The sequence below is a fragment of the Chelmon rostratus genome, chromosome 2 (genome assembly GCF_017976325.1).
Source record: "Chelmon rostratus isolate fCheRos1 chromosome 2, fCheRos1.pri, whole genome shotgun sequence".
NCBI classification, from domain to species: domain Eukaryota; kingdom Metazoa; phylum Chordata; class Actinopteri; order Chaetodontiformes; family Chaetodontidae; genus Chelmon; species Chelmon rostratus.
The window spans coordinates 10,395,058-10,518,561 of NC_055659.1; the positions used below are offsets into that span (position 1 = coordinate 10,395,058).

General features: G+C 42.1%; 4 protein-coding genes across 8 annotated transcripts; 2 read left to right on the plus strand and 2 right to left on the minus strand.

The window, feature by feature from the left end:
- Nucleotides 1-51,918: 51,918 nt before the first annotated feature.
- Nucleotides 51,919-68,992, minus strand: znfx1 (zinc finger, NFX1-type containing 1). Of its 2 annotated transcripts, none has more exons than XM_041944269.1 (19): nt 68,328-68,992; nt 67,424-67,504; nt 66,450-67,315; nt 65,697-65,931; nt 64,602-64,954; nt 64,306-64,485; nt 63,868-63,974; nt 62,493-62,731; nt 62,196-62,327; nt 61,763-61,911; nt 61,343-61,486; nt 61,141-61,258; nt 59,920-60,158; nt 58,870-59,009; nt 58,254-58,386; nt 57,337-57,504; nt 55,412-55,522; nt 55,154-55,249; nt 51,919-54,926 (listed from the first exon to the last, which is right to left on the minus strand). In XM_041944269.1, exons 2-19 carry the CDS (start codon nt 67,461-67,463, stop codon nt 52,500-52,502), a joined length of 5,877 nt encoding a protein of 1,958 aa, XP_041800203.1. In that variant the 5' UTR covers nt 67,464-67,504; nt 68,328-68,992; the 3' UTR covers nt 51,919-52,499. The 2 variants fall into 2 exon arrangements, with proteins under 2 accessions (XP_041800203.1, XP_041800195.1); XM_041944261.1 differs by having other exon boundaries at nt 67,418-67,504.
- tbc1d20 (TBC1 domain family, member 20) lies at nt 68,024-76,323 on the plus strand. 3 transcript variants are annotated; one of them, XM_041944320.1, is made up of 8 exons: nt 68,024-68,112; nt 69,714-69,899; nt 70,062-70,142; nt 71,365-71,551; nt 71,752-71,853; nt 72,854-72,995; nt 73,713-73,891; nt 74,052-76,323. In XM_041944320.1, the coding sequence occupies exons 2-8, from the start codon at nt 69,800-69,802 to the stop codon at nt 74,311-74,313; spliced, it is 1,053 nt and encodes a 350-aa protein (XP_041800254.1). In that variant the 5' UTR covers nt 68,024-68,112; nt 69,714-69,799; the 3' UTR covers nt 74,314-76,323. The 3 variants fall into 3 exon arrangements, with proteins under 3 accessions (XP_041800254.1, XP_041800245.1, XP_041800237.1); XM_041944311.1 differs by lacking the exon at nt 68,024-68,112 and adding an exon at nt 68,635-69,443; XM_041944303.1 differs by lacking the exon at nt 68,024-68,112 and adding an exon at nt 68,638-69,449.
- A 197-nt stretch (nt 76,324-76,520) lies between these two features.
- Nucleotides 76,521-84,602, minus strand: rbck1 (RanBP-type and C3HC4-type zinc finger containing 1). Of its 2 annotated transcripts, XM_041944281.1 has the most exons (13): nt 84,399-84,602; nt 84,268-84,315; nt 83,930-84,074; nt 83,562-83,658; nt 83,008-83,206; nt 82,330-82,490; nt 82,050-82,223; nt 80,370-80,530; nt 80,116-80,212; nt 79,687-79,866; nt 78,864-78,962; nt 77,794-77,937; nt 76,521-77,714 (listed from the first exon to the last, which is right to left on the minus strand). In XM_041944281.1, the coding sequence occupies exons 2-13, from the start codon at nt 84,305-84,307 to the stop codon at nt 77,634-77,636; spliced, it is 1,578 nt and encodes a 525-aa protein (XP_041800215.1). In that variant the 5' UTR covers nt 84,308-84,315; nt 84,399-84,602; the 3' UTR covers nt 76,521-77,633. The 2 variants fall into 2 exon arrangements, with proteins under 2 accessions (XP_041800215.1, XP_041800225.1); XM_041944291.1 differs by lacking the exons at nt 84,268-84,315; nt 84,399-84,602 and having other exon boundaries at nt 83,908-84,068.
- An 891-nt stretch (nt 84,603-85,493) lies between these two features.
- necab3 (N-terminal EF-hand calcium binding protein 3) lies at nt 85,494-121,353 on the plus strand. Its single transcript, XM_041961042.1, has 13 exons — nt 85,494-85,622; nt 92,085-92,109; nt 100,333-100,441; nt 102,181-102,206; nt 103,709-103,806; nt 105,145-105,281; nt 107,891-108,012; nt 113,601-113,680; nt 115,564-115,617; nt 118,050-118,162; nt 118,627-118,704; nt 119,066-119,157; nt 121,325-121,353. The coding sequence occupies exons 1-13, from the start codon at nt 85,500-85,502 to the stop codon at nt 121,351-121,353; spliced, it is 1,086 nt and encodes a 361-aa protein (XP_041816976.1). The 5' UTR covers nt 85,494-85,499.
- Nucleotides 121,354-123,504: the final 2,151 nt, after the last annotated feature.

Below are 123,504 nucleotides of genomic sequence, written 5' to 3' on the forward strand. Positions count from 1 at the left end.
AGTTCAGGATGAATTTTGATGAGTTTATCAAATTTGCACTCCATTCAAATATTGAGTAGCTGTGTCAGTGTGTCATCAGACTTGGGAAAATTGTATTTTGTAAAATCCGATTGAAGCTCAAAATACATGCAATTCATATCTTTTTCAGTAAAGCTGAAAGTTCACTTAAAGAATTATAATCATGATGTGGCGTCTTTGAGAGAGAATAAAAAGCCGAAGTTATTTATTGCTATTTATGGTGCTGCACATTGACGTGACATTACAGACTGGAGGTCAGATGTAGTTGGGTTTTTTTGTTTTGGTTTGGGTTTTTTTGGTATTTTTCTGCAATGAATAATAATTCTTGACAAATATAAAGCAGTTCGCAGTGGAAGCACAAGGTCCTTCTTGGGAGTGTGGCACAGGTCAGGGCCAGACGCGGGAGCTCAACATCGACGCATTACAACTGCCAGTGGGAAGGAGAGGTGGAAGCTGGTGGAGGAAGAGGTGTATGCTTCAGTGGTGGAGGAGGGAGCAAGCAGAGCAGTGGCCATGCAACAACAGAGCGCCTGCATGAAGTGGAAACAGACGACGGAGAGGAACTTCACCTGGCAGGACATGTGAGAGTGGAACCTCCAAAGGATCGAGTTCTTAATTCAGGGGGTCTGCAATGTCCTCCAAAGCCCATCCAACTTGTTGACATGGGGCAAAGTAGAAAAACCAGCATGCTGAGTGCGTTCCAAGAAAGCAACCTTTGAACATATTCTGAGCAGCTGCTCCAAGGCTCTGTGCAAACAGTGCTAATTGCTGAAGACACGGCCAGGTCCTCAAGTCCACTGCTGAGGCAATCAGCCGCGGGATCAGTGACAGCCTGCACACCCACGTTATAGAAGACAATCATCTATGTCAAGGATACAGGAAGAAAGGAACAGATAAAGAAAAGGCCCAAGAACTGCTCTGTTGGTTTACATTTAATGGCATGAGATTGGGTGATAGTTGACCTGGAGAGGCAGCTGAAAATTCCACCACATATCATCCATCCTTTTTGAGACCGGACATCACGTTGGCCTCTGAGGCCACAAGACAGCTGATCTTGCTCGGGTTAACCATGCCCTGGGAGGACAGGATGGAGAGGGCGCAAGAGGGAAAGAGGGCAAAGTACCAGAAGCTGGTGGAGGAGCATTACAGGACGAAGCAGAGCCATTAACAACAACGTGGAGGCGGCAAAGAAAGCATCTCGATGGCTCTAGCTGAGAGGGGGTGGCCAGTGAGGTCAGCAGAACGCAGCTTGGACACCGGCCGAGGCCTGATCAACCTTGGTCGGGTTGCACGGACAAAGGTGTCTGCTGTGAGACCCGAAACACCCAATGACTCCAGGATACAACACTGACGATGTGTCGAAGCCTGAGCATTAGAGTATATAAAAACTGAAAAGTGAATCATATATTTTACAGAGTAATTTATCTGTGACTGATTATACATACTTTCTTGGCGGTTTGCTTCTGTGTACAGCTAAACAGTCTAATGCAATCCAATGCAACAGACCGGCCAAAAATTCTTCCACTGTGAGTTTTGTTTTTGTCTTTGTTGAGAGTGTATCAAAGAGGTGTTGATTCCACTCTCCTGTGAGTCGTTTGTGGTGGTGTTGCACTGAATTGCTTTATATTGAAATATGTTCTTTTTTTTTAACTCTAACTTTTTTTAATCTATGTGTGATTAATCCCTTCTTCAGAGAAATATTTGTCATACGGCATAAAAGAAAATACTAACATCACCTACGTCAGGGTTGCCATGTACACTCCAGTGGGTCTGACATTCCCTTTAAAGGCTTGGTTTGCAAGATCAAAGGTCTTGCTCTCAGCTGCACTTGGCATTCACAGTCACACTATGTGAGCAGCACCGACAGCTAAGACACGACACTGGCAACATGAACCAGATTTCTATCTTTAGTCCTGTCTCCATCTATTATCCCAGGGAAAGAAAATTCTCTATTGTGTTTGAGTGAGTATGCATGCTATCTGCATATTACCACTGTGCATGCTTCAGTATTATTGCAGACAAAAGATGAATCTTGATTAAGTTGGATGTGAATTTTTGATAGAAAAACAGACTGTGGAGCTCTGACAGTCCTGACAACAAGCAGAATATGAAATAGAGCTCCGTCTTTAATCAAATAACATGCCAGCTTTCATTTCAAAATGCAATATCCATTTGGGAACAAAAAAAAAAAGGTACCTGAAAATCATAATTTAATATTTCGAAAGAAGAAATAGTTGAATCCTCAAAACCTTAATTACTTTAAAACCAAATCTCTTAAAATGAATAATTGTTTTAAGCCTTGTTTATAATGCTCTCTACCTTCATGTCCAAAACTAATTTGTAACAGTCAGGGTGATTTTTTCTAATGTAGCTGACATCTCATTTGAAATCTTCACATAGTCGTGCCATGTGTGTCGAGCAATTTATCCGATGTCATAAATCAAACTGCTTGCATGTCTCTACATAATACAGCGCTGTGCTGTGTTAGGTTATCCCAGTTCAGTGTTTGGATTCTTACTGTCAAAGTGGAGCTGTCAAAAAAAAAAGAGAGAGAAAAAAAAAATCAAATATGTGGCAGTGTTCTGAAACTCCTGTTTTGTTTCTTACACAGAAAACAGTCATTTCCACATCATGTGGCTAACCACTACCACATCCATTATCCCCTTGAGCCTTGAGCCCACAGGTTATACTGGAACTGCAGACTGTAAAAGCTGAAGAAGATGGCATGCATGAGAAAAGCCACCATATAGTAAACCTCCTCTCTCTCTCTCCCTCTCTCTCCACCAGCAGTTAGCCTCATCCTCATCCCCTCTCTCAACCACCCAGCCAAAACCACTGAGCCCATGCAGGCCTGTAATTCCATATGATTTCCCAGTGTGCATAATCCTCTTCTTCCCAGGCGACATTCCAGAGCACCATCCCGAGAGTGCTATAAGGAAAAGAGGCTGTAATCCAACACAGGTTCACAAAATCCTTTGATCTGAGACTTCATAATCACAAGGGGTCTTGATATCTTGGCAACAAAGTGCCATAATAGCAGCCAATGCCCTTGTAACTTTCTTCCCTGATGCAAAGTGGGCCCTTATCAAAGCCCATGGGGGGTGGAGAAGTTGAGGGTGCTCACCCTGAGATCCACTAGAAAGGTGCAAAGGTCACAGGATCCCACTGGCCAATTCCTCTTATCACATTCTGTCTAGAGAGAGCAAAATTACACTGAGCAGCACCAAGACCTAAAGTATTCCAGGCGGCTACAAGGAGCGAAGTGGTCTGTGAGAAGCCTTACCATATTTAAGTGCTGGCACAGTATGTTTTTCATTTAAGTTCTGGGAGAGTAGCACCACTGAAATCCAGCAAACATATCCCAATAGCTCTGCTTCTTTTGTTGTTGTATTTCATCTGTTTTATTCTTGGGATTTTTGCACCAATGTAGGCTGACAATTATGTTGTATATAAACGTAAAAGATATGATTAAAGTGTGCAAGAGCTTGTGGAGGCTGCGTTTTAGCCAAGCATATTACTTATGATCATAGCAAGGTAATTTATACCAATTCATTTTAAACATCGTGTAAACACAGTGGCACACAGTGGGCAGGGATGGATTCAGTATGGCTTGGATTTGCATGAACTCAAAAACAATCCCTTCATTGTGTCTTTGCGTAGATAAACACAGTTTTTGTTTCTTTGTTTGCTTTTTGCTCAAAGAAAAGTTCACAACCTAGGACAAGAATAAGTACAAGAGCGCAACAGTCATGAAAGCCCCTTTCATAATCCTCCCTGGTCACACTGGGGACTCTATTGAAGCAGTGTCTTGCAACATCTGGCTACAGCTTAACCTTCCCCTTCAGCACCCATAAGCCCAGGGGCGCACAGCACACCATAAACACAGACACACACACACAGTCACACACACACAAATACACATGCCTCTAGGGTGTGAGGCACGCTGACTACAAAGTGATTTTACACTGTGACCGTGCGCCGTGCCATATAGTGTGTGCGCCTGTAAGTCTGCTGATGGTACTCGGTCTGTGTAGTGATGCCAGTTGTCACACACCAGGCCGTCAAAGGCAGTGCTGTGTGCCGCCTGATAGTCCAGCAGCCTCACATGCCCAACCTTCCGCCTGTTCATCCCAGTCCAGGAAGCAGAACATAGCCGCAGCTGCACCAGTGCCCACTGGCAGCGACTCCTGAGAGATCACATAGCCAGGAGTTCAAGGGTGAAAAAAATGACTACTGGCAACAAACCACTGGCAACAGTTTGAACAGGTAGCCTCGACATTTATTTTATACGTCCTTTTCACTTTAGCTCGGTGGCTGTTTTGGGCTGTCGTGCCGTATAGACTGAGACAGGAGTTTTATATTTTTGCCTTCTTTTTTTTATGTGTTTCAAAGTTTAATGCTTTACTTTTTCATCCAGGTTGTCGCATCGCCATCAAATAGGGTTTTCGGCACCTGAATGTTCTCGGTGACAGCTGTGTGGGAGAAGTCTTACGCTGAAAATGGAAAAGGTCTCCTGCTCATAAAAATGCCTTAGGGAGGGGGGAAAAAAAATCCTTGCATCCCTTCTGTTCATTGACCTTCTATCCATTCTCAGAAGCAGCAAAAATTGTGGACAATAACTAAAAGAGAAGGGTTACTTTTGAACAAAATGTACCAGAATACACATTCATATTCCACCCAGGCTCTTGTTGCTTTTTGTGTAATGTTTTAAAAAGCCATAATTCCAGTTCACAGTCCAGAGCAGCAAACGAGGGTGAAGAATGATATAATTGGTTGTTTTATGCAGCTCACCCTCTGCTCCTTCTCACTGCTGGCACATCTATTTCATCCAGTAGTGCTTTTAAATAATCAATCCACCTCATGGTCTCATGCATTCGATGCACATTGAAGAGTAAATGACACACGGGGCTTGTTTTGAGAGTTTGGACATAGAGGAACAGAGGAGGGGATACATTAGCTTACCTCGAGATGGCTAGGGAGGTGGTAGGTCAGTCGGGCTGAAGACTAAAAGCAAATGAAATAAGATTTAGTTTAGAAACTGTTGTGCACTAAAGGGCTAAGCCCAAAATTCTGAGATGCTAATAAAAGCATAATAGAGCCATAATCAGCAAGTGGAGCGTGGTTACAGCCTGACTGCACTTCGGAGATGTTATTTTCATCATCATTGGGATTCAGAATGCACATTGAAGCTATAACCAGGTGGGCCTCAGCCTAAGGCTGCTGCTTACATATCTTGTGAAGTAATCATCAGGTCTCAGCAGGATATTTTCCTCCCCTTGACCCCTCTCACATCACACACAATGCTGGCAGCTGATTTATGTTTCGTGCGAGAGAAATGGTACAACTGCTTAAGAAAAGCCCTCCAGAGTTTTTCCTCTAAGGGCTTTGGTTACCTAATATATTGGGGTGTGGAGTTTAAATGACGCCAATGGATGAAAAAGCTGACTCTGGCAGTCTGTGAATGTGAGACGATAAGGAATACATTTTTGTCACTTTCAAATCTGCTTCATCTGCACCGAAGGCCACAAATACTTAATCTCAAACTACTTTTGTAATTTAAACCAAAAAAAAACCCTGAGACTATTTTCATAAGCTTCTTCTCTATTCAGTGAGAAGACTCCGAATGCAAGACCTTGATTAAGAGCAAAGATGTCCTGTTTATGAATTTCTTAAGTTGATCTTGGCATCTTCCACTTTCACATATCTTTTCTTTGTTAGAAAAGAGAGAGAAAATCTGTGTTACATCATTAATTGTGTATTTTCAATTTCCTTTAAAAGCCAGGGCCTCTAGAGGTTTTTCCCATAGGGCAATTGTTTCAATACTTCATACCGACTTGTAGTGGTAGAATATAATGTGTGTCCTACATTGAGTAATGTCGAACCAAAACTACAAGCAAACACTTCTGCACCCAGTCATTTTTCATAGTGTGGCTTAAAAAGGTTTCATCTGCTCCTGGACAGCCTGATGTCGGCTGGAGTTTAATCGTCCCAAAGCGAGCACAGCAGGACAGAACCAAGACAGAGAAACGTCTCAGTTTGGTATGATCACTGGCAGATCTGAAGCGTTTCCTATTTGTATGAGCCTTATGTGCCTCTTCTCCCTCGCTCTCTCCCTCTCTAACTCTAGCTTTCCCTGCTTGGCACTGCATTATTTAGTGTATCAACTGAAGATTTATATGTAGTAAACATCGGATATTAGCCTTTGGCTTGAGAAGACCAGATGGCTGATCAATATCTCTCAACCCATTCATGGTGAGCGAAGGAGGGATCTATTATTTAAAAATGAGGTGGCAATTGAGTGAAATATGGCACACATGAGCACACACATTACTTGTTAACATTGCTGGTTTCTTTTTTTTTCCAGCCTTACTCTCCCTTCCTGGCACCTATCAGCTTGGATGACTAACATGGTACTAGTTCTCCCTTTAGCTGCCTTTTTCTGTCTCTGTTTCTTCCTCTGCCCCACCTCATCTGCAATACACAAATTTTGTCCCTCAAACAGACTGACCCATGTGAGAACCCCCAAATATACTGACCTTGTGATTCAATCAAACAAAAAAGCGAACTGAGGCTGGCAAAATGCTGAGCAACAGCCTGCCAACTGGCTGCAGGAGAGTGGATGGATTGGTGGTGGTGTTGAGTGTGGAGAGGGGAAGCATTTTGGGGATTCCCTTGCCTCAGTCAGAGTGCTGCAAAGCCATCCATCAAGTCTATTTTTATGGGACTAAAGAGCTAAACCACAAGCCTGGGGGGAGGATATTAAGGGCCTGACAATGGGAGCTGAGGCAATTGATCTATTTAAAACAGCCCTTGCAAAGCGGTGGTGCGTTCCAAGATTTGTGGCGTTTTCATTTACTTCTGCGTTTTTCACCTCTTGATTAGATCTGGATCGCCTGTGGGTAAACATTGTCAATAGATCCTATTTACTCCCTCTCAGGACCGAAATGTGAGGGAGTGCAAGGATGTCTGTCTCTAATGGCTGCCCAACTGGCAACCTTGTTTGTCTGTCTTTTTCGGCTTTTACAGACCTTATTAGGGCAAGGTTAGTCTCCCCAAGGATACTTAAATGCAACATCAACCACATTAATTCACTGTTTACTTTTACTGTTACGCCCAGTGTTTTTATCTGGGCATTGATTCAGTCATGCTCTATCAATAAGCTTGTATTGCATTAAATACCATCTTGTTTTTTTTCAGTTTGACTCCAAAATTGTGAATTAATGTTTTTTTTATGTCTATTTTGTTTTAATGGGTATCCTTGAAAATAGATCATCTAATGTTTATGCAATGTTTGAATGTTAACAGGGCATTCTTGCTGTTTCTCCTCTCAAATACACATCATATGCATGGTCTGTGACAAGCCTGGATGTGTAGTTGTATACTGTTGATGTAAGGTTGAGTGACTCTATTATGGGTGCAAAGCCATAAACATGGTCTTAAATATACACAAAGTACATAATGAGCAGATGGAGCCTCATATTTATTATTTATTATTGCGCTATGCTCTAGCTATTGATGTTAACTTATTCATCATAAGCACACAACTATTTTCAATTATGGTGCAGTTACATGCACACAATCTTGTCATGTGAGCTTGTCATGTGTCGGCATCCTTGCACTGTGTCAATAAAACTACTGTCAGTATGTTAACACGTCAAGCTCTTGCAAAAGCTTCCACGCAAAAAATTGAAAATAAGATAGGTGTTCCTGGCCAACACTGTGTGGCAAAGAGCCATATTCAGAGGTACGCTGAGACAAGAAGACAGTCCTGCAGTAATGTTTGAGTGAATCCATTCAGTTCCACCATTCAGCAGTTTGTTAATGAACAAACGTTAAATATGTGTACTCACTGGTTGACCCCTCAATGAATATTAGGTTGGAGTAGCATAAAAATACTAACTGTGATGGAATGCAGGTCATTTCCATTAAAGTAAATACAACCCACGTCAATTCCATCTAGGAGCACATCATTTCATGACTAAGTGCTGTTCAGGGTTGTGCTCACTCCTGCCACTGATGGTCAGAATCAATATTGAAATAGTGAACAGTGGTGGATTTGAACTGTCTTGGGGGCAGGGGTAAAAAAAAAAACAGACATGGGCACAAGCTGCAAGCGGTGGTGCACCAGCATGCAGAAAGTCATGATGCATCTAACTGTGAGCTACTGTAAAACAGTACCGAACCTTTTTCTCACATGTAGGCCAGCCTGTATGGCACCTGTATGCATCACGTTTTCTGCACGGGGCGGGCAACCTAGAGGGCACTGCATTACATTCTTTTGCACACTGCGCCACCATAGAGGGCACTCTCACATGTTTTATTTACCATAGGGGCATTCAAGAGGGCACTTTTACCGCAGTCACCCTCTCTGTGTGTGTGAGAGAGAGTCCAGTGCCTTTTATCATCGTGTTCAGTTTATGACAATATCCCCTCAGGGTCAGCTGTCTAGCTGAGCAATAGGCCTGGTGTTTTAAATGTTTTACATTAAATCTGTTTTTCATTTCTTTAATTAATGAATTTGTTTATACATACATAAAACTGTAATTTATTTGTCCCATCTCCATAAATGTTTCTCTACACATCTCGGATTGTGTAACTGAAATTGATCGTTGATAACTTCCCAGCTGGTATATAAAACAGCAAATGAAAAACTGTCTCGTTTTTTTTAGTAAATCTGTAAGATACCAAATAAATGTTAATCACACAAATTTTTAGATAATGAAGAACATAATATAATCACATAGTGTTTTAAGTGTCAGAGACCAAACTACTTGCCAAAAGGGAAAATTATCAGACCGTGGTTGTGAGAAGACAGATCGGACTCACTCCCTGATCATCAAACACCAACACTTTGTCACACTCCCCACCGTCTCATGGAGACATACAAAGTATTCCTTAGCATCTGTATGAGACACACCACACTTTCAACCCCACTGTAGCCCACTGGTGGCAATATTAGATGCTCAGAGCAAGGCGATGAAGTATAAAGAGCAACACAAGTCCACAAAATGGAGGAAGGTGGGGTGGATGGATTTCACCCAAGAGACCAGGGTTTGTGTCCATCGAGAAACCAAAAGTGAATAATATTTTCCAAACCTTGGTGCTTAAACCTAACCAGGTAGTTTTGGTCCCTTAACCTAACCAAACTGAGGCTGTTTCAACATTGACCACATATTAGAAAGGTTTTTCTGGCAGGAAGACTTTGTGTGTCGCTGGGATGGGAATGTGTTGGATGGTCAAAGCAGTTATTCTGGGCATCTAATACTACCACAGATGGGTCTATGGTGAAGTTAGTTGAAAGCAGACTCTCAAGGATACCTTGTGCGGCTGTATGAGTTACCACGAGGTGTGACAAAGCATCGGTATTTGATGTTATGAGAATGAGAATGGGTTGGAAAGGACGAAGGACATCAAGCAAATATCTATACAAACTTAATGGCACTCTGGTCAGGACTTGCCACAGTCTTGTGCTCTCTTTTATACCTGCTCTATCTCACAACATGCCATTACACTCCATGGTAATTTTTGCTTAGGACAAGCAGGCCATGTGTACTTACTGCTTCTCCTGTCCCACCACAGCCTTATCCAGGTCTCAAAACTAAATACAATGCCATGTCAGAGGGGAGAATCCTCCTTTTACAACTGGAAACGACCTGTTGAACATGTGCAATGTGTGTATATATCATTATTTTTAACTTTTTTCTTTTCTTTCATCTTACCTTTTCTCTTCTTCTGTTAAGATACAAACGATATGAATGGAATTTGATTATGTTGCCCAATTATTGTCCCACTTTAATTCAACAGAGACAGAATTACTTATACTTACTTACTTACTTGTAGCAGAGAAGCTATTAAAAAAAAACAACTATCTCTTGAACTTGATGGCATTTGGTTGGAGAAACCTACAATAGCAACAAACTCTCCTCAAGAAAGGATGCAGGGACATGTATTACAGTATCGGTGTTCCCAAGGAGACGTGAATCCAATGGCCAATACTACGGAATATCTCTAATACCAATGTATGAAATGTGAGCCCAGCTAAGCTGTTTGTAAAATGTCAGAATATTATTCAAGGAATCAAGGTAATATATTTGGCATTTTACGCACACATTGTTGCACAATGAAATGTGCAGTCCCTTCATGGTTCACACACATAGAACATGATGTGTATATGAAGAGAAACACAAGAGCAGGTTTTGAGTGCTATCAAGTTTTACAAACCGTGGTTTGTTCGAACAAAAATTAAATCGGTCTGTGTTATTTATTGCAGTAGCTTCAATATTTGACTGGATGACTGACTCATTATGCCTATTTTTCAGTAACTGGAAACACCAAAAAATTAGCTGGAGACTGAACTTTACTCAATCATAAAGCTACAACCGTTAAGATTTCAGTTCTGGTTGATTTGGAGAAAGTTCTGGTGGTAATAAGGACATCCTGTTAACACAAGTATGAGAGTTCTGTTCAAAATGCTACATTCATTGATGACTGGGGGGGTAGTTAAAACTTTGCAGCTACTCTGTCAAAAGTACAGAAGAACAGAAGAAGCTGAGCAGCTTGTGTCTCTTCTGTAGCTACAGTTGATACAAACATCTTTCCTCTTCGAATCGCCTGGGACCGGCTGTTCCACTCTTTCAGATTACATTATGTAACAAATGGCATGCACTCAAATTAACGTGCCCATTGCTCTTGCCTTCCAAATTTCATCCAGTACATTCCGGAGTTGTTTCTTGTGAATGCCATTTGAGCCGAAACAAGAAAAGGCAACATACTAATATACAAAGAAGTAACTAATGAGTGAATACCAGTTCTTACTACATAGCATTAAAAATTGGGGTTGGATAGCGAACCCGTTGTCACCAGGAATTACCATATTTACGTTTATTGTTTGGCCGTAGTAATTATGACAGGAGCGAAGGAGGAAGTGAGGTCATGTAGTATAAAGAGCAGGAAAGTCGCATTTGGGGAGGGAGGTGGAGGGAGGTTTCAAACAAACGCAGGAATTTCACCCAGGAGGCCGCTGTTCGTGTCTCACGTGAAACCAAAAATAAACATTGACCTATTTTAAATAAAGCACTAATGTTACATCATGTGCGTAACATTTACAGAATCATTTTAACCTATGATCTTTTCCTGACTTTTGACTTTTGTCACCTAGACCTAAGCACATTTCACAACATTAACCACGTTAGGACAAAGATCGGTGGTACTCTCAAACATACATGTTTGATTATTTGTAATTTTGGGAGTTGTCAATGGACCTATTCATTTGTTTAGATACAAGGAGAACTTGTGATTATAACTGAGATTAACTCAGTAAATACCAACTCACGGCTAAAAATCTGCCACTGGCAGCAGGCGAAATCAATGGTTCATATTTATTTCTTAATTACAAAGAATGTCCTGCCACTGCTCTTATGTGCTGAAATAGACTTTAAAGCTCAACAGACATAGCAACAGTAACTAAGAGGGACAGGGCTTAGTGACAGATCGCTGAAAGAATATTTTTATAGCTAAAGTGTTGCATCATTTCCGTCTGGATGCAGAAGTGAGGCGTGGGGGAAGTTATCGTTTGCCCAGTGGTCAGCCTGCATTCAGATAATATTGGTGTCAGCTACTGAATGGTTTATATTACAAGCTTCATCTCGCTGTCCCAATCTGCAACGCTGCCAGAGGCCAACACTTCCCCACTGACGGCACCAACATGCTAATCTGTTTGGAAAAGAGAGGCAGCAAATGATTCCTGGCATGCTCCTGTGGACTCCATGTTCCTTCACAGCAGCAACGCGCTTTTTAGTGATAACTTTTAAATCAAACCATTTTTCCCTTTAACATTTTACCATCTCTCTGGAAGGAGGCATACAGTGTATTTACAGTGCTCTGAATCCATCCATGTTATATACTTTGTCATCAAAGGTGGATTTGTGAGGCCAGATCCAAACACACAGAGCCATCTTTGCTTCTGGATGGGAGAACAGCTTCAAAGAGGTCCTGAGTGTCACTTCAAAGATCTCTTCATCTACTCGAGGTTTCCTCTCTTCCTCTCCTGCTTGGCTGTTCCATGCTGAAAGTGTGTGTTTTAATCTGCAGCCTTGTAGCCCTCTAACCATCCCTCTATCACCCCTTCACAACCATGGTTCACTCCAATTAATGAAGGACTTTTTTGTTGTTCACTCAGAAGATGACACAAAATCAAGATTCATCAAAGCAGCGATATGTTTCTTAGGCACAGAGTTAGCTCACAGGAGCAGGATCTGAATTGGCTGTAAGTTACAGGTGGCCATAATCAGAATCTTACACTCTGTACTGTTGCCATATAATGAAACTGTTATATGTTAGCCGCTTCTAAGAAGTATGGTTTTTGAATAATGAGCAACAAATCTCCCTACCTTCTACCTGGTGTTACGTGAGGTGATTTATGCAGGTTCTTCAAAAGCAATTTAACACGTTTTTTTTCCCCAACCCTGATGATTGCTATGCGTAAGACCATTAAGATTTTTTATTTGAAATGAGTCGAGAAGGCGAGCAGACAGTGAATTGAGCTTCACTGCATTTCTTATTCACAAAGGAGGTGTTAAAAGACTCAAATACATGGCCCTGAGCTGACACTGACATTCTCAGACACAAATGTGGCCAGATGTAGGAGAAAAAGACTTATTACCATGCCACACTTTACACCTCACAGCTCTGAAAGTGGTGCTTCTACTCATGCAGCAAGGTTTTCACGAACTTAGCCCATGGCACCGGTTTATCAAGCAAAAAGGCACACCAGTTTGAAAGTTCCCCCTATTTATAAGTTTGAAAGTAACCTGAAATATGTCAACTAAAATAAACAGAGCCTTTATCTTTGAAAGTGAAACGCAGAATATTTTTCTTATAGAATGTATTTACATTTAAGAGTTGCAAAAAAAAAAGAAGTAATCCTAAAAAATAAAACTCATTTAATGGCACGTCCTACAGAAAAATGCAATTCTAATATTTTTGTATGTTTTGCTGTTGATTGTGTTTCTTAGTGAGTGTAGCATCCAGCGACAAAGCAGGGAACACCTGGTCTTGGTCCTTCAGATAGATACATGAGACATTTCACTTTCAAACGATCTCCCTCACTCACAGTGCGAGAGCAGCTGGCTGATTGCCTTTTTTTCACTGATAACTGGTGCAGCATCTCTGGGGGGACTTTAATTTTCACTCACCAACATCACAACTGTTCAATGAAAAGCACTTTCTGAACTAAGTCAGCCATTCTACTCACTGACAGGCCAGGCAATCTAACTGAGTGTTATGGCTTTGTTAAAGCCTATAAATGTACTTGTGAGATTATGGCGCTGCCACTGTAAAGATGTAAAAAATGAGCATCTTCTCCCATGGAGGCTTTGTAAACCCCCCAGAGACTAAATTAGGATTGTTTTCTATCTTCACACGACTTAAACTTGAAAAGGTGTTCTTCTTTTATTGTAGTCCCGTGGCTTTTATGTTACAATACCAAAGGTATATCCTGGTCATTGGCAATTGCAAACATAGAGGAAACTGTTGCCAAGATAGGGATCCACACAGGGTCTACCTCTCACTGCTCCCCAGGCTGTCATTGAGAAGTGTAAAATTCTCCATAATTTACATTTTAACACTTCCTGAAAGACACAGACCCATTAAGAGGCCCTCAGGAGGAGTTTCCTGTGGTTTATACTTTTATGAATCTTCCAGAAGGGTTTTTACAGGCTCTGCCTGGCTGCATGTGCCAGATAGGCCCCACAGCTACAGCGCAGCATATAAAAAAGGAATGGTAATTAACGGAATAAACAACATTTTACTAAGGGACGCAGTGATAAAATTATCTGTAGGAGAGCAGACTATTTTTCAGGAAATATTGTAGGAGGACAGGCAGGAAAATTTGGGTCAGAATCAGTGTTTATGCACGGTATTTCTGATGCTTTATTTGGTAATTCATTTTTCACATTTGTAGCCATCATATTTTTGTCACATTATTGGTCAATTACCAACACAAAATATAGCATGAGTAATTCAATATCATTACAGTATGTTATAACATTGAATTTAAATAGAGCTGAACCAATCAGATGAGTATCATTTATTCGATCAATAACAAGCCTGATTATCTGATTTCTCATTTTATCATTTATCCGACAAAAACAGCAAACATTTGATAGTTTCAACTCCTCAAATATGAGGAATGAAGCTCAGTGTAAATTTATACAGGAATATCATCGGCCTCATTCATTCATTTCTCTTCCTGTTTCTCTTAATAAGATGACTATGGGCATGTAATCTTTTAGTTAAATCAAACAGATTTTGGCACAATCTCCATCAGCCAATCATATTGCTGCTGTTGTCAAGCAGAATCGCTGTGACGCTCCTCCGCCTCAATCAGAAGTATCCTCCTCATCACATCCAGATCTTCAGCCATCCTTCCACCAGAACAACCACCAGTGTCTAAACTCCATCACGGGGTGGGGGGTATCCTATACTACTCCCAGCTTCACTTCCCCCTTAAAATATGGTAACATCACAATTTTCATCTTTAACGCATGTCATGCATGAAGTCCATCCTGATTGAATCTACCTTGTGTGAAACGACAATTTCTTCAAGTTGAGCTCAAAGTTGTTAATGATCCAGCTCACACAGGGAAGATATAAACCACATAATGCAAACCTAACAGTGGCTGAAGCGCAGAACAAGCTTCCACACGTTTGCTTAAGCACCAAATATGTGATAAATCAGGAGTCAGGAGGCTCTAAGTGATGTCTTTGGTCTTTGTGAACTCACTGACATGAAATGTCAACAATGTCAACACTTACCCAACCACCCTGACTCCATTTCTCACCTCATTATTCAGTGTTGCAACTCAGTGCAGAGTCCAAAGTCATTACAGCTCAGATCATCCAGGAAGGAAGGAAGTGCAGACAACCCTTGCGACACGAGCCCGTGCTGTTAGACATCCCTCCACTCCTTCCTTCAAGCAGTGTGCTTCTGATTAAACAGCATCTCTCAGAAATGCCTGTCGCTTTCTTTTGCACAGCATACCTCTCAGGAGGTTTGGCGGTTTTGAGTACTTCCTACAAGTATCTGGTTAGAAAATGACACCCGGGAATGAGCTTAAAAAAACATTACTGCTGAGATGAACATACAAAGTAAGTACCCTCTTTGGAGGAAAACTACTTTGTTCTTGTCAGAGGATAAACTGCACCAGGCTTCGTCCTCCTCTCCTTGAACAAGACTGTTTGTGAGCTCATTGTTGGGTAACCGTACATGCAGGTGAGGGAATGGCAAGCAGAGCTAAGATTTCCAGTACCGCTGGCAGAATATATAAAATAACTTTCAAATCTTGGAGTCTTTGCCCACATCTTTGCCTCAAGTTCAAGTTCATGTTTAAGTTATTTCATTTTTGAGCATTAAAGTCTGTAGTTGAGTGTAACTGAACACAAATTTAATGGCTATGCTTTACTATTGTTAGTGCAAAGTATTTTAATGCATGTACAACCAGCTGTAATTATACAACCCTCTTGATGACATGAACACTTGCATGTAATCAACATTGGACTCTTCCTCATTTCCACCATCCATCCCATATGACATGAACATGGCATAAGCTCATTGACGAGAAACAGCTGACCAATCAGAGCTTTGCAGGCAGCACTAACACAGCTTCCACTGCCAGTTACTACAGCAGCTAGTGATTTTGTATGGCAAAACTACACATGACCCCTGCACCACAGTGGTGAACAATGAATGGGTTAACATGAACACAATGTCAGGCTGAATGAATGAAACAAAATGGTAATACAGTCTGATTATGAGGCTCGTCAATGTGTTTTTGTGTCAATTCTGAATCATATAGTAGAGCCAGACACTGAAATAGCTTGGCCATGGCAGCACAGTGGACAGTTCCTCGCTCACGTGCCAATACTCTTCCCAAACTGCTCAGGAAGACAGCATAAACAAAGAACTCCTGGAGGCTCCTCTGAAGAGCATTAACCATTCATCTGCTGGGACAGTGGTGTGATGCACACGGTATGTTGGCATTGCCTCGCTGGCACATAGTTCACATTAACCAGATGCTGGAATGCCAGATTCAATCACTTTGACCACTGGCAGGAGTGCTTGCACAAATCTGGCGGCTCCTGCTGCTGCACCACAGAGGCTGGCCATGACACAAGTTAACAAATCACATAAAGGTGACTCCTCTATAGAAGTCCATACTTGTGCAAATGTCAATGCATCAAAAAATACTGAACTGATCTCTCAGTAATCAGAAGACATTAGCAACAGTGTGTGTCTTTCACGTGCTCACATAACTGGTTCGACTCTAAATCTTACTTTTACTCCTCTGGTCATGAAAACCAGCCATGACTGATATACATTTTTTGACATTATTTTGCTTTTTTTTTCCATATTTATCTGAAATAAAACTGGAATAGACAATTTTCCTCTAAAACGCTAAAGTCATGAGTACTAGTTAAAAAACAAATGTTTATACTTTCCCCACAGTGTAGCAGGTGAAGATGCAATACTGTCAAGGCTAAATTACATTTTATGCTCAAGTTAAGCTCATGGCATAGCTATAGTATGCTGTTTTGATAAAGCTGGTGCTTCCTTCAGGTAATGTCAGCTCTCCTCCACTACAAACATGTAATTTAGTCTTTCAAAGACAGATGCTCAAAAACAGAAATATTCAGGAAACAAAGATCTTCAAAAGCAGTAAAATTGTATATCTTTTTCTCTTGAAATTTCTCTGAGAGCTACTTACCCTTTGTTTCCCAAAAGCAACTTAATGCTACGATGATCATAGCCCTATTGAAAGAATATGGATTTGGATAAGCTTAGCCATAAGATACTTTTGGGAAATGGGCCCAGGACACTGAGTATCTCCTTCCAGAAGGAACATAAAATATGATAATAGAGGGATGCGCTAATTGAAAGTGTGGATGTGCTCTTGTCAGTTCAAAATAAATGGCATTTTTCCAATGTGAAAAATGCACGTTTAGCAGCTCACTGAACACATCCAAACGCTGAGAGAGAGGCTCAGTGCCATTTCCGTCATTGCAAATGTCAACCCTGCCTCTTCGACGTTATGTGGCATATAAATAAACTACAACTATATACAACCAACTTGGCTTGTTAGTGTCCCTGGCTGTGTTAACAGTGCTGCTACAGAAGCCAGGAGTACTAAGGATCCAAGATGTATCAGTAACCTTGATAAAATGAAATACCTGTGACTCCCTGACAACATATGCATGCAATGACTATACAGCATTATCAAACTTTTCATGGTCTTGTTTTGGCATTAAAAGCCCTTAGGGAGACATCATGGTCTTGGTCTAATACCAAAAAAAAAAAAAAAAAAAACAGCACTGACTTGAAAAACGAGGCACAATGTGGATCAGCATTTAACCTAAACCAACCTAACAAATCAACCACACACACAACTGTCGATACAAATCCTGGTCTCTGGTGTCAAGGTCATGCGCTGTGCATGCCTCCCATCTGACCTCCTTGAAAATCCGGTGCAGCACATACATGTATTAGTTCATTTACTCAAAAAAAATTGACTGAACATAATCCAGGTGGCTATTTCATTTTTCACCACAGCGTAATTGGGAAACCAATTTAGCAATACAGCAACATAATTTGTAGAAGACCCCAACACAGAGACACAAACCTTGTCTCCTAGAAATGATTCCTATGTGCAGCTAATTAAAACAGCAATACATTTTAGAAGAAATATGTGCCCTGTTAATATGTTTTTTATCAACACAATGAGGAAATATTGTTAATTATACTATTATCAAATTTAAGTTAATTAACAGCATAAACCCATAATCCTGGGGACCAGGAGCTAGCTGCTCACTAGCTTTGTGTTTTAGTAAGGACAATGAAAGTGGAAGTTTATGCTATTAGTTTGTTTGTTTAGTCTGTGATTATTGCATCATCTGTTATGTATGAGGGCAGTGCAAAAAAATCTGTATTGTAAATTGAGAATTCTGAATGAGCCTTCAGCATTGGACTGTCTGCAGTGCCCCAATACTGTATCTAAAAATGCGCTATGGTCTTCAGAGAAAAAGGGAGAATACCGGGAGTAATCCTTCACCCTACTTTAACGAGTAACAAGCACATGGGTGGTGTATGTCAAGAAATGTTTACAGGTCCCGCTCACAGTTTCCCCTGGTAGAGTTAGTGACTGCAAAGGTCTGGGGTGTAATTTCCTCCTTGTCTACAAATCTTAGAGAGGAATGAAAATAGCAATAAACAGGCATGAAAAACATCTTCTGTTTCTGTACATGTCAAAAAAAGAATCTGTACCTTTCAGTATTTTCTGATTTTTTTCTTTGTTTAAATTAGATAGATAGATATACTTTATATATCCCAAGCTGGGAAATTGCAGTTGAATTCATTGACTCTGTAAATTGCTTCAGTGTGACTGCTCTTGTCAGAAACTATGTTTGACCTGCTGTCTGTTCCCACCTAAAGCAGAAAACAGTCAGAAGACACCACCTCTCTGGGCTGTAGCCACTGAAGATAACACATTTTTTCACGGATGATGCTTTGACTTAGCGTAGCAGGAGAGACACAGGTTTAACTAATAACAGTAATTAATGGTGTCTCTGCTCCATGTAAGTGTCAAAGTCAAGAGAGAACACCGGCACATTTACATTAAATGCAGCCACGATTAATGCTGGGAGTTACACCTGTGTTTTAAAAGTCATGGTCAGTAATTTATGCGTTGAAGGAAAGTAATTACACGCACATCACGTAGGCGCAAGGCTATAAGAAATCCGTGTCAAAGAAAAGGAGGTAACGCCTCTTCAGAGTTTAGCCTTCTGTTTAATGTCAAGACCGATCCAGACTGAGGATGGAAAGTGGGCTTGGAGGACACAGAGCATTTCTTTCTTGGAAATAAACTTGCCTTACTCCTTCACATTGCGTGCATGCTGTAAAAGAAATTCTGACAAATTAGCAAGCTCACAAAGGCTTTCTGGTTAGAGTGGCTTCATGAGCACAAACATGATATGAAATGAACCGTAAATTATTTTTAAGATTACAGACTTCTTCTCAGCTGGGTACTTGTGGAAGACTGTGAGTGTACTGAGTTAGTTTTCTCCATTATCATCAAAATGGCAAATGATGCGAATACAGTCGGTGTAAAAACAACACTCAGCTTAACTGCTCAATACCGATGATCTGATTGTGAAAGCAATATCTTAAAAGCCGCAGAAGTCATTTATTAAAAATCAATACATGACACTTTCATCAAATGTCCCATCTTCATGATTTTTTGTAGCCTATTTTCAGTGGAGCATCAAGATGCTGCTGGAGAGTGTACGGATGAAGCTGTAGGCAAAAAAAACTCAAGTGTGCAAGAATCTGGAGGCAGAAGATTCTTTTGTAATTTTGCTGCAGTTTGTTAAATCATCTGTATTTCAATGAGATATTCTGCCATTTGTTTTGACCTTGATCGCTTATCTGCCTTTTGAGACACTACTGTGCAACTGTGTTGATCATAAAAAAAAAACAATTCAGTCACTAACTGACTAACTCATTCACTTATTCACCTAAGGCTGAAACATATTTGGAGATAAATGAAGAAGTTTGCATTGTGATGCATAGAGGAGGTTTCTTGGTAACTGTAGCTTTCAGACCACGTCGCCCGGATTGGCGTTACCGGGGCCCCACCCTGGAGCCAGGCCTGGGGTCGGGGCTCGCAGGCGAGCGCCTGGTGGCCGGGCACAGCCCGAAGGAGCAACGTGGGCCCGCCCTCCAGTAGGCCCATCACCCGCAGGAGGGATCAGAAGGGGCCGATGCGATGGGATTTGGGTGGCAGTCGTGGGCGGGGGCCCCGACGGCCCAATCCCTGGACTCAGAATCTGGCAATGGGGACATGGAATGTCACCTCGCTGGGGGGGAAGGAGCCCGAGCTAGTGCGGGAGGTTGAGCGGTACCGGCTAGAGATAGTCGGGCTCACCTCCACGCACAGTCTGGGTTCTGGAACCCAACTCCTTGAGAGAGGCTGGACTCTCTTCTACTCTGGAGTTGCCCGCGGTGAGAGGCGGCGGGCTGGTGTGGGCTTGCTCATAGCTCCCCACCTTAGCCGCCATGTGTTGGAGTTTTCCCCGGTGAACGAGAGGGTTGCTGTCCTACGCCTTCGGGTTGGGGACAGGTGCCTCACTGTTGTTTCGGCCTACGGGCCGAACAGCAGTGTAGAGTACCCACCCTTCTTGGAGTCCCTGGGAGGGGCGCTGGAAAGTGCTCCGACTGGGGACTCCATTGTTTTACTGGGGGACTTCAACGCTCACGTGGGCAGCGACAGTGTTACCTGGAGAGGCGTGATTGGGAGGAACGGCCTCCCCGATCTGAACCCGAGCGGTGTTCTGTTATTGGACTTCTGTGCTAGTCACAGTTTGTCCATAACGAACACCATGTTCAAGCATAAGGGTGTCCATCAGTGCACGTGGCACCAGGACACCCTAGGCCGGAGGTCGATGATCGACTTTGTAGTCGTGTCATCTGACCTTCGGCCGTATGTCTTGGACACTCGGGTGAAGAGAGGGGCTGAGCTGTCAACTGATCACCACCTGGTGGTGAGTTGGATCCGCTGGCGGAGGAGAAAGCTGGACAGACTTGGCAGGCCCAAGCGGGTAGTGAGGGTCTGTTGGGAACGTCTGGCGGAACCCTCTGTCAGAGGGGTTTTCAACTCACACCTCAGGAAGAACTTTGACCAGATACCGAGGGAGGTTGGAGACATTGAGTCCCAATGGACCATGTTCTCCACCTCCATTGTTGACGCAGCTGTTCGGAGCTGTGGCCGTAAGGTCTCTGGTGCCTGTCGTGGCGGCAATCCCCGAACCCGGTGGTGGACACCAGAAGTAAGGGATGCCGTCAAGCTGAAGAAGGAGTCCTATCGAGCCTGGTTGGTTCGTGGGACTCCTGAGGCAGCTGACGGGTACCGGCAGGCCAAGCGTGCTGCAGCCCGGGCAGTTGTGGAAGCAAAAACTCGGGTATGGGAAAAGTTCGGGGAGGCCATGGAGGAGGATTATCGGTCGGCCTCAAGGATATTCTGGCAAACCGTCCGGCGCCTCAGAAGGGGGAAGCAGTACCCTGCCAATACTGTTTACAGTGGAGGCGGGGAGCTGTTGACTTCGACTGGGGATATTGTCGGGCGGTGGAAAGAGTACTTTGAGGATCTCCTCAATCCCATTGCCACGCCTTCCGTAGAGGGAGCAGGGGCTGGGGACCCAGAGGCTGGCTCATCCATTACTCAGGCTGAGGTTACCGAGGTAGTTCGGAAGCTCCTCGGTGCCAAGGCACCGGGGGTGGATGAGATCCGCCCTGAGTACCTCAAGTCTCTGGATGTTGTGGGGCTGTCTTGGCTGACACGCCTCTGCAACATCGCGTGGCAGTTGGGGACAGTACCCTTGGACTGGCAGACCGGGGTGGTGGTCCCTCTATTTAAGAAGGGGGACCGGAGGGTGTGCTCCAACTATAGGGGGATCACAGCCAAGGGCCGGAGGGAGTCTGGTTTGGGGACCACAGGATCTCATCTCTGCTTTTTGCGGATGATGTTGTCCTGTTGGCTTCTTCAAACCAGGACCTCCAGCATGTGTTGGGGCGGTTTGCAGCCGAGTGCGAAGCGGCTGGGATGAGAATCAGCACCTCCAAGTCCGAGGCCATGGTTCTCGACCGGAAAAGGGTGGTTTGCCCCCTCCGGGTTGGAGGAGAGCTCCTGCCTCAAGTGGAGGAGTTTAAGTATCTTGGGGTCTTGTTCACGAGTGAGGGAAGGATGGAACGTGAGATTGACAGGCGGATCGGTGCGGCGGCTGCAGTAATGCGGTCGTTGTACCGGTCCGTCGTGGTGAAGAAGGAGCTGAGCCAAAAGGCAAAGCTCTCGATTTACCGGTCAATCTACGTTCCCACCCTCACCTATGGTCATGAACTTTGGGTCATGACCGAAAGAACAAGATCTCGGATACAAGCGGCTGAAATGAGTTTCCTCCGCAGGGTGGCAGGGCGCTCCCTTAGAGATAGGGTGAGGAGCTCTGTCACTCGGGAGGAGCTCAGAGTAGAGCCGCTGCTCCTCCACGTCGAGAGGAGCCAGCTGAGGTGGCTCGGGCATCTTTACCGGATGCCTCCTGGACGCCTTCCTGGGAGGGTGTTCCGGGCATGTCCCACCGGGAAGAGGCCCCGGGGAAGACCCAGGACACGCTGGAGGGACTATGTCACTCGGCTGGCCTGGGAACGCCTCGGGGTCCTCCCGGAAGAGCTGGAGGACGTGTCTGGGGAGAGGGAAGTCTGGGCATCCCTGCTTAGACTGCTGCCCCCGCGACCCGGCCGGATAGGCGGAAGATAATGGATGGATGGATGGATGTAGCTTTCAGAGGCTTAAGAGGAGCAGACCCTAAAAAAAAGGCAACACATTGTGCAACATGTAGCTGCAGTCGTTTTTCTCCCCTGTCCATTAATTAATTGTTCTGTTATCTCTTTGTTCATGTAAAATATATGTCAGATAATTAAAGTTACCATACAGATGGCAAGACAAAACTGTTATTTTCACCTTCAGGATTTAAGAGCTACATTTATGCACCAAAGGAAAGTAAATGACAAACACTGTCAATTTTCCTTTGTTCATTAACAACATCTCCTTATTATGTTAATCACAGCAGAACAAAAGACTCCTGCACACTGTCCTCTACACTTGCAATCAGACAAATGTATTAGGAACAACATATCGGTACACAGACCTTCATCAGGTAACCTGATGAAGGTCTGTGTACCAAAATGATTGCAATTGTAGAGGACAGTGTGCAGGAGTCTTTTGTTCTATTGTGTACCCCCCGTGGTCTTCTTGTACAATCCTGTCCATCTATAGGTGTGCAGAAGTTTTGCTTCTTTCTTATTATGTTAATAAAAAACTTAATTCAGGCAGCATCAAACTTCCTTCGAAATGCATTTGCTGCCGCAAATTAGTTCTGTACAAATGTAATTTCCAGGAGACAAGGTTGATGTAAAAGTGACTGAAAGCTGCTTGGAGCTTCATAGATAGGTGATGACTGGCAGTATTAGCAACACTTCCTCAATACAGAGAGTCAGTGGATTCAGTGGTTTTATAAAGTCCTACCTGCAGTTTACACATTGAGAACTGTCTTGAGAGGGTCATCTTTTTTCATCATTTAAATGTATCGTAAGCAGTGTATTCATACAGGTGAGGAGAGTACTGCATCATCAAAGTTTGATTAAAAAGCACTAATGTCTTAACAAGCTATAGAATATGTTGCTGCACTTGTCTACACACCAACATAGTATTTTCTTTTCAAAGTTACCGTGAAGGACCCTGCCAATGCAAAAACGCTGTCTGTGAAGTTTCCTCAACAGAAGGTTTGAAAAGGGAAAAAAGAGCATCCTCTGACTCTGACAAGCGTCTTTAGGACCATTACCATTACTCAGCTTGCTTTCACCGGTAGAACACCACCAAAATAAGGTAGAAAAGGCTGAAAAATCTCCCTCTCCAGTCGACGGAGAGTTAGCAGAGTAGTATGGATGGCCATGTCAATACAACTGGCTCTGTGTTTTATGGCCATAACAGCTCACCATCCATCCTGGGTTTACAGGTTATTGATTACAGCAGACTCAACATCATGTGAATTCTATTTGTGCCCTTGGCCATGATGCAGAGTAAAAGCATAACTGCCCATTAAATCTTTTCTCAGAGCCCAGGAAGATCCTTGTTGGCCTTTATAGAAGCAGAATCCTCAAACCATTAAAGGTTCTTATCTAACATACTACCTGTATTTTGGGGCACCAACTGCTGTGCTGCACAGGTTTGCAGTCAGAGGTAATGAGTTGTAGAACAAGGAGCAAGCTAAATCAGAGCTGAGTACTTATGCTTATGGAAATAGAGATAGTGTGTGACGGTGAAATTGTATTGTGACAATAACATCAAATTCTCAATTGTTGTTGCTGTAAATGACTCATAATTGAATTTGTGGAACAGAGTCACCTTTCTTCAACGTGTTCACAGAAATATTGTTAGTGCTGTCGGTCTTTTTTTAATCTAATGATAGATTTTTGTTAAAAGCATTTCCTTTTTATGGGTCCATAGAGGTATTCACAAAGGACGGCCAGTTTGTTGCTGCACACTAATGTTACTAATGTATCCCCCCCTTTGGACTTATTGATAATTTATTGTTTCACAACACTGAAACACAGTGAATGTAGATCAACAGATCTCTAAAATTTGATGATATGAACATAACAAATGTTTTCTAATAGAAATGTATTAATACAAATGATGATGATAATAATAACAACTGTATTTATATACAATATCACAGGTTTCTTACTGCGGTATACACCCCATTTGCTGTTTGGTTGTTAAACTAAACATATTACTTACTAATTTAGCAATATGAAACATAGAATTACAGCATCAGCTAAAATAATGAAGGGCCCCTTTTCAAGTACTCAAGATAAGGTATTAAAGTAGAACCGACAATTATATTATGTTGGTTGACAATGTGTATATTTCTCTGCTTACAAACAAAGCTCCACCTAAGTCAAGCATCACTTTGTGAGTATCAACTATTATCATGTATTTCTTTGATATTGTCCTTGAAATACGATGTGTATTTTGTCCTACTGTGTATTCAATCTTTAATGTCTTTTATGTCTTATGTAAAGCACTATATACAAAGATAAAAAAAAAGAAAAAAAAAACAGCCCTTGCTTTGCCAGCTGTAGGACATGTAGCAAAGCAACCAGCTGTGCGGCAGAAAACATTAGACGTTCACAGAACATTTACAGACTGCGTTCCTCGAGTGTTCAGAAATATGCTAGCAGGTATTAAAAGGGGCCGTGAGCTGTTCTGCACAGTCTGGATAATATCTATGGTTGCTTTTGTCAAGCCTGAGAAAAAAAAGCGCGATGTCGTCAGTTATGTCAGCATGAGACCACGATTTCCTTTTTAACAACAGACAGACATCACAACCTGAGGGTGTAGCCTTTGAAAGACATGGGTGTTTACCAGGCGTGGAGGGTCTCATGAATGGGACTACTGAGTTTTGTTGTGGAAAGGATAGAATCCAGTGTTTTTGAAGCTCAACCCAGACAAAGAATTCACCTTTGACCATTACTCTTTAATCTGCCTCTCACAAAGCCATCAGCTTTATGGAAGTGTAGTACTAAATAGCTGGAGTAACCATTTATTTATCTACTATTTACACAAATTAAACCCACAGCGTGGAAGTGGTAAATAAAGGTCTTATGAGAGCTAACAACATTAATAACATAAGATAAAAGAAACCACAGTCGTAGCCTATGCAGTATTTTGGAAAGCATGACACCTCATCTAAATATGGGTTTGTCTTTGAGTATTGTACTGTAAACCTCAAGCTCTCCTGCATACTTAAATTCTAATTACAGTAAAAAAAAAATTTTTTTTTTAGTACCAGAGGGAAATCAAGGTCAGGGTCAGGCAAGTCTGCACCCTCCCTCGCGCTCCTTCGCTCTGTCTCTCTTGTAAACACACCCGGGCACGAAAGCCCATAAATAAACGCTGCATCATTTTTTAACGTAAAGAAACACTCTCTCATTCTCTGATTTCCTATTCCTCTCATTCCTCTCCTCTGTCCCTGTTGCTAACAGAGAACAACATGTTTTTATGAAGATCAGTTGCTGGCACTGTAGCACAGTTGCAGATTCAGCAACAACACACAGCCGTTCACCAATAAATCATAACATGCACACACACACATCACGGCGTTGGCTGAGGCCTTCACCTGATGAAAAATATACTACTGGAGATGCGGGAATATTATACATACTGCTCTGTATGTGCATACATGCATACCATTAACATCTGCCAGCCTGCCATCCTTATAAACCAAACAACCTGCATTGGAGGCAAACAGATTTCCCCTACATCTGCACGCATCATCGTAATGCCACGCAATGCCGGGCAGCCAGATGGCAGCGAGCGGCAGCTGAACAGAACAGATCAGGTTTTGAACTGTAGTTCCTTCCCGTCTTTCTCAGAATGGTAACACAGAGGCTCATGGGAGATCGCACAGGCAGTAAGGCCAGGCGGGCTCCTCATAAGGTGAGGAACAGACCACCTGTGTCAGTGGGGTGAACAAAGGCAGTGGGAGAGTGAGTGTGTGTATGTGGGTGGGTGCATTTGTGTTTGTGTGTGTTCGTTCATTATGTAAGAGAGAGAACAAGGTGATGAATGAGGAGATCTTACAGCATGCAGGAATTCAGCCAACAAAATAGGAAATTGCATTTTTCCTCTTATTTATGCGGAGGACAGCAACAAAGTAATAGGGAATTTAAATGAATTTTTCCACTTTGGATGTGCAGCATGTTTTTGGGCATACTATATCTCACGAGGTAAACACACACGGGATATCTCCTACATTAAGAAGTTCTGAATAAATTCCTTGAACGGGAAACTATTTGATGTCGAGTCCAAGGGGGGCCTCATGGTTCAGAGACCATGGAGGTTTAGAATGTTGTCAAGGCTGGTGTGCAGGAGGTGCGCCTCCCTTCACTTTTCGAGTATCCATGGAAGTAAAAAGTGATTTGGCGGCACACGCGCACAAGCACACACACACTCACATGCACGCAGTGAATGCTTCATTAAACTGCGTCTACCCCCCCAAATGTGCCTCCATACACCCAGAAGGGAGGAATACAGACAGAGATGAAGACCAATACATTTCTGTGGCAGTTCAGCTTATCTCAGAGATAAGATGGAGACCCTTCAGGGAGATGAGAACAGAGAGTGAAAGATGGAGGGAGAGGGATGGAGAGAAGAGAGTGGGTCCAACAGAGAGTGATGGGACAGATGTTGAAAGAAGAGAGACAGACAAGGAGGCAAAGACAGGAATAAAGACAGACAGTAAAAAGATAAGAGGGAGAGAGAGACAGAGGGATAAACACAACATTGGACTTCATTGGCTTCAGGTCAGTCTCTCTGTCTCTGTTCCTTTATTTGGTGGTTATAAATGGACAGATTAGGACTGTGCTCTGCAAATGTAAATCAGCTGGTGGGGAGATCAAACCGTTTTAGTTGATTTTGCCCTTCAGTCCACACACTTACTTCCTATCTGAATAGAAATTGTTACAGCTCTTCCTCAGCAAACCCTGGGAGAATAAGAAGTAGAGTTCTGCAGAGCTAAGGAGCTCACAGGGCATCTGCTCAACTTTCTCCCTCTCATCCACAGCCACACCATGACCTCAGATTTAAAAGAAATTGCTAATAAAAAATGTTTTACAGCACTTGTCTACACTTGATATTTTATTTTTGTTCTCTCTCCAGCACAGTGTAGATAGTAGGGATTGGAATTGAATATCTATCAGGAAGAGTCAATTGTATTTAGGGTTTAATTGAAAGACATCTCAAGGAGAGTTGTGTGTGACTTTCCATTCAAAATGACACATTTCTTAATACAGTTTTCATCCTCTTGATTTCACACTGAAGTGTGCAGCCATTCATTGATAACCTCTTAAAATAAACAAGTAGGTGAAGAGGAGGCGTAGTTGCCTTGGGTGGGATTTAACTCAATCAGAATACATTAGGATGACCTTCAATGGGAGACATGTGAAGACCACTACACAGAAAAGGCCACCATCAGCTGTCAGCATTAAAACAAGACTAAGCATCTACAGTCATGCTAGTAGCTCTGTGAGGTTGTTCATAGTCACAGCGGTGCTCTGAGTTATGCTAATGTCAGCATGTTCGCAATAAAAATGCTAATATGCCGATGTTTAGCAGGTATAATGTTTACCATGATCATTGTTAGTGTGTTACCATGCCAACATTTGGTAATTAGCAATAAACAAGAAGTGATACTGAGGCTGCTGGGAGTATAATTCATTTTGCGGGGTATTTGGGCATAAACGAAGTGTTGGACAAATCAAAAATTTGATCTGATAAAGACGCTAGATAAAAGGGATCAGAGAGGTTCCAATTCGTCCTTACAGGAATGTCTGCATGAATGTTTGTGGAGACATTTCACTAAATGTTGGCACTAGACAAAAAGTCAGGGGATCTCTTAAGTCAGGGGGATTTATCCTCTGGGAGCCACAAAATGTTCATGCAAAGGTTGAGGTATTTCAGCCGAGACCAAAGTGGTCGACAGACGGACCGATAGACATTGGCATTCCTAGAGCCAAGCCACTAGTATTGATAGGCTTGTTGTTTGTCCACTAAAGGTGTATTCATATTTGTAGACAGACTAAGCATTCATTCATTTTTACAGGTGATGCTGGAGGCTGAATCCTGCAGGATGTCACTATGGATATATTTAGATTTTCAAGTTCTCTACAGTTTTTGGCCAGTCCGGTCCAATGTATGTCTGCACTATCTCTGTGAGTGAAGCACGTCAGTACCACTGCCAAGGTTAGCAGCAGTCTGAGCCCTAATGGGAGCCATTCATATTAAAAAATGCATGTTGTGGGGCATTTTGAATTACAGCATGCATTGGATGGCAGATGTTGTGTTACATCTCGTTCACATCTTCATGCTCTGCTGGCTTGACAGAGACCTGAAGCTGTTCGTTTCAGTAGAAGCTATTTGGTCGAGCACTAAAGGCTTAATGCCCCCAAGTGGGCAACTGGTCAATGATTTACTGTGGAAATTGCAGATCAACTGATTATAGAGGCTGCGGATCTTTCTAAATTCTGTTAGTGTACAAGGTGTTGAAACAGCTGGAAGGGACAAAAAGACACAGATGGTTAATGGTCTGACAAACTGTAAGTAAAGTCTCTGTAAATGTACGGGTGCCATCGCTCTAGACTGTCACAGACTGGATATGTGAATATGTCCACATTCATTCCACTGATCGGATATAAAAAGGAGATGTAATCTCTTGTCACTTTACATAATCAGAATAAAAAAGGTTATGTACATTATATACTCTATATGTACATGGATTTAGCTAGAGGCCTTTGTATATTAATAAAGTGGTCATTTATATGAACCCCTGACCCTTTTTCTGTAAATGAGAACAGCGAATAAAGAGGGCAAGGTCTCACAGCCTGCACACATACAAGCGAGAGAGAAATGCTTTCTTCAGATTGATTGAAATGGTATATCACTAGTAACATAAAGCTCATTAGAGCTGTGAATTACTCATGTTGTTGGGACATACTGTACATCTGTTTACACAGTCATATTGTGGGGACACAAGTCCCCATAATGTAAATCATTACATTTTAGGGAAAAGACTTAAGGTTAAGGTTAAGGTAAGGGTTAGGTAAGAAGTGGTTATGGTTACGGGAGGGTAATCTCCAGGAAATGAATGTAAGTCACTGTAATGTCCTCTGAAGTGATGGAAACACAACTGTGTGTGTGTGTGTAGCAGTGTTTCCTGAGTGACTTGGTTCAGATTTACTCTGTAATGCTCCCGAGTGCAACCATCTGAGACCCATCATCTCAAGACACTGCAGCCATGACATTTTAAGGAGTTTTAATTCAGAAACACCTTAAAGGGAACAGACACTGGAGGGAAAAGATGATGCAAATCACACTGGTGAGCCCTCCAAGGTAACACACTGTATGTATAAAGAGGGCCTGAAAGTCTGAGATACACTGGGGGTGTCTGACAACGCAATAAGCAGGCAGAAAACATGACATTGCTGTTGCATCCAATGAGTTATATTTTCACTAAATTACGGGGCTGCTCCAACAGGCACCTTAGACCTGTGTGACTGTACTGCCATTGTAATGAATAAAAGATGTTTCACTGACGATTAAGTCGCAGTGCCAGCAATTTAACAAGACAGTCACATTTATTTTCACTGAGAATCAGCTAAACACCTGCATAGAGTATGATGGGTTAACTGAATTAAGACAGTATCATTTCCATACAGATATTATTATATTTGCTACTACTGACAGCAAATTCCTTAAATAAAATTCTAAATCCCTCCAACGATACCAATCTATCATATCTGAAAAGTTTTGTATGTCACCTCAGACATGCTAAATCAACAACAGAGCTGCTTTACAAAAGGCAAGTCACGATGCAAAATCATTCTACAGTGACTATGTCCGGATTAACTGTTCAGTCTGATACATGATACAGTCATCCACACTGCGCTTGAATTCGATATAGGTAGACAGCAAAGCAGATGTTGAAAATGCAGGGAACATCAAATGCTCTTTAATTGGGCTCATTATGCATTTGTTCTATGTGACTGGTCCGTTCCCTGTTGTTTGGCTCAAGTGAGCCGTTTGATCCAAAGTCAACTGGTGTTTCAGCCCAGCTTTGGTTCAATATTCAATGTAGCCCCAAAGAAGAATAATTATTTCATGTGTTTGTTTTTTTTTATTCTGTTTTTTGTGTTGCTTTATCTGGAGTGCTGCCAATTTCCTGTCATTTCATATGTCTGTCTACAACCTAATGCTCTTTTGAAGAGCATGATGATGCATCTGTTATTCATTTTCACATGCAAATTACACCTATAATCTATTCCCTGCTTAAGACAGGTGATTACGTATTAAACAGTGTCTGTTTCTCATTACCTGTCTGATGGAACCGAAAAAACAAACAAACAAAACATCTTGACCTTGACCTTTCTTTTCCTGCCAGCGCCTTTGATAAATGTGGAACCTTTTAAAATAACGAAGAATAGTTGAGAGATTCACAAGACTGGCCAAAAGAAACTCATTCCTTATTTATTGTATACTGTACATCGTGCATTATTCATAGCATTCAGGTATTGCAAGCATTTTTCAGATATATGATGTACTTTTGTATTACATGGGCCCTGGCTGTGCTGATTTTTAACCCGAGCTCGTTGATCACACAGCTGACTGTTTGTCCAGTGGTCACAGTGTAGCAGCGCACTGCATGGACTACCAATGTTTACGTCATCTATGTTATGACGTGTTTTTGTTTGCAAAAGAAAGATCTGGTGCTAAGCTTTGTGCAGAATGGTGATAAATCAGAATGAAACTATTATCATGGCAACTGCACTGGAGATGTATTCTCTATTTACTGCAATTATTTAGATAATAATGATGCAGTCCACCTTAAAAAGTGTCCAATGTACACATTGGTGCCCTAAAATGCAGATATTGCCATTTCAATCACAGTCAACTCAACTCAAATTTCAAAACTGAAATATTGAGGTATCAACCAAATAGTTTCAATCATTCAGAATGTCTTTTTTCTTTTACACACATGATCACATTTGATCACCATCATTTCTCAGCACAGAGCCAAAGCGGATGTCCTCATATTCCACAGTGGGATTTTCTGTCTAGCGGGTCTAAGACGGACACATTAACCCAAAGGTCTTTACTGCAGATTCACTGCATTCAGAAAAAAAAATGCCTTATGAGAATCCCCACCTCACCCCACCCCTTTGGACATTTCAATAATAAATGATCCCTCCTTCCTGAACCTCTCCCTTGGGTCAAGGGCTGATATATGGGAGCCCAGAGGGGACATACAGGACACATTAGCTGGGCTTGAGTCCGCACAAATGGGAAGTGAGTGATGGTGAGGAATGTTGACGTCCTTTGACATCTCAGACAGAGAGAAAACAAGGCATTGGCATTTCAGCCATTGTTAACTGCAGAGAGTCAATTCAGACTGAAACAAAAGTGTCTACAGAATTAGAACAAAGATGAGGACACTTACCATGAGATCTTTTCGTGCTAAACTTTGGGCAGGCAGTAAAATGTTTTGTGTAATCACTCATCAGTCCTCCTTGGTATTGAATTCCTGTCACACTGTGCCTGCTTTGCATAGTAAGGCCAATTAATCCAACTTGGCTGCTTCTCCTTTGAGTGCTAATACAATTAATGGGATTGTTGCTAAAGCTAGTTGGGAGCGGGTGACAATACTCTTGCTAGGGGATCAAAGCAGTGACAAAAACACACATGTTTACACTTCAAAACAAACAGACCTAAAGAGGTGTCACAATTACTTCCGGAAACGTATGGAAATGCACGTTTTGTACAATCCAACATTACAGCAGAGAGCTTATATTTCAGTAAGAATCAATAGAATAAACCCACTGATTTCATTTCAATTCTGGAAATTGTGTTGAGTAGCCATGGAGAGCTCTCTTTCTCCACTACAAGATCTATTTTTTGGCACGTTACACATTATTTTGATGCAAGCCATCAGAAAATGTTAATTAACTGTACCCAGACTTCATTTTGAAATTTAAAACATAACACAGCCATAATTGAACTTTTGCAATGAACAGATAAACTGGAACGGGACCATATTCTGATCATGTGTGGTCAGCACGGCCACAAAACGCGGTCCTCCGTAAACTCCATCCCACAGAGGCCGTTGCCCTCAGAACTGCAAAGCGGCTCAAAGTGTTTCACAAATCCAGAGACAAAAGGCAAGCAAGAGTGAGCAATTTAGTGCTAGCTGCTTTGTGAAGGGCCTCGCAGCCCACACAGCACCATTCAGGGGAGTAAAACACAGGCCAGGATTACGCTTATCAAGCATCAACTGTTTGGTCACAAAGACAAAGGCTTATTGCTGTGGGACAACTTTAATGGCCTGTGGCTGAGTGCAACGAGCGCCTCTTATAACAGAGAAAGAGGGTGAGTTGAGGGCAGGAAGGGAGGGGGGCCTCAGCAGTACAATCACTACTTTCTATAATGATGACAGCAAATGAAGGGATGGGTGGTTAGGGTTTGTTGAGTGGCATTATCTCTTTGGACCATAATGAAAAGGAAGCAGCGCACGAACCACAGAGCGAGAGGCTGAACAATGGCAATCCCTCATCGTCCAGAGGTCCATGTGAGTTTCAGATGCTAATAATAGCTGGATGGATGAAAAGTCTGCTGAAGGCTTTGGTATAAAGTACTGAGAAAATGTAATGGAATTCAAATCTGTCAATAAGGCACTGTCAAGAAGGCAGAAGGAGCCGTCACAGCTGGTTTGGCACAGATCCACAAAATAAGGCGTGAACTTCCATGACCTTGGAAAACAGGTGTGACCACGCAGCCCTGCTGTCACCTGCTGCATGCCTCAATCTGACGGGTTACCAAATTAACACGCAATGTAGATTCACTTTTTCATTTGTGCTTTTGTTCTTGGGCCAGTATGTTACCCTGTTTGACATTTCAGTTTTTGAAAGGATAATTACTACTTTAGTCCCATTTCCATCCTTCCTTTGTGTAATAATAACAGTACTCAGAGTTCTGGGAATGTGGCAACATTACTAAAAAGAAGTCAGCTGGGGCAAAATATAAGTGGTCAGACCATCGGACAGGTTGTAAACAATTCCCTGGGTTTGGCCGAATGCATTCAAAAGAGCAAACAAAGGTAAATGGTAAAACTTTTACCAAAATTACCCATCACTCCCACAGAATGACTTCTGGTTCAACTTTGACCTATGAAACATGCTGTAACTGTCAATCCAGTCTCCTAGAAATTACATTTACTAACAATTAATTTGCCTTCATAATTAGGTTGTGGTGACAATTTAATCGCTGCCTGGATTATGTTCAGAGACAACATCTCTTTGAGCACGCAGGGAGGTGGTCAGGGTGGATGGCGGGCATACAAAGTGCTGAACTGTGACATCAGAATCCAGAGTCCAAACCCGCGTTTGAGGATAGGTTTAGGCGACGAAAACACTTTGCTTGAGCTTAAGTAAAGATTAGGATTTTTCTGTATTAAAACAGACCATAATCGTTCCCTAATCAATGCTGTCAGTGCCTCAACATAACCAAAATGAGGCTGATAGTGCATTGTAAGATTGCCTCTTTGGGTGGAAAACAGATGAAATCTGTTGTCAGTAAACACGCTTTCCGTATCAACATTTTCGTGGCTTGCCAGGTGCGTTAATTAACAGCATTTCCTCATTCTCTTAATACAAAACATAATTCAGTCGGCATTACATTTCCCTCAGAACATATTTGCTGTCGCTAATTAGTTGTATATAAACCTCATATCTGGGAGAGAGAGCTGGGAACTGCACACACACACACACACACACACACACACACACTTCCTGTGTCACAAGAGATTATTACTACTGTTATACGTTTTTTTTTTTTTTTTGCTGAGTCACACATGAACGTTGAAACCACTCTCATATGTGTGCGGTAAATATAAAGCAGACACAAAGCAGTTTACGTAGCTCAGCACAGTGACTAGAAACAGGGGGGAAGAGCGAGCCTTCCTTTGTTCAACAATAACAAAATCCACCTACCAGCCCCTCTTAAATTGACTATCAGTTAACTCATAGAAATGATGGCCAAGGCTATCAACATTAGACCCAAGTTGTAAACCAGAATTATCCTCTTAAGAAGGTGAGACACTGGCCATGCCATGCACTCATATCTGTCTTTTTTTTTTCTGCCTCGCCTGCTTTATTTAAAATCCCTTCCAGGCATCATGTGTCTTCTGCCTCCTCTTGGCTCCAACTTTTGCCCTGAGAGAGGAAAAATGTTTCTAGTTTCATCAGTTCCAAATGACACCACTCCATCTGCACTTCTCTGCCTACAGTACTTTAGCTCATTTCGTGTAATACTTTTATCCCGGCGTCAACATTACACAGAGCTCACCTACATATTCCCAGAACCACTGATACACTCTCCCAAATCCATCAGATATAGCCTCTTTCCCCGTAAATCCATTCGAGAACTACACTCTGTAAATCCTGCTCCTGCTTTTTTTTTTCTTTCCTGTTATTCTTATGTCTATAATCCTCAGGTCTCATTCTCTGTGTCTCCTTCTGTCTTTTCCCATGCCACTTTCTTTCCCTCCCTATTTCCCAACTCTCCCTCGGCTCCTCATCATGTCCTTCTTACTCTAAAATGCCTGCCCTCAGACCCACATCTACTCAAGGACAATATGTAAACACGTATTAGTGATTTGGCATCTCTCTCTCGCTGCAATATGTTCCTACCTCTCCTCTTCTCTCGCTTTAATGCTGCTTGTCTAATTAAAAGGCATACAAAACATTACATTATGACTCTGGGACTTCAAGCTCATCTCCTCGCAGATCTACAGTAAAAGGGTCAATTATATGATGCAAAGTGCTGAGAAAAATTAAACCCACCATTAGCTGCTTCACACCATCTGCCTTATTGCAGGGTGCGCACACACACGGAGAGCAGTGTCATAAATTTCAGCCTGATTTTTCTTAGGCGGGCATGCATTGCTGAGTTTGCTCCTCTTGTAGTAAAGCATAATTATTGTCAAGGAGGTGTGTCACATTTAATTTAATTCACCGACACGATGACGGACTAACGAACTACTTGGGGGCACTGTCTAATCACACGATAGCTGTTGGGACAATAAGATGTGTGTTTGTGTGGGTTTTTTTTCCAGCTTTTGAAATAACACGCAATGGACCAAAGACTTCTCTGCCATCTCAAAAACCAGGCCATTACTCTGCCTATTGATATTCCATAAGAGTTCACATTCTAAGGCTTCTTCTCTCTTGCATCCCTGCTCTTTGCACTGATGTGACAATCTTTACTTGCACAACAAAAAAAACAACACAACATAGCACAACACAACTCGGCACAGCACAAGAGTTCCACAAAGAAGCAGTCAAAGGGAAGGGGGTCGATCAGCCATTCTGCATTTGTGTTTGTTCTCAACGCGGCAGACTTTCCTGTTGAGTCTGTGGCGGCTGAATACTAAAAAGAGAGCAAGGCTGTGATGTGGAGAAGGCACACAGGTCTCAATCGCCTCCCCAGAGACACCAGGTACCTCAGTGAACAAGGGAAGAAACGGAGACTTGTACTTTATTCATTGATACCACCCACCGAGGTAAAGAGTTTCAAATCGGTGGAATTACAGGATCAATAGTGTGATTAGCAGAGGCCTTGTAGCTATAGCGTGTTGTTGGCAATTCATTGCATCAAGCTAAACCCAGGGGACAGGGGGGCCGTTGCGCCTTCCAAGCATGGAGGCCTAAGGAGGAGGAGCAGTGTGTGAGAAAGAGGCTGAAACAAGTCTAACCAGGGCCAGATGTAGAAAGCCTCCAAAATAGACAACAGACAACGCTACACCAAAAATAATTTTCTCCACTTGCAGTCTCTGCTCATCTCCGTGAATGATTGTAAACACTTGTAAACAGTGTATTGTTTGGTACACTAATAAATCAGGATGAATGTTAATACACTTCTTTCCTATTATAGGTAAACAACAGCACTGGAGAGAAATAAAACAAAACAAAGAAAGGCAAAAGAAGGCTGGCAGGAGGCAGAAATTGAAAACTGTGAGCTTGAATAGTGAGTTTGTACAGTATTTGTTCTCTCAGGGATTTGTCAGGTTTGTTCTACTTTTCCGTCTGAAAAGCAAATGCAAAAAGCAATTCTCCAAATAAACTGAACCACACTGCAATTCCCCTCTCATATAGTATTAGGTATATCAAGAGCTCGTAGAGCACCACTGTTGATTCAAGCATCACTCACATACCCGAACTGCACTGTTAGACGACCAAGACTGACAACATTAGTCAGAGTTCTGCGCGTAGTTTGCTGAGAAAACAGTCCATTAGTGAATATCATGTCAGGAATGTCACATGAGAAAATAACTAAAACTGAAATAGCAACATGCTTCGAGGTTCACGATTACCTTGGGATACTATGAATTGTGTCCTCTATCCGTCTGTGCACATTTATCATTACCGGAGATGTTCTCTGTACTCAGCTATTGAGAAGCGCAGCATGTCGTGTTGCACCTGCACTGGTTGATGGTGCCAGGAAAGTCCTTCAAAATGGAGACAACACACTGGAAGCAATGCGTTTCAAGTCATTTCAATACTTTCACGAGTGGACAAAGTGGATGAGGAATCCAAGCATGGTGGCCCTTTCACTTCAATGACAGTTACTCACCAGTGAACACAAGATAAAACCTTTTCTAGTATCCAACTTGGATGCCAATAATGCAGGCTTATTCGTGTCTTTTTCTGGTTGAGCCTGTATGTTTTTGTAACTGGCACTGAAATAATATCTCAGTATATGGTTTATTGGATTGGTTTAAGTCCAACTGAAATTAAATTGCATGTTTGTTTGTTTTCAGCTACTGCATTCATATATGCTCTGTTTTTTGGTTACGCCCAATACCTTTGCAAGAAACATAGTTCTACTATTACACACAGAGCTATGCAGCTAAATAAATAATTCCAGTTTAAATGCTATTTGCATAAAGCAGAATAGTTGCCTTTCTATCGCAGGCAGGTGGTCACTTTAACAGCCAGCAGCCTGCAACACAAGAGCTGCAGACTTTAAACAGCAACATACATTAACATCCAATCTAATGTCTCCCTCTAACTTACAATCATGAACAAGCATCTTTTCCTGCAAGTTGGCTTGCTAAATGAGAAACCAAATAAACATTCACCACTAATGTCAGTTTGCAGGTACAGTAATTAGTTTCTCAGCCATAGCACATAAACCAGCTAGTATCTTAGCAGCAAATGTGCTATTGTTTATGTTAGATACATCAGAGCTGACTGTCAGATAGTCGAAGAGCTTCGGAGGCAAAGGAGTGAGTCAGGTGAAGGTATCTCATAGAGCAGTCCGAGAGGAGAGGACGTTTGGGTGGATGAATGGGTCAAGAAAAAACATCGGACTGTGACGAGCCAGTGGGAAGCTGTTTTAAGTAAGGGGGGGCTGCCACCTGAATATTTAGGTGTGACAGTACGCATGTGGCAATGTCATTCACAACAGTAACACTGACAGCTGGCATCAAGTCCACAGAAAATGTAAACAATTGAAAATGTATTTCCTGTTAGCCGATGGCTGAAAGCAAGCAACGTAGAGAAGGTTAACACTTGTCGCTCAGTTTTAATGATGTATTCCTGTTAAAGGCATATTCAAAGAAACACACATAGCACTAATCCATTTAAGTTAGCCTGCCTGCTTTAACTAATGTTAATTTTAAAGCTAGAGCCCCTTACCATTCCAATGGCCGCCTGGCGGGAGTTTATTGTTTAGTATATTTGCATTTCTTGACACAAACGCTATGTCCACTTTATACTCATATTATACATATTAGACAGCTATGATTCATATGACTCCACTAATGCAAAGTATTTTAACCACAATCACAACAGGAGGCACAATAAACGCCAATGCCAAACAAACAACCATTATTAATTAATTAAAATGCAGGCAACATTGAGGCAACTCACCCACTATGTCTCTCCCTGAACCACAGATGATAAGATTAGGACAAAAACGGCCTGGCAACATCAAAGAAGGTCCAGACGATCCACTGCAGTAAAGATATTTAGTCCAAAGCAAGATAATAATCCACAGAAAGATGTTTTCTCCTTTCAAATTAGCAGGCAAAGTGCTCATCTTCCGCTTATCATGTGTGTTTTCCGTTGCAACTTCCGGAAAACAAACCGGCACGAACTTAAATCTGAGGAGCCACAGGTTTCATACGCCACACCTGGCCAATCAAGAACTTCCATAAAAAACCTAGCAACCAGATAAGCCAATAACAGTCAGACTTGAACTAAAGGGGAGTCTTTCTCGTCTTCGTGAAGACAGAGCCAATCGCAACTGAGTTTGTAGATGACTGACACTTTGAATAGCCAATGAAATACTGAACATGCCAATATTATTTACAGGTCCAGGCACCTCAAGTTGAGGATTTCAGTGTTAATACGGATATTGCTAACACCTTTAAGTGATAAATATAATAAATTGCCTCAATATAAAGATATATTACCAAAATATAGGCATAAATACCTTAAATATGAATATAGATGGCCAAAAATTAGATTTCATGAATATACATATAGAAATGTTTGTACATAAATATATAGAAAATTGCCTGGATATACAAAGAGAGAAAACATGAAAATATTCAGTTTATGTGGTATTGTTATCTGTTTTTGAACTTGGACTAGGGTAAGGCTTCATGCAATGGCCCTGTTGAGTTTTCCAGCTAGCAAGTCCCAGATTCAGTGATCCGCAAGCATCTGCAAAAAAATATTCAGTTGGAGAAAATTAAAAAACTTCTACTTCAGTGTGTTGAAACTTCTATTACTCAATGCCAGTAGCACCTACAGTGAATCTGACTGCTGGGGATAAAAGTTCAGATTGTTACCTTTCAAAAGAGACCAAAACAATGCTTGTACTCCAAATAGTTCAAGAATCAATTTTCTTTGTTTATTCCTTGGACAGGAGTTGTAGACGAATTTTCACCATACTGGTATGGGATTAAAGTTATGACTACTGCATCTCAGATTCTAAGCAGCCGCCACCAAAGTTGTATTGCCCGGCTGTTCCATCGATAGGGAAGTGTGTTCTAGAGGACAAACACATTTTGCTGTCTAAGTTGGAGGACTTGTTTCTGCCTTTCAGCGTGGTAGTTATGAAGCTGCTGTACTGGCTGTTAACACTTTTGCTGTCGGATGTGATCAAACAACATGTACGAGTTTGCTCATTTTGAGCATAAACTGACCCTTCAATTAGACAAAACACAGTCTGCCAACGGCATATAAGAAAGAATAAATAAATGACAGTAAGGAGGAAACAATAAATCATATGTTGTTAATCCCTGATTCAATTTAGTTAAAAAAAAAGGTAGCATTTCCTGAATTTGTGTCATATTCAGGACATCGGGATCCTCAATTGCAATGGAACTTCACCACAAAAAAATTGGTGTGGCCACTGCAACAAGTCCGTTGTTTTTTTTGCTGTAGATGTAGCCCTGCAGGGGAGACGTGCAAAAAGCTGCTGTATGGAATCACAGCAGCTCAAGTATTGTCTTTTTTGGCAAGACTTTGTATACATTCAGACTTATAAGCATGTGGTGAAAAGTGCAACAGCCATTAACAAAACCTCCCAGCACATTTTCTAGACAGCAAAACATAACTTGGATGGACATGACTACTTTAATTCAGGCACGATGGTTGGAACATTGCCACTTTCCTGCCATAAATAATTGGGGCTATTATGTGCATTTGCTGGGTTCTTTTGACACACAGCGATGCTGGTATACAGGATGTTACTAATGTCAATTCTGTAATTTCGGTCATTAGCAGCAATTTGAACACTGAACTCATCCCAAATAGAATTTTGTACCTTCAAAATAATTGTATTCAATAGATAAAGATATTTTTTTTCAACTTAGCAACTGTTGTCAACACATCTTTTCCTTTGCAACAATACATTTGAAAGGAAATCTGCACCCTCATCAATCTTTATTTTAGAATAAAGTATCAGTTTAATGACTGCTTCATTCTGATCCTAATTTTGAAGTTCCGGCCTACATGAGCCATGGGCACTTCCAACATTTATCAAATTCTCCAAAAAAAAAAAAAAAAAAAAAAAAAAATTGGCACGTAACTTTTTGAGCTAAGCACAAAATGAATTTGGCTTCGTGACCTCCAGTGATGCACTGCGAAATGAGTGGTCCAGCTGGTTTTTGTTTTTTGGCTCACAAACCATGCCTAAATGTGACTGCCAAACAAAAAAAACCTAACAAACGGTTCAGTAAAACACAAGTTCATGACACTACATTAAAAAAAGAAAATCACCCTTGGGTCCAAACACAGTCGTTTTCCCTCTCAGCAAATTTGGGCCACTGTGGGCACTTACGGGGGTGAAGCGGGGTTGCTCACCTGCACTTAAAGTGGTACACCAGCAGGCGCTCCCTGCCCTCGCTGTGTGGCTCTACAGTATCGCAAGTTTACCTTAGCCCAGTCTTCAGTCCAGTCTTTATGCATTAAGGGCTGCTGGCTCGCACGTACTGGCTGAATTTCATTATGGTGTGCTATTCCACGAGCAAGCTGCTGGGCTGGCCTTGGGATGAGAGGGCCAATCAATACATTCAGTATCTGCCCCCTCTAATCGCTGTCGCCTGTGTCAGCCCTGCTATCTGTAATAGATCTTAAGGATTAGGGGGGGCCTTTCTTAAGACACCTCTTTTTGTTGAGAACTGGCCAGCCAACAGGAGCCATGGGGCCAGGTCCAGTCATGCTGATCCAGCGTGAGACGCATGGGAAGTGCCAGCAGGATGGCGAGAGCGACACACTCACAGAAAGAGAGCAGAAGCAGTGGCATGGCTACAAACGAAGATAGGGCCGGGAGAAATAGAAATAGGGGTATGTCACAGGGGAGCGAGGTGAAGAAGGCACCGGAGCAGTTATGACATCGAGAGATTGATAGAGGCAAAGAAGAGAGAAAGGGACATTGGAGGGGGAAAGATGGCGGGTAAACAGAGAGAGCAAGGCTAAGAAGGTAAGGGAGCAACGGATGAAAAAAGACAGACTGAGAGAGAGAGAGCGATGAGCAGAGAGGAGGATAAGCACCAGGCCAGGAAAGGCGAGAGCCCATGTAATTTCTCTAATCCTCCTGGCATTTATACTTTCACCAGACAGATAATGAAAATGAAAAATAAAATGGAAAACTTCCCCTCTCGGACTGGGCACAGGATTTTTTTTCTTAATCTGTTGCACTGCTCAACTTTCAATGCCTCAGCGGGTGTGTGCTGAGTCAGTAGAATTGTCTATGTGTTATTACTTCACATCATGGTAGATGTGACTCACTAGGGCATTGTTTCTTCAACAGCAAAAGACCAAGGATGTATGTGCATACGATAGATAGATAGATAGATAGATAGATAGATAGATAGATAGATAGATAGTTAGATAGATAGATAGATAGATAGATAGATAGATAGATAGATAGATAGATAGATAGATAGATAGATAGATAGATAGTCCTATCATGGGATATTTTCAAATTGAGGTATTTACACTTTCCTTATGTGATGTGATTCTCAATACTTAAATAGGTATGACATGCTGTGGGTATTTTTACCCTGCAAAAAAGTACTTTTTATATGAATAGTAGCAGTGCGTGTAGAGATTCTCTCTCTTTCGCTCTCCATCTCTCTCCCTCTCTCTCTCTCTCTCACACACACACACACACACAAAGGCACAAAGACAGGAGATCGAACTGAAGTAATTGTGAGCAAGCTGGAGGACAAGAGCCATGCCCAATTGTTTATAATGTGCATGGCATGAGAAAGCAGCTTCGATACACTTGTAAATCAGGACAGACAGCGGCGAGCCAATTAGAGAGACGTCACTGTTCATGACCTACAATACATGTTAGCGTTGCTTATGCTTGTCAGGATGACAAGACTGCATGGCAGAAACCAGCGGCCAGTCATTTTGATGGCATGAATAATAGCCACAGTTATTATTGTGCAACTGCAGTTTACTTTTAACAGCCTTTTACAGGAGCAAGCTCTGTACACAATTTGTTAAGATAATTACAGAATGCAGCTGGGAGTTTTACACTCAAAATTGTTGTGAGGATTTAAGTGCAGTAGTGTGCTGCACCAAAGGATCCAAAAGGGCTCCTCCCTCTTGAGTCAAATATTAAGATGAAAGAAAATTGCAGCGCTTTCTAGGTGGTACACAAAGTACTTCACACTCGTCTGCAGCTCCTTCTGGATTCAAATAAACCCGACCCTCATTCCTAAGCACTTCACAATTAACCTGAAGTACAACCAGGTCGGAACAGAGCCATTTCAGTCATTTCTACAACTCTGATGATGCCACTGCCCCTAATTCATCCTGAAAACCCACTCTTTGATTGGTTCAGCCAAGAGCTAGATTAGTGTGTGTACTGTATATAGCCGTAGGCGAGCAAAAGTAATTGCAAAAAAGAAATGTACAGAAGTAAAACGAATAATCACCAGTGAAGCCCTGTATTATGTTCCTTCCAAGGATATGTGCGATGAAGAAGAAAGGGTGAAAAACTGGGATTTTGTTTATCAATAGCTGGCTGAAACCTTGAATTGTGCTTGTTATGCGCAGTAGTACTTGAAAGTGCTCCACAATTTTAGCCTCAGGATTGCGCGTTTAATTGATTTTCCCATTCAGTATTATCGGAATGAACTATGTGTGAAACAGTGCATGACGAAAAAATGTGCTGTTGCACAGCGCTTTCTTAAATGCAGCCCAGAAAATTCTCACCAGCTGTCGCAGTTTCCAGGTGACTTCTTTGAATTTCAGTGAGCCTGTGCAGGCCACTGTTAGCATACTTATACAGCTCATACCATCCGGCAGCCCTCCAAGCATCTGTCAGCATGTGTTTCACTTCCAACATGACCCTTTTACAAGAAACACTGCCTGTCTTACTATGTGACTGCGCATATTAGTCACTTCCTGCTGTGATTTGGATCATAGAGTACTGTAACAGAGTGTTGTGGTTACAGGTCTGGCCCTTTGCCATGGCCACAACTGGACTAATGCTGGTTGGACCCGCCTCTCTGCAGGTGCATAATGTGGGACAAACAGCAGTGAGTGTGCAGCGGCTGCTGATGACACAGCAGGTGTTGAGATAACTTGAACACGAGAGTTACGTCTCGTGCGAATCAGTGGTAATATTAGCAGAGTAGGCTAACTTGTTTGGATTGGAGATTGGAGATACGATAAGATAAGATAAGATAAGTAAGACTCTACTGATCCAGCGCAGTGGACATTTACTCGTTCCAACAGCAAGAATAAAAGGGAGAGGTAGAATAGGAACAAATAGACAATAAAGCATGCCAGTGTTGAATGTTGTAAAGAGACATTAAGGGGACAAAAAATGTCTTATATTAATGTTCACCAGTGCTTCTTTGGCAACGCAGAAGCGATTCTGTGTAACATAGTTCATCATATTCAGTGTCAGTTGGACAATAAATATGATGCTCAGTGATTATGTTGTTTTTTCATGCCTCTCTCATCTCACCACTGGATAAGAATTAAGCATTTATAACAAGACAAGCTGTTTCAGGAAGTGAGAAAAATAACCTTTCAATGCCATAATATTTATACCGTCAGTTCAGAATTGTTTTCTTCCACTCCAGGGATACACCTGGCAAAAAAAGGGCAGAGTTTTAAAGTTTCAGCAGCACTGGGAAAAAACGTGCGACCTGAACAGATGAATTCACCCATTCATTTCTTCATTCTCTACTTTGTCTGTCTGTGTAACAGGAGTTGAATGTCGCCTAAGCATTATCAGATGGTGTCGCAGTGGTGATCAGGTGAGTGCCCGGTCTCTGTCAGCGTGGGTGCGGTCCTGTCACTGAAAGGTCTGACGGAGGGCTTTTCAATGGCCTCTCTCCCGGATCCTGTTTTGCTGTCGCGGCACAATGTAACTATCTGTGCCTTTACAGCTGTCCAAATTCATTCTCACTGCTCACACAGTGCTCAAAGCGAAGGACATTTCCGCTGACTTTATCCAGGAAACAGAGAAAGAGAGCATAGCAGAATCTTCAGCTAAAGGTGGTTGAAGTCCCCGACTAGAACCATGGACTTAAAATAATTTACCGCTGTAGGCCTTTAAATATTAGCCATGCCATTCTGCCACTTCAAGGAATGAAAGTAAAGGGAGCACTTGAACAAATTCTTGGCCACGTTTGAAGCTTCGCTTCTATGTGGATGTGTTCAAACTGAAACAACCATTTATCATTTTCCGACTCTTTGACACCACTTAAGGTCTTCCCTATTATAGGCTTCTAAAGCTGATCTGAGGTGCTGGCATGTTACTCATGCCATGTTCTATATCAGTCTCAAGTGGCGAAATGTTAAGTACAGATTTATCAGATACACTATTCTGTGGCCCCTTTTCAAAACAGTTGTCACAACATGCTTTCGATGAACTGAAGAAGGAAGAGGCAATGAAAGAAAATGACAAGATGATTTATAAAAACAAGGACAAGTGTACAAACCTCTAACGAAACAAGTGACTTTCAAGATGCTTTTATAAAATGTACACTGATCTGCTTCTCTGAGCCTTTGCAGAGGGCTATTCCAAAGTCGAGGGTATGTTTTCTCAGACTCCAGAGCCTGGCATGACGCCTGATCAACCCTGCGTCCCACTTAGTCAACTGTAAACAAATACTACTTTTACAAGATTGCATGCTTTTAAAACACCTCGAGTTAGCTGATGATTTTCGGCGTGGCTTGCTCCTTTGAATCATTAACATTGTTTTCAACTGTACACATAAAGGTTTCTGCTCAGAAGCAACTAAAGAGACATTTAACCGCAGGCACTCGTTGTTCATCCCACCTCAGTAGCTTGAACGCACAGAGGGTGGGAATGACGACTCTGCCACTTTGGGTTATTAACAAACGCAGCATTAACTTTTGTATTACGACTTTACCCATAAATATCTCCTTTAATTAGTGAAACTGAACCTTTAATTTGGTGTTATCTTAAGCATAGCTTAAGCCAAAGGAATGAGGAAGACAAAATTGTACAAACAGTTCAGTGAATCCAGCTGAGCACAAAAGCACGAACGAGACGCCGGTGTGTCCTCCCTGCTGGGAAAGGAGCAGCCAGGCAAGGTAAGACTTGCTCTGTACTGACAGAGGTAATCATATCTGGATCTCTGGTCTCTCTAAGTGGTCATACTTCACAGAAGCTCCACTGAAGACAAAGAAAACAAACCCTGTCTGATATGCTTGTCAGGACCAAAAACCCTGACTTAAGTTTTGAAAGCTGCTTGAGTTATTTTAATTGAGCTACAATCTCCACTTGATGCCTGACTCGGTGCTTGTTTCGTGAACACTGCGTCAGAGAGGATGGTGGCTGAAACCTGACTGCGCCACCTCTTGATGGCGTCGTGGCACAGACTGAAGATGGATAGGTTACAGTTGACGAATGAGCAGGATAGAACTAGAGGTAATGAAGTGTAACAAGGGACGTTAAGAGCGTTGGACCAATTGCACAGGGTGTGGAATGTGAAGACTGCTTCAGAAAATGCATATGAGAAGCCCTCCCATTCCAAAACTGAATTTGTAGCTTTATTGTGCTATTTGTGTAAGTGCATGCGTTTCTGTGCTAGTATGAAAAAGGTCGCCGGAGGGCGTTCTGAGCATCGCTCTCGCAGCATTGCAACAGAGGGCTCACCAGCAGTACCGCTGTAGTTCAGAACAGGAGCGGATCGGTGAGTTTCATGGTGCACAAATGATAGAAGACAAAAAGCTGACAGAAGCCAGGACAGAGTGCGTGCTGGTCCGAGCTAACACAAATACCCATTCAACTTCTCTGGCAGATTCAGCTGTTCTGGGCCGGTGCCAGAGGGATGTGCATCTTTGCCTAATGTTTTCCCTCGACTGAGCAGGAACATAGTTTGTTTTAGGCCTGTCATGGCCTGTTGGGGCTTTGCTCGATGGTGAGATGCCCTAATACATATTGATAATCATACACTGATGGTAATGGTAATAAACCACCTTTGTCACAGCACTCAGGCAAGGGAGAGTAGAATGGATTAGCCAGGGTATTATTTTCCCTTTCTTGGCCATATTTCACTGCTGCTCTGTGAAACACCAAGCCAAACTCATTGCATATTCTGCAAAGCACATATGGTGTTGTATTAAAAATTTGGAGGTAAATCCAGAGTTATGAAGCGGCAGGAGCAGCACTTGGAGGCCCAATGCAGCAAAACAACTTAATGTCACTCACTAATCTAGTTGCAGGTGTTCAGAAGAGCAGAGCTCAATTAAAACCAAATTGGCTTTCACACAGTTATTCAAATTAGTTTAGAATCAAACGCTCACAAACTAAATATGCTTACCTGGGCAGAATCGCCTTCTTCCCCTCTATTCCCTCCCTGCTCCCGCACCAAGACACTGTCAAGATGGGAGGAGCTGAAATAAAAATGAATTTACATTTAAATCATCCTGGAAGCCGCACAAAAATGTGATCAGGGTCTGCGCTTTTCCCACCGCCTTAATCAAAGTTTCGATGTGATGACACACGCCCTGTCGGAAGTTGCCTGGCTAGCATCTCAAGAGAGGGCCGACGTAATAAGTTATTAATGTGCTGGCCGTGCTGCAATTAAGCGCCAATTAAAACCACAGGTTGCGTGTCTGACATATTACCAGACTCTAAACCTTTTAAACCATTTTCCTGGCTTGTAGCTCAAGTGCATTTCTCATTTCCTGGTCATAGTGCAGCAGGTTGAAATATAGCAGGAAAAAAAATAAGCATGCAAAGAGACATTTTCCCTTTTTTTAGAAATGATCTTTTTTTCAATATAAAGGTTTCTGGCTAAAATGAAGCACAATTATTCAAATTCCATGTCTGTATCTGTTCATCTGGGAGGCGAGCTGCCTTACAGGGACGAATAAAGTTGGATAAATAAAGATTTGATTAAATGATCATGTGAGGGCATAAGCTGTTCTGATTTGGGGCTATCAGTCTTCTTCTAAATTAGATATCACTTTTTTTGAATCTAAGTACGTAAGATTGGAAGCAGTGTCTTTATTACTAGTATTATTGGATATTCATGGACAGAAAATCATCAGTCTTCTCCCGTGGTTGATGCTGCAAACTGCTGAGTAAGCCTCTGCGTCGCATCACCCTGCAGCTGCTTTGTAAATCTTAATTGCAATGTTCATATATTTCTCTCAAACTTAGTCAAGGAATTAATGTGCTGTCGTGGGCGGGTTGAGTTTCTCGCACCACTTAAAAACACTCGCATTCATATCTGCTGAAACAGATGCTGATGCTGGTGTTGAAATCTCAGTTTGAACGAGTTGTTGTGCCTGACTTTCATTAGAAACACCACCGATGTGTAAAGCACAGTGTGCAGTATCTTTACCAGAATAGTGTGTTACCATAAATGTGAATAAGAATACATTTCCACTGTTAAAATGTTCCTCCTTGGCTTCACACCCCGAGCGCAGCTGAGGATGACAAAGTATGAAGTTTGACAACCAGCCTGACAACCGGAATCGACTGAAAAATGTCAGCCTCGCCTTTACTCTTGTTGGTTTTTAGTTCCTCCTCAGTTTTTAACCTCCGTGCATGTGTTCTCTCACCATATACGTTCTTTTCTTTTCGTCTTGATCTTTCTCTTCCTGTCTGCCTGCCTGTGTATCTCCCCCTCTATCACATTCACTGGTCCAGTGGAGAGGAGGATCAGTCAAACTACTCCATTCACTTCATATCAAATAGGGCCTATTCTGCCTCCATATCATCTCTCCCTCTCTGTCTTCGTCCCTATAGCAGGCAGAGTCTCTGGTGGACTGAAAGCAGATCAGTCAATCAGTCCAGTACATCCCCCGCTCCCATCCAATTGGACTATTTCTCTCTCGATGTTATCTTTGCCTCTCTCTTGTTCTCTATGCGAATGTGTGTGTGAGTGTGTGTGTGCATTTGCTTCTGCCGGTGTTCCTCTCTGTCTCTTTGTGTGGCTTTCTCCGTCTCTCCGGTCCAGGAGATGAGGATCAGTCAAATCCAGTGGGAAGTGACCAGCATGTTAACAGAGCCCAGAGCGTCCATGGGAATCTTGGCCAGGGTTGGATGGCCAGTTGAGGCTAAGTGAGCCTGCCACTGTCGACCAGTGGGAGAAAAGGCCCGGCGAGCCACTCAGTCAGAACCTCACACCTGAGGATGCTGACAAATCTGAACGAAATTAGGGCCAGTGGGGCAGCCGAGGCAAAAGAGATGTAAGGTGACACCTAATGAAAGTCTGATGACTGTCTTTTTTGGGAACACTTTGCAATAAGGTACGCAAAATTATGAGTGCTTAGAAACTCAGAATCGAGGACTTCGTAGTGATAATAATGAGTTACTTGAGAACAGGCAATTACATAATAATTAGTTCATAGATAGCTGTGAATTGACAAACTGGCCACTTTCTTCAAGACTAGTTCCTGATTAACTATGAATCAGCCACTGAGCAACACAAAACTAGTAGTAACTCATTAATTAGTCTTTATCTTTTAAGAATCCTGCTGTCTGTGCTTTGTTATAAGGAGCTCATTGGGAATTCCAGGGCAGCAAAATTGAAGTCATAATCATGAAGTAATGTGGATTACTTCTGTATCACTTTACTCCGGGGCGCACAAGAAGAGTAACTAATGATTAAGTATGGAATAATTAATGAGTCGTCACTAGTTTTGTGCCACTCAACGGTTGATTCATAGTTACTTTATACATTATGATCAAATTATGATTCACACAAATATAGTATCTCTTAGTCTGTTCCCTAATAACTCATCACTATCCACTGCATAGTTCATAAGTCTGAGCAATTCAGGAGGCTTGTGTTAACGATTAATTAAGTATAGGTCGCTCCTTAACGACTCACTTACAGTGTATATGTGAGGTGTTACTGAAACCACATCTCATTTATCGTCCAACTTCCACAGCTCAACGCACACGAGGAGGCTTGAAGGGGATACTGAAAGCTAATCTTTTGGTGACTTTGCTTTAGATCTTTTGCTAAAAGAGCAAGGTTGTTGTGTATTCCATCTATGACACTGCATTACATACAGTGTCTGCCTTTTGTGTGTTACGTGGGAACCTTGGAACCTCAACCAGCTTGACTGATGAAAAGCCTCCAAGGGAACATTAATGAGCAATTTTCTGATAATACAAACCCATTACCCTTGCGGGCAACATAATACCAGCAGTTCATTCAGTGGATATAGACCTTGTTGCATTTTCTCAGGGGTAGAGTAATATTGAGCTTTCTTTTTCTCTGGCTACATTTTAACTGCGCAGAGCTGAAGAACATATCTAACAAATAGAGACTTTGCAAATCAAAAGTTCACATTCAGATTGCGTTGATTCAAGACCACATTGGGACTGTATAGAATACAAGTAAAATATATGATACAAAACTGATAAAACAACAGCATCTGAATGGGGTGCGACATGAACACAAAAGTTAAACAGTCTTTAAGACACCTGCATTTGTTTCATTCAACTGGAAAATCAATGGTTTAAATTGAACTTTGGCAAACTTTTACTTATGATGACTGTACATTCTTACATTCAAGCTATACAGATTGCCAGCTCTCTGATTTCTATCCAGCCTTTATGTTTAACAGTGGCCTTGGAGGGTCTTTGCTGACCCAAGGTTCAAATAAGATGTCTGTAATTCCAGTTTTTATACATAAGGTACTTTTTTCACTGTCAATCCTGTTTAAATTCATCATGAAGATCACATGCTGACATATAATGTAGCTTGCTTTTTCACTTCAACGTGAATGGAAGCTTTCAACAGGTCATTTTCAGCACCAGTCACCTGTTTAACCCACCAGATACATCGTGAAACATATAACAGATATACACGTTGAGGAAATGGTCATACATTATCTGATCGAGTCATACACAGTCCAGAAGGGTGGATATTTAAGTTCTAACGACTTCTGAACAGTGTGGGCCAACACAAAGAGCACTTCTACGGGAGAAGGGACACCTTCGCTGTTTAAACCAAGTCCTCGGCACAAAAGGTTGATGTATACAATGACCCGAGTGTTAGTTTGCTGTGGTAGGAGTTTTTCATAACCTGCTCTTGCTGTGCCATTGATTAGGCGGCACCTCAATATGATAATTTCAGAAGTTTCGTTCTTCTTGCGCCTGTGTTTGGGGAATCAGTCTCAAAATGGGCATGTTTGGTGTTGTGGAAATTTACATGACCACTTTTCCGCAATGGACAGTGTTTTCTCGGGCTTCCTTTGGTGGAATGTACACATACTTCTCAGCGCACTCACCCTTTAAATGGCTTTCACTGTCAGCGTTTCTTTTCCGTGCACCGGCTAGTTTGGGACATGCCGTTCACTTTTTCAACCCCGACCTATGACGACGAGCTTGCTGACCGTGGCTACTAATGGTTGAAAGATGACAGGTGAGGTGATCTGATACTGACATGTGACTAACCTGTCAGAGAGATCTGACATAACATCTACAGGTAAATCAATTTAAAAGCAGCTCATAGTGTTTCAGTTCTATGATGGGAACGCTGTTCATATCCTGCTGGTGGGAAACGTTGATTGACTGGGTTTGTCATGTTGCATCTGTCTGGTTGCCGGAGCCAGTGTCATCAAAGTTTGCTACTTGACTCACAAACACAAAACTAACTGCTCTGTCATCTTTGTAGTTGTTCTAACGTGGGGGAAATGGCGGATGGCACCTTTAGAGCGAAGTCTCCTTTCAAGATGTTTTACTTTTTACATTCCCTGCAGTTATTTCTCTTCACAGATCACTGCCTGGTGTGTCAGCTCCTCCTTTTTTCAACGATGCTTTTTCCACCCACGCACTCTTATCAGTTCTGCTAGAGACAGTAATCAAACCACATATTGTACAGTGTGTGTGTGCAGGGCGGGGCAACCTGGTAGTTTTTATTGTAGGGCCAGACTCGCTGAAACTCTGACAATAACATATTTTATTTTAAGGCCACCTGACATGATAGATGGGACAGTCCACCCTGTAGGATATTACCATTTTTCTGCAGTGCCTCCTCTCGTCCAGCTCTCTCTCAGCCTGCCTCTTGAATCCTATAAATACTGAAAGAGTGGCACCCTTTTAAAGTTTGCTCAATTTTAACACTTGTCTTGACAGCGCATTTTTGTTGTTCATTTTTTTTGCCCCTTGCAGACAGTGCAGTTTGCATTGGAGCTGGCTTTGTGACAAGGGCACATTCATCATGTAATAAAGTGATGCAAGCTGTTACAAAATGCCGAAATGAAACTCAGTGACTGTGAGTCCTGTACTGTAGTGAAGAGGAATTGTAGCTATTTCAAGGTTGTTTCTTTGGCTTCGCTGCTGTCCTGTTAGGGACACAAATGATTAACTCTTGCCAATAGGGTTGGAGAGAGAATTCATATTTGTTGCGGTTTCATGCATTAGCTGCTTAATATTTCCACAGAACATCAACTCTAAGAGCGATTTCTAAATATTGATTATTCCCTTGCACTGTGTTCATGTGCATGTGTCTACATTCGCTTCTCTACATAATCTACATCTTGCAGCAGCACTACAAGTTTACATTCTAAGCCTAATGCTGTCAGCCTAATGGTGGGCGATATAAAATATACAAACAACACACAGAAAGAACTGCTCTCCTTGATGGTATTTCTTACATTATGGCGTGTGTGTAAAATCAAGACAAGAATGTACTTATAGATTCAGATGTGGTTTATTCAATTAAAGCAAGCTGCAAGCATGGCAACTATCACGTCGTCTCTCTGTATTTTATTTTACAGTGTTTTACTGCCACCTGTTGTTAAGGTGCAGCACAACTGTTACTCACAGTCACTCACAGAAGCTTGAACATGTAATGAATTACAGGAAAGAGTAAAAATGATGATCCATCACTCGTTCTGTGGCTTGTTATAGCTCTTCGGTACATATTTTTTGCAACAAAGCTTTTTTTTTTAAAAAAAAATACATGAATAAAAACCAGAACACTACCACGTCTACTGCAACAAATGTTAAAACTCCAGAAAAGATACAGCATCAACTCATAAAGGAAAAGTGGATATTTGTTGATATAAAAGTGTTGCAGATTATTGCTGATGCTGTTAAAGTCTGTATTTTCAGCAAAGGTCAATTTCATGCAAGGAGATTACGGGCACAAGCAGAGTGCTCTGCTTATTATTCTGTTACTTTTGCAGAGATTCCTGCTAGTCCAGCGTGAATTAAAGTGGTCACAACAATAAAAATCAACAGCTGGGACAGACAGGACAACGGCAGACTTCTCTCAGACGGCTTTTAGAAGTCATAGTGACCAAAGTTTTGATGGTTGTTGGCTTCAGACCAAGCAGGGTGCTGTGACCCATCCATCTCAGAGGCGACTTGGTTGCCACTTTCCAGTCTGTGATTTGCGCCACCAATAACAGCATCACAATCTGGGCAGCGTCGACTTACCATGGCCCCTCCGCATCTATCTATGAGATAGACATGGCCATTGGGACATTTGTACCAGTGTCCAGGTGGCATTTTCATCGCAGAGACGATCATCTTTCTCTCCTCCTCACTGATGCCCAAGCCTGTGGGTGGAAGCTTGCTGTCTAGCTCCTTCATGGCTTCTGTCACTCTGCGTTCATCTTGCTCTGTGAATTGGCCACACTTTTCCAAAACCTCCTTTATTGTTTGTACCTCGGACTGAATTTTGGCACTTTGTCCTCTCTTGTCTGCCATATGGCAACAGACGTTGAGCTTAGTCAGGAGGGTGAGTCTCTGTAGCTCTCTCTGCAAATCAAAGACCTGCTGGTCTGTGAATTTTTGGTGGATGTTGTTGAGCCAGTGCTCAAACTGCTGGGCAAGCTTTTCTAACGGGAGTCTTCGCCTGAGTAGCATGTTCTCCCTTTGAACCTTTCTTAGCTTTGCAACTCTTACTAGGAAATCCATCTTGTTTTCCACAACCCACAGATCATTTGCTGTGAGATAAGTTTTTTCCAGTCGGTCATTGATGCGCATATATTCCATTTGCTGACCCAAGCCATCGGTAAGAAGGTTGTCCTTCCACTGAATTTGAAGGGTCTTCCTGTACTCTTCAATATCTCCCTGATGCTCATTTATCTTCATCTTCACCATCTCTATCTCAGCCAGACTGGCGTTGATGTGAGATCCATAGCGTAGGTTTTTGCGTATTGGAGTTTTACACTTTGGACACTCCTTCAGTTTTATGGCCACCTCATCCATCTCCATGTATTTGTCCATGGCCGTGCATTCAATGATGTGTCCACAGTCCTCCAGCTGAATGAAGTAAGCCTCTGGCTCATCCTCAGTGCCGAACAAAATCTCTGTGACCTCATCGTGATTGCAGACGCGACATTTGCTTGGACATTTGTCTCCACACAGACCTATGCAGGGGTGGCCGCAGTCCAAGGTCTTGGCACAGGGTTGGTTGCATGGCGGACGATCGCATGGCTCATGGCAGAGTTTACTGCAGCTTTGGTGGGGGCATTGCCATGTGCAGGGCTCGACGCACGGAGCACAGGGCTGTCCACACGGTTTCATGCACTTGCTGTGGACGCAGCAATTCTCACATGGTCTCTGACAGGGGGGACAATTGCGAGTGCAAGGCTCCCTGCACTTATGAGAGCAAATCAGGAGACGCTCACACTGGTGAAAGCATGCGTAATGGAATCGTCCCTGATAACACTTGCCACAGTTACCACGACACGTATGGCCACATTTTAGCTGATGCTCACAGGGGGTCCTACATTCGGGCTCCTCTGTCTGTGTTTTGTAAAAGCAAGCATCTTGCTGGCTGTGGCCGCACCTTAGTTTTAAGGTTACCTTCACCTTGCACTTACTGGTGCATGGTTCCCCACACAGTGAATCGCATGGATGTCCACAGTGAAGCAGCTTCTGGCAAGGCTCCCGGCATGTAAATGTCTTTGGGTCCTGGTGGCAAGGAACCATCTGTGTGTGCTGACACTGGGGTATGATCTTTTCAACTTTCACTGGGCATTTCTTTGGGCATGCTTTGTGACACTCTAGTGTGCACTTGTGTCCCAGGCCGCATAAAATCTTCTGGCACTTCTTGAGACACTTGTACTTTTTGTGCTCAGGGTCGTAGGGGTGGCAGACACTTGAGCAAACGTGGCCACAATCCAAACGGAAGTCGCAAGGCAGGGTGCAGCCCCCCTCAGGGGCTTGATTAAAATCCTCAGCACGAGAAGCTCTCACCTGTTTATTTGGGTGATTCTGACAGCACAGGGTCAGAGCACTGCCGACCTGCTCCTTCTCCCTCAAGGTGTAGAAGATGTTGCTCCACAGGTTGACTTGTCCCAGCATTGCACTGTTGCCAATACAGTAAAGACCTTTCTTGGCACGTGACAAGGCTACACAGACACGATTGGGAATGTTCAGAAAGCCAACTTTTCCTTGCAGGTTGCTGCGGACCAGAGACAACAAGACAATGTCGTTCTCTTCTCCCTGGTACTTGTCCACTACGTGCACTTTGACCCCTGTGAACTGGCTGGCAGGCATAAGTTTGCGCAGACAGTGGAGCTGGCCCGAATAGGTTGTGAGGATGGTAATTTGCTCTGGTTTGTAGTCCTGAAAGAGAAGATAGCGGCAAAGAGCGACTACAAACATCGCCTCGTGTCGGTTCTGATGGCTTCTTCCATCTTTGATCTCTTCTTCTGGGTGTTTGTGCTCCACGAAGAATAAATTGGTATTAAGGCCCTGTAAGACAGCAGTTAATAAAAACATATTCTATGTTATTTTTTTATATTTATCATATTATTTTGAATCTTGCACACACTGGTTTGTTGACTTTGATTTGGAATATATTTAAAAGTCTTAAACAGAATGCAGGTACTTTTTATCCATGCTGGCAACTAAACAGATATTCACTGCTAAGAAAAACAAGCAGAATGGAGACGCAGCAGGAGAGCAAATACAATACACACTTTGATGTTGTCATAGTCCAACACAGAGGGGTGGTTTTCCAGCTCTGAGTAGATGTGTGGGGTCAGAAGGCGGGCAATTTCGGGCCTCATACGATGCTGAAGAACAAACCAAAACAGATAAACACAGGAAATCACATGGAGACATAGAGGCATCCATGCACCTAGAAACATACACACTGACATACCAATTCAAGTGTGACATTTTATTGATAGATCCTGCAAGAAGATGAACAAATAAAAAGATGCACAAACACAAACCTGGTAGTTGAGTCTGACAAAAGGAAGCCCCATCTTCACCAGCCTCTCAAACATGGACATCTCCAGGTGGAAGTTCTTAGCGAGTTCATACACTGTGGCAGTGGGCCGCAGCTAAAGGAAAAATCACACGCTCATCATACGCTCTAAATATTAATTAGTCTTAAGGAAAAGTAAAAAAAAAACAAAAAACTTGTGGTGGCTTAGTGGAGAGGATTTCAGGGCTAGAAATATGCTCTTGTGATGTAGTATTTAAATGAACGCTCTGTCATCTTTTTTAATGTTTAGAGAACACATGATATGCTTATAGTGCAACTTGATTATTTACAGCTTTTGGCTTTTTCCATTCTGTGGTGATTAAGTTTATTTGGCAAGCTCACTGTCTTAGATTGGCATATTTGAGTGTATTAAAAAGCCCAAGATTATTACCATGCAAGTGAAGAAAAGTGGAATGACTTTCATGGTCGCATGCCTGAGGAGATCATGCCATTTGTAGTTATGTAAATGCTACTGAACACTTATTACACAGTTCCTAGACACAGGTAGAAGCAACCATCTATACAGGAGCAAACCTAGAAGGGATAAATAATATTCTGCTATAGGTTGTTTTTTTTTTGTTTTTTGGGGGGGACTGGATGGGAATATAGAATGTATGCAAATGTACTCTAACTTTCTTTTGCTGTCCTGTTGAGTTTTTCACTGCTTTGCCTGCATGTGTGTGTGTGTGTAAGTCTAAGCGTCTGCGTGTGTGTGCAAACCTACTTTAGCTAGAGGACAGAGTGTGATTGTGCATGTATGTGGGAGGGGTGTGGGGGAGGCAAGACAAATTGTAGTATAAATGCGAAGCATTGTGTTCTGCTCGATTCAACACCAAACCTGTGATTAATGAACAGCACAATAACGCCAAAGCTTATTTTACTTGGAAAGTGTGATCCATCCACCTCCATTACATGCACAGATTTAAGTTTGGGTTCCACAAAAACAAAGCTCCGAACACTTGGACACAGAGTCAAAATAAATAATATCAAATGGCTTTAAAACCATGAAATAAACAGATTAACCCTTATTTCTGAATGCCTCGTCTTGTTTGCTGGTTTTTACCACACCTGCACCAATTTAATTGTCCAGGAGTTTAAACTGATAAATAAGAGAGACATTAATACTGATTTATTTATTTTGCACTTGTAGTCAACATATGTCTGGTACTTTAAATTGGCACAGTGAAGGGAGCCTCAGGCATAGTGGCAAATTATATTAATCTGATACACCTGATGTAAAAAAAAAAGATCATTGATTTCCAAGCCCGGCTTACAATGGAAAGCAATTTAAGTCAAACTCTATTTCAAATTCCATTCTTGTACTTGCTAAACTTTTAGTACAACTGTAAGGAAGTCAGGCTTGTTCGTATAGTCAAATGCATGCAAAATTCCATGCATAAACACAGTACAACAAGCAAATATCAGGACTAGAGCAGACAGAAGTTACACAGCAAGAGGAGACTGTGACAGAATATTGAGATGTGTGATAGAATTGTGTGTAGTTGTGATCGCATTCTGCAGATTGCTAGACAGGCTGCCTGGCCATATGTCCTTGGCAGGCCCTGACAAGTTGTTGTAATGGTCTACTGATGTCCAGCATATCACTCCTCACTCTTCTCTATCTCTTGTAATGGCTGGCAAAGGGTGTTTTTTTTGCCATTTCCCTCAAGGCAACACACACATAAATACTGGCAGCCACACAAATACACAAAATCCCCCATGACAGGTTGTCCTTTAAAATTTAACCTCGGCATATAAATGGAGCAATTTCAGTCAGAGGATGATGGCTTATTAAGATCCACCGGTGCACAAACTGTCATTACAGCATTTAATGAGAGGCCACCAAGGATTTGAGGAATCATTGCCTTATTTGTCTGTTTGGTTTCTCACCTGCTGGTGGTCTCCGATGAGGATGAGGTGTTGGCATGCTTGGCTCAGTGTGGTGATGGTGTGGGCCTCGAGAACCTCTGCAGCCTCTTCTACGATCACCAGACTTGGGCGCACTTCCTGCAGAACTTTACGATACTTGGCCGCCCCTGTTGTTGTCATGCCAATAACCTGATGGACAATTTATGCACATCCGTTATTTTTATGGTTTTTAAAATTAATTCTATTACCACAAACATTTATATTGCTGCCTGCCCTTACAAGTGTAGATTTGCTCATTTTAACACCAGCCAATTTAATGGTGTTACGACTTTTTGGGGGCTTATGCCAATAGACAGCTCCAGTTCATGAACGTTTGCCCCACTTCCCTCTTAAAAATGTACAAAATGTATTATTTCACATGTATAGTTCCCTTAAAATTGCACATTTTGGGACATACTTCTTTCTTGTTGAGAGTTAAATAAGACTATGCCACACTGTGGTTTAAATCTGTACTATAAATATGAAGCTACAGCCAGAGTATCTGTCTACCAGCACCTGTAAGTATAAAAGTGTAAGAATGACAGGTTGCAGTTTTATGGGGGGGTCATGGCCGGGCAATCCACAGATGCTGGCTAGTTTGAGTGATACACTACTTCTGAATATATCAAGCATTTGAAGTTTATGAGTATTTAGCATTGCATACCTTTCAGGCCACAGGAGTGCAAGGCACGCTCTAATTATATGCGTATATCAAGGGGAAGTTAAACAATACGCTTCATTATCCTCTCCATATATAAAGCTGCAGGCTACATAAAGCTCATAACATAAGGAAGTGTTTTACTCCACTTACTATGATAATTCTGTTGAAGTGACTAAACAAGGATCCACAATAGGACAAAATACTATGCATACCATTTACTACTGCTATTATACTGTACCGTGGCTTCCTTGAGGAGACAGAGGCTCTCACGACGTTTCACATCAGCCAATCTGTCCACTGCGTTCTGATAGGCCTGCTCAGACTCTAGGACTCTGGTGCAAAGCTCTACCCTGTAGCGTGCCACCCACAACCTGCAAACACAGAGTAAATTAATAATAGTAAGACATTGTGAGACCTAACTCAGTTATGTGGAAGCCTCCAAGACCTTCGTAAATATACTTTTAAAGATGATGCTGTTGTACTTGATATTACAGTAAGTGTAGTTAAACAATTACAGTAAGATGCATTATATCTGTCTTGGATGGAAATGGCCCTATTTGTTAGCTGAAATGATAATTAAAATTATGTAAACATGAGTCTTCACGGTCCTGTTTTCACAGTAATAGAAGTTACTTGGCTCTCTGAGGTGAGAAGATCCTCTGGGACACATTTTCCTGGTGATTAGTTGACTTAATTACACACACTGGGAATAGACTACAGCTACAGACTGAGGCTGCTTGGGGGATGAGAGGCAGCTCAGGAGAAGAAGGAATAAAAATGGAGGAGGGAAGGAGGACAGAAATGTATCCAGGTACTATAGGAGAGATAATGGAAGGCAAGAAGTGGAAAACTACCGATAGAGTCTCCATCTGTCCGGCAGGCTAAGGGTCCAAATATCCAAGACGGCATTTTCCTCTTGTTCTGTCATAGCCGAGCTCTTCCCCAGCTCTTTCCTGATTTTGCTCTTCATTTTTCTCTTCTGGTCCCGTTGCATCTGTACAGATCAGAACAGGGTCAGCGTGAACTTCAGAACTCAGCTGGTTCGCTGCTATAAATCCTACATAAAGACGTCTTTGCTGCTCTTTAACGGAGTGCACCGTTCTACTTCAATGAGTCCGCTTCAAGTCAAAACTAACATTAAAGGGAAATCTGTAGTTTAACTGAGGGTGAAGTGTGATGAGGCAAGAGCATGACACAGAAGTCGTGTATTTAGCCATGCTGTTGGGAAACTAAGGCTGTTTGGAACATAGTGACAATATGGATCGGTGGTGTAGAAATATATTTTAGTGCATGAGTGGTTTACAAAGTTTTAACAGAAGTTATGACAACGTTTTTTTTTCTTCTGTGACTCTGGGTCAGCATTGGAACTGCAGTTAATTCAAGCTGACCACAGCTGCCATCCTCTGCAAATGAGCAAGCTGCAAATTTTTCAGAGCCACCTTTCGGAGCCTAGGTGGTGATTTGATGCTCAAAAGACACAGTCCTGCCAGTGGCTGCAGGCTATTCCAATAGTTGACAGCTGGCGGCAGTAATGTGCCAAGAAATTAAGCAACATGCCAACAAAAACAGGTAAGATGAAGACTGCTGGATGTAAATAATATATGTTAGAAATTCTTCCAGAAATCTGCTTTTCAGATGTTTCTTGTGGAAGGAAACACATTCAACACATTTGTTAGAACTCAAGGATTCACACAATGCTCACTGGTAAGAAACAGTGACTGTATGAGTCCAACATCTGTAAAGATATGGTTCTATTGGACAGCTTTTAGAGTTACTGTAAGTAAAGGTATGTATGTAGTCCTCCAAAGACCAGTCCATTTCTCAATCGATTTATCTGATTGAATAGGGAATACAAAAATGTTAAAGTTGTGAAATGCTAAACTAATCTCCACATCTTAATTTACCTCCCATCCTTCCTCGCTCTGCTGAGCCTGTATCTCAGCTTTATCCAGGTTCATGGCCAGCATCAGTTGCTCTACTTGTCTGAGAGCCTCCTCTGTGTCTCCCTTCTTTCTGTCATTTTTTCCAACTCTGTGACCAAGGTTGTCGTCAATAATCCGCTCTGCCTGGATCAGATCTGCTTCCTCTGCGATTTCAATGAGGTCCTCTTCTTCCAGCTCCATCGCTTCCGCTGCTGCTGTGTCTAACAAGTCGCAGTAACAATCAGGATAAGAATGATTCACCAGTAGAATAAATGTACTGAATTTCAGTTTCCAGCAATGTATGAAGTTGCATGTAGCATAATAACACACAAGAAGAGTAAAGATAAAATAGGAAGTGAGTGAGGAAAGAGATCACATCAGGCAGGTTCATGGTTTATACAATGTTCAGTTTCTGAAAGGGTCTAACTGAACTGGCTACTGGATTATTTATTATTGTTTAGCTACAAAATCCTGCCAGAGCTGTTTGGATTTTAGAATTTGAAGGTCATTTTGCCATTTTTGGTGCTCTTCAGTGTTCATTTTAGCTGGTTTGGAGACGGCTGAAATGGAGCTGCAAAGGCTACCTGGTTTAGTGGCTGCTGCTCATATAAACTGCTGTGCACTGGGGGTGAAACTGTGGCAGAATTCAGTTTCATTTTAGAAGTAACTGTCAATTTTAAACTGATATTTGTCTGAGACACGGGTCTTGCTTTATTGATTTGCACCACAATCATTACTATTGCAATAAAAAACAAATAACCTGTGTCGATTCCAGAAAGCAGGGTACAAAAAGCAGGGTACTGCAAAAAGCCTGACTTAATTTGCTTTAAACACTAAAGTGTCAAGTACTGATTATATCAATTGATTATGAAGAAGATTAACAATTAGACAGAGAGCTGCTAAGGTTTCCATTTAAGCAAATCTTTTACCACAAATTGTTTTTTTATATCAAATAAACAGTTCAGTTGAATTGTTATAAATAAAATGATGCTTTCTCAGCCTTTTACGTGTATCAATCTGTAGTGGTGGAGTGCAATTCAAAACTAATAACAGTAAAGTGTCCATTTACTCAGTCGATAACTTTTTCATTGTCTCCTAACAATTGCAAGATGAAATAACTTTACAAACACAACACTAGATGCTCTGTAGTCACTACTGTAGTAATGTATTGTAGTATTTCACGACTTTCAGTGAAAGCCTTACCTTCATTTCCAGTGGCATTCTCTGTCTCCCTCTGCAGGAAGGCAGTGGAACCCAAACCCAACCACTCCATTATCAGGCTGGGCTTCCTCTCATTCCAAATCATGAACTCATCGTGTGTCTGCAGATCATATCATGAACACAAGCTGGTGAGTTTTCTCTTGTCTTCTACACACGAAATGTTTTTTTATTCAGCGTGACTCACGGGTGGTTGGTGCAGAGCGTCCCAGTGTCTGCGTGATATGAACTTCTGCAAGAAGCATTCACGCAGGACACCTTTCAGAGAACACTCCAGCTTCATACTCTGGCTCTGGATCCCCCTCTCCTCCTGACACAGCTGCTTGTGAATCTTTCAAACAGGTCATGAACAGGGCGATTAGGTGGAGAAAACACTGCAATGCGTGTGAAATACTGCAGCTTAAAGTGATGAGCGTATGAATGTGTGACAAAAAGATGAGCTGCAAAACCAAAGACTTTTGATCTACTATAATAGGCTAGATTATTAGGAATTGTCCAAACCTATTATATCCTTTCACAAATTCTCAAAATTTTGCTCTGCATGAGAGAGACAGAGTTCAGGTTTAGTGATAAGAGTCACAGCGTCAGTCAGACAGTGTGAGCTCACCTCATTATATGCACAGCGCAGGTGACGCGGCAGCGAATTTCTGAAGTTGGGTGAGTGGGTCAGCTCCCTCAGATTGAAACGCTTCAGGATCTCGCTGTTGCTGCGGCCTCCTACTCTCACTATGCCCTCTTGCAGAAATGTATGAATACCTTAGATAGAGAGACACACCAAATGCAAATCACAACCACCAAAACAGAAAGCCTACTTGTGTTACATTGCCCGTTCGAGGTCACCGAGCAGAGTTTGCAAAGACAAATAATTGAATAAGACTTCGAGCAGATTTCAGCATGTAAATGAATACGCCTCCCGTGAGTTGTTGTTTGAACTCAAAATAGATATGGCAACTTTTGTTGAGAAGAGCTTGTGTTTTTAAACCACTCAAACAACATGTAAAAAAGATCTGATATTTTTATGAAGTGGCATCATGGCTTACCCTCAAGGAACTGATCCAGGGCATGGTTAGTGTAACACACTACCAGCATCGGAGCTGAGCCAATTCTATCTCTCCAAAGATCCTGATTGGTCAACAGAGCCTGAGCGATCTTAAGGCCAACGTAGGTTTTTCCTGAGAAAATGGGAGAGGCAGAGCAGCCTGGCTTTAATGTATTTCAGAGGCAACTTTGCAAGTCTTTGGATTTTATCATTCTGTAAATGTGCAAAATACATTTTACACTTTTCATTCACAGACGAATGAAGTCATCCTCCTAACAATGGCTTTTCAATGTCTCACCAGTGCCAGGAGGTCCCTGTATGATGGCCAGTTCCTTCGTGAGGGCCAGCTGGAAGGCTCTCATCTGCGACTCATCCAGCCCCAGCTCCTCCATTCTCGGCCAGGCATCTTCCTTCAGGCTGTGAAAGGGTTGTATCCTGTCCATATAGTCGGGGTCAGCAATGGATGACAGGTCGTACATATCTGTTCTTTGCAGATATTCTGGAGGTTGCACATCTGTCTCGCACTCCACAATGTACCTGAAAGAATTATAGATAGAATTACATCTTTTAGCCTCTACCATCTGTGTAAAAGGAGGATGCAGAGACTTCTCATTAATGGATCCCTGTTTGTATGTTCCTTCTCAAAAAAAAAAGTTTTTCTTCATGGGTAATAATTAAAAACTTCCACTACAATAAACATGCAATCACTCAGTTTGTTTTTTTCATTAAAGTGAGCCTATTTAACTTTTGTTAGTAGTGCTTACAGGACAATGATAAACATTAAAAACATAGTTGAACTTTATGCTTCAGCAACAGCTACTAATAAGTAGAGAAGAGTCATAAAGGTGTTGGACTGACTCAAAAATGTCAATTAACTAATTTTGGCTAAAGCTAACACAAACCATCATAAACCAGCTATACCAGACCAAGTAAGGCTTTAGCTGCAAATCTTGTGAGTGTACTGAATTGAGCAAAGGGGCATTTTGTTGCCTATAAATTCAACTTCTCATTTGAAAGATGAAGACTGTGTTATTTTACATATGCAAGCTCAAAAGCAGCATGCGTCTAGTCACGATAAGTGAAGGAGAATAGTGGGAGAGCTGGAGAATTGATCTCCAGATGCCCCCAGCTGAACTACGGGTTCTTTGAGGATTTAAAGCTAGAGATGGTTGTCAGGGAATAAAGTGCACTGTTTGCACTGCAACACTGACCCAAATTAGCATCTAACATTGAGAAAAACATCAAGAAAAATTATAGAAGGGAGAGCCGCTTTTGGCATATATCTTTAAAAAATATGTGACAAATAACTCCCATGGTGTAGTGCTGAGGGAAAAACAGTTTAAAGTTATTTCAGATAGTCACAAGAGAAAGGTCTGGGAGACAGATGGCCAACAAAGCATCGCATATAATACACTACTTTGTGTTATCTATGAAGGTCACTGGGAGCGCAGATGATAAGCTAACTTTTGAGTTCAACCATGCGTGATAGCTTTCTGGGAATACCACGGCAATATAATTAACTCAATGCCAATTAAAAATGTGATTGCTGAACTTGCTTTGTGCCATTTCTCCCCCCCACCTGCCCTTTGACAAATCTTCATGTGAACTTGTTTTGAAAGTGCTGTGGGAATATAAAAACCATGACCTTGACGGTAAAACACACACCCTCCTACCTCTGAAAGGGCAGGCTGTCCTCCTCCTGCTCCTTTAGGCCGTCCAGAACGTACCGATAGGCCTCAAAGTAGGCAGTGGTCTCAACCATCAGGAACAACTGGTCTTTCTGTGAGATAAAGTTTGGTTCTTTGTGTATCTGTTCCATATAAAAACAATAAATTCCCCCACCCGCCAGCTATCCTGCATGTTAGGAACTAAACAGTCTTGTGAGGTGCTGATTCACCTTTATGGTCACTTTGGAGGCTGCTGCAAAGTGGTTTTAATATGTTTATCCACCTCAATTATATCAGTGAGGTTGGACTACCCTTATTTTGGCTAAATGAACCTAATAAACTGGCAACTTTTGCAGATTAAGTGTCTGAAATTAGACCATGACATCAGCAACTGCATGCAGTCTGCCCTTATAAACAACTGTTGCACACAGTTTACTGCCCCACCTGCATTCCGGCCAACTTGAATCTGCTTTCTTCAGTGAAGGTAATCTGAACCTGTCCCTTCTGCAGGTCTTTGGGATCACGATCTGTCACTGTGGCAAACAAGAAGCTCTCAAAATTATCACAAGACAGGCAGACCAGGGAGCCGTAGATCAGCCTCTTGGAGTTCTGCCAACGCACAAACTGTAGAGAAGATGGGGGTATTATTAATACACTTGGATATGTGTCTTTGCGCTTGCCATTCAGATATCAAATATACACTTAATGTAACAAACATCTAAATCCATCCAGAGGCTCACCTGAAGTGGCTGAATGTCGAACTGGACTACGTAGGCGAGACCAGTGTGCGTGCACTTGGGCACCACCAGCCGTGTGTCAAAATACACTCTGATATCGTCAAAGCGCTTCTTCTTCAGTGGACTGTCGCCCCTGCCCACGTCCATTTGGTTCCAAAGCAACTGCTGGATCCCCTCCCGGAGCGGCCGCACAAAGTCCTCTCTCAGCAGTCGGAAGTGCGTGTCAAGGTAGAGGTGGGTGTTTGTGTAGCGCTGAGAGGTGAGGTTGGGTCTCAGGAAGGGCCTGTGGTCCTGATGGAACTCCTCAGGAGTCGGGTAGATGGGTATGGTCCTGAAATCTTGCTGCTCTTCTTCACCTTGGTTAGAAAAAGAGGGACTTGAAGTCGCTCACATACATATCTATAAAACTGTGTGGCAATTATACTTTTTGAAGAATGTACTAAACACACTTTGTGCTCGAGTAATACTTGAGCATACTTTTAGTATAAATAGAATGATAAATTGGCACAACTTTTTACAAACTTTAAGCGTATTGAAGTCCACCAGTGAAAATCAGGATTCACAAGCAATCAAACACACTTGCAATACGATTGTATTATATCACCAATGTGTTGGAAATATACTTAAAATGAAGTGAGACAAAAGTACACTTTAATTAAGAATGCTAATTACAAATGACTTGAAAATGCATACATTTTTCACAACACCCACCTCTACCTTGACACTTTTTTTAATGGTATCTAATTGAAAGAATTGTAACTTTTGTAAGTACACTTAAGTACAATTTATGATACAATTACAACAAAGCACACTTTTTATAAATACTTTGGAATACCACTTTAAGTACTGCAGAATTATTATATTCATTTATGTATTATACATTACATGTATTTATAAGTACATGTTTTAGATGTATATGTCAAACTTACTTTAAATTGAGCACAAAAAGTTAAAGTGTACTTGTAATGACTTTTCTGTACTTAAGTTACATTTGTAATACACTAAAGTGTACTATTTTTTGACCTGGGTGGCTTGAGGTCAGGGTATTAATATTTTTCAAAAAGTAAAAATATCTGAAGTTAAAAAAGAGGCCATTACCTGGGTTATCACCGCCAGCTCGCAGGAGGGCGTAAGTGTCCCTGTCGGAGCGCAGGGTGCCCTCCCTGGATCTCTCCTTCAGGTGCCTGATCAGACCCTGAAGATTCTCCACGCTCTCCTCCGTCTGAGGCTGGATTTCCACTCCTGATGTTTTCAGGCTGTTGATGGAGGCTTGGAGCTGCGTCAGCAGCAGACTGCACGCCTGGACCGAGCTAGCAGGGAACATGCTGAGGACCTAATAAGCATACATCGAGGATAGTTAAAGTATATATTCAAATGGAACCTGAAACCAGCTTTAAGATGCAATGGAGCGCTACAGCAACACAACATTTTTGGTAAAACTTTGCACATTGCTGGTGATATCACAAGAGAGTTTGAAGCAGCTGGGGCTTAGCTAGACAAAGGCGACAGACATATTTAAAGTCTGATTAAACCACACCTAAACAGAGCTTTTGAGTGTTGAATGCTTAACACATACGGATGTTTTTCCCCAAACTGAAATTCTGATTGTTCCTCATTTAGTCGTGAATATTTAATAAAATGCTTATGATTTCATCTACTGCACTTACAGAACATATTTCATTGCAAAGAAGCGCCGCTCACTTGCTAAAAAAGACTCAGCTGTTCATCAAAGACAACTTTTCTGGGTCTACTCAGTTATTTCAGTGCAAATTTGTCATGTTTTCCTTTGTTTATCCTTCAGCTGGATTTAATAAGTAATTGTTTCTTTTATTCATTCTTTCCTCTAGTTACCTCTGACACAACAGCCAGGATGTTTTCCAGGTGTTGTGGGTATTGTGCCCTGCGGACGGCATTGAACTCTGACTCCATGCCTGCCAGGTAGTGGGGCAGGCCGGTGCGGAAGAACCCTGAATCTTTTATGACACCAGCCAGGTGCTGCAAGGTGCTTCTGTCTGTCCGTGATTGGAAGGCTTTACTCAGCACCCGGCAGAGGAGCTCCACGGGGTCCTTCCCCATTGCTGTCCCATTCAGGACGTGCTGTAGGGCGGGGTGAGAGGACAGGGTGATGGCCACCACAGACGGCTCTTTTTCAGAGAGTTCGTTCAGAGTTTTATAGCTCAGTCCGTGACCCTGAGGTGCCCCAGCTCTGCTCCCTCCATACCTCTCCTGTCTGTCTCCCACACCCTCTCTTCTCTCGCCCCCTCGCCCTCCTCTTCTATCCAGACTATGTCCTCCACGCCTTAAACCCATTTCTAACAACCCCCTTCTTGCTCCTTCTCTTTCAGCTGCACCATCTCTTCTTATCCCACCTTCTCCTCCATTTCCGCCCCTCCCCCTTCCTCCTCCTCTCTGTCGTCCTGCATCTCTTTGGCCCCCCAGCCCTGCTGCTCCTCTTCCTCTTCCTCTCCCCCGCACCCCTTCACCTCCTCCTCCTCCATCCCTCCATCTTCCTGCACCTCTTTCACCCCCTCTTCCTAGGTTTCCTATTCCTCTGCCTCTCCCACGCATCCCTCCACCTCCTCCATCTGTCTCCTCCCTTTCATCTCGACAACCCCCACGACTTTGTGCTCTTCTTCTGCCCTCTGTTGCTCTATCTCCTTGTGCACCTCCTTGCCTTCCCTCTCTTCCTCCACTAGCATTTTGGCCAGTATCGGTGCCTGGAGGAAAAAAAACAATATTAATTTACTGACACCTTGAAAATTAGTTTTGGTAGATTTATGTTCAGGTTTTTAGTGGATTGTCTCTCAGACTGTAATTACCATTACCTGGGCCTCTTCTCCCTGTTATCAAAGTCAGTCTTTCCATGTGGCACTCGTTGAAATTTAAGTTGGCAACACTGACGATTTCTGTATGGCGAGACATTAGAAAACAAGACATTTGAGCATGATTACACAAAAATTTGAAGGATGCATAATGTCTGTAGAAGCCCATGAAACAGCCAGTGTGAGATATCACTAAATGAATGAATCACTCCTCCTGGTTGCACTTTCACTATTATCAGTATGTTTGCAAGGTCGCAGGAGTGTTGGAGTCAGATAAGGATGACCTCAAGGTTTAAAAAAAAAAAAAGAAGTTTGGAAGAAATGAAACAAGCATTCTGCTTTTGTGTGATATGTTTAGTTATATTTGATAAGACTTTATTAATGCCCAGTCGGGGAAATTCGAGTGTGCATAGTAGTAGGTGCACACTACATTTTATCTGTTCTGGGACTTTAATTGTCATGTGTGACATCTCTAATTCAAATGCATCCTTAATTCCAATGCTTTCCGAGCAGCTGCTTGCAATTGCAATTACTCATCCCAGCTGAAGTGTGCTCTCTAGTGGAGGCACGAAGGGCTTGCATCGGTTTCTTTTCATCAGAAATGGAATGAGAGCTTCTGACCGCAGAGTGCCTTCCGTCCCGGATCTGCTCGAAAGCCTCCAGGGCTTTGCAGGCAGTTACCCGACAAGCTGGTAAATGCGCTACGCCTTTCATCTCATTTTCTCACACTACGCAGCAATTCTATACATTTCTTACACTGACAACACATTTTTAATCACAAATCCGCATCTTTATTCGCGCATGTACACTTCCTAATACTTCAGCCAGCTGCCTTTACCGCACACACTCTCCCGAAAAGCAAACAAAAAAATTTAAAAAAGGAAGTAAAGAAAGGAAAGAAACTTACCTTGTCTAAAATCCACTTGACATCAGTATTTCCACTGATCTGACGCTTTCCGAGCGGAGGATGCTTGTCTGCTGTTATTCCAGCAGCTGTCCCTCTGACTCGGTAGTCTCTCCCTCTCTGTGTCGGTTTAGCTCTCTGTTTCAGGGAGCTGCTATTTAAACGCGGTCATTTTCGTTTTCGTTTCATCGGAACACCACACCTGACAATCATCTGAAATTTGACTATGAGGCACATGACGAACATGTATGCACACGACAAATTATGTTCTGTTCAGCAGGGCTGTTCATCAGCAGGCTACAGTGCATGTGTGGAAGGATATTAAGCTTCGTTATACTACTGATTTTACTACTATTTTACTTAACAGCTCGTTGGAAGAAAACGCCATTATAAATAAAAACCTCGCATTCAATATTTAATTAGTAAAAAATATGTAAGTTTTAAGGGCAAATGTACTTGTAAGTATTAAAGTATATGCATTAACGTGTTAACCAAATCAAACTATTGTTGCGACAAATGTAGTGAAGTAAAGAGTAATATTTCCCTGTGGGGTGTAGTCTAGTGGAGCTATGCAAATACTCAATAAAGGTAAATGTAAACGAGTAAATGTACGGTTACTTTGATAAACACAGCTTCCTCCTCCTCTTCCTCGTCACCCTCCATCATCTTTACCCGACGTCATCATTCCGCTTGAGAAGGGAGGCTAGCTAGCGCTGATGTCTCCTATTGGTCGCTTCCGCCAGTGTAAACATGTAGCCCTGTCACCGGCACAGCCGTATTGCTATGGAGAGGTCTTTGCTAATTGTTAACCAGTTTATCAGTAATCCGAGAAATGATGGCTGCGTTGCTGAAAATATCAGTTTCGGAACCAGGGCAGTGCCGTGTTAGCTTGACAACTAGCTAGCTAACACTGAATAGCTAACTATCGGGCCGTGTTTGTATGAGGGTGGCCTTGCTAATTAGACAGCTAGCTTCCAGTTGGCAGCCACGAATAGCGGGCTAAATCGACGTTAGCCACACAAAGGAGGATGGCAAGTAATGTAATATAACAAGGACACTTCGAGAAGCGGAGAAAAATGAACTCGAGACGTGCCTCGTCACCTGTGAATGGGAAACAAGGTAACGGTAAGTGACATGTCGCTAATTCAGCGGGCTTCGTTCTGGGCGCTCATATGTTTGGAGCATTTCACCTGCAGAAACCGTCTCCAGGTTGTTTTTAATGCCGTGAATGTGATCTCTTGTCGGTTGCTTGAGCTGCCTAGCTTCCCCCTCCGTAACCTCTGTGTCAACCTTCGTTAGCTGCGTGTGAAATTAACGCTAACTGCTGTAAGATCACAGTAAACACGGGCTAACTAGCTAGTTAAACGTGGTGTTTTTAATGTGTCTCAGACTGGGACACCAGACGGAAGAGGAAAATTGTGGAGATCACGCAGGCCCTGAGTGTGAGTCCAGTGGATGTGGCGGCTTTGAGGCGGATGGCTATCAGCGAGGGAGGACTGCTGACTGATGAGATACGCCGTCAAGTCTGGCCACGGCTCCTCAACGTCCCCCTTCACGTCTTGGATCAAGAGCCAGGTATCATTATAGCTACGTATGCACAGAGCAGTATAGGCTCTATCAATATTTCTCACACACACCTTTCTTTTCACACAATACATGACAAGTATTAACAGAGTTGGCCCATATACAGTATTTGATTTGTGTGTGGTAATACCGATGGTGACATGTCCTGTCCAGAAAAGGTAGAGCGGGAGAATAACAAGGACTACAACCAGGTGTTGCTGGATGTCCAGCGCTCCCTGCGGAGGTTCCCACCTGGTGAGTAGAATCACTCCTGCTTTAAGAACTGTTTCATGCTGTGTGCATGTTCCTGCAGAAACACTGATACACCCACTGATCAACACACCAGAGCAAACTGTGCTGCATCAGAGCTGAGCACCAAATATTGAGAGTTTGACTTACAACTGACAAACTTACAAATGTTTTTAATATCCTGTATTGGCAATTAAAGTTTGTAAATCAAGTGATATGCACCAACTTGTTTAAACCAGGTAGACAAGAACATTTGCAAACAGCTAGAGATTAGTTTTAAACTTGGAATATTTGATGTTTAGTGTTGTTACATTTCTGAGAAAATTGAGTCCTTTGAGATATTTTTTAAAGTGAACCATTTGGCCCTGCAAATAACTAAATGTCATTCACTTCAGAAATTGTACATGTTTTATCCCACAGATTGGAGCAATGTCAAAGCTTTGCCACTACTTGCTGTTAGTGTTACTTTTACTGGTAGTCAACTTAGCACACAGACAGAATTCTAGAAGAGCTCTTAAAGGGTGCAGCCCTATTGTCTACACTGCACTACTGGAATCTCTGTCGGTCCATCTCACTACAATTAATACTCAGATTGTCAAGTCAACATCTATCGATTTAACACTACGCTTGAAGGAGATGCACCCAGTATGCTTTTCTGGTGGGAGAAAAAAAATGTCTGATCTCACTGAAGTTTGATTTTTACCAAAGTGACGTCTGTCAGTAGTCGGCTGGAAGTCAAATTGTTTTGCCTTCAAAATAAAATTGTAGAGTTTATTATTGTTACTTCTGGAGGAAACAGGCTCCGAATTAATATGTTGTACTGTATTTTTAATCATCTCCTTTAAATATATTATATGTTACTCATTATAATTCTGCACAGTAGAATTAGGTTTTATCCTGACATTGTTTTATTCCTTTTTTTCCATTAATTCTTTCTGGCAGGTTTGACTGGCAGGCAAGCCAACAATGAATGTTGCCGTTCATGCTCTTTAATTACCCGCCTTATCTTCTACTTGACTGAAGAATATAATGCAACAAGCACTGTTTCTACATTGATTAATCATATGACAGTAAAAGACAGCATGAGCAAATTATGACTGAATTTGTTATGAAAAATTGTTGTGTCTGCACCTCTGGCATTAAATATATATGGGCTTACTGATGTAGTGGCACACCCTTAAAGCCCATGTAAACTAATGCCTATGTTATTGTGGGTGGACTTGTAAAGGTATGCCAGATGAGCAGAGGGAGGGTCTCCAGGAAGAGCTAATTGACATCATCCTCCGAGTTCTCAAACGTAATACCCAGCTGCACTACTACCAAGGATACCATGACATTGTTGTCACCTTCTTATTGGTCCTGGAAGAGCGCCTTGCAACTGCTCTAGTGGAAAAGCTCTCCACGCATCATCTCAGGTACTTAGCATATACTGCATATATACATTAATCTGCAACTGCTTTTTCACTCTGCGACCTATTTTCTCAGTTTTCTTTCTCTGTTATGTGTCCTTTGTCAGAATAATAAATATCCTTCCCTCCCTGCCCCTCTCCTTCACTTCTATAAACAATGGTCTATTGTGCACTGTAAAAATACTCAGTTTTTTCCTTTTTTTCAGGGACTTCATGGATCCTACCATGGACAACACAAAACACATTCTAAACTATCTGATGCCCATCATTGACAGGGTCAACCCGGAGGTGCATGACTTCATGCAACAGTAAGACTTCTGTTTCAGTGATCACAGTCCAAATCAGCCAAATCAAATTGTTTTCTGTATCTTATTAGACGTTACTTATAAGACATGAGGTTTTGCAAAATGAGAAATTTATCCTCACTTCATATGCAGTATGAACATAATTTGCAAAGTAAGGCAGCCTTGATTAAGGTGGAATGTTAAGAATATTAAAAAGCTTTATGCCCAGCACAGCTTTCCTCATGGTTATGAAATGTAATACCAGCTATATCTGTTCTAGAAACTGTTTCCATCAGTGTTGGCTGTCCTAAATGAATACTGTTTGTTTAGCAAGTGTTGATATTGAATCCAGTGAATCCTTCCATCCCTGTCATGAGAGTAGCAGGAGGGTTACAGTGTCTGTGGTGGTTTCAGATCACATGCTAAACAAGAAAGAGTTTCTAAGTATTATGAAATGTTGAGACATCCTGCGTTTGATGTCAGTGTCATAACTTTTTCAAGAAGTGAAGGATGCATCTACCAGTAGGGTTTACTGGCAGATAGTCACAGCTGCTTCTTCATCAACGAACCCCTCAGTATTATTCCAATATCATTATTCAAATTGTAATTCGACAGTGGATAATACGCTACTTAGATTTGCTGTATCCTCCACCATTGTGACATACCTGTAGCAAGATCTTCTTCCAAGTGTTTTAAAGCAATGAACATTAAAGTTGACACTCTACACGCTCACGTCAAAACAAGGAGAAGGGTGACTGTGTGCTTACAGCATACTGATCCTATTATGACAGCTTGAGTTACGTCTCTGAAGACTTAACAACAGATGTCAAGAAGCTCTCCACTTGGAGGGCTAACATGACTATTGCTTTCTGTGTCTTTCAATTCCAGATCTGATAGCAAAACTCCCATTTTTAGTCATTTCTGGTCTTCGGTGATTTACATCCCAGAAGTGGAGTATGAGCACACATTGCAGTTTGGTGTGCTCATGTAAGTTGATCTTTGTCATGTATTGATTGACTCTTAGGGCTGAGGTGGGTACAGTCTTCGCTCTCAGTTGGCTGATCACCTGGTTTGGCCACGTCCTGTCAGACTTCCGCCATGTTGTCCGGTTGTATGACTTCTTCCTGGCCTGTCATCCATTGATGCCCATCTACTTTGCTGCTGTGGTGAGTTTCCTATAATAAATACTCGTAGTTTTGCATTCAGAGGGACTGATTTAGAAACATTTAGAAACCTTTTTTTTCTGTGTACTTCTTCATCTTTGAGGTGTTAATCTACAGGTTGGCAAATAGTCACATGATCGGTATGCTAGTAGTTTCACGATTAGTGTAAGCAGATAAAGTCACATTACATGTTCAGCACAGAAAATTACAGGCCGTAAACAAATATGTGCACAGCATCTTATAACAGCCTAATATGTAAGTTCTCATTACACAGAGGCTCATGGTAAAGAGGCTGACCATGGCAGCAATACACCAAAAATGTCAGGCATAGACTATAAAAAAATTCAATAAATAAATAGGCTTTTACATCACACACACTGAAATTTTTGACTACTTACATGCTGATCATGTGAGTATTTGCCAAATGGGAGATAAATAGCTCAAAGGCGAACATTTGGTATTTGCCCTGATGCAGGCCTTAATGGCTGGAACGTGTAGCCGTGTTTGTACCGTTATTTTGCTTCAGTAGCCATGAGATATTAAAGCCTTTTTGATTCGCTACCCTCTTGAGTGCCTCAGACTCTCTTCAGCAACTCTAAACTATTCGGATCTTCAAACTTGAAGAGCATCGGCGGGACAGCATTTTTTACACCCGAGCAGCACCCCTTTCAAACTGTTTTCTTGACTGAAAATATGCCTTTTCATTGGTATGTGTTGCAGATCGTACTGTACAGACAAGAGGAGGTGCTGGAGTGTGAATGTGATATGGCCATGGTTCATCATCTGCTGTCTCAGATTCCCCAGGATCTGCCATATGAGACACTGATCAGCCGAGCAGGAGACCTCTTCGTCCAGTTCCCTCCCTCTGAACTGGCTCGAGAAGCTGCCTCACATGAGAGGTACTTAACCCTCAACCTTTACAGATACATTCACACCCCACCTATTGTTACATACCGAATATTCATTTCACCTGTCTTCTACTTCTCAACAGCTTCAGTTACTCACCATTTTTTCATTAACACATTCTTTTTATGTCTGTCTGTTCGTTTCCACCCTAAGCATGGCGACCTCTACCTTTAAGGACTTTGACCTTGCATCTACTCAGCAGCGACCAGACTCTGTTCTCCGTCGCCGACGCAGACAGAAGCAGGCTGCTGCGCTGGAGAGCTCAGCTGCGAGCTCCGTAGTGGCCCAGCCTTCAGCAGCGCGGCGGTTCGTTCGGCTGGCTGTCATGGGTCTGACGGTGGCTTTAGGGGCGGCAGCTCTCGCTGTGGTCAACACCGCCCTGGAGTGGGCCCCCAAATTGGACCTGTTTCCTTGAACTGCTCCCATATCCCCCCCGTGCTCCAACCTACCTGTCCTTGACTAAACCTAGCTGGTGGGTCTGATTCCAAGAACCCTTTAACTAATCAATTACAGCAGAAACCCTGCAGTCAATAACACTGTCTGGAGTGTACAGTACTCTCTAAACCCAACCAATTAACGCTCCTTGTTTGGATGTGTCTAAGCATCGTATGTAGGGTCCTTTTTATGACTCCCGGAGAGCACGAACCAGTGTAACGGCAACAACTGCGGCCGTTCTGACATGAAGAATCCATCCTGTTAAAACAGAGAGACTGTATTTCTCAGAACTATCATGATGGCGTCGTCTTTAAAGTTTATTTAGATTTGGTAATAGAAGAATCTGATGTTGAGTTACGCTGACAGAGATTTATGCTGAAAGCTTGGTGGACTCACTACACTTGAACCTGCTGCCAATTAAGAGAGCTGGAGTGAATGTATGAGAGTGTGTGTGTTTGTGTGTATGGTCACAACCCATTTGTTATCTCTTTGATACCTGGACTGAGACCAAATAGAGGATTGTTAGAGTCCTCTCTTTGTATAATTTACTGTTTTTTTTAATTTATAGGTATGCAAGCAACTGTATAAATATATGGTCATGACACACAGGCACTTTATAAGGTCACCATGTTTTTGGGTTTTGTCCCTTTTAAGTTTTTTGAATAAGCATCGTTGGTCAAGAAAAAAAGTACCATCTTGTCTGGGACTTATTTTTAAAACATGACAACGAACAGTTGTCGGCCTTCACTACACATTTTACTGCTGGCTCACGGTTGGGGTCGGCTAAACTTACACGTAAGAAGCTTTTAACAAAATGTTCTCGGTGTTTTGAATTATTTTGTATCTCGAAACGTAAGTTTGAGGATTAGGCTACAACCACGTCACTTCATTGTGTTTGTGGCACAACCTTAAAAATGTGTCTGTGTTTCATGGCCCCTAATGAAGAGGGTATGTTTTCTGCATCACTTTCTCTGGAGTAGAATCTCTCCTAGTTCAGCAACACACTCACTCACTCAATGCCTGGTAGCAGAAAATATCAAAGCTGGGATAAATAGGAAGTAAAATGAAGTGGATATTGTAGTCCTCATGTTGGCAAGTCCTTGCGGGACCTAGTTTGCACTGACCGCGTTTTACAAAATCAAAATGAGTTTGATAGGTGCTTTCTTTGTTCACTCCGACTTTAAGGGTGCTCCTGTCAGAGAAAGCGCCCGAGCCTTCAGATTAACGCTCTCCGCTGTTTTTGTTTTAACCATGACATAAGCTTAATTTCAACACATGCCATTTAGTAAGATATATTGCTTTGAGTGTTGCATTTGCATTTCTAGGGCAGTCCAGCTCATTCCAATGTTTCAGTCATTTTCATCCAAGCACATATTTACAGTAATAGGGGATTGCTTAGGTTTCAGTGTCATGGCACTCACTGGAATAGCCGTGTCTTATCGTTAAAAAAAACAAAAAGCAGAGCCAATAGTTTGTCAGAGCACTTCATTTAAAGGTAGTAATTTGGGTTGTTTGTTATTTTTAAGGTGTATTTTGCTTTACAGAAGTCTTCATAATTATTGACTGAGTTCTAGGTCATCTACATTGTACTGCAGAACAACCACTCAACGATAAATCCCTCACTTCAGGTGAAGATACAGTGAGAGAAGTTGTTTTTGCTATATAAGGACCTGAATACTTTGGCGTCCCATTCCTTCTGTATATTATAGTTGATTGCTTTATTGCCTTTGTAGTGAGCCACCCATTCAGCTGATAAAGTAAATCCAAACACATCAAAATGAAGGTGACCTGGAACAGGGATGCTGCGAGGTGCCTGAGAGTATAGTTGTTCAGCAGTATTGTAATGCACCATGTATCTGCACTCAGTGGTTTATTTTTATTGCACTAAATGATTTATCTGCCTTTTATGTTTATTTTGTTATAATGAATCTGTCACACTAATGTAAAGTTGTACAAGAGAATGCTAATAAACTAGAGTGAAAATGTTCAATGTATTGGTTTGGACATTAATTCACATGTACATGATATTAAGATTCACTAAACTTGATTCAGCCTACACTCGCTCAGGCTTAACTCAGCTTCAGTTACCCTGTCAGATCCATCAGCTTCAGCCGTGCTTCAGACCAGCTGTTCTTTAAACTTCATGTTAACATATTTCATTGTGTCACAATAATGCTTACGCTACACTTGTGTTTCCAGTTTATTGGAGTAAAGGACTGTCACTTTAAAAAACAAGCAAGTGAAACCGAACAAACATCCCAGATATGTACATAAATTATACTGTATATATATACTACAAGAACAGCTCTTGAGGAATGAACACTGAAGAAGTACAGATATGATCCTGAATAATACAAAAAATCGACAGCATCGTTATTGCCCGCTGTGTCGTGTTTCATCCCGATCCTTCAAAGTTATTACGTGTCAGAGCAGCATGTTTTGCAAAAGGAACACAATCATTCAATGTAAACGACATCCTTCACCACAGTCTGACAAGTCGACTGAAATACAATCTATTGCTGTTATAATTATGATAACAAAGCAATAATTGTTCTCATATATAACGCAAAAACTGCAAACATACACTGGCTACAACATAAAAAAATAGTAATCTTTTGGGTCCAGTAATTGTAAAACTCATTTGTTTAGTTCTGGTGTTTTATAGACTAAGTGATGAGCTGTAAGAACAATTAATAAATGATTCATGATTGAAATTTGTAGCTAATTAGTTGTATCCAAACTTCACAGAGATAAAAGCAAACTGAATCCCTTATTTATAGAGTTGCTAGCTGTTGAGTGACATTTTCATTTGCTGTATTTGACAGATTAAAAATGGCATTTTGGGGCATCTATCCGATCAAAGTGCGAGTTTTGAGCGGAAGCCAAAGTCGTGTGATGAAACTGTGATGAAAGCAGTCGCCTGTGGACTGAACGTAAATCAAGCATGAAATCATCACAAAAAGGGTGTTATTATAGCAGAAGGTCCAAGTAAAGCTTATTTTCTCACACTGACGGCTGGTGCCCTCAGTTGTGGACATGTAGAGGCCATAGCTGGCAGATGGTGTGGCTTGTGAATAGCATTTATATCCGCGGATACTGCACCTTTGCAGGAAAGTGTGTCTCAGCGACCAGACACAGAGGCACATTGAAAACAAGGCTGAGAGAAAGTCAGGTACATCGAAAGAACGCAGGTATGCAGCCAGCATTAAGCTAGCAGCCTGAGCATCAGCTGAAGCCTGCGTTTCTTCAGACTGTGCATGCACTTGCAGCTGCGTGCGTGTGTTCATTAGTGTGCTTGTCTCAGTGGCAGTTTTGGCAGTTGGGATGGCAAGGTTGGTTATTGACTCGGCATCTGCAGCCTCCAGATGTGTCGCCCTTTCCCTGTAAAATACCACAAAAGGAAAAGTCATACGCACGGCTCAAACTTTCCCGAATACACAACCAACGTAAGTGTTCTTACATTTGGGCCCCAGCGAGCTTGTTTGGTGACCCAGCAGATTTCTGTCTTGCACATCAAGCAGCAGATCCAATCACAGCCATCTTTCTTCTGCACGATGATGTCACACCGTGGACATTTCATGGCCTCCCCATTCTGCAGCAGGCCCTGTCATTGAGATACAGTGAAATCATGTGCAATGTAAAGAAGCCATAGGGAGCAATGAACACAAAAATACAACTGTTCATCAACACTGAATAACACCTGTAACAGCAACATTAAAGAGTTAGTCAATAGCAGTTATCCACCAAATACGGTGATTTTAAATCATGTGATCGACCCCTGGCTACTTTCTTTTAGGTATGTCAGCCCTTGAGAGCATGGACCAAACTGAGTTACAGCGCCTGAGGTGTGAAAACTTATTAAAATGGACAATAAAACATTAAGTATACCACTAAATAAGCCAGGGCCGGTGCCTCAACATAAAAAACTAAGTCTGTAAACATGAGCAGGGGTGGAAGCCGACTCTATAGAATTATAAATGCAGACAGTAAGCCCCCCCTGTTGGAAAAAGTGCCTTAAATGTACTTACAAACCCCAAACTGATGATTAAAGTGAATGTAAAACAAAACAGACTCTCCACCAGCCCTCCCAGTTTGGAGATAAAGAAGCGAATCCAGCATCTGATTTAATTCACGATTCAACATAAAATATTCAGAGGACATTAGAGAGGATTTAATAATTTAGAGCTCTGTGTTATGACTTTTTTAATAGTGAGACTAACTTCTCATTTTCACCAGTGATTTAGGTGACCCCTAGAGTATAAAGAGGCACTCAGCTACATTTAAGATCCTTCAGAATTTCCTGTACTGGTTTATTGTGCACTGGTGGAAAACTGCACTGCTGCAGGTTTAGGGTGCAGAAAGTAAAGTGCTCGTTTGTGTATTTGTGACAGGGTTGTTACTGTTACACCTGTTTCTTGAAGCACAATGATCTGCGAGCACAGCTGTCAAAAGGGCCACAAGCTGCAGCTGTAACCTCTGACCGGGAGGCCAGAAAGTAGGTTATCACACAGAGCTGTAAGGCCGACCCACCTCCAACATCTGTTTAGTCTGCTGGGCCGCCTGGTCGTTCTCTGCTCGGATGCGCAGGTCATCCTGGTAGTCCTTACAGTTCATGCCGTCATGGATAGCCTGCAAACACACACAACTTCCTTTATGTTTTGATGCGTCTACTATTGGAACCAGAGAGGCTTCCAGAAAAGCCAGGATTCTCTGGTTCCATCTTGTTAAATGATAAAAATGAGGTTACTGCTTTTGTATCTTTTGTATTGTACAGCCCTGATCCCAAAAAACTCTGGGAAGCTGTTTAAAACATAAATAAAACAGAATGTGATAACTTGCTAATCCTTTTTGACATATGCTCAATTGATAGAGTACAAAGACAATATGTTTAATGTTTCACCTCATCAACCTCATTGATTTTTGTAAATATCTGCTTATTCTGAATTTGATGGAAGCAACATGTTTCAAACAAGTTGGGACAGGAACAACAAAAGACTGAGAAAGTTGTGGAACACTCCAAAAACACCTGTTTGGAACATTCCACAGGTAAACAGGTTGATTGGTAGCAGGTGATAGCATCATGATTGGGTGTGAAAGGAGCATCCTGGAAAGGCTCAGTCGTTCACAAGTGAGGATGGAGCGAGGTTCACCACTTTGTGAACACATGATTGGATAAATGATGTTGTTACATGGGCTCAGGAACACTTCCTAGAACTGTTGTCTGTAAACACAGTTTGTTTGCAAATGATCGCATTCTGTTTTTAATTATGTTTCACACAGCGTCCAAACTTTCTGATCAGGGTTGTACTACAGAGTAAGAAAGCCTCGGTCAGTGAGTGAAGGTCAAATCTACCCTGCAGAGAATGCAGTTGCTTTCGCCGCAGAGCACACAGTTGAACTCATTGACTTCGTCCTCGTAGATGCACCAGCCTCGACAGTTGGGAGTCTGACAGTGGAAGCTGTGCTCTGAGCGGCTTTCTGCGATGCTCAGGCGCAGCTCCAGGAAGCGCAGGTGCTCCTCCTCTGTGAGCAGCTGCATGCAGGATCATACAGCAGTGACAGGGAGACAGACAGAGAGTGCACACACCGTAGGGTCGTTAGCTTCACGGAAAATAGACAAAGAACCTTAAAATGACTTTAAATGAAAACAGCCTATTATTACTATAAATTCATCCCCACCTCCGCTAACTAACCTGCTATCAACTCTACATCTTATTATCATTTGTTGTTATTTCCCATCAACTTTCAGACTGTGACTTGTGATGTCCAGCTTTACACTCACTTCTCTGATCTCTCGGTCCAGTAGTTTGCTCTCACATCTGTCAGGACAGGCCACCTCAGCATCTTGACTGTTCACAATTGTCCCCTTTAGACACTCCCTGAATGCACACATAAGAGAAAAAAACTAACCTCTGCACACTTTGCAGATGGTGTTGTGTGTGTGGACGCTGTAGACTTTCAGAAAGCGGACACAATACCTTTCAATCACCTTCACAACATAGGACAAAAGCTATAAAAACATTCACTGCGTCCCACCTGCAGAAGGTGTGCAGACACTCTCTGAGCACGACGCCCTCTCCTGGCTGCAGGGCAGAGAAGCAGATGGGACAGTCGGCCTCCGTGGCGTTGGGGATTAGGTTCATGTCCTCTGTGGCCAACAAGTACAGGTAGTTCCTCTCTCGTTCTTCCTGCTGAGCCTTCATCACCCAGGGAGCGATGGGTGCAACCACAACACAGAGAATCATTAGAAACTGTCATGACTCATCAAAAAAAAAACAAAAAAAAAAACGTGATTCCTGAAAATGGAAAGTGAAACAAGTGAAGACCGTCGCAGAGCAGACAGCTCTTATCAGCTTTAACCGTTTCCATGAGCTTCACCAAACTTTTTATGGACTCTGCCCTGCAGTGTTGTGTTTACTTGCTCACACTTCAACTATTTGGTTTCGCAGTGCGTAAGTGGCGTCTGCTGCTTCTGCATTCATCACCCGTCTCATAAAGAGCGTTAGTTCAACTACTGAACATCCTCTTCTGCACAGAAGAGCCACAACACACATTAAGAGCACTTAGATCACCACAGCTCAAGTTTGGTACTCTCTGAAATGAGCCCATGCATCAGGGCTGACAATGAAGACATGAACAAAAATGCATCACGGGACAGAAGGTGAAAAGCTTCTGCAAACAAACCTCCAACTTACTACACTCAGTGGCCACTTTTTGGATACACCTGTACAACCTAATGCAATCCAGTAGAACTGTTCTGTCACGAAGTTCACATCTATGACACCTTTTTTTACACTGTCATGGACGTCATTGTCGAATATATATATATGTTTTAGCACTGAGGTCATAGTCTGTGGTGATGTAGAAGACTGTATTATGTTGAGAGGTGTTTCCAATCAGTTCTCGTCGTGTACATAAATCCATAGGACAAAATATTAGAAACACCTGCTCACATGATACGACAGCATCTTTATCTGTGACCTCGATAATAAACATAGAATTTACACATTACTGATCATATCAGCAAACACTGATCATTATAAAATGTCTACAGGTAGAATTTAACCAAGTCAAAAAGACTCAGAAATATAATTTAAGTGAGGAAAAATCATTATTATTATGTGCTTAATCTAAAGTATGTTTGACATATACTTTTACAAGGTGCACTTTGATGTAAGTGTATTATAAATTGCACTTAACTGTACTTTTAAAAAATTTGCTAAATTACAAATACTTTAGTATTTTGTCTCGCCCCTACTTTTAACACTTTACACTATTAGCATGCTTAATTGAAGTGCACTTTAATTTCACTTCGTTTTATTTATATTTAAGTATATTTCCAACACATTGGTGATATAATACAATTGTACGGTGAGTGTGTTTTGAATGCTCACGAATCCTGATTTTCAAGTGAGTACACTTGAAGGTGACAAAAATAGCACAAAGTGTGCTTTGTACAGTCTTCATTTAAGTAGAATATTTTCCACCTGGCAGATGTGTTTAGTGAATTGAAACAGATTGTACAAGTGTGCCTAATAATGTGAGTGTGTACTTAGGTGTCAGAAGCACCAATAGGACTCCAGCCAAGGTTTGTTGCTGACTGGCCACAACACAACAGCCACAGGTGTTAATGGCTGTGTGTGACCTGAGTCGGGTTAAATTTGGGCAGAATTTTGGCGTCAGGTTGAAAATGACGTCAGGAATCCTGGTTGTTACCTGCTCGTACTGCAGCATGGCCAGCTCTTCCTGCTGGATTCGAAGACTCTCCTGCTGGTCCGGCTGGTAGACGTGAGGCACCTGGTAATCCTGAGGCCGCTCCCCTCCGCATATCTCACAGCCAGGTCGCGTTGGTTTGTTTATGTACGTACACATGGGACAGGTCCAGCCCAGCTGCACACAGACACAGATATGCAGCATGCTTGTACGACCCCCTGCACACACACCATGCAGACGCACACTCGCTCACACCGCACACATAATTTGTTTGTATGCTGACCTGAGGTTTAGGAGGAGGTTTAGGAGGCACAGCAGGTTTAGTAGCAGTTATGGGTTTAGGGAGAACAGGAAGAGTCTCTGGGGGAGGAGCCGTCTTCTCGCCACCAGCTCCGCCCAGGCCTCTGGGCAAGAGCTGCATGGACTCCATCGACTCCACGATGCCTAAGAATAGATCGTCATTCCATTAAAGTGATTTAACCGGTAAGTTCACTTGTTGAGTCCACTTGTAGTGAAAGCAGGTATTTAACCTCAGTAGATTTTCAGTGCTGATCAAAATGTCCCTGTGTCAAACAGCAAACGCTGTCAAATGACACAAGCTTGCTTCATGTGATTGGACAGTTTCAATCTGATCAGACTCTGCCTAATTGATACGTTTTAATGAGTGTTGCTGAAGGAGTTTGCTTTACAGGTTTGTTCAGTAGTTTGTAATTGAAGCCCTCAAGTCGCTATCAGTCAATATTCTTAAAAGTAAGCATATTTGACAGGTCACATTGTGGGGACTCGCCTTCCTTGTGAGGACAAAATGCATGTCCCCATAATGTAAATCATTAAATTTTAGGGTGAAGACTTGGGATGAGGTCAGGGTCTGGGTCAGGGTTAGGCAAGTAGTGGTTATGGTTACGATTAGGGAAAGTCTACATGAAATAAATGTAAGTACATGTGCATGTGTGCTCCTGACCTTCTATTCGTTGCTGCTCCATGTCCAGCTTGTGCTGCTGCCGTGTGAGATGAGCAGCTTGGGCGGAGAGGATGAACAGGAAAGCGTTGTCCCCGTTCTGACGGATGCCATGGCTGTACAGCGTCTCCCGGTCCTGAGCCAACCGCTTCCCGATCACCCAGCGCTGCACGGCGGGGGGAAACCCGAAGTCGAGGCTGATCTGTGGAACGTAAAGAAGAGGGAAACATGTGTTCAGATTTAAAAACTGAGGAAGTGTGCATGCACAGCGTTCCGTGTTCATGTGCAGGTATTTAAATAAAGCCACACACACAAAAAAAATCTGTGCATGGCGAACAGTAGCATAAATTACATTTCTTGCTATAAAGAATTACATAAAACATAAAACACAATAACAGAGACCTGCTATCACATGCTCTGCTAAAACAGCTTGACAACAATACAAAGAAAACAGCAAAGAAACAGGTCAAGGCCAGACTTAACAGATCAGCTCCATGTTTTACAGCTTGGTAAGACTTAATGGATGTTAAAGTGATTTAAAAGGCTGGTGTCAGTACCTTCTCTTTAAGCTGTGCAATTGTCATGTCAGAAGAAGCCAAAACAGTCACCGGGATGTAGGAATCAGACTGAGCATCCTCCACTCCGACCAGCAGCCTGCACAGCACAAACCAGCAGATCCTCATTTTGTTTGGACACATACAACCTTGCATCCAGCTCTGGTTTCATTAGTAGCTGGTAACCACACACATGCATGCACACACTTTTTATCTTTCACCTTACATAACCCCAGTTCTAAAACACACCGCACTCTGAAAACAAACCCAGCCCTTCAGAGGAGGGGAAACCCTCTTTGGTTCGTGCTTCTCTGTTTTGGAAACACCTGGCCAGAATACGGAAGCCTACCGCACACCGGTGGCGCGCCCACCTGATGGAGTCCCGAGGGTACGCCTGAGCGTCGACGCTGACGGACACCGGGACGGAGAGCTGGGCCAGCCTCTGACACAGCCTGGCCGCCTCCTGTCCGTCCCCGCTGCTGAGGGCCTCGCTCAGGGAGAGGGCCAGTTCCTCCGCTGCACATGGGGCAGGAGAGGAGATGTTAGCCACCATCAACACACTGCAGCCTAACCAAAGCAACGGCTTGATCGATCCAAAACAGTAACAAATCATTTGCATATGCGAGTAAACGGAGGCAGTTGTCTCGTGCACTAGGAGTAAGACGCGTGACATGAAATTACAAAATCGAAACTAAGTTGAAGTGCTCACCCTCTTTCAACTTGACTGTCGGCGCAACTTCAGACGCCATAATCACACCTGAAACGACAGGTAACACGAGACAAATGAAGCGATAGCGGCAGTTTTGACAGCACGCAGCCGTCTACAAGTTTAAATCCGACCTTTCCAGATCTCGTTGTCGCGGTCCTGTCCGCATCCAGCAGTCCGACAGACGCCTCCTCCAGCCGGCGGTGGGAACAAGGTCGTTTTTTTGGTTGCGATTTCATGAAACAAACGCCAGCTAACGGAAGATTTGACCTCTCGCGCTCCTCTTTCGCCGCAGTTCTGACCTCTCGGTCGCTGACGGACAGAATGGAAAGTGAAACTGACCCAAGTTCAGGAAGAGGATGTTTAAAAGGCAGACTGACTCTGCTCCGCCCCTCGTCTCGCCCCTGAGAGGGTTAAGTCTTAAAAATACGCTGGAACAGCTAGAGGTTTCTTCTAAACGTGAAAATGTTCACACTTTCCATCATTTGCTTTCCAACACTTGAAATAACAGAAGACCACAGATCAGGAAATTCCACCAGACCCAACTTTTTTGGCAGATGCTGCCACCTGCTGGATGTTTGGAGTCATTGTTTTAAAGTCCAGGGCGATGTCTGCCCGTCTCCAGCAGATGGCAGTGTCTGACAAAAGTTGCTCTGGTGGAATTTTAAAAGTTGGCGTCCATATGCGTCCATCATTATTTTTTAGCATCCTAAATATTACATTAAACTTTGCATTCTGTTTAAATTTTAGGCTGATTTTATATTTCACATCTGAATAATTAGATGCAGATAAGCGAGTAAACTGCATCTTTATTCGTGTCAGTAACTCTATAAATAAATTATCTCTCCTTGCATCCCACTCATGTGCACATCCAGTCCTGATTCCGGTGTGACAGATGATAACTTGTGGTTAATGCACTGAGGTGATTGCTGCGCAGAAGGTGACCAGCGGCTCGGGAGCACTTGGTCCTGATGAAGTAGGCGCTTTGATCCAGATGCACGGCGCAGATAAACGAGCCAATCACAGCGGCTGCAGCAGGAGGGGCCGGCAGCTCGGCTCGGCAGCGCACCACAAAGTTGCAGAGCATCTCCGAGTCCCCGCCTGCTAGGCTTCACTCGCTGTCTGTCACACCTGCAGCCTGCCTCTCCTCCACGCTCCGGTTTACCTCCACCTGTACTCGCCAACAGCTTTTGAGCGATCCGCCCGATTGAGGTGTGTCTCGACTCGTCTCGAAGATGCTGGCCTGCACGGAGATGATCACTATGTGCCTGCAGTCGGCCAAGCAGAAGCACCTTCGGGCTCAGCAGCAACAGCGGCCGCCGCACACCGCCGGACAGGGGCTCACCATCTTCCATGACGTGAGTGGATCGACTCCCTTTCTCATACATCACCGTGAAAAGTGGTATTTATCCACCAAATGATTACAGCTATCCCTTGTGTTGATCCTAAAATGATTTTCAGTGTCTTCTAAAATTTACTGTAAAAGTCAAAATACATTAAAACTGTGTAAAATCATAAAAAGGTGGAAAGATATCTGATTTATTGAGGGCACCTGTTTACAGACAGTTTCTTTTTCATAAAAGTGAAAACAGAAATTTAATACTAAATGTTCTAATCTTGTATAGGCTACCTACACACACCCAAAGATCATACACTATTTGTTTGTGTGTGTGTGTGTGTGTTTGTGCGTCAGAGGAAAGTAGGAAGAGCTGCAGCTGCTGCCTCTGCATGATAAATTAAGCTCTCACAGCCGGACAGGTTTCGGGGCTGCTGGGGGTTCTCCTCTTTTTGTTGCTAACACACACACACACACACACACACACACACACACACACACACCTCAGAAACCTTATGCAACAACAACAACAACACACACACACTCACGCACACACACCCTTTATACATTGTAACCAAATCGTAAAGCGAATAGATAAAACTGATTGAACTCGATTTAGGATCTTCTGAATTTTGATTTTGACTACTGTGACTTGTCTCTCTCTCTTTCTCTCACACACACACATACACACACAGAGAGAGAGACTACACTAATTGCAGCTTAATCCAGTAACACCTGCTGCCCGATTAACCTGCAACACTGCTGTAGAAACAACTCAGTCATCATCCACCCATCACATTCTGTCTTGTCTCGGGTTAGCAGGCCAGCGTTGTGTCCATGACTGAGCTCTTACTACCTGACAGCTTTCCATCCACTCTGTCGCTAACGCCGTGCACAGACAGCACCCTCCAAATAAGGGCATGTTACTCACATTTTGCACAGATGTCATTGCATCTGTGCACGCTGTCCCTGAACGCGGCACAGCACCAAAGTGCCTCCACATGTTGTCGTCAACCTTGAGTTTTCCTGTTGATGGGACACAAACGCACCAACAGGCGCACTCGGCTTGACGGTCCCCTGCTTGAAAACATAATTGTGTTTGAATTGCCTAAAATAGACAGCGCTGGAGATAATGGTGTCTAGAAGTACTGAACACTCTACAGCCACACGAGGACATGCTGTCTTGGGTTTGATTGCCCAGCTTGCACGATCATTGTCCCTTTTCAACTCATTCTTTTTTCTTTTTGCGTCATTTGGTGAACAATGTACAGAAATTGGAAATCTTATCCCTGCCTGTGGGTCCCGATTATTACTCACAGCTGGCAGATTTTTTCTTTTCACTTAAAACAGTAAGAGCTGTGCTGCTACGGTATTTCCACTGATCCTACAGAGCTAAGGAGCTAAACAAAGTCAAATGGTCACTAATACACCTAAAAACAAGCATGATTATTTTGTCTGCCTGGAGTAAAAATTGTAAAGCCGATCAATGGTGATTGATTTTCAGAGATAATGCAAGTGGATGAACTTTATCATTGCAGTGGCACGCATTGATTTTCAATAGTCAACAGGAGATACAGTAGAATTGCTAATTAGATGAGGATATTAATTAATAGAAAAAGTGTTTCCTTTGTAATAATCAGACCAGTTTATTTGAAAAACATGCTGCCCAATCGTTGGTGCAACAGACAGTTGCTCTTTCAGTTATAGGGCGATCAATACATCAATATTAAGCCCTTTTCACATGCTAACAAGCCAGCTGGCGATGATAGCGATACAGAGATTTACTGTATCTGACTCACATTCCCAAAGTGAGAGATAAAGCCTCAAGCCTTTTGTGTGTCCTGTCGTTCTGCATTTCTGAGGCTCGCTTGATCGTCAGCACTCTCTCTGATTTTTTTTTTTAAATCTCTCTCATGCATATCTCTGTCCTCCCTCTCATGATGTTCATCGTCTCTCTCCTGCTGCTCTGGCTTTGCTGCTTTTTGAGCTGGAAAAAAAAAAACTAAATAAACAGGCAAGAAAGGAAACAGAAGGAAAAAATGTTGGTAAGAGCAAAAGAAATATACGCCTTGGGGAAAAATAGCAAGAAGAAAATATGGCCCGTTCAACGTACTGTATGAAAAATATGATCGTTAGCTTCCTCTTTCTCAAATGCAAAATCTAAAGCCCTGCATGAAACGGTGTGTCAGCAGAGCCTGAGAAAACCCACGGTCTTAACACCTGCCACCATGACATCAGAGCAGCAGCACTCTGGGAAGCAGGTCTGACCTTTTCTAGGCTCGCTGTAAATGATGCATTATCGTCTCCTGACACTGTAAAGCCCAAAGACACGACCAAACAACAAACAAGTTTACCAGCGCTGCACCACGCCTCCACTGAATCGAGCATGGGGGGTGCTGCTCAGATGGGTCACGCAGCCAAAGGGAAAAAGAATGCACTGTGCGCCACAGCCTGAAGCAACAATGTGTTATCCCTACAAGCAGAACATGAACTGTAGATTTATGCAATAAATAAGGACGGTTGGGGGAAGGCAATTTGCAGCTTTTACGGTCACCTTCGAGTCTAGACAGATGAAGCAAAAATAGAGCAATGAGTGCGTTGTGAAGTGGTTTGAAAAGGCCTGATAGTCGTTATTAGTCCGAGAGACAGACACTGATAGACAGAGGGCAGGAGTGCAGCCCTTGAGCTTGTTGACCTATGGAAAATGAGAGCGAGGAGCAGATTCTGCTGTTATTAATAACCTGTAGGTCAAAACTGACAAGCATGTCAAACCTCACTGCTACCCAGCTGGAAACAAACAAAAGAAGCGGAGTAGAACTGATAGAATAGATCACAAATTTGCTGTTTTCATTGCAAAATCTGCATCTGGTTGATAACTGTGCTGCTGCTGATGCAAATTATAGCCTAAACACACATTTGCATACGCCACATTCTTATTAAACTGCTGATTTAACAATGTTAAATGAATTAAAAGAATTCTGAAGTTTCAATTGCAAAGCTTTGGCTGAAAATAAATGCAGGTTCATGCATATCCATGCTAACGAGGATGTTTTTTAAAACAGATATTTTCCTTTCCATTTTGTAAAAAAGGTCTGTACACATGGCCTAAGTTTTACAAAATATCTCCGTTCACGTGGGAACGCCAAAACAATTCTGAGGAGCCAGTGGGTGGCGATAAAGTCGACATCAAACATAGGCCAAATATCACAGAAGAACGTGTATTTTGTATTTATTTGTCGTTATTTAGCACTCCTCTGGCACATGGACTAGCAGCACTAAACATATGTAAATTAACCAATAGTCCCACATTATAATTTCCCAAATGCTCCCTTTTAGATGTAGCCAAGGACGCAGAGAAACTGCTTTTGAAAAATATGCACTTTAGAGGGTATTTTTTTTTTTAAATCTCTGTTTTAGTGAGCTAAAATGCTGTTTGCATGTAAACAAGAGGCTGAAATGCAGAGGGAAATGTTGATTTTGCAAAATATCCATATTTAGCTGCATGAAACACATCTCCATCTGCAGCAGACTGCCGGGAAAGTTTTTCCTCATCCTCTCATTTTCATAGTTTTGGCCATCAGTCACATGTTAGTCACCAGCTTTATTGGTGTTTCACGGAGTCACGGGGGACTCCAGCTGACGGTGATCTTTCATATAGCAGGTTTCCCTCAGTTCAGTCCAATTACCTAAACCACATACGGGACATGAAATTAAATGTGATCATTGGGATCCTCACACAAACGGTCACTTGTGAACATCTATTTGATTTTCAAGAACTGCTTCAGACTACTTCGACTTTGATCCACCGTTCCTTAGCTGTGTTCAATGGACGATTATAAAAGGGGAACACTGACCTTTTGTTTTCCGTCCAGATAAGAGGTTCAGTGATTATGGTTACGGTGGCAACTTATTTAAAACCTGTCTCATCATTTGTGCGGTTGCCAGGTGCAGTCTGTGGTCCTCAGATCCTGCTCCATTGTTACATGTCAGAAATTAAGCCGGTGAGTGAAAATAACGGACTGGAGCGATGAACAAAACCGTCAAATCTCTGCAATCATGCTGTGTGTTGATGTTCTGACAGGAATTGAAGACTATCATTTTCCTCTGTTGACCAGAGGCAGCCCCTGTTTTCAAGGCTGCCTGCGGCAGGCTGACACCTCATGTGGTCAGCCATAAACCATTCTGCACGGCCTTGTATCTATTTCCCAGTGATGGCCACTCATCCCAACTGAAGTCGCTCTGCCGTTGCTCTCGGCTGATCTGTGTCAAGCGAGTTTATACTCCTCTGCCTTGAAGCATGGCTGTAGTATGCAGTTGCTGTCGTTTGTGGTCGTGAACATTTAAGCGTCTGTTTAAAACAGGCCTTTCATCATCTGACACACCACAAGTCTCCATGACAATTACTACAATAATCCCTGCCAACTCCGAAGCAGTCGTACAAACAGAAGAATAATGATCGCACTGGCAATTTGCAACAAAGAACAGATCCTTGAAAGCATATTTTGCTTTGCACAAATGACAGCTAGCCCTGCATTCATCTTTGTCATATTTCATATTTTTCAGGGGTCCAGGTTTTGCTCTTTCTACGCTAGGCACAACTGCATGACCACAACCATACCTCACTGAACAGATATGCGGCATATGGAAAGCTTTGTGAAGATAACTGATTTTTCGTTGCAACTAATCTTGTGACAGCTTTTGAGGTTGCAGTTTTGTGTTTCTCGAGTGTCCATTTGTCCTTTAATCATTCAGAAATCTTAGTTGCCAATATAACAAATACAACCAACTTCAGTGTTGCAGCCTCCCTCGCTAATCATAAGCCATCTCATAGTGCACCAGAAACCCTCAGTGGGAACAGAGTGAAAGAAGCCGGAGCTAATACGACCGTTCAATGTTGTCTCTATACATATGGCAACAAATTAGACCGCAAAAGAACAAACAACACATGGGTATGATTACAAGTTAAACGGTTAATGAATCTGCCTCAATCAGATAACATTTAGGTATGTTCAAAGGTTGCAATGCAGCAGTGGCCGCCGGCCAGCGAATAGCAGCTGGCAGCAGCCATAACTCAAGTGGACATTTTTTTTACAACAGACATTTTGACTCAGTCATAGCAGGAAAAGTATGGGTTTAATGAATAACCTTAATGATGGTTCCGTTTGATTTAAGTGTACCAGTAAATGAGCCAGAATGCATGATAGCCCTGGAGCTGGAACACTGGTATTCAGTCGTCATTAATGTTATTATTTGCACCTGTGCTTTTCCTTCTATCACATGTTAACATTTCTGCAGTGCAAATCTTGAACATAAACAGGTCCACTGTTCATGATCAAGGGTCTGAAAAGGGTCTGAAAAGTGAAGCCAATTGCCTTAAACATGCATTCTCTAGTGGCCAGCAGGAGGCGTCTCCACTGGTTGCAAAAAGAAACCTGATTGCATGTCAGCTTATGAGGAAATTACCTCATTAAGCATTTTCCTAATGAGTTTACGGTCTCAATTGCTAGTTTCAGGTCTTCTTCAATACAGCATGATGTTCATTTAGTAAATTATGGTCCCATTTAGACTAAAATAAACCATAAAGAAGGTTATGCTCTAGGGCATGGCTAACATGTGATTACATGTCATTATTCTTCTGGTTCCAAGAAACCAAGATGGCGATGTCCATAATGCCAACAAACCAATGGTTGACTTCTCTGCTCTTGACTCATGTGAGTGAAGCTGGGGGCGGTGGGTGTTGCAATTTGCAGCTGCAGCCGCTGGTCAGCGACTGCAGTTAGCTGGTAGCAGCAGTAGGTGGTGACTGGCTTGGAGTCAACCACTCTGTGCTCAGTGAATTTTAGTGCTCAGGGACATCAGCTGGCCTCATGGTCCTGCCTGAATCTACACTGTCTGCACTTCTACAACACTCGTGAGCCTCAGCTTGTGGTCATTACACTTCTGTTTATTGTTTATTTGGATCCCTATTATTTGTTACCTTGGCAACAACTAGTCTTCAGTATAATCAACAGATGTTTACACTTGCAGTGCATACAGTAAATAAAGCAGTTGCATTGTCACAGTATACCCAACCCAACAGAGTCAGATATAACAGTCAAACAAATGGAAGAATGAACTGTAAAACATAAAACAGTAGCACATTAACACTGCAAAGAATACTTATTTTGCTCACAGTGTTTCTACCTTAAGCCTGTCTTCAGAAATATGATTTTAAAAGCATTTCCTCTCTGCACCTTTCATGCCTGACCCACCTGCAAGATAATGACTATTTAGCCTCTTCGCTACTGAGTGGCCTTAAGTCCTTCCTCTGAAATGACACGACTCACACATGAAGAGTCGTTTGTGAGTGTCCTTGTTCCTTCGAACCAGTCGTCAAACATCCTGTTGTGTTTTTGTGATTGTTAATAATCTGTACCTTCTTACTGCAGGAGGTAATAACCATCTCACCCCCCTCTCCTCTCTGTTTTTGTTTTTTCTTTTTCAGATTTTCCGCCGAGCAGACAAAAACGGTGAGTAAGCAGTTCATAACATGTTCGGTGATGAATTATTTGTCACAACGCATGCTTGTTTCCCCACATCCTCCCCTTGATATTCCGCCTCAGACAATCTGGGCGGATTAATGAAGGATTTGCATGAATGGCTCGTCAAGTGAAGCTGCTTTCCTCTTCATGCACCAACAAGTTTCTCCGCCCAATTAAAATGATGCTGCGATTCTGGATTATAGCCACGGCCGGAAGAGCGCGTCACACAAAATGAAGCACCTCTCTGTCAGTGTCGAAACAGACGACTTGGCGCCGTCTACAACTGAATGAGTCATGTTAACTCAGGATGAGCCAAGAACCTTTTTCTAGCAGCGAATCGATGATAATGTGGCTTTATTATTGTTGGCTGATCCCGACAAAAGCAGACAACTGTGACAGACATCTTTGGTCTGAAGTCAGAAGTCACGTCCACTTGTGGCCAATTTAGAGCTTTGGCAACTAAATTCTATCAATGTGAGTGCTGATATAAACATGTCTGCAAACCAACCAATCAGAGAATAGCAACCCCCACACCATGCTCGTACAGTATCACACTGACATGCTCGATCGTGGATGGTTTATATCTATGTTAAATGACAATATGTAACATTTCCGCATTAAAATGTCTAAAAACAACTTGACTTGTGCTCACGTTAAGGGTGCGTTTCAATCTTATACATTCTGGATCAGTCACGTCAAACTGATTTTTAATGCAATGGTGGTTGTTTAACAATGAAGACAACAGCTCGCATGATCCCATGCGTCTTCATGACGCCATCAAACTGCCACTTTTGTTTCCATCATTTTGATTGAGAGACCCCCAGGCTTTCAATGCAAAATCTAACATCCTCCACATTGATATGGAGCAGTTTGCCAAACATTGCAAACGAAATTTCATTAGTCCTGTCTGTAGCTGCCCAGTGTGTAGGGGCCTTAAGGGTGCTGCAGGTTTGTTAGTTGTTAGTTAGTTAGTTGAACATTGCAGGGGATTTGTCGAAGTTACAATTTCTCTCAATACCCCCCTGGACAGTCATACACTGCTTTATATCATCAGTCCATGATGTTAAATTCAGTCCAGGAGTTGCACTGTAATTAAATTATGTTTTTGTTGTTGTAAAACTGAAGCAAGTCCCAGGAAAGGTGACTGAACTTGTTCCATTCAGCTGGAGGTTATTTTTTTGAAATGAAGAGCCATGTCTCTCTTGAGTTTGTGTGTGTGTGTGTGTGTGTGTGTGGTTGTATTTCGTCATAGACTAAAACAGTTGCTGTTGAGTTCAGAAAGAAATCCTTTCTTTTTAATTCTGGTAGACTGACATCAAAACCTGAAGTGTGTCATTGTTTTACATATTTTTCTTCGCCGAAACAAAGTGAATCAGATTTATCATCTTCTGCAAACAGACCGATTCGACGCCATGCTGCACGGTAGAAAAAAAATAAATCAATTTGAATGTTCCATGTGCAAAATCTTCCTGATACATCACATATTTATGAAGAAATATTGCTTTACCGCGCATGAGATTTTAAATATTCTTTCTGTCATAACAACTGTCTTCCTCGCCTCTGCTGCTGCTGTCGCTAAGAATGTAAGGATATTCATTTCTGTCTAATAACAGATGAAACAAGGTGCCAAAGCAAATCAACAAAGAGTGGACATCAATGGGACATCGTTGCATTTAATCAACATGCCTCCACAGCAATTACTTCTCAACGGCTCTTAACCTTTGTGGTGAATTGTTCTGTGGCTTGTGGCCAAATATATTCGCTGTTAGATTTTTATGCTAATGAGCTCAGCTGAGAAGACTGCCATCACTGAACCGGCTGTGTAGAGAGGGTGGCGGTGGGAGGAGGAAGGAAGTGTTAATATGAAAGGAAAACACAAAGAAAATGCATCGCGCTACATTCACTGCTCCTTATCTGTCAGTAACAAACACCGCTGGGATTAGACTGTGTACGTGATATCAACAAAATAAAGACGTGGACTTCACAAGTAGAATGTCTTGAATAATAAACCCGTATTTTATTTAAATTTTGCCTGCAGCCGAGTGTAATAATGTGCTGAGCAGACTGCACAATGTTAGAAACGTCTCATATGTTCCTTTTATTGAATCATGGGCGCAACAAGATAAGAGCTAGTGGGAGTAGTATTACAAAATGAATGAGATTTTTCTGGAGCTTTCAAATTTATTGCATTGCTTTCATCAGCGCATAAACAATATTTGATGTTAACAGCTGGTCAAATTACTGCCTCTAAGTTAAAGGGGTCGCTCGTTTTAACAGGACTTCACATTCCACTGCAGCATTTTAGTGTTTTTGAGCTGTTTTTGCTGCCTGTCCAGCAGAAAACAGCACAAAGACAAAGCTAGTATCTACAAGTGGCCAAAAAGATCAATTGGTGCTGGCATAAAAGTGCATTGTTGACCATGGAAATTGCAGTTTTGCAAAACAATCCCAACACAAGGCTCACTTACCAGCTTTTTGCATATCTTTGAACTGTCTCACAGAGATCTTTGAGCTACTGAGGGTCTGAGGATAGTGTTGGCTCTACAAATTATAAAGCCATTTGAAGCAGATTTGTGAGTTTGGGTTGTATAAATAAAATGTCTTGACTGCGGCGGATAAAATACTAAATGGACTTTGAGTAGGAATAGTTTTTCTCAAATGTAAAACTGTGAAAAGCTGCAAAGAATACAATCTCTGTTTCAGTTCATCTTCCCTGACATTTCCTACTCTTAATGGTTTACTATTGCCCCTGTGCATGAAATCCTGAGGATAATTAGCTGTCTTACATAACCTCAACCGTGTCACTATCTAATTGGGAAAATGGTCACAGATCAGCACTCTTCTCTGAAATTTATGTGGAAGCCAGTATAAAGTTTAGGTTAAAATCTGGCCTCCAAAAATCGACGCAAAACTAAACTTCAAATGCAGCTGGAAAATATTTGTCTTCTTTATCCACGTATCCAGATTTCCCATAGATACAGAGCACGCTTGCCCTGTGACAGCTTTTAATGAACATCACGTCTCGCCTTACATTCGCTCCAGTGTGGAGGACAAGACCAGCGGGCTTCAGCTGATCGGTGAGGTGGAAAATCGAGAAGGAGGAGGATGTGCGATCTAAAAGCAGCATACAGGCTTAAATCAGGATATGGAAGCTAAAAGGCAGCTTATATCACAGATTTCCTCACAGATGGCCTTGTGGAACACATACTAAATAGAGCATTGATGCTAAGAATACCAGAATTGGAAATGGTTTGGTTTATAAAGTGGTGTATAGGAGTTTACTGTAAAGAAACAGGACCCAACTCTCTCACTAATGCTAGTTGCTTTTGAAGCCGTGATGCATTCATGGGAATTTATAAACCACTTAGGAGAGGGTGCAATGGGACTAACCTTTGGAGAGATAAGAGTGCGGCCTACTTTGTGCCCTACTTTGCAGGACTTTCTCACTTGCTCATTTGGTTCTTGTTTACTCTGATCCTCTGAGCACTTTGTTTAGACTACTGTGATTTTTTTTTTTTTTTTGTACTGCAAAGGAGAAAAGGCCACAGACGTCTGGGTCCTGATTTGTTGAAGAATTGGCACAATTTCACCAGGCTAACTGTGTAGATTTTGGTCCAGTTTTAAAGGAGGCTAAGAATATTCTTTACCACATCTACACACTGTTGGTTTATCGTTTTCAAATGAAGCACAGTACAGACGAGTCGCTGACGTGTTGAATTATACAGTTAGGCCTCATGATCCCTGTACTGCTTATGATTCTACCCAGTTGCCACAGTGAGATGTTTGACTTTTGTGTTTTGCTTTCTGTTTGAAGCCCTGTAGCTTGGACAGAAATAAAACATCATATAACATGACAAAATAATAATATCATGAAATAAATCATAACCCATATAGTCACATTTACGCGCGAGGAACCTATTTAGCGTTCTGAAAATGTTCCAGGAATAACTTCACATTATCTGGAAACATGACAGGTGCAATGCTTCATACACTGGGTTCATAATATATATAATGTATACGTTATGAGTGTTTCTGGAATCTGTGTTCTGCTCAGAGAACCCATGTGTGTTCCCTCTGTGTCAGTGGGCCATGCGTGAATGATTTAGTCATTTAAAGGCATCAGCTGGCATTAGGGTTGGAAATCTGTTTAGTAACTGGAGACTGAAGCTGCTCTAAGAGGGTGATACAGTGGCAATGAAAGTCAATGGCTTTTTAATTCAGCCTTTTTGGAATAAAACGCTGATCAATGGCTAGATGACTCAATGCATTTTAATCATTTCAACAGGTGAGATGCTAATGCTAATTTAAATGTGGTTGCTACATGGATACTCATCCATTTTTGGATTTGGAGTTTGGATTCCAAACATGAAGAGATTAAAAAAGTAAAGACACCAACACATTTTAGAGAAATACAGTTTCAACTACAGCAGTATAGCAGTCTAAACATCTGCAAGCTCTAAAGGAGAGAGCGAGTTTATCAACTGTTTGGGTCAGCAGGTACTAAAATTTTCAATATATGAACTCTTGGCATTTCTCTCGAACTTTTCTCCCAATGGGTCCTGAACCCGAGGTTGAGAAGCTCTGCTGTAAGACAATAAATCACTACAGAACAGCGCAAGCAATACAGGCACGATGATAAATAATACAGCCGCGTAGCACATCATAAATCATGACCGTCACTTCAGAACGACGCTTCACTGAACAAGGATGTCCCATATGGCAAATGAGTGTTACATCAATCCCTCCATCCTCCTATCTCACCCTCACATCCCTCCTTCAAGTCATCAAAAGAGCTGCATGTGATAAAAAGGGAAGAGTCCTTCAGTTGGGATTGAGAGGAGGCCAACAGGTATGAATCTTGAGATAACAAATAATCCTTCCACCTGACTGTGGATCTTCTTCTCTTCCTGAACTTCTTTAATGCCATTTCATGATAGCATCTGTCGACATCATCCCTCAAGGACCCGGCTGAGATGAAAGGCAGGTTTGCTGTTTGGCATTTAACGTATGTGACACTGATATACATTTACTGAATTCAACTTTTTTCTCTACCGGATACGATGTTTAGAGTGTGCCATTGTGGATTCTTTTGCATGCATGGCAAGGATCAGATGAACATCAGATGCAGCCTGTTAAGAAATAAGGGCAAATTTACACTGTATGTGCAAACAAATCTGTTAGGAATCAAATATCTGCTAGTGTGGCTTCAATCTAAACACACAGATCTGCAGTTTGGGCTCATATTTGAAAGTAAATTTTAGCTGGAAATTCAAATGTGGCAGTTAGTCTTGCTCACTCAAAAGTCAAAGAAAACAAAATTTGCTAAATGTACAAAATAACACAAAAAACGACTTTTTCGCCGTCTTAAAAGACATTGAGGCCCAGGTTTGTGCATTTGTTGCGGTCATCCTCTTTCAGGAAGAAGACATTTAACCCAGAACTGTCAACGTGAATAGTAGAGAGTGCCAGCAGTCATCATTAGTCCATCAAACAGATTATCAAGAGTGTCACTTCTGAGGATAGCTGCTGCCTGTGTGACACCCCAAATATAAGAAAACTTCCAAAATACCACACTGGTAGAGGAGGACAAACATCTGCAGTCTCAGATGCATAAACTAACCACAGATGGTATTTATGCTGTAAATATGCATAAACTACCTATAAAAGGCATAGAAAAATTAAACGGGTGATATCACTGCATGAATGTAGCTTCCCCAAACATGCATGTTAAAAAAATCTCTTGTATTTTTAAATAGTTTTTGCTGGATTTGAGTTGCTGAGACTGAGCAGCTCTATAGTTCCATTGCAAGCATGTTGAATTACGATCAATAATCACTGCAGTCATCTGTTGTCCTCTGATTGGTAAAAATACATAACAAGCTGCTCGTGCCTGTTGGAGTCGCTGAAGCTGTGGAGCCTGGAGAGCGCAGCAGTCTTTAACCATGCTTATTGTGCTTTTAATGCTTATTAGAAAGACATTTCCTCAGTAAGCGGTTTAAGCGAAGAGCCTTTAACACAGAGTTTCATTGAGACTCGCTTCAAATGTGTGGCCACTTTCGTTTCCATGAAAAAGATGGCGCCACGCTAACAGGATGACCTTCGCTTTAAAAATTAACATGATGTTCTCCTCCTGCTGCAGGGCAGGTCAGTCTGAGCTCCAACATGCACGATCGGCTTTCTTAAAACTAGAAACCAAAAAAATGACCCTTAAAGCGTCCAACATGCAAAACACTTCACCGCTCCTGGAGCGATGAATAGTGCAAAGCTGTCGTTCTAAAGCGTTTCATACAAGAGAGTCTGCTGCCCGTGAGCAATGCTAGATTTCAAAAGAAGTGGTGCAAGATGCTGCTGAACTGCTTCACAGCTGTGCAGATAAAACACAGTTTACCGGCTTTAACTTGATTTCTATGGTTCTTTCAATGTTTTACTTTGAACCTCTGGCAGACGAACAGACACACAAAAAAAACATTTTCTTGAAGTTATAAAAGATGTTTAAAGCTCTGTTGCAATTTTGGCTTTGCTCTGTGAGCCGAGGAGGAACTAGCTCATAGAGAATGGGAGGAAGTTTTTAAAAAGACGGAGAAAAAAGAGGCCAAAGTGGCGAGGGCGACGCTTCGTCTCGGCCAGCGCATTACGCATTCTGCTCAGAGGTAATGATGAGCGGTGTCAGAGAGGCTCCAGCCGAACAGATGGTCCACGAGCTTGCCCTTGAGTTTTCGGCGTTGCTGAGTCAGCCAACTGGAACTCCGGGGCATATTAAACTGCTCTCATTTTACCTTGTCTTTGTGCGGATGGGGTCATTATTTGGACGGATTACGCAATGAGGATATGGAGCCAACAGTCATCCCGCTCTCAGTTTCGAACTGGAAGCCAAATAAGATGAGTGCTGATAGTTCCTTTATGGGTGCAGTAAAGACATGTCTGGCTGGCTTTTGTTCGTCTCAGTGGCTGTCTGACCCTGTGTAACAAAGCATGTCTGTTTGCCTGATTCAACAAATACTTCACAGTCATACTCGTTTGTCTGTTTGCCATCTTGGCTAAATTTTATCACTTCAACCATTCTGACTGCCTGAGTGCCCAACTCGCTCCGATACACTCCTGACTGCCTGAGTGTCTGTCGCAGCTCAGAAATGTCAGACTGAAGTCTATCTGTTACTCAGGCCTCTTTTAGTAGGATTAAAACATCTAGCAGTTTGTCTCTGGCAGACTAACTGCTGACTGTTCTGTGTAATCTGTGCCAGTATACAGATTTGATAGTAGGCTCACGAGCGAGCACTTCTTCACGGAGGACAAGCAAGCTATTTATCTGCTGTTATTGATTTTTCTGTGCATTGTCTGTCAAAACAAGCTGTGCTCACATTTAACTTGTCTGAGGAGAAGCAGGAAATTACAGTCTGCTGATAACATGCAGCCTCTTCCATTTTAAAGTTTTGTTAGTGGAATGTTTCTGCACCACAGTTTTCCAACGGTTTATATGTACAGCATATATAAGGCTGAGATAATATGACTTTTGTGTTTTAAACTAGTGCCGAAACAATAAAAAAAATTGAAAATGAATAATTCTGATAGTAGATTCATTGTTTAAACCAAGAAAAAATGTCAAACATTCTCTGGTTCCATCTTGTTAAATGATAAAAATGAAGTTACTGCTTTTGTATCATTCGTATTGTACAGCCCTGATTCCAAAAAACACTGGGACGCTGTTTAAATCATAAATATAACAGAATGAGATAACTTGTGAATCCTTTTTGACATATACTCAATTGAAAACAGTACAAAGACAATATATTTAATGTTTCTCCTCATCAGCTTCACTGATTTTCAAAAATATCGGCTTATTCTGATAAAGATCAGGTTGTTGGATTAGTGTGTCGTCACACCAGAAATAGAAAAAAGAGATGAGATACAAGAGCTAATGATACGATCATAGCTTCAGATTACAGGGAATGGAGTCTCTAGAGTATTGAACAGTTGAAGCATATCAAATATAGCTGGATTTAGTTATTTTCAGATTAGGCTTCATAACATGCTTAAATTATACACAATATTGATACAAACATGCACAGTTTTACATGCACGAGTCCCTAAAAATGATCCTCTTTGATGCTCCTGGGCTGATTATCAGGACTTACACTTATAACTTTCACCCTTAGTGTTGTTATTCAGTTATTATTTCTATGATAATGTAGGTCTGTACTTCCTGTGTTTCAGATGATGGCAAACTGTCATTTGAAGAGTTCAATGCTTACTTTGCGGATGGAATCCTGACTACTGAGGAGCTGCAGGAGCTTTTCTACTCCATAGATGGCCGACAAAATAAGTGAGTTTTTAATTCACTTTTTTATTAAAAATTGCTAATGCTAATGTTAGATTATTATTTCTGCAAATGCCATATAAATTCCTCCACAGCATTGCCTTTTACAGTCAGAAAGAAGCAGAAAAGAGACCCGAACATCAAGTGTTTGGGGCTTAAAGACACAGTTAATGCGTTCCTTTCAAGTCATCAGTAACAGGCTAAATGCCTCACAGCTGGAAAGAGGTCTTCAGTAAAAATGAGCCCTACAACCACAGCCAAACTCAAGCAGGCAGAATTAATGCTTACCCGCTTCCTTAGGACACAAAATACTGCGGCCTGCACTTGAAAACCCACTCCCCCAAAATTACAATCAAAGAAATCAGCCTGAGGGTTGTGCTGAAATCAGTGCTCTGCAGAGGATGTTAAGCTCAGTGCAGCCACAGAGGAAAAGACCATGCCTCCCCTGCCGCGGTTCATGTAGTGGTTTTAAGCTCCATCCTTTTAATAAAGCTGGTTGTCTTTATTGTCTTTCACAGACTCGCGTTTAATTTCGTGAAACACTTCAGCAACCTTTTTTCCCTCCGCACCTCTTTACATTGTCGGGACGCCGGAAGCCTACGCAGGACTTTCTAACTCGGCTGTCAAACCGTACTGCATGCATCATCTCAGCCATTGATTTTTACATCTCACAAGAGACCAGTCACAATGCACATAAACAAACCCACGCGTACGCACACACACATCGAGATGCATTGAAGTTTTTAAATTGACTTTGTAAGACGTCTTTCTTTGCTGCACCTAACCAATTAGAGTGAGTAAAGTGAGTGTTGCTGCCTTGTTACTGTGTGATAAATTGCTTTCGGACACCATGTTGGGGCCACCATTGATGTGACACGCTGGCCCTCAGAACTCTCCAACCAAGCGCCGAGCTTAGCTGCAGTTAGCTCATCTAATTAACAGACGTTTGTTTTGAATGACGCTGCTGTTGGTTATATAATATCACTCAGGAAACAAAAGCCTGTGCAGGAAAACATAGAAAAAGATGAAAACATAGAAAACCTATATAATCCCTTTGCTCATTGTAATGGTCGCCTGCAACAAAGACGCGTGGGAACTTATTGTCGTTATCAAAATGGAAATTTTCAACGGAAGCTGACAAAAGAGACGACCGCAGGCGCTGTGCGAGCTTTCTAACAGCAGAAGTCATCAAGCAGCTTCGCTTACGGCCTGCACCTTACAGTGAAAATGACCTGTGAAGTGCCATTAAAGCGACAGGGGAACTTTTCATGCACTAATCAGACTGTGATACTGAGAGCAATTCAGCCTCCAATGTAATAAATTCTGCCATGACTGCTAAACAAAGAGGTATTGATTTTAATGTATTTAAATCTGAGGAGTAAAAAGAAAAGCCATTGTTACGACTTCATTAATATGCATTCCTAGCCAGAAAGCTACACTATGCTATATTCTTCAAAGCGCGCAACTATTTTAAAGCAGAACAAACACTGTATGTCAGCATGTGTTTCAGTTAATGACAAGGAAATAGGCTGTGCTAACGTTTACTCATTTAACAATGGTGTGTGTGTGTGAGTGTGTGTGTGTGCGTGTGTGTGTGTGTGTCTTCCCCCTAACGACTATGAACTACATTGTTCGGAGACACACAATTTATCGAGCAGGAATAAAGAGCAGCATGACTTTGAATTTCCCTAATTAACTTTCACAATACACTCCCCATTTATCTCCTCTTCTGTTCTGCCCTGCAGCAATCTGGACACTGACAAGCTATCAGGTTGGTGGGACAATGATTTGTCTGATTTAATGCGTCACAGTACATTAATTTTTGTCAAACCGCTGTCTTTAAAATTTGCCAACATCAGTGATTGTTGTCTCATTCGTGTATCTATATTTCTAAGGGATTTGTTGCACAGAAAACTTTAAAGCAATACTGTAATATACTTTGTTAAATACGCTTATTCGCTTTCTGGCTGAGAGATAGATGAGAAGAGCGGCACCGCTCTCCTAATGCAACAGCTAGGAGGTGGTTAGCTTAGCTTAGCATAGAGATTGGGAACAGGTGGAAACAGCTCAACAATCTTGTTTTTACACTTCACTTTCAGTCTCTTCTGGAAACCTCCACACATCCACAGTGTTGCTTTTAATTGTGAAAAATCCCAGAAGTAGTTGTGTAAAGAATGAAGAAATCTGGTTGGAAATGCTGGTTTCTGGAATTTCTGTCTGATAAGAAGGTTTCTGAAAGTACTGGACCACCGGATGAGCAAAGCTGATAGGAGGCCTATATGGTACCTGTAGGGGTTCTGGTAGGAGGATTTTGTTCCCTTTGGACAGGTGGCAGCTTCACATTCACTGTGCAGACATGACAGTGGTATCCCAACTCTCCACAAGAAAGCGAACAAGAGGATTTTCCAAAAAGTCAACCTATTGCTTTAAATCGTCTTTATTCTTTGGATTTTTTAAGGTGAAATACCATCATTGATACTGCAACCAACAGCACCACCACCATCCAACATTCATTTTAATCTGTAAATATGACAAGAAAAAATAGCACAGATCACTTGGCCTATTTTTCTTTTTTTTTTTTTTTGATCATCTTAAAAATGCATGTGTGTGTCAGATGGCCTGAATAAAGTGAAGAAATAGGGCAGAGACCTGTAAATACCAGTAGCACCCAGAATGAAACTTGTGCATAATTCATTGAATGGGAATGGCATCTTTTCCAACTGACGTCAAGCGAAGTCGACTCTCTTCCATGACAGAATGTTCCGCTTGTCTCAGATTTAGTTCACTGACTAGTTGTTGTCTTTGTTTGTGTTCTGAGTGGTATTAAATTCAGGTAGATAACTTCACTGAATCTAAGCAAGAGGAGTGTACAGCTGATCCATCAACTCTGCATCTGTGTGTCATATCGAGGCCGCTCTTTGGTTTATTTTAATTAAGAACTAAGAACTAATTAAAAGTTTTTTTCAACATAAATGAGTGAGTGTAGGAGTTTCTTTATCATCTGGCTATATCTGGTGACACATTAATCTTTTCATCGACTAAACACAGGTGTGAATGCTGTTATAACACTATGTGATTAAAATGCTGATTGACACACACTATCAGTTTCATGACATTGTGACCATTGACTGTGATTGACGCATGTGAGCAACTCAACATGGATGTTTTTACCCATTTCTACTTGTTTGTCTCCAACTTTCAGGGTTCAAAATAAACTTTTAATTGCTCTGACTTTGCGATGACACTGACAGCTGGTTTCCCACTTCCTTTTAGATTATTTTTCTCAACACCTGGGGGAGTATCTCAGCGTGCTTTCAGCTCTGGAGAGCCTGAACATCGCTATTTTAAAGGCAATGGATAAAACTAAAGAGGTAAGTTTAGTTTTATGTGAATATGCCTGAATTCAAGCTTCTATAGACCATAGACTGAAAAATGCTGAGTGAAGACAAGTAGTGTTCCAAACCTACACACGCCCAGACACACACACACACAAACACTTGTCTTTGTTGCATTGTAAGGACATCAGACCAGACTGTGCATTCTGGGAACCACCTTTCTGGTGGTTGTACAGCAAATTTTTGATTTTAAAGGAGGGGTTTGGCATTGTGTGTGTTCACTTGAGATGAGATGTATGAGATATCATGTGTTAGATTGTGTTTTTTTTTTGTTTTGACAGAGCCAGGCTAGTTATTTCCCTCTGTTTGCATTCTTTGTGCTAAGCTAAGCTAACAGGCTGTTGGTGGTAGCTTCATATTTGTATTACAGTTACGACAGTGGTATCGATCTTCTCAGAAGTGCATCTCCCTAAATGTCAAACTATTCCTTTAAAATTGATTAGATCAGTTTTCACTTACTAGATAAAGAAAGTTTTGTCACAGTCAGCCCAGATTGTGAGTAATTCATTAAGATCTTTTCTCTTTGGTTCTTATTAATTGTCGCTTGTTGGCTCTGTATTTTGATCTATTAAGTTAAACCATGTAAGTATACACTGCAGAAAACAACACTGGATTGGCCCGTCCCAGTGTGTTTTACAAAAAGTTTAATATGCAACCATTTTTAACAGCAACATTTTGCTCCCCAGGCAGTCGGCTACATTATTTAACTGATAAAATATTTTAAAATCACTTCCACTCTTCTTGAGGTAACGACCTCGAATCAGGGATCTGAAATGTAACAGAACAGACAACAGCAATGCTTGTTAAATGAGAAGAGGAGAGGAGATGTGCGCTGAATAATTATGCCTCCTGTCTTAATTAGATCACCTTGCTCCTCTCTTCTGGCTCTCCTTTAAAGCTGTCGGTGTTGGGAAATCCATAGAGAATTGTGCAATCGCTAGTTAGCAGCTGTGGTCTGTCACACAGTGCTCTGGACTGCTAATCCCGAGATGCATTTTCAGTTGAGGCTGCTTGTCATTTTAAGTTTTGACAAAGAGCTACTGCACTGTTACTTCATTAGCACATCGCATGAATAAGACCCCTCTGAGAACGCGTAATCATGTTTGTGTTTGGGGACTCGAGCAGCAATTATGTCTCCTATTTAAGTTCTTCTACCTTGGAATTTGGATACGCACCACTGAATAATGCATGTGCTCAGCGAATTAATCAGCACATTTAATTGCGTTTGTCACACATTCACCTGTAGTTGTTTTGGGGAAGCAATCAAACCATCTGTCTTTCCTTCTCTGTGGCCTGTCTCTCTCTATCTCTCAGGAGTACCAGGGTTCCAGTGTGCTGGGCCAGTTTGTCACCAGATTCATGCTAAGAGAGACGTCCAGTCAGCTGCTGTCTCTACAGAGGTCACTGCAGTGTGCCATGGACGCTGTGGAAGAGCAGAGCAGCCCTGCACCGTGAGTACTGCAATATGACACCGTCTAAACTGTGCATATGCCACGACACCGTCTATGCTATGCCGTGGCCTGGGACAATTACTTGCTGACCCTCATGCGCCAAAATGCATTGGTGAGCTAGTGTCCAAGTGTTTTTTTTTCCACACTTGGACAGCGCAGGCAGGACCCTGCTGGCTGGCAAGATTGTGACTGGCTGGCAGGTCTCTGTTGCAATCTTATACCAGGACAAAATAGGACCACTACAGCAGGAGGTAGTGTGATGTGCTTACAGTGCAACGAAACTAAAGGTTTCTCCAAAATACAGTTAACTGTAATTACCATGGCTTTCGTTCACATATTCACAGTATTATGAATATTCATAATTCATAATATTCATAACAACCCAGTGTTTTAGGTGCTTCACCTCAACAACAATGGAAAATCTTATCCAAACTTAGCCTTATGCATAGGGGTGGATTGGGCAGACCAGAAAAAGTTCAGATGCATTGTTTTGAAACGCAGCTTCCTGTTCGTTAGTGCATTTCAAAACAACCAAAATGCCATCTCATGTCATAAAGTCTACACTTCTTCAATTTTTACTTCATTTTATGTGTTTAATTTCCTACCTAAAGTTTATCATGGCTTCCACCACTCGCTGGGGCAACTGATGGAGAGAACTGTCATCTCACTTTATGATGTGCCTTTTAAACAGGGAAAACAGTCCTGTAATGCTCTGCTTTTATGCTATTAAAAATAAAGATGCTGCCCATGAGGTTAGCATTGGTCTCAGCAGTGAGGAGAGGAATCAGTGCTGCCTCGGATTCTTTCAAGGTACTTTCAAGGCCTTTCAGCACAAAGCTTTGAATCTGCTATTCTCACATTCAAACAGTTGCTTCACTAATAGGCGGACTCTCAAAATTCAACATTTCTGTCAAGGAGCCTAAGGCTTTCATTACATGTAAATTGAGCTCATAGGATACAAACAGATCTAAACTGCAGTCACCTATTTGATGAGCTACTGTGTTTGAGTCAACTGATGGTTAATTTCTATTGTAGATCTCGGCAAAGGCTCCCGCACTCCTTTGATGCATTGCTTATTGAAGGAATTCAATGCAGAAAAACAATCCATGGAGGACATTTAATAAGTAGAAATCTGTCTCACCCCAAGTCAACATCATGACACTTGCAACTGACTGTCAGCATTTTCAATAACAAGGATACTTTCTCCACATTTCATGGCCGCCCAATTTGGTCGCACCACCTGCAGCCGGCGTTGTCTGCTGCTCTGAGTGTGTCAGAGCTCAGCACAGCTCTTCTGTCTCCCCTCTGGGTGCCACACTGGTATTATTGGAAATAATGGAGCAGTTATAGCCAAGGTGAATTATTGAGAGGGGACTGGGGGAGGCAGAGCAGGAGCAGAAGGAGAAAGGATGATGAGGACGGCATTGACATAAAGAGCAAGTGACTCACGGAGAAAGAGAAAGCAGAGAAGGATGAATACAAAAAGTAAATGAATGACAGAATGCTGCAGAAAGTCTGAGACAAATGGAAAAAAGGATAGGGGGTGTACAAAAGGACATGATGAGATGCTTTTTGGCCACAAATAACTCTTTTAAGATTGTTCAAATAGGTATAGATTTTGGAAAGAGAAAGAGGGGGTGTGTGAGAGGAGGGAGGGGCAGAATTAGAGACATACTGAGTTGGCAACAAACAGCTTATTTCTCTCTCTCTGCTCCCTGCAGTGGATTTATGGCTGTTGCAGTGGCCTTTTGGCTCCAGGCTGTTCTCAGCATGAGAACCTCCTAGCAATGCACTCCCTCTGCGCCATCAGCTTGACACTGCACACACACACACATCACATACACACACGCACGCACGCACACGCACACAATAACATGCACACATGAACACGCAACAAAAGGAGTGGGTGAGACGGACACACACTAACAAGAACAAACAAATGTGCATGGCCATTTGGACACACACAGACAGCGAGGCACACACTCCAGTGAAATCAAAGTTGGTACACACACACACACACACACACACACACATATTGTGTGTGTCTCAAGTGTCACACTCTCACAACCACACAGAGGACTGGACGTCCTGCCCTTGACACTCTGCATTTGCAGACAGCAAACACTTTTCTATCTACGACAGAGATGTTTGTGTGTGTGTGTGTGTGTGTGTGTGTGTGTGAATATTTGAGTGTGTAAGTTGAAAGGCCCATCCTGCTTAACATCCAGCGTGTGAGTTAATAAGCACTGGTCTGTGTCCAGCCCTTCTCTAAGGGTTTTCACCTCCATTCTTGACACTGGCTGTTCGTCTCCGTTTCTTGTGGCTCGACAGCATTGACTGCTCACACACACACAGACACACACACATTAACCTCATCACAGTTTCTGATTTAAATCAATTATTCATGCATCCTTCCTCACCTCTCCCCCTCCTTCTGTCTTCTCTTCCCTCCTTAGTTTCATTCCATTTCCTCATCTTCACTCCCTGTGCGACTACCTCTTTCTGCCATATTGTCAATTTCTGCTTTATTTTTTTTCCACACCCCTCTGACAGTTGCTGTCTTTCTCTCTGATGTTTGTTTCCCTGGGTCTCCACCGCTGTCACGGCAGGAGAGAGGTAAAGGCACCAGAGCTGACAGCAGTACAGAGGAATGGCAGGCGGTGTGGTCGCAGGGTCCATAATAACCTGTGCATGTCCCCATCAGATCCCTGCTCTGGCATCCTGACCACAGGTAAGAGAAATATCATATATATCATAACTGCTGAAGGAGAAAGTTGCAGTTTAAAGAAAAAGAAAAAATGTATAATCATCAACAAAACAAACTCAATGTATCCTCTTAAATGTTTCATGGAATCATTTTTCAGTGGGATTAAGGGTGCAGCATGTTTACAATACCATGAATGTTTTAAAGATAAATGTACGGCTTTCAACCGTCATCCCTACTGAAGATGTAATCTTTAAAAACAGGTCATCAACATATAACATACACTTAAATCTTTAAAAATGGCAAAATAATTTCATGAAACAGACATGAATCAGGAGTAAATACAGCATTTTCTGCAGACTATTTTCTTGTGAGAATTTATGGCAGCAGGATGGTTTATGTGGGATTGGCTCAAGATGAACGACAGAGCACAAAATGCAGAAACATAATCCATTATACATTTAACAATACCCCATTAACGCCTGCAGCCTGCATTCATATTATGTCCTTGACTTTTAAGAACATGCACCATTATGTAAAAGTCTTCCTACTCGGCCAAATTTCACGATACTATAAATCAGCTCAAACTTTTTTCTGGCCAAAAAGCACTCACGCCCCCACACACAAATTAACAATGACAGGCGAAACAACTAATAAAAAATGATACAAGTTGAATTTTTGTGAAAAGGTCAGCATGATGGTATATGTAACTCTTGTTTATTTTCCTTACATTAATAATATTCATTCAACTTAGTTTTGCTATTTTTACGCTGGTCATTCACAGCTCCCCTGCAGTGGCTCCAAGAGGGTCCGCCCCCCAGTGTGAGAACCACTGCTCTAAATCAACCTTAATGATAATTAAGTTTAACATTTTCACTAAAGAATATCAATAAATTAGGGATGCACCAATAGACAATGGACAAGTACTGATATTTGGGTACTTGACAATGCAGAGTATAGATATGAGTACTTAATAATATCATTCTAACATACCCACCACACACACAAAAGCCTCTGAAGCACTGTCACAACAGGGATAACATCTGATGCCAAAGCATCAGAGGAGCTCACTTGACGTTAACAGAGCCAGAATAGACTGAGTGTCCAGTGTTTTTCCAGGGTCCAATGGTGAGCCGTGAGCTCATACTCAGACCAAGTAATAACCTCTGTTAAGTCTGAGTAAATGGCTGGTCTCCAAATGCAGGACACAGATTCAGATGGTTTTGATTAAGAAAAGAAAAGTAATTCATCACTGGGAGAAGGAGAGGACAGGCAAGTGAGGTGAGTCAGAAGGATTTCAGGTGGAGGACTGGACAAAGCAAAGGCAAAGCAAATGTAGGAGAGCTAGATGACCGAGATGTGTTACCAGCAGAGAGAGTACAACAATCTGGCAAAGACTGAGGAGGAGAACTGTATTTATCCTGTGGCTGGTGATTCGTGGATTGGCTGCAGCTGTGGTGGCTAATTGCCATGAGGATCAGGTGTAGGTGAGCCATGAATGAGGATGAACCATGCAGTCCAGACATCACACGCACGCACACACACACACACACACACACACACACACACACACACACACACACACACACACACACACATACAATCAATGACAGACACCAGGAGAGGACTCACAAGACACAAAGGGAAACGGGGAAAACACAGGGAAACATAAGGAAGGGCAGGAGGAGGCAGAGGCATCCTTACCAGCTCTGGGTCAAAAAAAATGAAGCCAAAGCAGAAGTGCCAAAAACTGCAGTTCCACAAATGGCCACTTGAGGCTGGCTCCAAATTGACCACATATGGTATGCCCAATTTAGCTTTAGAAATAAACATGTTTACAGCCTGGAACAAAAAACAGATTCTCTATAGCTAATTTCCCCGTGCATGACAACTGCACTGGAGGGGGGGGGGGGGGGGGGGGGGGGGGGGGGGTTACTACTGATTGGTACTACTGTATTTGTGACATGGTGATGGCTGGGAATCCAATACCTTGGCTCCAGAACACAGAAAAGACGACCCACATTGTCTACAGCTGACAATGGCTAGTTATTCTGGCCATTTTGTCTCACTTCTCCAGCATTTGCTGCAAAGTTGGTTGTTGCTGTTTCCTGCTGCTAGTTTTAGCAAACTCCTTGAACCCTGCGTTGTGTTGGTTCTTTAGATGTTTTATCAAATTGCTTGCTGAAGGAGCTACTTTTCACCCCTCCTCTTGACAATTTAGCAGAGCATAGTTTCCCGTCAGTTCTACCTTTGTCATCCTGCTTATCCTAAAATATCTTCAGACTGCTGACATTACTCCTCCTCTGCCTACCTGCTCAACTGATAAGAGGTTAACACTGCATTGCTGCAAAGTGGCATCAGGTAGTGTTTTTTGTGCGTGGGATTTACTGCAGAGTTTGATATGAGAGAGGACCAGTGTGACGTCTGTTCAATAATTTTGTATGGCTCTTGAAGGATGTTATAAAACTGAAAAGGCCTTTGTTAGAAGAAAGGATCCTGACCCCTGTTGCGCTTACCAAATGAACACTTAACAGAAAAGCAAAGAATATGACAGGACTTGTCAAAAGCAATGAAAATGAGGCCATTAGCAGATTGTAATGACAATGCAGCCATTAGCAGAATGCAATGACGAAATAGCAATAATTAGAAAGGTAATGATGACATAGCAAATGCAGAATGCGATGAAATGCAGCAGTTACCAGTATAATAAACTGCCTCTCATCAGCAATGACTGAATACTAAATTAGGGTACCTATAGCCTGCAATGACCAAAGTGAGTATGCAAGATCTTAATGAATTGAATGACCAGGATGCGGGAATGTAATGCATGACTGGAAACACTGAAAACAAGCAAGATAGCAGAGAAAGCCAAACATCACCACTGTATGAATATGACACATTTGACCAGAATACAGCGAGTATCAGCAATTGTCAGAAAGCAGTAAACATGCAGTAATAGCAGAATACAATGAATTTGAATCAACAATTCCAGATTACGATGAATATGATGCCGTTGACAAAATCTGATGAATATAAGCAATTAGCCAAAAGAATGATGTGTAGTAATTTGAAGAATACAATGAATAGGGCAATTAGCAGTATAGAGAATAGGAGCAATTAGCAGAATGCATTGAGTATGAAGCGATAGTGGAAAGTGATGAATGTGTAGTAATTACCACCGACCTAATATGCCGACTGTCAGCAAAGACTGGAAACTTAAATTTGGGTACCTATAGTGCCCGCATCGAGCAGATGCACATAATATAGCCATCTTTAATCTGAATTAATCAGCATGACTAGATATGTAAATGAAGGTCAGCTACGACTGGAAGTAAAATTAAAATAAAATCAGAAGGTCACAGTGATCAGACAGCCGTGAAACCAAAACACAGCCATGAGTTATATGAATTATGTGTCAGAGAAACATGCAGACCACATATTCTGAACAAGCACCTTCACATTTAGACCCATGAGACACAGACATGTGACATGTGATGTTTAATGATGAGGTCAGCAATGACCCGAACTGCTGAATGAGGTCAGATGATCCACAATGACCTTGACGGTTTGAGGAATGATCTCATGCAGAGGAGAGGACAAGGAGGAATCCTTCCTGTTCATAGAAGGACACGAGTGAGATACAGAGGGGCTTAAGGTGTGTGTCTTGACTACTTATTTTCACAAATAAAACCAGAGGTAAAATCAAACCTGGTAGTCAAATGAAGGCTAACCCCAATGCATCTTGGGAAAAACAAGGATGGATTAAGTCTGCCAGTCTGGCAAAAAGTACTTCCATGGCTTAAACAATAAAGTCGACAATATAAGAAACAGTATACAACACTTTGTCTGGATTACTCTAAATTCTGTAGACCTATTTCAGTTAACTGGAAACTTACACAGGAGTGTAGATTTTGTATAGCAGTATAATGATATAAGAACGTACCAAGGCAAACTAGAAAAAACTGAAAACCATAGATTTCATGCTAGATATGAGTAAATGCCCTTATCAGACAGAGGAATTTGGAAATACAGGCCTGTCCCTAATATAAATGCCATCAAATAAATGCCTGTTACCCTTGTACTTGAGGTCCCTGCTGGAGGTGTGAAGACAGATCGATGCGAACATTTAGTGGTGAGGAAAGATGTTACATTAGATTTAGATTTTTCACAGCAGTTCAGGGGATCCCGATGGAGTTATGTGCCGGGGACAGGCTGGAGACCTGATGACCCCAGTGGATTGAGGGTGACACTGTGTTCCCACAAGTAGGGCAAAAAAAAAAAAAAAGGTTTGGAAACCTCTGACGAGTAGGAGCAGTATATCTACAAAAGACCAGTTCAGAGTGTTTGATTGGGAAATTAGAGAAATCGGCTGCTGGAGCGTGATCAGGAATAACCTACCAATACACTTCCGTATTAGGATTCAGATCACCTGTCAATGAGAAACAGTTCTTGCCCTCTTTTTGGATAGACAGCAGATCATATCACAGAGGATTCGGAAAGCTAGCAGGAATCTTGACAATATGACTGCAGCTGACGTTTCATCGCACTCGGGGGAATGATGACGCTGTTTTTTGCCACGAAGGATTCTTTGACCTGAGAAGAGATGATATTTGCTGCTTGAGGATGTTTGCCCACCTGTGAGATCGGAGCTTGGAGGCCTGAGAGTGACGAGCGTCTTAGATGTGAAGCGCTGCTGAACACAGAGGCAGGCTGCAACTCGAGGCCTGGCAAAGATGAGGGACGCTGATGAAGCATCCTCCGGGGACTGAGGGCATGCATGGACAGCTTGGATGGAATTAGCCAGAGACTGACTTCCTGATGATGATGAGGGTGTTGTCTGCAGAAGATGCTGTGAGGAGGAGAAGGAGTGGAGATAAGATGCTTGCAACTATGACAAGAAACAACCTAAATAAAGGCAATGCGAACGGTTGACATTCCTGACAATTTGCACTGAAATGACGTATGATTGGCTGCGGAAGATCGTGGTAAATTTCTTAACTGAAAGCATAAAAAGGCTCATAGTCAGCTGATGATAAAGAAAGCAGGAGCAGAGAGAGAGATATATGAATGAATGAGCAGCATAAAGATAGTGTTCCTGATTGAACTTACGCCAAGCTTCATCAGCATTGTGCATAATTAGAGCAGGCCAACGGGTTTCTCTGGGGGCTTTTTACACCGACGGAGATCATATTGACGTTCTCTATTGGCAGTTACTTTATGTCGAGCCTCATTTAATTCCGCTGCACTAGTATTGATAGCCTGAACATCAGATATAGAGCCTGCAATGAAAAGGAATGAACTGTTGCTCTCAAACAACTTTAAAAGAAAGTGTATATATATATATATATAAAGCCACAGGAGTGGCTTTATACCACATGGGGTATAAAGCCACTCCTGTTTTGCTCTCTGTGTTTTTTTCCCTTGTCAGCTGATGGAAACCTGTTAGGACTTGACTAAATGGGACCTCTGGACATCAACCAAATGATTAAACACACAACTCCATATATCAGTCCTATAAAACAAAGACTACTGCATGCACTTGTAGTGCTACACTTCAATTTGTATGCACAATGGAACTGGGCTTGACATTACTTTGGTCATTCTGTTGTCTCCAGGTGTGAGCATGGAAGACGGAGAGAACTGGTGCTCTCAAATCAACAGGCTGCAGCTCCTGCTGGATAAACTGGAGTGTCAGGTAGGAACAGTCCCTTCTGTATATTTTGACGTGGAGTAGTGTGTACTCATGAAAACTAAGTGAATCTGAAAGGCTGAAAAAATATCAACACAGAGCTTTAATATTTTTGCTCTCTGGTGATCACGATGAACGTTCCCATGAAAACAAATACAGTATGTGGCAGGCATCAACATTAAATGTATGAACTTTGTTGAACAAGTAATGGGCTGAAGGGAAATAGGAAAATACCTGCATTATTACTTTTGGAGCGCATACTGAATGTTAAGAATAATGACAAGTACACAGTGGGCTGCACAAACAGCTCTGCAGATTGTGTGTATTGTAATAGCAATACCTCTAAACCTGCCTGCAAGGCTTTCTGTGGACCGTTCTGTTTTCATGATTGCACATCTCGTACAAGTTGTCAGCTGAGTGCTTGAATGGTTTCAGCCCTGTTGTGCCCGCTTGACGAGACCTATTGTGTATTTTCAGTTGTTTAAGTCTTCAAAAACCGTCTATTATGTTATATGTTGTGTTTTTGTTCAACTTTGCGCCGGCAGCGTCATTCAGAACAAAGGGTGCGTAAAAAGCAACGTTTTTCTAAGAGGAGTTCTGCAGATCTGTGTATGTGTCAAACACGAAGCAGTCACCTCTCATCTCTCATTCTGTATCCTATGACCCATTCCCACAACCACGTCTCAAAGCCTTTTTCACGCTCTCCTGCCCCATCTTCTGCTCTATCTCATTCTCCCTCCCTTCTATTCTTTATTAACTCCCATTATTCCCATCTTTTCTTCCCCTCTCTCCAAGCATTCGCCTCCCTCATGTCCCCGGTTTTGACAACCCAGAGGGACTCTGAGTGCAATATAAAAGCAATTCATAACCTGCAGGATGCTGAGTGCAATACCCATCCCCACACCTCAACACCGCCACCTGCACACACACACCTTCTGTCCATCCCGCTCGCTTTCTCTGCTCTCTCAAATACAACAGAATGAGTTTTCTGCCTCAAAGGTTATTTTCCCTGTATGTACACTGACGCACACACGCATGCACACCAACACACACACACACAGAGGAACCATAACCTTTAAGATGGAAAGCTCATTCTGTTTTATTGCATGTTCATTATTCATAACATCACATCTATATGGACTACATGTTGTATATATCCCACAGATCGGTTTGCAAGAAGTAAATTAAGTGTGGTGAACGACATGTTTTCCACCTGTTTTTCTTTAAATCTCTGTAGTGTGCCTCTGACTTAATCTCATCATTGCGTTACTCTGCCATTACATTTTTAGCCCCAGGTTGGTATTATTGACTGAATGGATGTAACCTCTGTACGACAACGCTCTTTGAAAAACGCTGAATCACACACATGGACACATCAGATATTAAATACCAGCAGAGCATCGCAGTAACAGCTGTGATTCATGTACTTAGTCCATTTACTTTGCCAGTTGACTATTTTTATGTGCCACATTTTGCCTGCAGCCTGCAAACAGGTGCAATTTGCGCACAGGTGCAAATGACTGTGTGTAAATGTGCTCAAGCCAACAGTACTGCTATCATTATGTGACATCTGTGCACAGCTATGCAATGCCATAAAAGGTAAATGCAGTATGTAGAAATTCAACTTCTGGTTGTTACTAAAATCTAAAAAGGATTTTTGTCATGAAAATATTGATTAAATCAGACAATATCAAATGTTTATAAAACAGATGCATCTACAAATGAAAAGGAGTGAGCAGGTTGCACACAGACATTTTTCCTTTCTTGTTGACAGGGGGGTTAGCGGTTAAATTATTTATGCCAATACCTCTGGCATCACTGGTCTTTCTTACCCAGATGCGTAACAGAGCCAAGTGCTTGTTCTATTATTTGTTACCTTCTTATTTCAGGGTCCCAAGTTGGAGCCACTGAAAGAGGACACGCTGGCCGGCACGTACAAGTCTGTAAGTCAGCACTGATATAAGAATGTCACCTGGAATACTGATGACTGAAGTGGTGCATGGATCGAGGTCGAACTATATGGGAAAGCTTTCCATTGTAATGTTGAAATGTGACACTTCTGTGCCTGAGGCGACTGTGCAGCACAGTTATCATATAGCAGAACTCGCTCTTTGGCAGAGAGCAGCTTGATTGCCTTGATTGCGCCTCAGTATGCAAATCAAGTAGAATACAAACTAAGAACGGACTCGCTGTCGTGGATAATTGCTGATTTTAAACAGTGAGTTCACATTTTATTCCAACTAAACTCAGCTCTTTTTCATTTGACATTAATTTTGCACATCTCTACATGAAATACAAGCAGTAGACATAGTTGTCTCAATACCACTCTGACACTACATATGACTCTATATAGGATTATTTTCACCGTTGCCACCATATGTATCTCTAACTGCACGTTTAACTTCTTTTCCTCCAGCAACACCCCCGGTGTCCTCTTTTTACTCTTTCTGATTGTGACACCTCCTGTAGTCGCAGCATGTTCCAAAAAGCTGATAAGTTATTACTGAAACTCTTTTTCAGCTGCACTCAGCAATCATCCTCTCCACAAAATGCATTTCAACTTATCCAGTTTGTTCACTGTCCTCATTCTAAATGTCAAGCAGCTCATCTGTTTCCTTCCCAAATGGAATGAACGGAACGACCTGTGACAGCAATTTTAGGGTCTGTTTTTTGGGGTTCATGTGTGCTCATTCTACCTCATTGCAGCAATGAAAAACAATGTGTGACAAGTCTGAAAAAACTGTCAACTGTGAAGGAGACAAGTTTCTGTTCAGCTCACCTTGAAACTGAGTGTATTTTATATGTTTTTATCTGGACAAAAGAAATTACTGACTCATGATCTCCTTGAAAGGTAGAAATTGTGTGAAAACACCCACAGACAGGTTAGAGTGTAACCTATAGTTAGGAGTAGCTATGGTGACAGTTTTATCAAAGCATTTATAACAGTAATAGTGAAGTTAATGTCTGTTTCCGCGCTGATGGAAAGGGGGAAAACTGTAGAAATAGCAATATTTCTATGTGTCTGTTTCTTAAAGGATTTTAGAATAAGACGTCCAAAATAAAACTCTGATATTTAAATGAATTTCAGAGTATCTTTGTCAAAAAGAGCTGAGTGACCAAATGTAAAAATGCAGCAGTCCCCATGAATAAATCCCTTTCCCATGCACAATATAAATCATTAATAGTATTTTTACCGTAATTCCTTCAGTGGAGACTGCTCATGCAGATTGTTTTGATCGTACGTGCTCAGATGTTGAGGTAAAGCATCAGCCACAAAAGACTAAAAGAGACTTCAGAGATCTCAAAACTTAACTTTAACTTTTCGCTGGCATGTGTGCATTCCCCTTGAAATGCAGATGAACCGACCCTCCAAGCCTGTGGAAACGTTGGCCACAAAAGACGCCATAAGAGGCGTTTCACTTGATAGCTGCAGCAGTGACTCACTTTGGCACTGAATTGTTGAGAAAGTAAAGAGGGCAGCAGGTTGACTTGGTGCACTGGGAGACAAGACGCCAGGCGGAGGACCTCAGTTTCGAGCCCAGTTTCCCTGTGGAGGAGGGAGGGATGATGTTTGCTCTCTGGACGTATTGATCGACAAAAGTATTCTCTTTGAAAGTGCCTTTACTTTTCCTCTGTCATGAGGTCCATGGATTGATATGGAAAGCAGAGAGACTTAAGTTTTATGTAACATCATTGCACATTCAGATGACTTTGAGAGAAAGAGTATGCACCAGTAAACAAAAGGAGCTAATATGAAAAATAACTTGCAACACTGACATACTGTGAGGTCGTTGTGCTGCTGTGTCGGTATATTATATGAAGAAAGTGACAAACTGAAAGACACTGAGGTATCTTGGCAACAGAGTTATTATAGTGCAGGTAAAGTGTCAGCATTCTGTTATGTAATAATAGATTAGAATTTAGGAAAAATCATTAAATTTCTCTTAATTGCCTTGCAGTCAGTGCCTCTGTCTTACTTTGTGCAGCTGTTTCCACGCAGGCTTTCAGCCACAGTGACAGATAAGACCGAATGTACTGAAAAATGTGCCTTAAGCAGGAGCAAAACCGTGTGACATAACAGAAATGACCACGTTTATTTATATCTCATCTGCTCTCAGTGATTCTGAGATATTTGCCCTTGGGAAGTTATGATCAGTTCCTCATCAAATGATTCAGAAGGATCCATCTTGACAATATCTGCACTCACGCCTGGACCTCAGGGGGCGACGTGAGCTTGACGCCTCCTCGCGCACACACACACACACACACACGCACACACACACGCACACACACACACACACACACATGCCAGCCAGTGGTTTTATGCGTCATCTAATCTCGTTCCCCTCTCGGCCTCTTGTCTCGTCGCCGACAGAACATCCTGCTGGTGCAGAGGCAGATGTCGGTGACTGAAGACAATCTGGACAACTTCCGGAAAGTTCTGAAGGGCTACATCGACGCCACCTCAGCCCACTCTGACAACCTGCAGTGAGTGTCTTCAGGCAAAGCTAGATACCTTTTAAACGCTGTGTCAAGCTGCTGCTGCTGCTGCTGAGGGAACTTTTTGAACATTGAGGCAATGCTCAGGGGGCATAAACTGACTGTCCATGAATAAAGTGAGGAGGGGAAGGATGGAAAAGTGCTGTCAATGAAAAACCTCCATTTGCATTTTAACATCTATTATCCTTGGATATTATAGCAGCTTTTATGTGAACCCAAACTGTGAGCAGCTTGATTGAAAATTACCATTTTAATAACAGCTGAATGTCACTGTAGAAATTTGGCCTTCTAAACGCTGTCTGCTGTCTTGCAAGAATCATTGCTGCCTGTCTCGTTCTGACATGAGAAAAGATTCAAAATTTTGTGTAATTTATCCTGTATCCTGCAAACTCTCTTTCACTTTGCATCCCTCTCTTGCCCCACTCTACTTTTCATCCCTGTCCTGCTGTCAGTGTGTCCGTTCAGAAGCTCCCGGGAAAGTCGTGTTACATAATGTATGAGTTCTGGCAAGACCGCATCTCCTGGATGAGGTCAGTATGGTGTGTGTGACTGCATGTGTGTGTGTGTGTGTGTGTGTGTGTGTGTGTGTGTGTGTGTGTGTGTGTGTGTCAGATATTGGCAGACTGTTTGGCACTCTTAACTTTTTGATGGAAATGTTCCCCACCAGTGAAGATGAGCAGATGGCCCACCTCTCAGCTCTCACACATGCAGCAACACACATATACACACATACACATGGATGGAGCTTAAATGGTTTAATTGGTATCTATGCCATGCAGGTATCAATGAATATATTCATCTACCTTTTAGGATGTTTTGCAACAGGTGATGCTCAATTTAGATTTTTCTCTTTTTATCCCTATTTTCCTCCTTCATTGTCCGTCTCTGCAGCTACCTGCAGTCCAACGGCAGTAAAGATTTCCAGCGCTGCGTCATTGACATGCTGCAGGATGCTGAAGTAGTTTCCACTATGTTGCTCCCAGGTTCGTACACGTGTGTCCGTGAGTGTGTTCACGTTTGTCTCCGGTGTTAATGAGCATTAAATGGCACGAGTGAGAATGCGGTAGAAAACCAGCGCTGCAGACTGAACAGGGTTTGCAGCAGTTTTGCCACAGCGACGGCACATTAGACCCAAGCTGCTCGGGCGCAGCGAGAATGCTGGGAATTTGCACTTTCCTGTCTGCTCAGTTGCCTCTGTGATCCGTCATCTCTCCTGCGGCTTCAGAGTGGTTTGTGATCATACGGTGCTTGGTCACTAAAACATAGCCTTCCTCCCCTGTGTCAACAGCAATTCCAAGTGTCTTGAGCCTGGCTGGATTGTCGAATTGAGAATGTCACAAGTATCAGGGATCTGTTCACATCCACCACACATGGCATGGCTTTGAAATGGTCTCTCTGGTCATCTTAGGCAGTGTTGAAACTGTATATATCTAGATTCTGCTATAAGCAATCATCTAAAGTCGGCCAGATGACATCTGCAATGGTCACACTGTTTCTGCAGGTAGTATATGAGGAAATAATCTACTTAACAGTGATGCTACAACAGGAAATTGTGCTTTTTTAAAAACAGAAATGTACAACTTTGTTGCTGTCCTTGTGTTTGCCAAAATCTTTCTGGGGCTGTTTAACTACCATCTACAATTTTTTATGTTGCTTTCCATCTGTGTGTGTGTGCGTGTGTGTGTGTGTGTGTGTGTGTACGTGTGTGTCTCCTACATTTCCTCTCTGCATTGCATCGAGGGATAATTAGTGTGCATCAACAGTTAACACTCGAAATTCAAGTGTTTTGGGTTTTTTTTTTTTTTTTTTTTTTTACTAAAAATAAGATTAGTTAATGTGATAATTGCTGTGTGTGTCACATTCAGCTGTTAATTGCTTTAGTACATTAAGCTTGCTTTGCTATGATATGTTAAGATGTACTAAAACCCCCCATCTGTGGAAATTGGGGGTGCATCCAGAATTTCTGGGCCTCATGACAAGAACTCACTTTGCGAATTTGGTTATTGAGCCTAAAGGTAGAAAATGTTTTCAAATCAGGCATTTGCTATGCAAATATTGGATGTTTCTGAATAAATAAATATCCAAATGGGGATATTCTCTCCAAACACTCTGGGCTGTGTTCGCCCGGTCTGTTGAAAGGGAGCTGGTTCTGATGTTTGACTCACACGGCACAAATCAAATGTATTAGAGGTGTAAACAGGGTAGAAAAACTGCACATCAAATATTTTCTTGCCTTCTTTTGATCACATTTCAATGTGGAATAATTACTTGGAAGTGCGGTCTCCATGTGACGCACGTATCTTGTTTTGTCGTCATCACGCCATCGACTCCTCAGCGGGATCAACGCATGGCAGAGTAGCATGAATCACTCCATCCGGGCTACAATCGTGACTCCTCTCTCTCTCATCTTGACATTTGATTAATGTGTTACAGGCCCCTAAATATGCTTCAGAAAGCAGTCGCATTAATTATTTTTGCTGCCTCTTTGCGTCCATTAGAGATGGTGAATTAGGTGTGTGGGCCGCATGGGTTGCGCTCGTTGCTAGGTTACTGTCCATGGTTGTTTACTTCCTTATCTGTGGCTCACATGTATGCACGGCGACTGTTTGAGACAACAAAGAACAGAGGAATCAGATGTGGGTCACTCTTAAACGCAGGTGTAAACAGGCAGTATGAAAAAATGTGACACTGGAGAAGAGTCTAAGAATGTGTTGCTTCTTCACAATATGTGACTAAACTCAAAATCAAATGAAATCATGAGCACAAAGTGAAACTTATTTGGAAATGTGTCCCCAAAATAATCATATTTGTTTTTACTCAGTACTCTTAGTCCTGTGGAAAAGGTAATAAGATATAAAATTGTACTATGTCACAGTTAGTGAAGGTGCTGCCTTTGCTGGCGCTTGTGAAAAGATTTGGACGGTTTGAAAACAACAGAACGTTGTGCACACGACCCTTGACCTTATGTCCAGTAGCTGTGACGCTACGGTTTAATGGTTTTAATTGCTGCCATCCCCAGATTAGATTAATGACTTATAAATGTACCTTGACGCTTCCCGTAGGAGTCATAAATTGGCCTGAGTTAGATTGGTGTGTGGTGACCTGACTCTCTCTCCCTCTCTCTCTCTCTCTGTATGTGTGTTTCCTCAGCTTCCTGGTGGATCATGACTAACAACTAACTACTGAATCCAGAATGTCACATCTACTGCCTACACTGTCACACGGACAAAGACGCACTGGCGCATCAACCCACCCACCCACACACACGCACGCACACACACACACACACACGTACACACACATACGCACAAGTACATATACAACACACACAGGATTCAAAAGGCATCCATGTGTTTGAAAGCAACAGGAGACAGAGACAATGGCGTCATCCAGCATTCCCCAGCAGCATCTTTTAATGTTCCTCTGCCTTCGACTGCTCATTATTGTGCCTGCTTACATCTGAAGGGATAGTTGCACCATATAGCCGATCTATAGACTTGATTCTGCGCAATGCAAAATCCATTTTAATGATTTTTTAAATAACTCTCACTTCTGCCTCCTCTCTCTTGCAGTGTTTGTCTGATATTATGCCAGTGGAGAGCAACCAAAAACATACTCGTGTAGGCTACTAGAGCAAATCCGGCTGGAAGGAAAATTACCAGGCCAGTAGTGTTCTGTGTGTTTGATGCGTTGTTTACTGTTAAATACAATTAAAAAGGAGGAGGGAGCAGAGAGGATGGAGGAGATGGAGAACTGCTGCAGCCTAAACATGCATGCTGATGACTGTGACCAAGAGCTTTCAGGAATCGTTCCTTTAAATCCCGGCTGTATATGTTGTAAGATACTGTACCACTGTTTTTCTTTCATTTAGCTGTCCGACCGTCATGTGCACAGAATGCCAAAAAAAAAAAAAAAAAAAAGCGACACCTGCCCTGATATTCTATCTATTGCTAGAGTATATTAGTTACATCTCCTCAGTCTCCAATCTGAGACACACTCTCTGTCTCAGATGTAACAGTATCTCTTTAAAATGTGTGTAACTAAGGGACTTTACACTCTGTGGGGAGATTTCATTGTAACAAGTTATAAAGAGAAAATATATTTAATGTATAATGTATTTATTTTTTGTTGATGGTAGTTAAGCTCATCTGTACATATGGAGCAGATACGTTCATATTTCTGTTGTGTTTTGGTTCAGTAACGTACTCCACCGATTGTAAACAAACTGAAAAGCAACTTTAATAAAACCATTAAAGCTAATTGTTTGTTTCAACGTGTGAAAATGCTTCTGAATGTTCGGCTTTGTGCGCATGCACTGTGTATGTCTCCATAGACTGCTAACGCGTCTCTGCCATGTGGTGTCAGGAGGGCTTCAGCAGCTCAGACTCAAGAGTCCGAGTTAGGCGATAACTCTCTGTGGGCACAGCACAAGCAACTCCTAATGCACAGTCATTCAATGCAGTGCTAATACAAAGAAATATTAAGCTGGATAAGCTTGTATCTGAGTTGATTGCATATACCACATGAGTGTGAACTTAATTGCAGTGAAATGTAGAAATCGAACTAATGCATAAGAAATCTGGGAGAAAAAATAATAGCCTGAAGTCTGGCTCACAATTAGGGAGCAAAGAAACTTGTCACTCTATTTCTATCAATAATTCTATTCATCAGAGTTCTGTGAGCTGCAAATCCCCACAGGGCTTTGAAATAAGAACAGCACTTGAACTGTTTTAAAGCGTTCTGTGAATCGACACACCTCCCTGAACAAGATTATCCGACTGTGTGAGCAGGATGAATTTCTGAGTCCAAGTTACAGGCTCCATTGGCCCAGTGGCTCCTGACTGTGTGCACCTGTGGCCTCGTTGCAGGTTGTATGAGTTGTGAGCGGCCCAATCAAACTGTGATTTTAGAGAGCCAGAGGAGCTAAAACTAAAAATATATATTTATGTTGCAGAATTTTGCTTCTCTTTACTTCTCCACTAGCAATCCATTCCAAGGGCTTTCGAATCCCAGGTTGGGAGCCCACTGCACTACATCTCCATACAAATGCAGGCTTTTATCTCTCCAATGGTGCAACACAAACGTAGCAGCAGTGCACTGCGGCATATGAGCTGGGATTCTGCATGCATCCAATGTATTGTGGACTGAACAAAAGCTACACAGAGAGCTCAACAGAAGTCCATGTGCATGTTTCCTTTTTTCCTTTTGCAGCTGGAATAGTTGCTTAACAATCTCTGGACAGCAAAAAAAGCCCAGTCAGTACGCCGTTATTGACCGAGGTACCTCATTCCTGAAACTGTTTCTTCCAAATTTGCAAATGCTCACACATG

Excerpts from the sequence above, each read along its gene's own strand:
- znfx1 (XM_041944261.1), bottom strand. The coding sequence starts at position 67,463 with ATGGAAAGACTGACTTTGATAACAGGGAGAAGAGGCCCAGGTAATG. Across the intron at positions 64,486-64,601 it reads TCGACATTCAGCCACTTCAG|TTTGTGCGTTGGCAGAACTC; the intron begins GTGAGCCTCTGG and ends TCTTCTCTACAG. Across the intron at positions 61,912-62,195 it reads CCTGGATCAGTTCCTTGAGG|GTATTCATACATTTCTGCAA; the intron begins GTAAGCCATGAT and ends TCTCTATCTAAG.
- tbc1d20 (XM_041944303.1), top strand. The coding sequence starts at position 69,401 with ATGAACTCGAGACGTGCCTCGTCACCTGTGAATGGGAAACAAGGTAAC. Across the intron at positions 71,552-71,751 it reads CTCTCCACGCATCATCTCAG|GGACTTCATGGATCCTACCA; the intron begins GTACTTAGCATA and ends CCTTTTTTTCAG. Across the intron at positions 72,996-73,712 it reads CCATCTACTTTGCTGCTGTG|ATCGTACTGTACAGACAAGA; the intron begins GTGAGTTTCCTA and ends TATGTGTTGCAG.
- rbck1 (XM_041944281.1), bottom strand. The coding sequence starts at position 84,307 with ATGGCGTCTGAAGTTGCGCCGACAGTCAAGTTGAAAGAGG. Across the intron at positions 83,207-83,561 it reads TTGCACAGCTTAAAGAGAAG|ATCAGCCTCGACTTCGGGTT; the intron begins GTACTGACACCA and ends TACGTTCCACAG. Across the intron at positions 82,224-82,329 it reads AACCTCCTCCTAAACCTCAG|CTGGGCTGGACCTGTCCCAT; the intron begins GTCAGCATACAA and ends GTCTGTGTGCAG.
- necab3 (XM_041961042.1), top strand. The coding sequence starts at position 85,500 with ATGCTGGCCTGCACGGAGATGATCACTATGTGCCTGCAGTCGGCCAAG. Across the intron at positions 100,442-102,180 it reads ATAGATGGCCGACAAAATAA|CAATCTGGACACTGACAAGC; the intron begins GTGAGTTTTTAA and ends TCTGCCCTGCAG. Across the intron at positions 108,013-113,600 it reads CTCTGGCATCCTGACCACAG|GTGTGAGCATGGAAGACGGA; the intron begins GTAAGAGAAATA and ends TGTTGTCTCCAG.